At 35.9% G+C, this 144179-nt stretch overlaps 2 protein-coding genes across 2 annotated transcripts in view; both read right to left on the bottom strand.

Annotated features, from left to right (window-relative positions):
• The window catches only part of LOC133520681 (venom allergen 5-like), a 13370-nt gene extending 4860 nt beyond the window's left edge, over nucleotides 1–8510 (bottom strand). The window contains exons 1-3 of the mRNA XM_061855283.1: nucleotides 7286–8510; nucleotides 1287–1405; nucleotides 813–894 (exon numbers count right to left, since the gene is read on the bottom strand). Coding sequence (XP_061711267.1) covers nucleotides 813–894; nucleotides 1287–1405; nucleotides 7286–7364 — 280 coding nt within the window. The 5' untranslated portion in view covers nucleotides 7365–8510. The remainder of the gene's footprint in view (nucleotides 1–812; nucleotides 895–1286; nucleotides 1406–7285) is intronic.
• A 17470-nt stretch (nucleotides 8511–25980) lies between these two features.
• On the bottom strand, nucleotides 25981–133162 carry LOC133520680 (fasciclin-1). The gene is made up of 13 exons (XM_061855281.1): nucleotides 132899–133162; nucleotides 53093–53231; nucleotides 47263–47441; nucleotides 43491–43630; nucleotides 37564–37660; nucleotides 34945–35122; nucleotides 34320–34480; nucleotides 31128–31285; nucleotides 29651–29741; nucleotides 28239–28459; nucleotides 27949–28111; nucleotides 26781–26928; nucleotides 25981–26191 (listed from the first exon to the last, which is right to left on the bottom strand). The coding sequence occupies exons 1-13, from the start codon at nucleotides 132998–133000 to the stop codon at nucleotides 25998–26000; spliced, it is 1971 nt and encodes a 656-aa protein (XP_061711265.1). The 5' UTR covers nucleotides 133001–133162; the 3' UTR covers nucleotides 25981–25997.
• Between the last annotated feature and the right edge of the window lie 11017 nt (nucleotides 133163–144179).

Genomic DNA, 144179 nt, shown 5'->3' with positions numbered 1-144179 from the left:
TCCAAAACTGCAACCTCCGCCAACCGCCCAATACAAGGCAATACAAGGGGCGTCACGGAAGGTGCTCCAGTTTGTTTGAGGCTGGCACCGACTTAGTCTTTGGGGTCGTCCTAATACAACACGACTACGGGATTATCGCAAGTTTGCGCGAATTTTAGTCGTGCGAATGCACGAGCAGTTGATCAAACACATCGAACTCGAATAGGCATCCTAATGACAATCGCGTAGTCGCGTTGTATTAGGACGACACCTTTAAAGATATGGTCAAGGTCTCTAAAAAAGGTTTTTGGTGAAAATAATAGGTACTGTTTTAAATAATCGCTTCGTAACTCGATAATAATGAGTCCTCCCTCTAACTATCAAACCAGGCGTACCTTCTAAAAATTATTTTGAACATGAGTGGTTGACCTATTAAGAGCTTTTTTTTTTTTTAAACTAGTCTTCTAATTAAAAGGAGCAAAGGACGTAAGTGCGGGAAAGCTACGTCTTATTGCTGGTATAGTTTTTTTTTAATATCGAATGAAGGTAAGGTATATAGCCGTTTTTTATCTGTTAATCATTACCCATCCTTGCACTAGAGAACTTCCATAAGTATTATTACCTATTCTGTAGCAATATTACTTATTTAGGTAGTTCGATACGGGGCGGTTCGAAGAAGACTTTGATTGATCAGTATTGAAATGATAGCTGAATCGAATAGTAATTCAGGGAAACATTAATTTCAGCAATAGCTGTATCAGATGTTCCAGTGAATATTCGATTTTCTGAAGCCTGTATTCGGCGCATTTCTAATCAAAAGGCAGTTTAATTACCAACGGTCTTAACTGGGTTATGGCCAAAAATTCCATTTTCAGCCCATCTCGCTGCTTTTTCTGCTAGTTCTTCGTCCCACACCTAGAAATATGATACATTTTAATTAGTACGCTAATTTAACCTTGTTATGGTTGTATGCAAACAATGTTGTTTATTTTGGTTTCAGACAGCTGTTTGCTGACACAAATGAGGTACCCACATGCCATTAACATTAACTCAACATTAGTTTTGTATTGCAGTTAATTTTAATTTATATTTAAGGGTTTTATTTATTTAAACTGCTTTTAATATAAGCTGTCATACGTACAACACAAAAGAAAATAGACCTCATATATTTCGATGATTTGACGCAAGGATAGTGGACGCCCGCTTCTCCATGCAAACGTAGTCTCCATTTTCCTCCTTGAATATCGACATTATGGAAAATATTTTTACACAATTTATTGTATATTAACCTTGTCCCTTCAACTCACCATGTATATCATGTTAGCGGCCGTAGGCTGCTGTGGCACAGCGCCGCGCGCCACCCTTTGCCGACGAATGTTGTGTCCGTCCACAAACTCCTTTATTTGCGCACATGACAGCGGCAACCCTGATAAGATAAATGTCATATGGTGTTAAAATCTTATTCATAATGAATTCGGAACACTCTGGATTCTCTTCTAACTATCATCACCAGCTTGGCTAATCGAACGGAGTAACGCACCTTACCTTACATGGTATACATATTAGTTACAAAAACAGACCAAATTAGCTCCAGATGACTCAATAAATCGGATCCCTTTGTTTGACATAATTATTGAAAGTCATAATGTAATGATAGTCATATTATCATTAGTCATAACTCTGAAACCGTTAACTTTTTAGGAATTTCCTTAGATTATCCTATAGATAGGTTAGGTTAGGTTAGGTTTGTTTTATGGCAATCCTGAAAAGTTACGCGTTTCTGAGAAAAACCAAATTATGACTAACGAAAATGCGGACAAACAATACATTATGACTTAAAACTTTATGGGAAACAATAGAGACCCTCAATAAATAGATAGGAATGTTCGCGCCGCCACTAATTTAATGCCATCTGTTTAAAATTGTTTTGTAAAGATTTGAGGTTCTCTTAACAAGCATTTTATAGAAATTATGTTCGGGTATTCAACTATTTTCATTTAAATTCGAAAATACGGTTACGGTAATGGACACAAGTTTGAATGACCCTGCTCATAGCTAGTAACAAATAGCAGGGGCTATCGGGCTAAAGCTGCGAGATTAATAGGGCCGTTTTGAAGAGCGGCACCAACTTCTCTCGATTTGCATTGTCATTTGCCGCGGGCGCATTTAGCCCGGCGGGTAATGAATTTTGTACAAGCGTTAGGGTTGCCAACTTCACCAATGTTTGAAACGAACCGATGGAAAAAAATAAACTGTTACTGTTCACGTTTTACAATTCCCTATCATCTAGATGCTTCTCCGTTTGCCAGATTTTCGATAATTATGTTTTGATTCAATATCTGGCTTAGCTGAGGGTTCGTAAAACTATCTACTTACCTAAATATGATCCTAAAATCTAAATTATGAATAAAAAAAACCGGCCAAGAGCATGTCGGGCCACGCTCAATGTAGGGTTCCGTAGTTACTTTTCCGTCACAATAAGCTAAACTGGAGCTTAAAGTATAGTAAATTGTTAACCAAGGGATGAAACGGTACCTTTCACCCGAGTTAAACAAATAGGCAAATTTGCATAATCAGTACCTAATTAAAGTAAGTCTTTTTACTATGAAGGGAGAACTTTTTGCGATAACTCAAAAACAGCTAAACTGATCATGCCCGCTATAGTTTACTTCCACGATTTTTTTCATATTTTTTGGACCTATGGTTCAAAAGTTAGAGGGGGGGACACATTTATATTTTCTTTCGAAGCGATTATCTCCGAATATATTCACTTTATTAAAAAATGTTTCTTGAAAACCCTTATTACTTTTGAAAGACCTTTCCAACGATACCCCACACTCTAGGGTTGAAGCGAAAAAAAAATTTCACCCCCACTTTACGTGTAGGGGAGGTAGGGTCACCTGTTCAACAGTTAACCACCTAATATTCAAAGCATCACACCGCGTAATAGGTCAATCAGAGCCAACTTTTTTCTACTTTTACCGAAAGGTAAGTTATCTGGCTACAATTTGGCATTTAAGAATATTTCGTATACTTAACAGTTCTTGAGAAAGTCATGTTTAAAAAAAAATGGGAAATGGCTAACTGTGTCCACCCCCTAGTACACTATTAACCGGGGGGGGGGGGTATGCTACAATTAACCATGGCGTACACAGTTAATCACTCAATATGAATAATTATTTATTTTGAAATAATAACCCCATTCGTTATAATATCTGGCTTTTATTTTGAAATAAAGGGTACATTCGACAAAATCAACAAAAAAACATAATCTTCTTACGTTAGTTAGGAACAAAATAAAGTGTTTATGAATTCAACAATTTAACTTAAAGTTTTGAAACATTAATGATATCAAAAGCGTTTTTTATTATAATTATATCAATATGAGTGAGTTTTGACTTCTTAAATATAAAATTAGAACTAACTTATACGCTTAATAGGACATACGACTATGGAGATCCATTTAGTTTCATTATAATCTTCTTATTAATTATTGGCACGTAATCAGTCTCAAATCAGTGTTTTATAATACTAATAAGCCTCAGATTTATAATAATTGGCCTTTATAAACTTATTAATCAACAAACATATAGCACTGACAGCTAAAGAGTTCCAAATAGTTTCATTATAATCTAACTAGGTACTAATTATTTATTGGCACAAAGTCAGTCTCAAATCAGTGTCATAGAAAAAAGTCTTACTTACGGACGGACTAGACCTTAAGAATCAACAAAACATAGTATTGCAGGCTACTTCAACCTAAATCTTTAACACAAATTCAATTTCGACATATCAAAGTGAACATTAAGTATATACATAATTAATAAGATTTTAAGAAGATTTTTAAGAAGTTTGTTGATTAATAAGTTTATAAAGGCCAATTATTATAAATATGAGGCTTATAAGTATTTTAAAACACTGATTTGAGACTGATTACGTGCCAATAATTAATAAGAAGATTATAATGAAACTAAATGGATTAAATGAAAAGGACATTTGCCTGCGGCTGCTGCCCATAATTTTTGGATCAGGCAATATATATTTAATATCCCGTACTCGAATACCCGCATTGTCAGGTACCAAAGGCTCGCAAAATGTTTGGTGCGTCTTATTTTTAAGCCTCAAAAAGCTTACAAAGAAATCGGAATCATCATCGTTGTCATCGATTTTTTCTAAAATTTTTGCCAGACAAAGGTTTTCTTCAATGGAAATAAGACTAGCACGAATTCATTTTCCTTTGGATCTCGAGGTATTGGTTCAAAGTTCCCATCCAGTACTACTTCCCCCACATTCTATAGCCTTCTTCATGTCATCTGCGGAATGGCCTCCTTTCTTTCGTTCTGGTTGCTTACTACGCCCCATCTAAAAATAAATTAAATCAAAATTGAAAAAAGCTGCAAACAAATAAAGCTTTACAAATAATTGGGGTATGGTACACAATTAATCTCATGCGGTACACAATTAACCATAGTTAGTACACAGTAAACCATGGTTAACTGTAGAACGTACCGTTTTGGTTAATTGTAGACCACCCCACTCCCGAAGCCGTTACGCAAACCTCATTTTTAAATGAGCGTCACTACGCACACAAGTACTTTACCAGATGGAACATGTTTAGTTAGTCTACACAACGAACATATAAGCATCTATGTCATGCTAAGCTAAAACGAGTAAAGAGAAAAAGTACTCACGTTGTTTTTTCACTTGTCTTCATTAAAAAAACACAAAATCGTTCTTCATACAACCGGCGCGCACGCTAGCTCGCGGCAAACTGGGGACGGGGGAGAGGGGCTATTCCGTCATTCATCGCGCGGCGCTGCACGAAGTGGCAACATCGCGTTTGCAAATTATAGCGATGGTTAACTGTGTCCACATGGTTAACTGTTGAACAGGAGACCCTACCCTAAAAAAAATTAAATTTTTAGATTTTATTGTACGACTTTGTCGGCTTTATTGATTTATATATTCATGCGAAATTTCAGCTTTCTAGCACTAACGACCACGGAGCAAAGCCTCGGACAGACAGACAGACAGACAGACAGACGGACATGGCGAAACTATAAGGGTTCCTAGTTGACCCGGAACCCTAAAAAGGAACCTTTTCTTTAGAATTTATACCCCGGTTATAACGAATTATAGGCGACTTCTCGGATAGTTATCTACAAGTTAACTGGGTCAAACACAATTTAGAAAAAGGTCACTTCTGTGGACAAAACAATCAAAGTTAATGACTCTGGTACATTCTTATCCCGTTTTTCTTATTTGATTCTCAAGTACTGAAAAAAATTAAAGGCCGATTTAAACCGTCTGTAAAGGTGCCGCATAAAAATTAGCTTCAAGTTTCCTTAACTTTGCGACACGACGCGAACGAGTTTGCTAAAAATGTGTATGACCCAACTAGGTTCTAAGATATGCCTATAGTCACTATTCAATGTTACCAGCTAGTTGCTCGGGCCATCGGGCAGCGCTCGGAGCTGTGAGATTAGGGCAGGCTTTAAACTGCACCAACTTCGTTCGATTTGAATTGTCATGAGACTCATGAGCTACAAACGCATTTAATCTGTAGAATAAATGCATTTTGTAAGAGCGTTATGATACGTTACGGTTTCCATTTAGGGTGAGGATTTAATTGGATTGAAAATAAACATAACTTCGAAATAAAGATTTATTGTATTTAGTGGCTAAAAATATTAAGGTCAGCTTTCATATTGATTACAGTTTCGAACGATTGCATACATTTGCTGCAAGTAGCAAGCAACTAAATAAGTACTCGCAGTAAATATTAATCAATAATATTATGTAAAGGTTATTAGTATGAATCACGACAGTTTTATTTCGATTTTAGGTTACGTTTTAAAACGAGTACCTACCTACATATTTTAAATGGATTGAGAGAATCATAATAAAGTACATAAATGATTCTTTTTATTTTAACTTTAAACATTACTAGAATAAATCCAATATTAATATAAAATAAGATACCATGTCAAAATATACAAAAAAAGTCCAACAGTTTGCCGATTTCCCTCAATATCGCTTTGCAGTAAAAACTTTATAGTACGAGTAGAAAGAACAAACGAATTGCACGGAAAAATAACACTTATAATACAGCGTCTATGTATGATACGAATACATAATCAAAGGGCAGTTTAGGCTGTTATGAACACACTTTCATAGGTTTTATAAAAAATGGACGACTTTTATTTTTTCATACAAAATAATTCAGCAAGCAATGTATCACTACTTTGTTGTAACTCAAAACGTCTCATGCCGCGACGCGACGTCACAACTGTCACAAGTGATCATGATGTACGAAATACATTGTCGCTCGAAAAAAAAAACAAAATTAATTATGCTCTGGTAGTGAAGATAAACTAAAAAAATCTTTCGTAATTGTTTTATGGCACTAAAACCTACGTCTAGTCTAGTCTAGTCTAGTTTGAGGTTATATCAAAAATACACACTATATAATGTGACCAAGATCTGAATGCCGAGACGAGCAAAGCGAAGCGTAAGGGCACACTTACCTTTTCTCAATGCGCTTCCTCGTTTTTTTTGAACCGTCATAACTTGGGTTTGGATTATACCAGATAAACAAAATTCTCGGGATATGATATCAATAGTGGACACATTAAGCATATTTTTTTTTATTGCATAGCTCTACTTTAGATTTTATTCATATCCAAAAAAAACCGATTTCGTCGCTGACTCACTCACTCACTTTACTCGCTAATGAACCAATACTAGATAGTATTAGTATACAAACAACAAAAAAATTCAATTAAACAGCGAAGCCACATATTTTGAGTAAGTTGTTTGGTTTTTTAAGGCCTGTAGAGTGAGAAGCTTGACTCTACAAAAGATCTGACAACTTTTTGACGAGCCTTATGGTTTCGCTCTGGCAATATTTTATATGAAAATGTTTTTGGTGGGATATAATATTATAGGACATTGCTACACAGATTGACTAAGTCCCACAGTAAAGCTTAAAAAGGCTTGTCTTGTGGGTACTCAGACAACGATATATACGTATAATATATAAATACTTAAATACATAGTAAACACTCAGGACTCAGGAACAAATATTTGTGGTCATCACACAAATAAATGCCCCTACTGGGATTCGAACGCAGGACCATCGGCTTCATAGGCAGGGTAAATTAAATACCCACTAGACCAGACCGGTCGTCAACAGTTTTATCCTAGCAACTGTCACAAATCTATTTTTTTTATGATCTGTTAATAAAAATGTTAAAAATTCAATTTAGATTGAACATGAAAATAAATAAATGTACGAGTAACTTACTTTGTGGACTTGCACTATCACAGAGATAAAGGGAAATCGCAAAAACAAAAAAGAGCAACAATAACATGTTAATTATCATATTTAAGCAACATAAATATTAATGTCTGTTTTAAACGTTTGATAACGCTGGTATGAAATGTTAAATTGTAAGTAATATCCCACATTGTAAAGTTAATAATAGTACCAATTGTGTAAATAACTTACGCAGAAAATATTCTGACAAGCAAATACAACTGCACCTGTTACTCACAATTGAGTAACTAAGTGTGATGAATTGAGTAAATAAGATGTGCAAGTTGCGGAAAGTTTGCAAAAACATGGAAAAGTTCTCGGGTAATTTAGAAAAAATCGCAAGATTCAGTGGAACCTCAATAACTCGAACCTTGATAAGGCGAAGTCCCTAGTTCCCTTCAAAACCAAAATATAAACAATGATTCCTGTCACGGTTATCCAGTACAATGTTTACTCGAAGAAAAATAGAGGCTTCATTATTTTACCTCTATATCTCGAAGTTTTTTTTTTACAAACCAACCTCTGTAACTCGAAATAAACAATGAGACTGCACTTTACACGTCTGTACCTTATAATAGGAACTAACCTATATAACACGAATTTTTCACGAGTTTCACCGTTGTAACTAGAAACCTCTTTAAGTCAAACAAAAAAAAACCTATAAGAACGTCCCTAAGGGCATCTCCTTTATAAGACGAATACTCGTGAATGCGAACTTTGGTGTTTCCTCGAGATTCATGCTATCGAGGTTCCACTGTATAGAGGAAGTTTTCAAAATATCAGATAATTTTTCCTTGGAAACTTCTCGCAACTTGCACAGATGTAGGTACTTAATTATCTACAGTTTAAATTTCACTTGAGTACGTATAGGTTGTCCGGGAGACATGAACTGCCGAGAAAGTTGAATAGCTATTAAAAATTTAAATGAAATATGAAAAATGGTGTATTAATATTTTAAGTCGCCCTCTAGACAAGAGGCCAATTTCAACTTACATTGTGACATCAAACATCTCCATCTTCTTCCTCGCGTTGTCCCGGCATTTTGTCACGGCTCATGGGAGCCTGGGGTCCGCCTGACAAGTAATCCCAAGATTTGGCATGGGCACTAGTTTTTACGAAAGTGATTGCCATCTGACCTTCCAACCCAGAGGGTAAACTAGGCCTTGTTGGGATTAGTCCGGTTTCCTCACGATGTTTTCCTTCACCGAAAAGCGACAGGTAAATATCAAATGATATTTCGTTCATTAAGTTCCGAAAACTCATTGGTACGAGCCGGGGTTTGAACCCGCGACCTCCGGATTGCAAGTCGCACGCTCTTACCGCTAGGCCACCAGCGCTTCTTGTGACATCAAACATGTGACATCTAAATGATATCAGTCACTCGTGTGTCTCTCTCGCGCCAATACATGTATGGACAATTACAAGCGAATACACGCACGAGCGACTGATATCATTTAGATATCATTGTGGTGCATTGGCCTCGATCTCAAATTCGCTCAATGAGTCTTATACGTACTTGAATTTATTTTAGATTCATCGAATCTTGCTGTGCTAATTATAGTAATAACATGTATTGTGAATTTAAGTCATTCGGCTTTAATATTTGCCAGTCGACCTGTATATCTCATGTTCGATTAGTACATTAAAAGTATTTGTTTCAGACTTGGAGGATTTAACAACCGGAGTCGCCTTTAAGAACTTACCCCTCTGTCGAAAACCTCTGCCAATGGAACAATGCAATGCAATGTCTTGTATGGACTGACGTTTATCTGACATGGCTACTGACTTTACTACACTACACTGATTGACGTTACGTACAAACAAGGCGTCTCCGGTTGTTAAATCCTCCAAGGTTTTAGAGGTGGCGTAAAGCCCAAAAAATAGAAAGGAAAAAAGAATATGTGCGCCGCGCAAAACTTTCGACGAAAGATTTCGCGATCGCGCGGGTTTTAAGGTGTAAGGTAGGTTTAGAGGGCAGAGTTTTTGAAAAATCTAAGGTATCGCTTTTTTTACAGAACAATACGGTACCAAAATTTCATTAACTATCTTGAAGATTTTCTTTAGGGACTTCTGCGATTCAAATCCTGTTTTTTTTTTTACTTTTGCTCGTTAGAAAAAATTACGAACATAGGTCTAAAACGCACTATAAAAAATTGTTACAATTTATGCACAAAAGCTGAAAATAAGAAAATTGCTTCTAAATTTGCGCTTTTTTTTAATTATCTTATACCTTTAAACGAGCACTTCTTGTATATATATATATATATGTATACATATTTCTGTGATCTCGGAAACGGCTCTAATGATTTCGCTGAAATTTGGTATAAGTATAGGGGTTTTTGGGGGTATACAATCTATCTAGATTAGTCTTGTTTGGGAAAACGCGTGTTTTCGAGTTTTCATGCGTTTTTCTTTCGACGCAGAATATGGTCGCTAATTTCGTGTTGCCGGTCACTGTCCGTCTGGTCCAGCGGGTTAAGACGCGGACAGCTAAACGAGTGTTACGGGTTCGAATCTCGCCCGGTGACTAACTTTTGTTTTTTATTATGTGTTCAAGTTTATATATAATTTTTTAATTTTTATTGTTTTAGACAAGTTTAATTTAGTAAAAAAATGTAGTTAAGATTATCACCTATAGACCACCATATTACAATAAAAGCTCGGTCGCCCATTTATTTACTTATATAAACATATCAAAAATGCAAAATAAAAGACGTATCGCAACAAAAGGAAAAAACATACAACCAAACGACCTGGAGGTTCATAATTATAAATTATATTAAATGAAATAAATAAAATTATAGCTAATGCATTTTTACATCAGACAGAAAAATAACTGATATCTGTACAGTACTAAAACAACTTACATTTTATTATATTTTTTAGACTAGCCAAAGATTAAATTTTTATGAATGAACTTGCACCATCCTTTAACCCGGGGTTAACCGGTTAAACCGTTAACCCAGTGTCAAATTGTACTGGTAACCATGGAAACTCCAGGTTAACCGGTTAACCGCGGGTTACTGATGGGTGCAAGTGGCCCTTAGCGATTACTTTTTCTTTTTTAACTTACAACAAATTAAAATTCAAAATATGCACGCACATCATCTCGCTTGTTACTTGTACTTGTCACTACGCTCAGTGAGAGTGAGAGAAGAACCTGTAGTGCCTTAATGTTCATCCTCAATAACTGAAAGTATATTTCTGTTTAAAATTTTGCTAGTCAAATCCCTCGGCTACATCATTAGCTATTTTCTGCTAAAACTATACTGCTATCGTATGCAGGGTAACGCTACAATTGAAAATAAATGAAAATTAGACATGTTTTTATTCTATCGAGCCACTACGCGTAAGTTCCTAAGCCCTCTCTTAAAGACGAAAATCGCGCGGCTATTCATATATGTCCATTATTAGAATTCCATGCCAGTACTTCAAGTTTGAACTAGCGTACCTAGTGTTCGAACATCGATAAAAATAAGTCATAAAAATGTCTCTTTTGATATTTTACTGCGCTGCGCTTCCAGTGCACACGTTAAATATGAGTTGAATGGGCATTAATTTCCCTGGGTCGCTGGGAGTATGTGGCAGGGCGGATAGATTGGTGAGCGAGGGCGGAAGTTGAGGGCGGGCGCTTCCGGCAGTTCCTTCCGGAGACGCGAGCAAACTTGAATCCTAAGGTGTATGCATGTCGCTTGCCGAGATAAAGCTTCAAATAGGTACTATATGTATATGTACCTAGAGGGTCAAACAATTTTATAAGTGTTCGGATTTGATATGCGAGATTAACCCGCACATTGCGATCTACATTCTGTGTATTTGCCTGTTTTCACCGAGATTTTTGTATATTTTCCGCTGCGCCTTAGTCTAGTTTTTGCCCCTTAACGGTAACGGTTAAACGGTAAGAGAGATCTTGAACGTCAGTTTTAGACCGGTGACTTGGACTCAGGCTACCCTCCTGGTATCCGTTTGATGGGAGATCTAACTCTCTCGGTGTTATAAAACAGCACATTCAGCCTCTTTGGTTGTATACTTTGAATTCTTACAACCGCTAACGTGTTAGTGACGTGCCTGAAAGCCTACCGCAAATACCGAAGTTCGCAAATGGCGGGCATCTTTCTAATTTACCAAATTTTTACGTAATTAGAGTGACAGAGAATGATTCCCGCAGTTTTCTAGCTTCGATTTTCGCGGATACGGACTCTGAGCGGATGCGGAATCAGTTTGGAGAGCAGACCATTCCGTCGATCAGGTACCGGGAGAAAAATCCAGTCAAGCGGCGTACGACGTTTTTAATGTTAAGAGGTCGGGTGCACGCGCTCCCATCACGCAACCTGAGCTCCGCTTTGGAGCCATCAGCTCTATGAATCGCGGTTTGCATTCTCCTGGGTCTGTGAATGAGCGAGTCTCACACTTGTAGCCGTTGCGTTGCTTTAAGTCGTATAAGCTTCGATTAAGTTTCTAGACACTTGGTTTTTCGACACTAAAATTGATTCTCAAACAAGTTTAAAACAAGATTTTAATCATATTTTATATGCGACTGTCATCAGGCTATAGAAATTAAATTTAAAATTAAAATGTGTACTGAAAGATCGTCACTCACCTCGATGTCACAGAATGAGCCACGTGACACTCTCTATTACGTTACTTCTCAGTTATCTCAGTAACTAGATTACCCCTAGTGTACATTTATTCGATAGCGAAACGTGACGTACGCGTTTGCGTTTAGTCTCATTTAGTATGGAATTTAGAAACAGCGCGCCAAGCGGAAGGTTTTGGAAACTCAAAATCCCATACAAAATTAGACTTAACGCAAACGTGTACGTCACGTTACGCCATCGAATAAATTTACACTTGGGGCTCGGATGGCCCGTAAAACACAAGTTAACCATTTTGGAATATAATTAATATTGAAAAATATATTTATTTAAAAGCTCTAAAAATAAAACTTTTAATTAAATCAAACCCATCAATTCATTATATTACACAATTCATATGATACGCTTGTCGCGTGATTTACCTGTATATAAACAAGAATACAATCATTATTTAAATTGATCTTGACATAAGTAAATCTAAAAAAAAGTAAATATTTTATGAAATAGGTAAATACATCCACACAAGTAAATCCCTAGCAATGTTCACTTTCATTTGATATCCATTTCATGGGAGTGCGCAAACTAGCCCGCCATCTTTGGCCGTCCACCATACAGGATGTAGAATGTCGTCACTTAGACCCATGCATTTTTATCCAGACAATGTGTAAGTATGCAAAATTTCATCTCGATCGGCTGAATTCAAATTCAGTTGCAACATTTGACCCGAACATACTTAAATCTTATTCTGGTTTGGCTTAGATTAGGGAGCGCTCGATACTCATGGAGTTATAAGAATAGCAGATCAGATTTCTCGCCGTACCATTCAGTTGCAAGCAAATTATTGGTTTGGAAACTTACTGACACTGGCAAACATTTCGTTTGCTATCAACCCTTTCAGAAGTTGTAATTAGCTTCTATTTAGTTTGGCTTCTATTTCTATTTATAATAAAACAATTAAGAGCAAGATTATATTTTGGTAAGAAAAAGTTTATTTAATAATTCATATTGTCTTCATCTTTTCCCAACTTTTAGATAGAACTCATAGATCTAAAACAAGTGGGACGACACTGATCTTTTCGGGCATTCTCGGCTATATTAGTTAATAATGTGTAAAAATCGTGAAAGTTTTTTTTTTTTCTTTAGTTATATCTGCGACCAGTGAGACTATAAGCAGATTGGTTGAATGCTTAATAACGTGACGAGCGAGTCCTCCAGTGATGGCTTCTACTCTTTTTTTTCCCCCTTTCTATGTATGAGGGAAGATGTCTTTTCTTTTTAACCTTTTTTCATATCCCTTGTCTGTGAGTTTTGCTGCCAGGTCATTTGGGTGGTGGCTTAATCTACGTTGATATGTTTTAGTTGCATGAAGGATTTCTTCCTTCACAGTATTGATTTGCAGGTATTTATGTATTTCCGAGTTGGTTGTGAACCACGGAGCGTTACATATGGACCGCGGTATGTTGTTTTGCATTCTTTGTATTATTGAGATGTTAGAGTTACTGGCACTGCCCCATAGTTGTATGCCGTACATCCATGCTGGCTTAAGGATAGATTTGTAAATCAGGAGTTTGTTGTCTGTGGAGAGTTTACTGTTTCTTTCTAGTAGCCAAAAAGAAATGAAAGTTTAAATTAGTGTATTCTCGACTCCGTTCGGTTCAGCATTGCTACGAGCAATTATTAGGGTTGGAACAACTTGACGTCCCTTTGCGTGCACAACCACAGGAAAGATAATGACTTGAATTTTGACAACCTTAAATAGCCGAAAGGAATCGCTGTCAAACTTCGGTATTGTAGGAAGTATCATTTCTGTACGGTAGTACTATTATTTATTCTCTGCTAAAACAATCATTTGTAGTCTTAGCGTGGCAGACTCCCGCAGCGGGAATGTGAATTTGAAAGTTATCATTATAACAATTCAAAATGAAGTAGGTAGCTCAAGGGTTAACTGACTTCAAAATTTTAATGTACGGGGTTCGCATTACGTTTGAATAGCTGTACTTACGGTCCTTTACTGTTTTTATTGTTTTGTAAGTATTTGGGGTGTCAGCACTCAGTATTTTTTAATAGCTTTTTTATTAGAAAGGATATACGTACTTTATGGTATTTGCCGAGTATTGCCGAGGAAGCTTTGACTCGGCTGCTCCCAGTGGACACTCGTTATCGCCACTTGTGTGTGCCCGCTGCCATCGGCATGACTCGTTGGCTAATGTGAATTGGAAAATGTTACAGTTACTACAACAAATAGACAAATTTCCTAAAAAAAAATTCCATTCCTCGTCAATTCAAATAAATCCTTGATTAGCAAAATTTGGAACTTATTCGCTTCTTCGTTATTAACTTTCTTTGCCACGATTAATGGCCGACACATCCAGAAAGTCTTTTAAAACAACTACGTAAGAGGTGTAGAGCTACACAAAAAACGGCAATTAGAAGGGAACAAAATATATGACGTGCCGCGCATAAGTTTCGAACTTTCGACGGGAGATAATGATACCGCACGGAATAAATAGGGACTTATCGTTTAACCTCAATTACTTTGAAAAATTCCTTATATTTCTAGCTGTGTCATATTAAACTTATAGTCTGCGAGCCAGGAGCATATATCGTCAATCATTGCCTCCCGGCTGATACTTTGTCAGATGATAGTTTAGATGCTATCATGAATTAAAAAAGTAGTCAGTCGGTTGTATCGCGGTGGAAAGACCGTCAGCTGGCCACGTGAATATGTAAAAAATATGCGCTTTACCACTTTATGTCCGCAAAGTATGTGCAAATTGCATAATCCGTTTATTTGAAACCTTGCAAAGTTTCATGATATTGTTATTACTGCATATCATAAAAAGGTAAAGCGCTTATTTTTTACATGTTCATGCGCCCAGCTGACGTTCTTACCACTGCGATACACCCGGCTGACGATTTTTTATATGAATGTCAGCATCTGAACTATCATCTAACAAAGTATCCAACGGGAGGCGATGACTAATTTTTTACGTGTTTTGGTGGCTGCCATTCTTCAACCCACTAACGGAGCGACAGCTGACGTCTACGAGGGTTCATCATACATAGCCGTTAACCACTATACGAGTTTTCGTCCGGGAGGCGATTGGTCATGGAAATCTGTTCATGGCTCGCGGTCTAGTATATTGTCATGTTATGCAGGATGCAGGGTAACGTTATGTACAACTGGAATTAAATGAAAATAGACAAGGTTATAATTTTATTTGCAAATATAATATTATTTCAGTGTGAATTTTTCAATTCAATACAAAAACGTCAACTTTGCCCTCTCTTAACCAAAATTGTAAAGGGAAAAAGAAAGTTTAAGAGAAGATAAATTTAAAACTAGAAAGTTTTATAAATTTAACCTGATTACCGTTTTTTCGTGTAAAACCATTTGAATTACGAGTACTTGACGCCTCATTCATTATAATCGGCTCAGGCTCAGTAATTATGACGCGAGACAAGGGTCAAACGCATTCAGGAAACAGGCGTCTTTCCTCTGGACAAACTTAACGTTTTTAGTTCATTTTACTAAGGCTTAATATATCTTACATATTCTAAGAATTAGGAAGTAGTTTTTGAAGTTTTAAACACCCATATAAAATACCCACCTAACTATTTAAACTGCTAAAATCATGATCTTTCCGTAGCCAGCTTAAAGAAGAAAGAGAGAATTGAATTGGTTCGAGAATTGTAAGCCTCGCGCGGTATTTGCCGATTCCACTCGTGCAGTGCAGCTCCCATTGGAGGTTCGTTATCGCCGCTTGTTTGCCGCGGCCGACAGATGGCGTCACATATTACACATCTAGTTATGCTTCTAATGATCTGAGTTACAATTTTATTGTACCATAGACGAAACAAGTTTCAGGCCAATTCGAGTTCTAGTTTTCTGATCTGTTTCCAATATGATACTGATCTGTTAGTTTCAAAAGTGTCGCTTTTGGTTGAAGAAATGTCTAATGTCTAACTAAAACTTGAATGGGCCTGTAAATGTGTTACCTATTGAAAAATATTAGACGTATGGTTTTGGATAGACATATGGTTCACTGACACATGTTTAAAACTATCAAATAAAATACTCTCTACACTTTACCCAGGTATATATACTTCTAGGGTAAAGCCTCGTCCCATCATCACTATCAAAAAGTTATCTGATCTCTTTTAGAGCCAAGCTGGAAATGAAAATATTTTTGATGGGATTTCACTTATTTTTCTAAGTTGCTTATGACAATCTTCCATCCCCTTTTTATCCCCATTCCCAATTTAAAGGGTTGGGGGTGATTTACTTTAAAAAATCCTGAAATACGTATCTTTGATACAATCTGCTTTTTACTGATCCCCTATCCCGTATTTGCCGATTCCACTCGTGCAGCTTCCGATGGTAGCTCGCTATCGCCGCTTGTTTGCCGCAGCTGACAGATGGCGCCACACATTACAGAACTTCTAGTTATGTCTCTAATGACGTGAATTGCAATTTTTCCAGACACGAGCCGAATTTGTGTGTTTGAAAATACAAACGTATGGTTTTTCATAGACGGTTTACCGACTAACTAACAATTAATAAAAACGTTTGTTCACTTTACCTGAGTACGTATACGGTAGTACTAATTTTTGGGGTAAAGCCTCGTTCTTCAATTAAAGTCGGCTTAGTAATTTTGATGCGACACAAATGTACGTACGTTAATAGGCCATAATCATCACTTTTCCTTTATACTTTGCTGTAGGCGGCTTAAAAAAACTACTACTACTACTACTTATCATTGACAGAATTTGTCTTTCGCGGTACTTGCCGATTCCACACGTGCTGCACTCGATGGAAGCTCGTTATCGCCGCTTGTTTGCCGCGGCCGAGAGATGGTGCCACACGTTACATCTAGTTATACCACTAATGACGTGAATTATAATTATATAAATATACGAGAGACGCGCAAGGCTCGGAAACTAGTTAAATTTCCAAACCGTTATCATGTACTTGGAGCAAAACATTTTAATTTCGATTTCGTTCATAAAACCGATATTTTTAAACTGGTTTTTAGGAGAACATTTCCATAAAATTCTTGTCAGATTAATCAGATTAAAATAATTAAAACCGGTTTCTTCCTATGGCTGTATCTTTGTTTAATATGCGGCACAACACCAGACTGGCCGGCCGTCTCGTCGCTAGTCGAATGAATCGGTTTATTTAGGTTACAATAAAGTTCTTAAAACGTTCGAATTCTTATGAAAGTTCGGAGTAAAACCGAAATAAACCGGTATTCAACGCTATTTTTAAAACCGGTTACGAGCCTGGGAGAGCCCGGTCGAGAGCCTGTCTGTCTGTTTTTTTTTTATTCATCCTCGTAATTATACCTTGGTCTTGCATCAGCAACATTGTTGTGGACTCAAGTACCTACCCACCTTAGGAACATTTTAGTCTTCTTATTTAAAAAATATAGAGAGGTTTTTTAAATGTTGTTTTAGCTTTTAATTTTCTTATGTACAGTCAGCATCAAAAGTAGCGGATCAAACAAGGTTTCAAAAGTATCTGCCACTCTGTAACAGCTTAACAAAATGTGGTGGTTATATATGTAGAACAATTAAGACGGTAAAAAATATACTTCTCTATGTAAATTTTAAAGATTTATCTATATTTGGAAAAGTTATCCGGAATATCAGATACTTTTAGCGCGTTGTTTCATCCGCTGCTATTGATGCTGACTGTACGTCTACCTAATACATTACATAAATACATTACATACTTTTGTTTGTAACTTTTATCAGGCAATCTAACTTATTACACGTGTTAGGAAATTGGCTCGAATCTCGTAACAACATTATGAATTCTTGAGCGAGTCTTAATAATTTCAAGTCAGGCCGCGGTTCTGAGAATAATGTCGCAACTTATTAGGAGTTATAAAAGCCACCCCTCTTCCAATTATCAGCTTAAATTACGAGGCTCCCACTATTACATTTTCATAAATTAAGCAATATTAAAAAATGGACTCGCTGATTATATTGATCGCTCTTTTAGCTTAGAATTTAAATTGCAAATCCGAGTTCCATTCATTTCCTCCACGATTTATCTTATTCTTAAGATTTTGCTGTGATTTTCAATGGAGTCGGTTCTTATTTAAATCGAGGGAATTCAATTCTTTTTCACGTACACTTAGCTCAACCGTATTTCTGTGTAAGCAGAGGTTTTGATTGAATCCTCCTTTTGCGCTTAAGTATTTGCGGAAATACGGAATGATGAGCTTGTAAGTAAGCTTGAAAGTAAGTGCCTGTTCACGTATTTGTTCGTACTTTGTTATTGAGCTGTAAAGTTGTGAACTTTATAAAACTATAACAATAACATATGGTAGTAAGTAGCTCGTCTGGTAATAAATCTTATCGTGTGTTAGTTATGTATTGCCGAATTCTTGAATTGATTTCATTCCATTTGAATCATTATATACAAAAAAATGGTTTTGCCACGAACTGAAAGAATAACACTTTACGTTACTCTAGTTTGCATTTCCTTTTCACGAATGGACAGACAGACGGACATCGTTTCGCTAATAATGTCCGTTCACTACGTCCGAAACTATTTCTACACAAGTTCGGCCATTAAAAGTTGTACGTACCTAACTTGTTCAAGTTAAGTACGCACAAGATACCAAATAAATATCGGTGAGTCGGTCGTAAAATATGAACGTGTGATTTAAACTAGTTATACTTACTCACTGCCCACGATAAAATATAGACGTGCGTGATCGGTAGGTAATATTTTTGAATTAATTGCAGCACTTTTTAAAATAAAAATGTATTTAGCGCATATTACATATTTCAACTTACTTTTACGACCGGAGTTTTTTGTCAGTATTAAGGGTAGAACGATGTAAACTGTATCACAGGGTATGTTGTTTAACGTTTGCTCTGTGTCACAGTATGAGGTTCGCTTAGAGGAACGGAAAACGTGATTTGTGTAATTTCCAATGAGCGGAATTCTTCATAGCAAAAATCAAACTGTCAGAGGGATTGACCTAACTGTTTTATCGACTTATCGATGTTACGGAATAATATCGCATTAGGTATCCATAATCAACTTAAAAGATTATTCTGTAACATTTGACCTCTTTGATAAGCAACTTGCATCTCCGTATTAAAGTAAATCATATCAGCGTCACATATGTCATTTATGTCACTTGAGTTTTCATGAGTGATTTCCGTGCCGTGTTACTAAAATGGTTAATCCTAAAAGAAAACAATAAAAAAATGGATACAGAAAGATTCTTATTTCAGTTTCAAAGAAGATTCTTCCACAATATATTGCTCTAAATGTTACGTTCTTTTACATCATAAAAGTATTTTCTGTTTTATTCTTTACTATTATACCAAAATACAGTGGCGGTCAGCTAATTAGGGACACCGTTAATTTGATTGTATGTATATCCAAAAGCCTGATTTCATTACTTTAACTTTGTTTCGTTAAGTGACAAATATTTATCGATAAGTCGATAAAACAGTTAGGTCAATCCCTCTGACAGTTTGATTTTTGCTATGAAGAATTCCGCTCATTGGTAATTTCTATAATTTTGGTAGGTACCACTTAGTGTATTCCCATTTGGCCCCGCCGGGCTCAGATGGGAATAGGCGCTTCATATAAATCATTCCATAAGGCGGCAATTCCAGTATGGCGGCGGTCACATGGGGCGGGACAAATGGGGATATGGTAGGTATATTTTTGTCTATTTAACAACTAATTATTGCTACGAAGGAATGCTTTGTGTAATCTTTACCCGTTCATTGTTAACAACTCCTGATTTCAATTTCAGATTGCTTGAAGTTAATTACTTCAATAATGATTGTTCTGAAACTAAATAGGACGTATGTAACAAAAGTCTTCTATTCTAAAGGAATTAAAAGGATTCCGAGCTCAGACTTATCGTCCGGGGAGACTGAATGAGATAAGTTTAGTGTTTAGAATCAGAGAACAATGATTATCTCCTCGAAGTACGATCACTCATAGAGTAATAGAAAACAATTTTACAACACTTAGCTCGACACGAAAACTTTCTATTTAACTAAGATTATTAAGAATGCTATACATTTTGTGACAGTGTGTTATGTGCACAGAAGATTGATAACATTCCTGTTAAAAAAGTGGGCACCTCCGCAGCCGGAGAGTTATTTTCGTAGACCACTTCCACTTGAGGCGCGAAGATAAATCGAGTCAGTAAAAACTTTTATTTTGCTCCACCTAGGAGCAGGCTTCGTAACAGCTTGCATTTATTTTATAAACGATATGGGAAGAAAGGTGCCTACTGTGAGTACCTTCGATGCCTTTAATATTTCGCGACCCTCGTATTTTCCTTGTGAGGCTGCTAGTGTGCGATATTAAATAATAGACGGCGCTCGTGATAAAACGTTATGTACCTACAAGGCCTTATCAACGTAAAATTTAATGCTTTTCAGCCAATAACGCACCATGCCATGTTTTTAATAGCATCTATTATTAAGTGTTTGACGGCCTGCGATTAAAGCGGTTAATTTCCTTAAAGCTAATTCCGTTCAATCTCTAATCTAACTCCTAGCATTAGTTTTATAATATGTTACTTTAATATACCTAATATATATTAGATTACATATACCTAATTTAGATTTTTTTATTTCACGATGATTACACTATAAATTTCCTACATTTGTCAAAAGTATGTATAACTCATCATGATCGTCAAACATCACATTATAAATTTAAAATAATAAAATTAATTGTGTCTTCCAATAAGGATCGTCATTATATACATAGAAAACATGTCAAACAATTGAATAGGTATAAAACAACTGGTGCCTTAACTTTTATTTAGTGCAATTAAATAGATATGTTTAAATTGCATGTACATTTTCTAAAACAGTCAATACCTTTACCAGGAACTTTAATATCTTTAATACCTATATGTTGCAGCTTTGAAATCGGATTTCCAATACTAACCGCTTGGTTATCTACTCACCCGATTCGAATGAGGTTCAGCGCACGCTAGACTGACTCTTTTGCGGTAGACTGCACTGTTTCACTGCCGATATTAAAAATCGGTTGAAAAGTTATCTTCCACGGCAAAATTGTACACTAACAAGGGCCACACAACGGAAATAAAATTCTATTTCTCGCTTCTCTGTAAACTTACATAATAAGAGTAGGTACTCTTAAAACTTCATGATTTGCCAGCAGCGAGTTTATCGTAAATTCACTATTGTTGTCGTTCAATTTCCCGTACGTCTATCTACGTAGGTGCGAATACAATACTTGTCTATTCACAAGAAAAATAGGGGTTATATATGAGAGAAATACGACTTGGATAAGAACATAAATAATTCGTGAAAAAGTATGCCACTTAAACATACATAACTTCATAGTTTGCGAGATACACAGGTACAACGGTTGAAATATTGAGGGAGCAATCTTCATTTATATAAATTTATCTTGGTTCAAATGAGGGTTGAAAATAAGTTGACTAACCCTACTCAGAATGAGCTTAAATGTGTTGGGTTCGGGAAACGACGCGTAGGCCCTCCAGAAACGTTACAACGTTCACGCCGCGATTAACATTCAACTGGGCTCTAACCCACTCAGCTTTTCCTTTGGGATATTAACTTAAAAGTACCTCGTATGTAAATCATCATAACGTACGATTGATTTATTGTTGCTAAGGAATGAAATGTGCTCTAGTTAGGGTACTGACGCACATAAACATAAATAACGAGAAATTTTCATAAAAAGTACTTAAATGTTTTTTTTTATTTTATTTTTTCTAGTCTTAGCTCTAAAGTTTTATTAAATGTTCGCTTGCAACAAAGAGGTCGTGGGTTTGAACTCTTGCTTTGGAGCGATCCTAATTGACATTGATGATAATATTACTGTAATTAGAGGAAAACCAACCAAAGTTGCGCCCTTAAAATAACCTTGTAATCAGGATAGATATTATCTTGTTAGGGTGGACCGTAACATATTCGGGGTATCTCGGAATGAGCGGCAACAGACCGCACATCCCGCACTGACGGTATGACCGCGGTAGCTAAGGCTACGTGTTTCAATTAGCGGATCGATTCACCTGATGTCTTTATGTTCGATAAACCTGCACGTATAAAAGCTTAGTTAACCCTTTTTTAGATTAGGTGTCAGATATTTGCTATTGAATTTTGAATAAGTAGGTAATTTGTATACTGATTGGATCAGAAACCTGGAATTTTCGCGTTGCTGCTACATCGTTAATGCGAACGATGTTACTGACAGTCTGACAGTCTTCTTGATAAAAAGAGTGATGGATCAAGGTCCCAATCGCGTCAGCAATTCGGAAAAGTCAATAACACAAATTTACAAGGAAATTTACTGTGTCATTGTCAACGTCAACGCTGCCACAATAATTCTGCTGCAGTCACCTTCCCAGTGTAACCTTTACATACTGCTAATTATCAGTTGCTGCTTCAAAAATCATTTCTCAAAATAAAAGAATATGTATAACATTAAAAATATCTTTCTGATTTGTGTAAATTATATCCTTTACAATTTTTCGTTAAGTTTTGTGTAAGTAAAAATGTAAATAAATCTTAGATCTTCGATCTTAAAGCTTTGAAATACCGCAAATCACGTGAGATAGTACTACGCAGCTTGATTCCTATCCATCAAGGGATTACAATAAGAGCCTCGGTCCGTCGTCGCACGGCCTTATGGATTAAGTCGTCGGCCTGTCTAACATCCTCCATTACTTACCTTCGCATATGCTCCACTTGGGAAGGGCGAAACAAGCAAAATATGAAATAACTCTTGCTCGTGATAAAAAGAAGCTGCTGCTCTTTATTTTTACATTCATCAATAAATTAATAAGATATCATCAGTACAATTAAAAACTAGTGCAATTTTTTTGATATCTTGAACTACTGTAGCAATGACAAAAAATGTTGTCGATTTTTAAGTTTTGTTGAACGTTATTAATACATTAGTGGGAGCAAAAAGAAACGATTAGCTGTAGACCCTGGTTATAGTTATGTGTATCATATTTCCTGCCAAGAACGTTATTATTATTATTTTTCTATTTATTTAGAAACAAACAGTCATAAACAATTTTTGATCAAAATTTATAGACAAAAAATAGACCTATACTTTCATATGTAGAATTATTACTTGAGTGCCGGGAACCCGCTCGGTGGGTTCTCTGTTCGTAGTTACTTCCCTCTACAAAGCGGAAAAACGCTAGGATCGGCTACCAGCGAAGCGCTACGAAAACGTTGGCAGTGAATACGTTAAGATATTATTAAATGTGGCATCACACTATCACAGACTCGCACCGATAGGAAGTGAAAAGGGTAGTAGAACATGAAATGCCATTCTTATTTGTAGGTAAATTCTTTATTAATTCAACACGTACATTACTTGCCACTTCTCCTAATTTGACATAATCCGAATACGACGAACACGCCTCCGATAGAATCCAGTGCCGCCGCTCACCAAATATTTGGTTCAATATTTGGTCACAGTATATTGTCTGGGGTATTTACGTCCCAATTAACGTTTACTTCAACTACCATTTTAAAAATCCGCTGTATACAGGTATATAGTTCAAAAGGTAATGCTACGACTTACGATAATGACTACATTTGATAGTTTATTGTAGTTTAACAGTTAAATCTTATTCAATTACTCATACAATCTGGAACCGGTTGAAATAGCATTAAGCTTTGGCTTTTAAAAACTTACCTATTTGTATATTATATTAACCCTATAAAGCGAAAGATTATGTTTTTATCAGTAGGTATGTTAGATATAAACGGCAAAAACCAACAAATACATAATATACTGTAGGTACCCTATACCAATGTTTTCTTCTACCTAAAGATTTTATTTTCTAATCAATGCTGCTTTTTGCCTCCTTGAAACACCGAATATACCTTATGTTATTAATACATTTTCTTTATACGTAATAATAAGTAGTAGACTCACATTTCTCAGGGATTGTAACGTCTCAGTACAACTCGTACAACTACAGTACACACGATATGTACTGTACGTGTGTACGTTATGCGTACAACTACAGTACACACGATATCAGAGAAGTATTTTTCTTCGAAATAAAATATAAAACTTTCAATTAAGCAAAAAGCATCATTTTTACAGTAAAGTATTTGATACCTTTTATTAGCATTAGGTGTGATAATGTTTTAATTTCAGTCGCATTCAAGTAATAGCTAATAAATTAGAGTACGATAATTATAATGGACTATAATTAAACTTACACAAATTATTTACACCTGCTTATCGAAAATAAAGATTCACAATCGCACCGTACTGTAAGCACACCCCTTCCTTTCAATAATAACTAGAATTTTACTTCTTATTTAATACAATATTAGCAATTCAATAAATTGGACACACTCATATTCATTAAATAATGATTTTAAATATTCACTTCACTGAGAGTCGTCTTTTATTTAAGCATCATTTTTATTACTACATGTTTAATTCCCGACCGTGCGTAGCTAACTTTTTAAAGGTTCAAATTATTGATCGAAAGAAAAGACGATCAGAATACTTTTGTCATGGAATGATAACATTAATAAATTTGATTAATATAATAAATAGATTTTTCAGATAACAACATGGAATGTAGTCTATGAAGATGTTCACAGTAAATAAGATTTGCTCTAGGAGATAGATTTTAATAAATAATTATTTAATTTCCAAAGAAGGCACGATGGACCAAAGTTCTCAATAAAGTAAACGATTTTACTAGCATCAATACTGGGTAATAAAAAGCCTGCTCTCAATGTCATTATTATAACTTATAACCAGGGCCCGTACTTTTCATGCCGTTGACGCAAAAATGACGTAATTTAACATACAGGGAGTTACTACAAATTTAGATAACTTATTGATGGGTATCATAATAAATACTTGTCTCGTGAATAAAAGCTTGTTACGCTGTTAAAAACCAAAAATATGTATTATTTCATAAATTAATAATCTATTATTTATTTGTGAGACAATAAAATGAAAGTCAGTTAGACGTTTCTATACTGATTGTCAAGTATATGTATCAGTTACCTAAAGAGGTTGACAAATGATTAATTATTACGAAAATCCTAATTGGAATCATACTCTATGTAGCGTGACGTCATTTTTCTGTCAACGGCATGAAAGTTACGGGCTCTGCTTATAACTGAATGTGTTACGTGCACACGTGATGAAATTATCTTTTTTATGTTGGTCTTCTCTTGTTATTTATTTTATTCGAAAGGTACATAAACATATATATATATAGTAAATTTGTCTAAAATCAAGACATTACTGTGTTCATTGCTTTGATGTGGCAGTTAAAATATAATATATTTAAATGCACAATACCCTCCATATCGTACACAATTTCAAAAATATACAATCAAACCTAAGGTAACTAAGTTTCAAACTCTCGTAACTATAAGTATACCAATTAACTACCACACTACTGAGATACCATAATATACAAACTATTAAAATTAATAATACCGATGAATTAATATCTCACTAAAGTTGAAACCAAAACAATCAGAATATAGTATAAAACAAGTTCAACTTGTTCAAAATGAAGCTGTAAATATTACAGCTTTAAATTTGGCAACCAAACATATCTAATGCGATTTAGAAAATTTATGTCATACCTATGTATACTTCACACCCGACGGGGCGGAGCACTATTGCTTGTCAACCTTTTGCATATTACTTTGCATAAACCTCACGTTTTATATTATTTTGATTGCCCACAGAAAGTCGAACAGAACAGATTGAAAGTCGCATCTACACTAGCGTCAAATAACGAACATTATTCTTTTGTCACACTCCGACAGCTTACTCGTACATAAGCTGAAATCAAGTCCGAACACTTTGAATAATTTTATGACCAGCTAGTGACATGACGACCATTTATAGTTATTGATTAATAGATGCGATTTTACCACAGAAAATATTTTCCTAAATGCATTAAGTTATTAAACCCGTTTAAATGGTATTTGATGGAATTCTGGTCAAGACGTTATGCTGAAATGGCAGTGAAAATGTCTACCATCCTACATTTGCTGTCACAAGTTGTCAAAAAATTATAATTAATGACCTCAATGGTTTATTGAAGAATTGTAAAACAGATAGAGATCAGTAGCATCGCAACCGCGTGCGCGAGCGGCGAGGCGGCCCCAGTGGCGCGCACGTCGCTCTCCAACAAGAAGGGCTCGTCGATCACGTGGATGATGCCGTTCGTGCACTCCACGTCCGGCCGGAATACGTGTATCCAGTGCCCGTTCCATTCTACGTAGTAGTCTGGGTGGAACGGAATTTGTATTAGTCAAAGACATTTTTGCAATGTTAAAGATGGAGACGTGTAAAGAGTTCTTATTTTGAGATTTAAAAAAGTCGACGAAAATCAGAATTATTTGTTTCATTCTCATATTTTAAAATAAATACAATTTTACGTATGAGAAAACAATGTACATGTGGCCGTTCCTACCTTCTAAATTAATATCAATTTAGTCACTGATATATCAATGTAAAAAACATCATGATGACGATGACGACCGGTTTGGCCTAGTGGGTAGTGACCCTGCCTACGAAGCTGATGGTCCCGGGTTCAAATCCTGGTAAGGGCATTTATTTGTGTGATGAGCATGCATATTTGTTCCTGAGTCATGGGTGTTTTCTATGTATTTAATATTTATATATTATATATATCGTTGTCTAAGTACCCTCAACACAAGCCTTATTGAGCTTACTGTGGGACTTAGTCAATTTGTGTAATAATGTCCTATAATATTTATTTATCACGATGTGGTGCATCTCGAAGCTCCAAACCTTTAATTTGGGAATGATCTACGAGCGGTAGGCAGTCTGGCTCTAGGATTTGTTGACTCACTTTTGTCAGACTCTTTGACACGCAGTCGCAGCGGGTCGCGGCTCGTGGGCATCACGAACGGGTGCGTCTCATTGGCGTGAAGCTTTAGGTCCGAGATGGTGTACGAGCGGCTGGCGCGGATCACGTGCCTCTCCAAAATTTGTTTCGTCTGTGGAACAGATCAGTTAAGTTTTAATGAAAACACGCTTTTTTGGCATAGATTAGATGCGGACTACCCTTTCAATTTTTTTGAAGTTATAGTAAGTATACATAAAGAACATAAAAATCCTGCGACATGACTTGTACATTGATAGACTTTTTCTGCTTGGTATTTTATATACCTACCAAATAATCATAGAAAATACACCACACATAACTTATTAACCGAGCGAAAGTGGAGGTCTCCGTTTCAGCTTGAGCAAAAATTCTTTCGTATGTTCGGATGATCTCCTCTACAGGTCGCATTTTTCAACCGATTCTCGTGGTTGAGTAGGTTCGATGGTTGTATAGATTTATTCTGTCGCTTCAGTTCTTGGATTTCGGGGGTTCGCGAAGTCTACAGCTCACGGAGTCTCTAGTATAATAATAACAATATAATATTTATTTCAGGCAATGTACCCATATGTGTATAATATGTAATACCTAATATTAATAAGTAAATTCTGGGACAAACATTATCTCAAATATTTTACCCTAGATTTCCTAAATTTTATCGTTGAAATCCTAGTGAAAGTATTGAATATTACGAGACAAGGAAACTACATTAAACTAAACCCTCGCGTTGCCTTAGGCGTAAATATGCCCCAGTACTTTAGGAATGTCCAAAATGGAAATACAGGAATGTTAAGTTGTTCACCACGACAATTTGCATTCGGGGTCGGCATGTCCATATCCTTCCGTATTAAAGTCATAAAATGTATGGTTTAGGGATTCAACACATTTATCGATGCCAAGTAGGTTTAGCCGACGTAATATTGTCGAAAAACGGATGCGACTGAAGCCGTTAGTACGCTAACGTAATGTTACTGTCAGAAATTTTGGATGAAGCACGTTCGTTACCGACCGTTAGTTAGTCGTGTCCTATCCAAGCTAAATGGGACGATTGATTTTTTCTTCTACGGGACATACATTTTATTAAATTTCTTCATGATGACTCCCACGATATGTTTTGAAATATGAATAAACTTACATAATACCCAAAGTCCAGTTTGAATAGCGCTTTAAATGCTGAGGGGTGTCGCACTTGGAATTTGAGCCAGGCGTGGTCGCGAGGTACGAAGTATGTGTACCGGTGTTCCAAGTCATTCAGTTGCGTGTTGAACATCTCCCGCTTGCCCAGATTGTATGTGATGCTGCGATAGATTAAAATATATTAGAACGAATTACAAATGACGGACTTAATGCCATAAGGCATTCTCTACTAGTCAACCACCGGGCCGAAAAGAGACAATATATATGTCAGGTTAGGATATGTCTTACTTCAACATAGGGTCCGTCTTCAACTTCTCAAATATAGTGGTGTAAGGAACTCCCAGAACTCTGTCGATGATGTGAACGAAGCCATTTGTCGCGGCGATGTTGGGCAAGGTCACTGTGGCGTTTACTCCGCCGCCCTCCACGGTTAGTGTCTGATTGTTGTTGTGGGTGAGCACGTTAAAGTAGAGGTACTTGCGGTGCATCGCTGTCGGGGCTTGGTAGATCTGAAACATGAAGTCATATCGTACACGACTTGTATGTAGATGGCTTGGTAATGAACCACCAACCACCAACTAGGATTATGTTTAATAATTTAAGTCTGATCTCTTTTTTGAGTGTTGAGTTTAAGTTTTCACAGGGTTACACCACATAACGCTGTCAGAGCTATGCCTAAAAAATACATAACTTAGGGCCAATGCACCAATCACTAACCCGAGGTGAACCGGTTAAACCTGGAGTTACCATAGTTACCAGTCAATGCACTGGGTTAACGGTTTAAACGGTTAACCCCGGGTTAGTGGGATGTTGCAGGTCGCGCTTAATGGTTTAACCGGTTAACCTCGGGTTAATGGGATAATGCAAGTGGCCCTTAGGGGGATTGGCACAAAAAGTGACATACAAATAATCATCTACGTACATTAAACGAACGGTCATGCATCTAATTTTATTCCAGTGAGGAAATTTATACAAGTAAGGCCCACTTTCGCCATTCCACTAAATCGGGGTTAACCGATTAAATCCGGAGTTACCATGGTTACCAGTACAATTTGACACTGGGTTAACGGTTTAACCGGTTTACCCCGAGTCAGTGGGATGGTGCAAGTGGGTCTAAGAAATAAATAAATAAAAATAATCACGAATAGTGGGTCTAAGTCCATCTTTTTCTATAAAACGATTCAGATTTTTGGTCATCTTAGAACATGCTGTCTCTAACATTGGCGGATCTGAATCAAGGAGAAACAAAGGTTCACAAAAGCTTTGCAAGTATTATTTTTTGTTAATGCGTCCGACAATATTAAAATTTAATCCATATATTACACGTACAGTTCCAGGGAGCTGAGTCCGCGCAGCCAGAACCACAATAAAATACAAGACATGAGATTAATGTTAATAGAATTGCTTTCTGCGATATTATTGTTGCGTCCTATTTTCGTTCTGTCATAGATTATCCTTTTACTAAATTAATTGTCCTCTTTCGAGACAATTGGGATTAATACACAAAATAAAAGATTGTCCGGTTGCGCAAGTTAGGGTTCGTTCGTAGAAGAAAAACATTCAATGAAAGTAGTTAATGCTGATTGATATTTTACAAATTTATAAAAAATATATATTATGTTGTTATTTTTTCCTGACAGATAAATTCTAATTTGCACAAATGGACTGCAACATACGAATAACATAAGCAATAATATTACCTGATTCATGTTATTGTGTATTATAGTATCCATAGCCAGTCTTTCCCGCACTAGATGCAAATTCAAGATCTCCTTAAGTTTCTGATGGTTCCTGAAAGCACTCAATTCTCAATAAGACAGTCATTAGCAAGTTACAGGGGTAATGACCCTGCTATGAAGCCGATGGTCCCGGGTTCAAATCCCGGTAAGAGCATTTATTTATGTGATGTGATGAACACAGATATTTGTTCCTGAGTCATGGTTGTTTTCTATGCATATAAGTATGTATTTATCTATATACGTATGTTTATCGTCGCCTGGTATCCATAGTACAAGCTTTGCTTATTTTGGGGCTAGGTCGATCTGCGTAAGATTGTCCCCAAATATTTATATAGCCGCAGCCATACAATCGAAGTTAAGTTCTCATTCTAAAACGACATTCTTAAATAATATGAAAATGTCATGAACATTCAAGTAACATAATATCTATCTTTACTAGAAATTGTAATATAAAGAGACAATTGTGATATAAATAATAGTTTTATATAAAACAAATTCTACTCACACTATTTTCTTTCTATAACAATTTTTAGCAACGGAAACTAGGACCAGACAGAGAACGACAATGCGTGGCTTGATTGGTATTGTCATGTTATTAAATGTAAGATTTGACAAAATACGCGTCATCGTGGTCGTTACGTAAATTTGACAAAATGCGCGTCATCGTGGTCGTTACGTAAATTTGACAAAATGCGCGTCATCGTGCTCGTTACGTAAATTTGCATGTAATTTAAGCAGGTCGTTTTAAAATAACTTCTAACTCCGTAACTTTATGCGGCGGGTTCATGTACTTCATGTGGCGCTTAAGAAAATCAGAATCGGCCTTTAGCTCCCACGGACGTAATCTGAGATGCATAACCGCCCACATTATATACCTTTCAATTACCATTTCCCAATTCTTTTCCCTTCATCGTTCGCGAGATTTTTCCGGGGATTTCATTAGATTTATTGGGTTGAAATGCGGATTTCTGTGTCCTCATGCATTTGAAAATTAAATATTTTAAACCACATACATTTATATATAATATCTTGTTATTTCACCGTTGTATGTAAAGTAGAAAGACCTACAATCCTACATTATAATAATATTAATTTTCAAACTCAACTCAATTAGATTTTTGATTTGTCCTAAAATGTAAAATAGACTAAATCTACCTCTCACTACTACTCACTTCGACGCTTATTTTTTCTGTCATGTTCAATATAAACTGTTACATTATTTAGCTAATTAAAATCACACAAAAATTGAAAAAAAGAAAAGAAAATTCTGTTGTCGGCAATGGTTTTTTACAATCCATAAAACTTCATACTGTGTCAAGATTGATTTTGACTTCACGAGAAATCATGCGAGCACCCAATACCCATACCATCGTATTTCTCTATGTAAGTGAACAGTATATTCTTTTGGAAAAATAAATTCTTAAGCCATAAAGCATACCTGACGATGTTTTGCACGCTGGGCTCGTTCCAAGCCTCGTTGGAGGGCGCGAACAGGGTCATATCCTTGGCCGTGTTCAGCTCGTTGAGGAACTGGTTATTGTTTCCGAGGTCCAGGATCACCTCGTAGAATTTGCACAACGGGCCGTCCTCTTTTTCCTGTCGTGTTAACATGTTTATAATTATGAGAATGTGAGGAATATTTTAAGATTTTCCTACCTACCTTACTGAAATATTTTCTTTTTTCATATCATTTTCTTTGTATATTGTAATTTGTATATTCTATAGTTTTTTCGTAGTTTTTGCGAAACCACAAAGTTGAAACTGCTTAATAATAAACTTAAAGTAACTTAGGGACGTTTTCAAAGCTTACTTTGCCTTCTTTACAAATTATTATCATGAATGCATATTCTGATTACAAGCGACGCAATGACACGGATATTTCAAATTAATATTGTACGCGTGCCGCGCTCATTTTGAGCAACGAGTGTGACTTTACTTTTCGTGTTTTTGAGCAAGTGCCAATGATATGGCTTATAACTTGTATCATATTTAACATTTCCGAATACGCCTTCACGTAGCGAAGTGAAAAGATGACCCTTTGAAGAGATGAATGATTTGGAGCTTCAAAGAACAACATTTTTTAACGAAATAAATATTCTTCATTGCGAATCACTCCAAGAAATGTTCGGATAGGCAGTGCTATATATTATCATTGATTCAACATAGATCTCGATGCGGTGAGTTAAAGGAGTTTTTTTCATTAATTAGAATGATAATATATGCATGAATATGGAATCCCCGTTAAAAATATGAATCCAGTATCATTAGGATCAATAAAAATATCTAGGTAGATACGCTTGTATAGATGTTCGACATGTTCGTAGCAACATAATAATCTAGTGTCCTAGCGACTATACCAGGGGTCACCTAGTTTCGCTCGGGGTCTGTATTAAGAAATGAAATGACCATCGCGGTCCGCACAACATTTTATAGAGAAAATATTTATTAAACAAATGTAAGTACCGAAATAACAAAGGTATTTTTTTACATATCAATGAGAAAAATGACATTTTTTGTTGCGGACTATCTTAGCTAGTGACTTCGCCCGGCCGTTTTCAAATTGACGTCAACGAAGATAATGCGGGGGATACATTTTTATTTTAAATTACGTACTCTGTAGTGCAAAAGTTGCTGTGTTCTCGCGGTCCGCACAAAATGGGTCGGCGGTCCGGATGCGGACCGCGGTCCGCCATTTGGCGACCCCTGGACTATACGTTAGTTTATACTTACAAGAGCTCACTAGGCAACATGGGATACAATTAGTTCTTAAAGTACAAATAGTGAATTACCATTTACCTTATCGTTGCTTAACAAACAAAATATTGTTAATATTCAAAGATAGCTTAGGGTAGATGCAACCATAAGAAAAGGTAGACAAACAATGAAAAACAATGAGTATGGGGAAAGTGAGGAAACAATGAGTACGGTACAAGCCAACCAACATGCGACACTACCGGATACTTACAATCCCCTAGAATAGTGGTAAGTCATGCAGGGTCCGCGGCGGGCAGGGCGGGCACAAACATACGAAAGAGAAAACATTGCTTCATCGACACAACTATCCAAAATTGATTTACAAATAGAATCCACGTGATACACTTATGATAGTTACAGACGTGTGTGAATGTGTTTTATGTTTAGGTATTAGGAGTAAATATAAAACCATTGAGATGAATGAACTTAAAACATCCCTGATTTAGAAAGACTTCCCTTGAATTTTGTTCTTATTTACTTTTGCAGTTTTACTTCACCGACAAAGCAAAGCATGTCTGAGTGTATTACATAGAATCGCTGATAATTGGTACTTTGAACTAGTAGGTGTAAATACCTAATCATAATCGCCAAAAATTTCAGATCAATCAAATCATCGCCTTGATTCACCGGTGAAAAGCAAGGAGAAGAAAGCTTCTGTATGTTTCGTACCAAGGGTATGAAAGTTCAGCATGTCTCCACACTGAGTACACAGGTTTTCAAATGGTTTCTACTAAATGCTACTTACGCAACTTTTACTATAGGTATTTGCTACGGCGACCTTACAATGATTTATTCAAATTCAACAAACATACTTCAATGGATTTATACATACCTAAGTACGTAATTACCGTTTTCTATCATAATACTTACAATACCTCAATGTACGGCGGAATAATCTACATTTCAAAGGTTAACGTGCTCAATAAATAATTTGTAAAATTAAGAACAGTATCAACAAAAAGAAAAAGTTTTAATGGAGTAAAGGGACACTCACAAAAATGGATAATTAGAAGAAATAAATACGACTGTTTTAATTTTACCTTCATTGCCTGGTTCCGTCATGAATGGAGCGGAAAGTATACAATGATAGTATACAAATGTTTAATTTTGTTATAATGGCATTTTCCAGTGAATAAAATGACACTTTTTTCATAAAAAATCTTATAAAATATTTATCGTACTTAACTAGGCTATGTAAATACGGTCATAACAATAAAATGGTGTTTTACTTATAATTATAATTTTATTAATGGCCCTAGATTTCATCACAATTTTGATTTTAAGTAGGTATAGAATATATAGAAATGATGTATAATTCATATTGTTGCTGTTTGTACGTACTGCCATCATTCACCAACTGCATTTAGATATAATCTTATCATTTTATCATTGATCATAAGTATCAAGTAAGTTTTCTTATTTATCATAAGTATTAGCAATTTAAGTACCTAGTAACCAATATTATTAAACAGCACCCATCACATGACCCAGATCGAACGGATAGCGAAACGTTTAAATTTTAAAGCAAGACGTATCCCTTAAGGCGGCTTTCACATGGATGCGATTCGCACGTCGCGTTGCTCATCGAGCACATCGCACATCGGTGCGAGCGGGATGTTGGAATAAAACGCGCATAGCGTTGTCTCGCTCAAACATCGAAGCGACGTGCGAGTCGCATCCAGTGTGATAAACACCTAAATTCAAACATTTTCAAAGTCCTTGAAGTTAAACGTTCCACAGTATAATAATTGATCTGATTGATTTGAATGTGCGTGTTCTGTGACTATATCTGGAACCGACGAATTTTAATCAGCAGTATGAATAGTTGATGTAGTAGTAAAGTGTGTATATTATTGATTTGAAATTGTCGTAGTACCTTGAGGAAGTCGATAACGGTGGTGTCGACGACCATGAGCGGCCGCTGGATGAGATGGACGACTCCGTTCTTGACGGGAATATTAGCGCGCACGATGTCCGCCAGGACGACCCCTCGGCTGTGCTTCGCGTCTCCCGCCACCGTGTTGGATTTTACGTAAGCTGAATAAAGGTAATAACTGTCAGTTTCAATCATAAGTTAAGCCGGCTAGCTCGGTCAAAGATATATTGCCTGACCTGACGTTCCTAAACGGATAGCCGCGTGGAAAAATAACGCCACCTGCACACATCTCAAAAATAGGGAAACTCTAATTCCATTATCTATTGAATCGTATTCTGATTTACATGGGCGTTATGATAAAAACAGATTTTTAGTACGTACTTTATTTTAACTGTTAAGTGTTTTACTAAAATTTTATGTATGAACAGACTAATTGACCTGCGATTACTGACATTTAAATTTTTAAACAGTTTTAAGCGTGAATATCTGAAGATTAATTGGGCTATTTCGTGCACATATAAATACGAATCAAGCAGTTATTTCATTAACCAATATTTCTAAAGATTGAATACTTTCAACTTTGGTAATAAACAAAGTCTATTGATAGTACTCATGTAGAACTTACTGATTTCCTCATTCCCGTTCATGGCGGTGCTGAAAGAGACGATGACCTTGACGTTGTCCCCGAAAGCCAGGGTCTCGAACTCGCGTGTGTCCGGCGTGGCCTTCGTGAAGAGCACGTGGTGCGGGATCACGTGCCCGTCCACTACCTTCGCGTCTATCAGGTCCGAGCGGGTTGTTGGCTAAAATAACGCAACATAATTACTGATGGGATTATAAAACAGGAGCATCAGGCAGATTAAAAAAAAATGTTATTTAGTGGGTATATGATATTACTATCAATGCAGCTTGTTCGCGCTTATTTATTTATTTACTAATAATATCCGAACAATAAGAGATTGAAATAAATCAGCCAAGAGATTGTCAAGCCATGCTCAGTGTAGAGTTTCGTAGTAACCATTCTGTCAGAACAGGCCAAATGGCATTGACATATATCTAAGGACGAGCGTTACGGACAATAAGAATGGGGCCAGTACAGCGATGTCACGCACACGGATTCGAGCCAATCGTGCAGTCTAACGCCACAACGCGATTTGGTTGATGAATTCGCATCACGCGCGCGATTGGTCGCAACTAGTTGCGTTCGACTGCACGATTGGCTCGAATTCGTGTGTTACACCACTGAACTAGCACCATTCTTAGTGCCCGTAAGGCCTGTCCTTAGATATATTTCAATGCCAAATGGGGGTTATTGATTAGTAAGTATCATTTAGGTACGCGTAAATTATAAGCATAAAGGAGTACCTTGACAGCGCTTTGTACGTCTTTTTACTAATAAGGAAGATTTTTTGCAATGACTCAAAAACGGCTGGACCGATGTTCGCTATAGTTTTCATTGAAAGCATTTACTTAGCATTTGTTTTTTTATATTTTTTCATATTTTTAACAATTTTTTTCATATTAGTTTCGGAGAGGCTATTAACTTTTCCATAAAATGGTGTTTGGAGACCCTTATTCGTTTTGAAAGACCTATCAAACGATACCCCACACTATTGAGTAAAAGTAAAAAAAAGTATCAGTTTTTATGGGAGATAAGTACCTACCCAAAATTTTTTAAGTGTTTAAATTTTATCGTTCCGTTGCCATGCATGATTTATGTATCCATGCCAAATTGCAGCTTTCTAGCACTATCGATCACGAAGCAAAGCCGCGGACGGACTGACGGACAGAGGGACATGGCGAAACTATAAGGGTTTCTAGGTAGTCATTTCAGTGGTCACGAAATTTACCTTAAAAATAAGATGCCGCTCCTAAATAAAAAATTATATAAGTACCTATTTTGCTTGTTTAGGCAGTTTCTGCGTTTGAATTTCCATGTTTTCTGAATCTATACAGAAACATTTACAGGTCATTAAAACTTTGCAAGAATGCTGTTAAAACACATTTTGTAATTCCATAAATTAATTAACTTTAAAATTAGAATATGAGTTCTGTTAAATCTCGCAATTAATATTATACCTACCGCTTGCAACAAATGTTATACTTATACCGCGTTTCTCAAAGCTTATTAAGCCTTGGTAAAACGTTAATGGAAATGACGGATTCGCTACTATAATAGTTAGTTTTTTTTTAATTAGAATAAAGGTAAACAAGCATGACGTGTCTTTTTATTGAAATTTAATAAAAAACTCGTTTAAAATATGTTTATATTAGGTACTTATGAAAGGAAAGGAAGATTTATAATTGTTATGTATTTGCTGTGACTTCTTTTCCAAAAGTGTTTTTTAATAAAAGACACATTAAGATCCCTTATTTTCTTTCTAATGCAAAAAACAACGAACTATAACTAAGATTGGCAAAAGCGTTACGTGGCGTCGTAGTCCATAGTTTTAAACAGTCCACGTGTTGCAACCTTCTGTAGAGCTGTATCAATGTATCGAGATTAGATTAGGTCAAGGTATTTGTATGATTTGATATGACATATATATTTTTTAATCAAATTTCTATAAAGAAAAGTAGCTACTTGTAATTGCATGATTTCTATAGTAATCTAAATAGTATTTTGTTCTTATTTAATGCATGTTAATTGTAAGATGTAATGTTTTGAAAAGATGTGTCCCGCCGAGTTTCTTGCCGGTCCATATTGGGATACCCTCCTCCAATTAAGGGGGGTTTTAAATTTTCTCAGGAGGTGTAGGGTTAGAGCCGGTGTAGCTTTATTTGACGTTCATAAGCGCATTGTAATATGCCTACTTGAATAATAAACTATCTTTATCTTTAACTTTAAAGAGATTAAGTTTTAACTTCCATTCAGATTACTATATACTTATTTATTTTGTACTGTACCTATTTAAAAAGCAAAATTAAATGTCCTTTAATTTTGCTTTTTAATAGGTACTGATAACTCATAATCAATACAAAACGTATTATACTCGTATAATGTACTACAACTTTAAAAGTGTTACAGTACAATTTTCTTCAATGATAAAAGTGATCCAGCTACCCCGTTCAATAAAAGTTTTCCTTTTTAATCTCTTTAGACGAGCGGTTGTTCAAATCTCGTCAATTCATCTAAAGTTTTCCTTACCTTTGAAGAATGTTAATTTCCGTAATTATGCTAATACGCAACAAAATATACCGTAGTTTAGATGTAGATGTTACAATGAATTTTTAATTTACAAACCTTAAAGCCTTCGTCCACAGGAATAAAGAAGGTATGCTTGCCGTCGGCATTAAAAACTTCTTTCTTATGAAGTTGATTTACTTTTTGCCGGAATGACCTGTATAAAAGAAAAATATGTAAGTATACCTTTATCCGCTATAAAAGAGTTTTTAATAACCATTTAAATATTCTCTTAATACAACTTGCTGCGTAACAATTTACCCATGTTGGCCTACTTTATCAGGTTAAGCACTTATTTGCGATGTATGAGTTAGTAATAATTAAGCTGTTTCAGCCCTCGTGCGAAATCCCTTAAGAAGCCTTAATAGAGTTAAGTAGTTGGCGCGCTCGTACATAAGGCTCGGAAGTTATTATTTTATGACTTGATTTCATGACAGTAATTTGATAACGGCAATGAATATTTATGCGCCAACATGTCAGTTGTTGAAGGTCAAAGTTTTAGCAGTTAGCGTCACGGATTTGCGTTCCCCTTCCCCATAAAATATTAGCGAGCAAGCCAGGGTCGAACGGGTGCGCTCCTGGCAGGCACACTTTCATTTTTCATTTTGTACTTGTTTATAATTTACAGGGTGAAATACCATTACTTAGCTTTGACATAACACGAATGCTTTGGAACTTTTATGAGACGAAATTTGTTCCCAGCAGCCATTTAGCCGAGGCCCTCATTTGCGGTCTATTTACAGAGGCAGAGTAAGCAAATAAATTAAAAGTTCATTTAAAAGTTTTGCTTCTAAAGCAATTTGTAGGTGCCGACATAAAACTTGTTAAAATGTGCGGCGCATCGCGATCCTGAAGTTAATGAAATATTCGTCAGCGAACGGGATCGAGTTCAATAGATTTTTATATCTGAATCGTGGCGGATATTTCGGACGTTCCCGCGTGGCTAGGATGTATGTGGTTATCTCCGAACGAACGTGCGGCTGAATAAATAACTCCGATTACAGCGCTTTCGCTGCACCATTTCAATAAAATATAAGTTTCAACCTAACCATCCCACCTCGTTTTTAATAAACAAACATATTCATCAACTTGTAGTCTAAAAGTAGATTTTATAAAGCCTGCTTTTAAGACTAATCAAATGATACAGTTTTCTAAAGCAGCTCTTGAAATTCAATACCTAACCAATATCTATGAAACTGTTTTCGCAGGATATCTAATGATAATAACTCTTTTGAACTTTAAATAATACTTACATAGATTTTTGGTTTTGCGATTTATATTGGTGATAACCGATCACTTTTCAAGAGAAGGTTACCTAAATAATCGCTAGGTTTTTCTCTGGCGCTATCTAAGTCACCTAGGTACAGAAAACTTCGTTGAAGTATTTTCGCAACGAAACTGTTGTATTAAATAGAGACGCGTCAGCAACATTAATAACATAAAAATCGACCAGTATGACAAGTATGCATGGCTGAAGAAAGATAACACTAGGTAAATGTTTTCCATAACAGACCGAACGAGACAGCACATTTGCCGAGGCATTATTCACTCGAAAGCAAAAAGTAGAATGAGAGTTGTATACGCAGTTAACCGGTCGTGTTTCGCAGTAATTGAAACACGCGAAACTCTAGTTAGGCGGCGCACTGGTAATCGTTGTTGTATCCTAGTTCCATCCTAGTTCGCGGTGCGTTCGTTGTCGTTGCAAAGTTACTTATTGAACAGCGAGAAGTAAGTGGGGGCTGAGGTGAAATAGCAACGCAACGGGTCTATTAAATCTCGAACTTGCACGCAGGGAAAGTACCTAGGGCAATACTCGTAGGAATGTGTCTGTATACATTATGTCGGTTATATTGAATTATTGATAAGGCTAATCTAAACGTAAACTAGTGCCTATGCCCATTAATGGGATTAGTTGCCAAGCGGACCCCAGCCTCCAGGCAAAATGCCGGGACAACGCTAGGAAGATGAGGATATAATAAATAATAATAAATAAATATTATAAGACATTATTACACAAATCGACTAAGTCCCACAGTAAGCTCAATAAGGCTTGTATTGAGGGTACTTAGACAACGATATATATATTATATAGATATTTATAAATACTTAAATATATAGAAAACACCCATGACTCAGGAACAAATATCCATGCTCATCACACGAATAAATGCCCTTACCAGGATTTGAACCCGGGACCATCAGCTTTGTAGGCAGGGTCACTACTCACTAGGCCAAACCGCTCGTCAATTACTCTTAATATTGAATTACTGATGTGATCATGTGTCCGTTGTTGTTTGTAAATACGCTTAGGATTTTTAAAGTAATGCAGGTAAACAGAAACGTTCACATGACTCGGTAATTGATCATTATCATTATCAGCCTAGAATCATCCAAGCGTTGTCACGGCATTTTGCAACAGCTTACATAAAAAGCCTGGAGTCCACTCGGCAACATTATACCACGAATCGGCACAAGCACTAGTTTTGCCACACGGCGGCGACTGCTATTTTAGAGCTTCCAATACAGAGGGAAACGAGGTCTTATTGGATTTAGTTCGATTTTCTAACGGTGTTCTACTTCACTAAAAAGCGACCATCTTGGGTTTGAAAGCCACACGCCTCGCCTTACTGCTACGACACCAAGGATTTCGATATTTGCCGTTTTTTTGGTTGGTATCGCGTTAATAATCTTTATATTAATATAGTATGTTCTGACTGACTGACTGATTCATCAAAGCAGAGCCGAAACTACAAAAGCTAGAAAGTTTCAATTTGCACAATAGGTTGCATTTATTAAGTGTACAAGGGATAAGAAGCGGGTTTCAAAAATTCAACGCTTAAGGGGGTTAAAAAGGGGTTGAACGTTTGTATGGCGTTCAAGTTTTATTTTAGCTACGAACTTAAAACTCCGTGAAAAGGCATAATATTAAAATTGAAGAAAATTAATTTTAGCGTTTTTGGAAATTAAACCCATAAGAGGGTTATAAAAGAGGATGAAAGTTTGTATAGGGATATATATTTTTAAACTAGGAACTTGAAACTTCGTGAAAATGTATAGGTAATATTAAAATAGGAGAAAAAACTTTTCAGCGCTTTTGTAAATTCATCCCCTAAGGGGGTTATAAAGGGGGATAAACGTTTGTATGGGGAACAAGTTTTATTTTAAGCTAGGAATTTGAAACTTCTTAAAAATATATTATATTATAATATAAAAAAGTAATTTCAACGTTTTTATGGGATGTCTGTATGGGAATCGAGGTTTATATTAAGTCAGTAACTTGAAACTAATACGATATTTTCATAAAATTCGAGAAAAATGATTTCAGCGTTTTCGAAAACTCATTCCCTAATAGGGTTAAAAGTGGGTTAAAAGTGTGTGTTCGGGAAATAAATCCATGCGGATGATGTCGTGGGCAACTGCTAGTTTACTTAAAGTCGATATTGTTGCGATATAACCCTGATCGCCTGCCTATCACAAAGCGCTCATGCATTTTGGATGATTCTCTTTGATTCCTGCCTAAAAAGCCCAAGCGATTAAAGGCTAACGCATTTGAATAAAATAAACTTGCGAAAATATATACCTATTCTTTCACACGATTTTCACTGACAGCTTATTGAAATAATATTACTTAAAGGCCTTTTATGATTTAAACGCTAATGTTAAACACATTAGTTATTTTATTAATATGGAATCAAATTGCGTAAAAACACATTATTTTTGTTGAATAATGTTTATGTTTTTGTTCGGATATTTAAGAATCAGTAAGTAATTTATTTATTGTAAACTGTGTTTTGTACACCTTGATTTTTATATTTATACAAAACTTGGCGCCAATGGATAAAAAGTTTTGGACGTGGGGTAACGCCAACGATCTCGTGAACGACTTAAGTATTCTAAATAAACCTTGGGGACATTATTATACCTAAATGTTACCATACTCGTTTCAAAACAATATGTTTAAAAAAATACTACAATACATATTTATGTGCATGCTAAGTATGCTCTTAAAAGAATAACGTCGACTTTTACTAGACATGCAAAGGATAAATACCAAAGCCCCAGGCCTTTGACGCGGCGGAGCCTCCGCGCGGAGGACAACGAGCGAATGCACGAAAGACGAAGCTAACCAGTAGTTTGCATTAATTTTGACTAACTATGTAGCTACTCCCAAGTTGTTAAACAGCAATTTTGTTCGTAACGCGAATATGATACAGTACAGTTTGCCTGCAATTTTAAAGTATCGATGAACTAGGGTTAGGTTACTTTTAACAACTAGGCATACTGAAACAAATAGTTGGTTTCTTGATAAACATAGGGAGTAGGAGTAATATTAATATTGTTAACGAGAATGGGTACGCTGTAGATGTCATCTCAGTACAATTTTACGACATTAGGCTTTTTAGGTTATAAATTATATGAAGATGACACCAGTCACCCTACCCATCTAGTTTGAAAAATACTATAATAGAAGCACGGCGCGATGCAGTTGGCTTTTATGACTCGAGTTTGTAATATTCTTAACTGCCTTTCACATTATTTTTTAACACTTGCAAGGGAAAAAATTCAATGTTACAATATTTCATACATGAAAATGATAATTAAAACAAAAATTATAAACCGTGGTACGCTACTATGTACTGTGTACTTACTCACAAATCAAAAACCCAATCGGCATAATTATACAGCCAGGTAAAGCAGCAAAATATTATACCCCATATTTCTAAATCTTAGCAAACCTTTGTTAAATTATATCACTTTCTATAAAACACAAATGTCAAAATTATGGATAAGGATAAACCATTATCAATGGCTTGTTAGACTTGACCGGCGTTTATGAATGCGGCCATAAGTATCCTGTCGATGCTTATTCAAACAGATAATTGCTTTGTGGAGTAGCTATTAAGTAGCAGTAGTTAATTAAAGTATATCAGATGTATTTTTTGTTACTACGTACTACCAGTTATAGACACGCGACTGTACTCATTACTTTGAGCAACATTTGTTATGAGAGCTACTTTGAAATCGCAAAAAAGGTCAAGAGTTCCTTACTAAAATTACATTCACACCAGGAATTTATTTTTGCGATTTCAGAGTTACTGCTATAGTAAAAGTAGCAATGATAATAAAAAATATACACGGTGTAACACGAGGAAACCGAAAGATTTTAACCACGCACTTCAAAAGTTAATGTTATCGTAAAACTGGCACTGAAAAATGAATTTCAACGATTTCTTTTGTAAAACCTAATTTTTACTAAGGTTACTTGTCACTTTTTGACATCTATCAATAAGGATATTTTGACTACGCCACATAATGGCATCATCGCCATCAAAAAGGTGTTTCGTACTAAGTTACAATAAGAAGATTTTTTTTTATTGGTATTAACTCTGAAACTAGGCGAAATCCAGAAAAGTTTATATGACATTTTAGTCTCTAAATGTGATCAGGGATACACTGTTAAAATCTCTCCGTTTTCTCATGTTACACCGTGTGTTTATATCCGTATATATTTATCGTTCCCGCGCGAGGAGGGTTATAACAGTGTATTTCCTAAATACTACAAAACCACCATATGAAAGTATACCGTCGAGATATTAATGCAAATTTTGGAGCAGGTCACCGGATGCACACACTTCCAGAGGCAAAACTTTTCACTTGAACCAAGTCCATTTAAACTTTGCAACATTTCGCATGTCGGATATAGGTTTTCAATTTAAAAGAACGAGAGCATGTTTTTTTACAACATTCGAGGACTTTTATTCTTTCAATTGCTTAATTTAATAGCACCATAAATAAAAAAAATGGAGCAGCACCCAAAGGAGCCACTTATGTGTTGCCGACCCTTGAGAGCCCTGAATATATAGTTGCTTCTTGAAGAACCCCATGTTATTCCCTAAGGATACCAGAAGGTAACTCATTCCATATACTGCACGTTCTAAGGGCAAATATATACAATCAACTTTCAGAAAAAGATATTAATTAAATACCTTAGTCTGTGCTGGCCAATGTTGAAGAGGTCGGAATGTTCGAGGAACTGGTAAGCATTAGGGCTGTAGACGGGCGAGCTCAGGGAGCCCGGCCCGTGCGGCTGCAGCGGCTGCAGCACCTGGTCTATCACGTGTAGGACCTATAACAAACTGTAATTATTATATATCGTTTTAATTGATGTAATGATTGGTAGAGTAACACCATAATATATAAAACAGCGTATATACTGTACTGAAGTACATCGCACAACATCGAATGTTGAAGAGCTTCTTTCTAAGGTGATGAAAATGAGAAAAAATCCGGCCAAGTGCGAGTCGGACTCGCACAGGAAGGGTTCCGTACCATTATCTATAAAAACGGTCACCCATCCAAGTTCTAACCCCGCCCGACGTTGCTTAACTTCGGTGATTGGATGAGAACCTCGAGATTGGAAAGAAATATTTATTTTATTCTGTTTTTAGTATTTGTTGTTATAGCGGCAACAGAAATACATAATCTGTAGAAATTTCAACTGACTAACTATCACGGTTCATAAGATACAGCCTGGTGACAGACGGACGGACGGACGAACAGCGAAGTCTCAGTGTAATAGGGTCCCGTTTGACCCTTTGGGTACGGAATCCTAAAAACACACAACACACTTGTTACATTACGTATACTTACTTATTACATTTAAGTAAAAGTAGAAAATAAAAAATACACAAATAAAATAAAAATACCCCACAAACTATTAGCCCCGTCAAAAATTAACTTTTAAGCCCCGAACTGTTCCCTACCTCGCCCAAATATTCCAAATATGCAGGCTGCGTTGCCACGCTGAATGGCTAAGGATATTTGTTAGACCAGATAAGTAGCAAATACGATAATGTTCTAACGCGCACATACAGGTCACCGCGTAAGCATCCTCGTTCTTAACAGGGTGCCTAGCGAACGAAACGCAACTGTCTCTGTCGTACTAATATGGGAGAGTGATAAAGAGGGTATTCCCTTGTTTTGCCGACAAACATTTCATCGAATATCACTTCATCGACAACGGTTCATCGAAATTTTAGATCTAGTAATATAGTTTGACGTTATTTTGTTTCAACTACTATTTAAAATATTCTTACTTCTTAGAAATACAAGACATTGCCATTCATTTGTTCGACGTATAAATATAATACATTTTTATATGTCGCTCTACACATTTATATTTCAAAATAGGTTTGGGTTAGGTTAGAACTGCGACGACCCCACACAGAAACGGACGGCTTTCAAAGTAGGTTAGGTTAGAACTGCGACCCCACATAGAAACGAACGGCTTACAAAGTAGGTTTAGGTTAAGTTAGAAAAACTACGACGCCACACAGAATCGAATAGCTTCCAAAGAACGTATAGGTAAGGTTAGAAATGCGAACCCACACAGAAACGAATGTCTTACAAAGTAGGTTTTGGTTAGGTTAGAACTGCGACCCCACTCACAAAAAAAAACGGTTTAAATAGGAGGATTAGGTTAGGTTTGAACTGCAACCACATATAATAGAATAGTTTTTAAAACAGGTTGAAATTTTATGTTTAAACAATTTTCAATCTATAATCCACATAGCTATAAACGCGCAGAGTGAGCCAACTGCGTTTAGTTTTGAAAACGAAATATTACAAATTGAAATAATTTTATGCGAAATTAATTTTATTAGATTTAAACTAAAATGAACTGAAAAAACACGTAAAGAGCTACCGCGATATAAGCTATCCAGAAAACAACGAATTGAAAATCCTTGATTCAAATTTACTTGTATCTATTTTTAGACGAAATGAATTGTCGATGACATCAAAATATTTGAAACGTTGTCTTTGAAATAATATTCGATTAAATGTCTGTCGGCAATTCAAGGGTAAACCCGCTACGTCACGGAGCGTAAACGATTGGCACGTTGGCTAGGCAACCAGGAGTGAATCAATTTCAAAAATATTCAGAATTAAATTGGTACAGATTTTATAACGACGAACGAACGTCGACGTAACTTGCTTATTTCACGAAAATAGAAAATGAATAATGGTTTTTTGCAGAGGCCGGGAAATGGTTTACTCGGCTTTACTAACTGGCTGTGTGCATTGATTTTTCTTATAGAACAATAGTACAGAACCTAATTAATTTTCGTACAACTTCCCTTCCGCTAAAACAGTACAATTAACAATAATGTCTTTTTTTTACTATTGTTTTATTTGAGTTGAAATTTTATTTTTGCTAAATAAGGTAAACATTTCCGAGCAGCAAGAGAGAAATTAAGTTTATAATAGGTAGGTTTAAAAAGTAACAATCTCAAAAACGGGTCGCGAAATCCGTCGTAGCCATAGTGTGTGTTTTAGTTTTAAGATATATTTTATGATATTTATGCTAGTTTTAAGTTGTTTATCTATGGGCCCATAGTTGCCTGAAAATAAAGATTTTCATTAATTTATATATAATATACGTCCCACTGCTTCGCACAGGCCTCCTCTCATGCGAGAGGGCTCAAAATTCATTCATTCAAAAATTGGTTTTATTGAATTCTCACTAACGTAGGTAATCTTTTTAAATATTATTAGAGTGTCATGGGAGTTTTATAATTAACATGTAATCCAATGTTATAAAAAGAGAATAATGAAAGATCATTCGGTTCATATTTCATTGCAAGCCAGGATTTAACATACCTATGTATTTGATTCAAGTTTATTTATTTCATCCCAAAGCTCGATTCATAAGTAATACTCGTACCTATTAGTTTTAAAACGACTTAGTATCAACACTAATCTAAGAGCTAAGTTACAACTTTGTATGTCTCGTATGAGTGTCGGTTTCAATGTATGCAATTCCAACGTGGAACCGCCAAGTACCTGTACTGTAGTACTACCAAACTGTAGGTTAATTGCTATAAAATGTATTGGATTTAAAGCAGTACGTAGTTTTTAAATCCAATACATTTTATAGCAATTAACCTACAGTTTGCTTAGATTAGACTCGCTAGTCTTACTACGTTCGAAAATTCTGTTTACACTTTGCTCTGTTAACTGCAGATAAAGTTATTTTTATATAGGTATAATATTTAAACGGTGGTTAGCGTAGTACCTAAGAAGTATATTGAGATAAATTTTGCTTAGAAATACAATGAAAATATTACCCATACAAAATAATCTGTCCACAAGATAAAGCAACAGACAAGTTGCTATAAAAAGCTCGTATCTCGTAATGTCATGTTGTGTCTCCTAATTTTTTGCAGTACAGTACATTGCTGTTCAGTAAATTTTCAAAAAATAATTACGGGGTCATAAGTGTAACTTAAAAACCTTCTTAATTGATGATTACACGGACTAATTATATATCTGGTTTGATTTATTGCTCGTATTGGTTTTTTACACTGTATATATTTAGATGTATTACAATAAACTATTTATCGCAGGCTTTGAAGTAATAGTTTTCAAATATTATTCATTTTTTACTTTTTGTTACAATACACCTATTAAGGGCCAAAATTCTATGCCTAGTTTCGATTATTGTTCAAAAATGAAATTAAAGATGATCATCATATTAAAGATGATTTTTAGCATTGAGTAGTTCCATTCCAAGTCTTCTAGTAAACCTTACCCCATTCAGCGCTAATCACGACAAGTTGTCGTTTTGCCTCTACGTAGCATTTTCGCTACATACCGGAAAACCCATGTCATCGGCTACGACGTAGCGCTACGAATGTAAAGCTTAATAATTAACGTGTTATGGAATTATTGGTTTAAGTGAAAGAACGTGGTACTGACCTGCCGTTTGTTGTTGGAGTTGGTGGTCTGGTAGGATCGCGCCACGAGCACCTTGGCGTTATTGACGTACAGGTCGTCGTGTGTGGCGTCGCGCCGCCGTGTCACCCACAGAGGCGGGTTGCCATCCAGCTCTGACGATATTGCGTAGTCGATGTTGGTTAAGGTCGTCGCGAGGTTCGCTACAAATACAAAAAACCCTTTACTGCTTTCTCACGGGTATTATAGATAGATTCCTAAGAGTTGGTAGGTACGTATTTTGTAAGTACTACGTATAAACTGTCAAATTTTCATATAAAATCCGCGCCAGCTTTCGTGGACAATCCTATGTAAGAATAATTCATGTGTTTACATTGCTAAGTAAAAAGGTCTGGAAATGAGGAATTGTTTGCTACATGTGCTAGGTATAGTAGGCCATTGAAACTGTTCCAAATAAACGGTAGTCCTTTGCATTAAATACGGACGTTTTCTATTTGATAATAGTGACGAAATGCTGTTGTCAAATCCAAAAGTTTTTTTACCTTGAAAGCCCTCCTTGAAATACTCCGATTGTGAAATACTTGGAAAACCATTAAATTTTCGGATCTTTTTAGGGTTCCGTAGCCAAATGGCAGAAAACGGAACCCTTATAGATTCGTCATTTCCGTCTGTCTGTCCGTTTATGCCACAGCCACTTTTTTCCGAAACTATAAGAACTATACTATTCAAACTTGGTAAGTAGATGTATTCTATGAACAGCATTAAGATTTTCACACAATAATAGAAAAAAAAAAACAATTTTGGGGGTTCCCCATACTTAGAACTGAAAGAAATTTTTTCATCAAACCCATACGTGTGGGGTATCTAATATGGATAGGTCTTCAAAAATGATATTGAGGTTTCTAATATCATTTTTTTCTAAACTGAATAGTTTGCGCGAGAGTCACTTCCAAAGTGGTAAAATTTGTGTCACCCCCTCCCCCCCGTTACTTCTAAAATAAGAGAATGATAAACCTAAACAAAATATATGATGTACATTACCATGCAAACGTCCACCGAAAATTAGTTTGAATGAGATCTAGTACGTAGTTTTTTTTAATACGTCATAAATGGTACGGAACCCTTCATGGGCGAGTCCGACTCGCACTTGGCCGCTTTTTTAGATTATGAGATTTTTTCCTACTTATGTTACAGCAAAAATCAATAGAAAGCCTTTTAAGCAGACTAAATTTGCAACGAAATGAGTCCCATTTGGTAACATTATCTAATAGGTCTACATACACAGGTGAGATACAGCTGCCCACAGTTGTTGTTGTACTTGTTTTTTTTTTTTTTATGATACAACATAGTTAAAAATCGGTAAAGAGAACCGAGTTTTAATATGTTGTTAGGCATAGTACCAGGCGTGTAAAGCAGTCCGCAAATAATTTTGAAGCTTTCATTTAATACTACACACGTGTATACGCAATCAACTATTTGTGCGCGATTCACACTGTTTGTAATAAAGCGGGAGGTATTTGATGACATCATTACTCAGGAAATTGTCTCTTTAAAAACTATTTATATCTATAAAAATCGGCCGACCTATGCAAGCATGCAATGCAGCATTTCAATGGCGTTTAGGCGTTTTGTAGTAGAAGGTAAAGGTACGCTGTTCCAGCTGATGTAAAAACAAATATCTAATTTTAAATTCCAATTTGAATCCATTATTTATGCCGGTAACAGTAAATCAAAATATTATAAACCTCTGTAGCGAAATAGTATTCATAAATATTCGAAATTTACCCCCAAATAAGCCATAAAGTGGAAATAACAATAGCAAAAGGTATTAGGTACGACTTACACAAACTCTCAACAGGAATAAACGTTGCGTGCGGAACTAAAATTAAATTTCGCTTAGGCCGATGTTACAGCTGATCTCTTTCGTAAATAATTTAAAACAGGCAAATAAATGACAGCTCGTGAAATGTTTGTAGTATGGAGTTTGGAAATAAAAGGAGTGAAATCTCTTATGGTAGAACTGGTGCAAGTGTCCAGCTGTCAGCTATAAATAATAGTTCCAAATCTCTCCAGAGTAGCGCTAGAGTAGGGAGCCTAGGCGTTATTGACGGAGTGAAGTGCGCTGTCTATGATTTTTTTTTCAAGTATTCTAGGTATTGTACCGCCACCTATTTAAGGATTTTTGATGACACTTTTTGGTACATGGAGATTCCATCCCTTACCTCCACCTTCCATAGTTTGTAGATTCCGACTAGCTGTAGGTACTTACATAAGTTAAAGAAAAATTGAATTCTGACATGGTTCGGGACACAGATGAGGTGTTCTTTTTTATCAGAATACGGGAAGAGTACGATTTTGTAGATAAACTGTTTAACTGAGGTTGTTGATAAGAAGTTATTATAGTCAGCTACGGCACAGAATAAATAATAGTACTAGGTACCGTACAGAAAGGAAACTTCCTACAAAACCGAACTTTGACAGCGATTCGGGGACAAGTCATGTTGTCCCTTTCTAAATTATGGAACCATCCGTTTCGGTTATTTAGGGTTGTCAAAATTCAAATGATTATCTTATCTGTGGTTGTGCACGCAAAGGAACATCAAGTTCTATCAACCCTAACTGCTCGTAGCAATGCTAAGCCGAACGGAGCCGAAAACGCCCGAACGCTGCAGTTTCTTCCCACTGGCTACAACCTGGTAGAAGGCTTAGCTGCATACTGATTTATACCATTTTAAGTAGCCTTAGCTAAATTCCACCTTCCACTAGAAAATCACAGTCAAAATTATTTACCTGAGGTGGAAGTCCTATAGCAGTCTATGTATGTATGTATGTATGTATGTACGTTTATGTCGTGTATTCCACTATAACACCTAAAACTACTCAGCTAGTTTTGGCCAATGAGTGACAATGCAGTTTCACGTTGCGGATGATATGGGCTACGTTTTTACGCGACTAAGAAACAAATACACGTATATTACTTCCATTATCCGATTAAAGTACCGATTTCAATACCATTCCTACATAAATATTAACTGTATCTACTACGATATCATAACTTCCCTACAATATGTTCAGAAGCGATAAGCTAATGGCCTGTATTAAAAAAACCTTCATCTGTGATTGGATCGTAATCGTAATGTTAACTTTACGTTATCGATAATCGATCTTTTAATCACATTCAAATTAAGAACATCTCTGAAAAACAAACTTATTTGATTTGAGCACTATACTTACATCAGTCGAGATGTCATTTTATTCGAAATGAAGCAAGTTACTTGATATTGAATGATATGGCAGTCCCCCCCCCCCAACTCTAGTTTGTCTCTGAATTAAAATGCGATGCGTGACATACGTGAAAAAAGTTTTCATTTGCCGCCATTTGACGTTTAGTTTATCTTTTAATACGTTTATAAGAATAAAATTAGTTTCTTTGTTGAAGTTTATAATATGGATGTAGAAAAAGCAGTGTATGTCACTGTATATAATTATGCATTAAAATACTCGTGTGATCCTTTTTTGAGACTCATTTGATTCGTTACATAAACCCACAGTCGAATTTAAATGGGTTTAATTGAACACATGAATAAATAGAAATATATATTATGACCGCACACAAATCTTCTGTTCGTCAGTAGGTTCTTCGTCTAATAGTCATAGTTTTTTTAGTTTATATTTTATTTTAAGGGATATGAGATTTAAAGCATCCTTGCCTTTATTTTTCTATTTTACACAACGATATTATTTTTCAAATTTTGTTTTCTATTTAAAAAAAGTAAGGGAATAGAAATGGAAATCTTGGAACACTTGTACAACTATAAATAAAATTTCTCATGTTCGTCTCTGCTCATTATAAAATAAAAAGTATAATAGGATAAAATGTATTCAAGACGTTATCATCATTATCACTAACACGTGTCATAAAAACACGTCACTGAAAAACGTTTCTCCTCAGCTTGGTGTCAAGGTACCAGTACCCAAAGTACCTACTACATCTATTCGAATATTGTTGTCGAACATTAATTTATTTTTATAAATTCATATTTATTCACTGTTAGCATGCTTCAATGGTGCCAGCACACATAACACGATTTTCCTCGAAACAACATAAATGTTGTGTAATGTGTGTGGGGTATCACTGTTTAATAATTTGTGCTCAGCCCGAGGCATGTATGTCAACAAGCATCCTATACATACATTTCAGAGCTCAGTACTCCTTGATTAAGTATTTATATCATATTCTCTTGGCGTATGCCAGGAAAAGGGTATCCCCTTCAGTCAAATATGTTTTAAGCTTAAAGTAAATTTAAAAATGGAAAAATTACTGTCTGGGGTGAGACTTGAACTCACGGCCCCTGGATCTGGAGTAATTTTTCCACTTTTAAATTTATTCTAAGCTTAACCTTTTCAACGCTTTTCCACACGTGTCAAAAAATGCCATGGACGCCAAAAAATTAACTGGTGAAGAGCGAATATGAAGCTTAACTGACAGTAGGAAAGTCGCTTTGACAACGTCCGCCATAGCCTTTTTAATGGTCATTGGCGTCGCGGGCACGACAGACGACCGTTTTAGTGGTCTTTGGCGTTGAAAAGGTTAATAGCATCGTTCGCTGACGTTTCTGCTTGTTAAAAATTAAATATGTTTTAGATAGGACTTATGAACCGAAACAAAGTCTACAAGTAGAGACCCTCTCCGTCTTCGCACGGATTAAAAATAAACAAGTGCGAGTCGAACTCGCCCACCGAGGGTTCCGTACTTTTTAGTATTTGATGTTATAGCGGTAACAGAAACACATCATCTGTGAAAATTTCAACTGTCTAGCTATCACGGTTCATGAGATACAGCCTGGTGACAGACGGACGGACGGACGGACAGCGGAGTTTTAGTAATAGGGTCTCGTTTTACCCTTTGGGTAAGGAACCCTAAAAAAACTCAACAAATTATACACCTAAACCTTTCTCAAGAATCGCTCTATTAAAAGCGCATGAAAATCTGTTCAATAGTTTTTGAGTTAATCGCGAACATACGGCGGGGGACTTTGTTTTATAAGATGTAGTGATAGTGCCGAGTTATTTAACACATTTAGTAACTAAGTAATTATATACTAATCGACGCTGTTTAATTAAAAGAAGCTAATAGAATAAGCTCAAGCTTCAACTCGGGCTACTGACAATGCGTATCTTTCTAACGTGCACACAAATTTATATTGCCGCCACACTGTATAAATCTGCGACGACATCAATATTGGCTATTATCAACAGGCAGAGCTGTAATTATCCAATGCTATTTGGCAACCTGTGCCACATCGGGCGAAATAATCGGGGTAGACTAATGTACGCAAGCGTTCGTGGAAATACAGCTTAAACACACATCTGGAACAATAAGCCAGGTCTCAGTTGGAGTAGGCCTAGGACTACGAATTTTGATCGCCTCCCTGTCCGAGCATCGCGTACTTTAAATTATTGTGTATTTCATAAGGTTTTAAAAAAGTTCGTTCAGTTGTTATGTCTTATTGTAAATTTGAAAGATTATTGTAATTTATTGAAAATAAATTGACGGTTTTTCATACGAGTACTTATGGTAAAAAAAGGATCAGCAATCAAGACGATATAATCAGTGTTCTATTTTGACGTTTTCTTTCGTACTTTTATTTGACCTCCTACAGTTTTATAATGTAAGTGGCTAGAAAAATGTTACGGTAAAATCACTAAAATAGTTTTAAATTTCCAAGGCTTCTTAGGTTAAAGTCTGCGTATTATTTGGCACAATTTGAATCGATCTCCTTTTATGGATTTTACCACAAAAAATATGACAATGATATTCAGCGTTATAAGTATGTTTTATGTTAATACTTACAGATGTGGTATAACACGAGATTGTCGTCCATCTCTCCATTGTACCGCTGGAAGGCCTCGTTCGTGGGCGCGAACAGCGTCATTTGCCGGTAGTGGAGACTTGTGTTTGCCACCGCGTTGCGCGACAAAAGTGCCAGGAACTGCAACAAATGATATTTTATATTATATATGAGTCAAACGTGCATTAAATTAGTTTTATGATTTAAATCTCATATTTTTAGTTACTCGCACGACATGTTACGGACAGCTTAAATTCTCATTTTCAAGCACTAAGAATTCTGATGATCGGAAAAATACGTGACCTGTGATTAAATTACTGCAATCCAGTATTATATTAGTTCGGTTGCAAATCCATCTATATTTAAAAGATCGGCAACGCGCTTGTCCTACTACTGGAGTTGCAAGAGCTGATCGTTCCCTACAAAAGAGAAGCTATGGGTTAAGTAGCCAAGGCAATAAGAATAAGTTTCTTCAAACTTATGTATGAAGCTTTATTTACTTTATCAGTTGCTTTTCGGTGATGGAAAACACCGGGAGGAAATCAGGCTAAACCCAAGTAGGCATCAGTTTTTTCTCTGATTCAAAAACTCTGATGCCTAATCGCTTTGATAAATAGTTAACTAATTATTTATTTTTAGTGAAACCATTTTACTCAAGTCCATCTGGAGGGCGATTCGAACTTCATTATCTGCAACCAGAAATATCACTGTTGACAGGTGACAGGTTATATTCATAATTAATCATATCACAACAAGAAATTAGATACCTCTCTGAGCGGCCGCCTCCTGTTTTTGGGCTACCATGACTATCACGCATACATAAAGAAGGGGCAGAAAGATAAAAGCTTTCACTTGTAATTCCCCTCCTTTCAAAAGATAACGCAGTTGGGATAACCAATGTGCCTAAATTGTTGGTTATATTGTTTGTTAGTAAGGTTCTTCGTATATGCGAAGTATTCACGAGCATGAACAATTTCCATAAAATACTGATAATATTCTGGAGCTTCCGCACAACATCAGACCTACATATTAAATTTGCATCTAATAGCACAGATTATATAATACTAGTACTAATAGTTAAGATTTCACTTACTGAGATGTTGACGTTTTATAAGTATACTTCTATTATAGAAGAAAGGCAGCAAAACGATATTTGCAAGCAAATACGAGCAGGTGTTCACACAACATCCCTGAACAAATACTACGTTCTCACATTAAGAGCTAACGCTTGGGTATTTAGGCTGGAAATAAATAAAACACGTTTTAAAATATATCTCTTGAACATTTAACAGATACATGTACTTTAAATATAAGTACATTTAAAATCAATAAACAAGTCAGATTTTTATACGGATGTTTCCTACTTACTCGTACACATTAATGGTGGATGTGAACAGATCTCCAGTAGCTAACAAACCATTATTTGAATACAACTAATTATGTGTGATTCAAATTATAAATAATATTTATAATAAACCGTCATCTTTTGAGTAAGGTAAAAATAATAGTAATAGTTAACGTGTTGATGAAAACGACTACAATATTTGCAAATAATTTTCAGTTGTAATATCTGAATATTTCATGCCGCTGAATACATTTAGGTCAGAGCACAATACGAAATGCTATAGTTATATCTCGAAATGCTATAGTTATCAGAAGAAGTAAATTATACTTCCCCTTTTTTTTTATACCACGACGGTGGCAAACAAGCATACGGCCCGCCTGATGGTAAGCAGTATACTTACTCAGTATACGTAGTATACCCATTTACGCCCGGGAAAAACGAATCTTTAACAGAGACGAACTGCTTAAGTAAATTATTACTTCATAAAGAGCCTAGGAAAATAACAAAAAAAATCCTGTGGTAGTTGACCTTCCACAATCACACACATGTTCGTGTGGCTTCGGTGTTAATATGTAACTCACACATTTTTCACTATCCACGGAAAAATCCGATTCAACTACATAAAGTGCGTTTCGAACAGCTTACAGTTGCTTGTAATTAAATCAGGTCTCTTGGCAGAATGTCGCAAACCAATGATAATTGAGGTACCTCGATCTCGTCGTCTTCTAGCTCCGAGTGGTAATGTCGAAATAGAAGGCAGTAAAAATGGTGCTAATGGGTCACCCAGAAGGGAGCGGAGAAGATGATTGCGATGAACGTAGAGGAGAACGTGACCGTGGCCTCACTTCATGACCATTTACATCGCAAATATATTCGTCTGAGGTAATAGAGAGAGTAAGTCATCACAGGCTAGATTATCGAAAATGTCAGGGACATATTCCAAGTCTTCGTCATCTACGTACTCAATTTTGGGCCGATTTTTATCTGCGAACTCTTCTAAGGGATCAATGGAGCCCCCTTAAGATGCATATCATCCCACTTACCAAGAGATTAATTGTATCAAAAAAGGTAGTGGTGAAAGTTTAAAGCCTTAAAAAGAAAACTGTAATAATACTTAAGTAATTAGAAGATGGATAGTTGCAGACTTTTAGTAAATAAATTTTATATTACCTCAATTCAACAAGGTATTAAGGATGACTCAAGCTAGACCGGGCCGGGCCATGACGGTCCATTCTATGACGGTTGATCGGTGATCAACTGATCACGTGGTGCTTTCTATAGAAAAGGAAGCGCTGGAAGCTCCGGCCCGGTCGGCCCCGGCCTGTCTAGGGTGAGTCATCCTTTACACAAAGTATTATCCCTCAGAGATTTTCTTATCCACATAGTTGTAATAAAATTTATTCCCTACCGATTTAATCAGACACAAACAGGTTGCTCACTCTCTGCAAGTAAGCCAATTGGGTCGCCTGGTCGGCTTTAAAGCGGCCAAAACTCGAAATGGCTAATAGAAATTACGTCCCTACGTCCGTGTCCGCTGCTCAACAATAAAGTCCCTTGAGAAAGAACTTTTGTTTGCCGCCATGTCTAATAATAACTATGGAGTTGAACCCTATTTCCATTTGTTAAGATCTAAATTGTAAATAAACTATTGAAGGCTGTTACACGACCATGTTGCTATTACTACAAAGTGATACTTTCTACTAAGTAGGAGAAACGAAAGTAAAGACTTTGTAACATCAGTAGCCTTGCCACGACTGTCTTAGCAGTATGAAACTGACATATTCGTTAACGTCTGTGTAATTTACTTCGCTCGCGAATATGCGAGTACGAGCAAGATGCATAGAAAGTAAGCATGCATACGCTAGAGAGTATATACGTGTCAAAGTGGTGGTATCCGTAAAGGTACTGTTTAAACTTGTGAGAAAATTGATCTTCTATTCCTTTTTGGTATAATTTATTTTCTTCAGAAGAAAATATGTTTGCTGTATGTAACCTTTCACCTTTTTCGTTTTAAAGTAAGAATCCTTACTTGATTTTGCATAATATATCTAAAATACAACCTGCCTAGGTAAAGGTACCAGTCAGCATGAAATAGATAGTGACGGCCAATTTGTTACCATAGAAATAAGGATGTATCTCGATATATTTGACCATTTTACCCGTCACTATCAATTTGATGCTGACCGTACTAAAGATATATGAATTTATGATATGATGATTTGAATTGACAAATGAGTTATACGTCAAACATGAGGGAGACGTTTACAAATGGCACCTATTTGTAAATACGAGCAAATTTGGCAACATTTACTGTGATTAACGTAAGCTCTTTGACGAGTGGTAGTTAAATCGCACGGCACTAACAGCGCCGGTATTATTAGGGTGACCAGATGTCTCGTATTTTAGGCACTACTTTTTCATTGTCCTGTAATTTAATGATAAAAATACCTATTTAGATTATTTCATTTCATTTATTGCATAGTCATGAACATAATTACAAAATAAGATGTTACAGGTAAAGTTAGTCAATTCATGACACCCTGTTAGGGCACACAATGTTGCTAATGTAACTTACTATCTAATACCTATTAAAACATTTCGTCATAATATACTTATCTACCGGAATTATTGTGTATAAAAATCGAATAAAAATAATAACATTGTAAAAGTCAATATAAGATAAAATTTAAATAACATTCCATACATTCGGTTTTTAATAAAAGTAAATAAATAAATAAAAATAAAATTAATCATATAACATTTCAAGCAATAATTTAAAATTCGATTTTAATAAATTAAAATATTTAAAATTATTATTATCAAGTATTTGCGTTACTGTACTTCGCCAACGTTTCATCATTCAAAAACTCCTCATTACTATTCAAGTAGAAATTGTGAATTAACAATGTCTTTTAATTTATTTTTAAATAATTTGTCACCTGGTTCTAGTTTGATACTGTCCGGGATATTATTGAAAATTGAAATACACTTATATTGTGGCCCATTTTCGAAAATAGCTAAGTCACATTTTGGTAGTAGTAATTTGTTTTTAATTGGCTTCTAGTTTTTGATGTTTCCGGTTGTATCGGGAATAGGTCCAGACCTATTGACACCCAGGAGTTTTCGAACAAAGAGAGAGAACATTATTTCACATTTTCATTTCCATATAATAAAATTATTGTGTTTTATAATATTGTTTTTTAAAGCCTTTCATTAGTAAATTTAATTGCTTATGCCAAATTTTAGTAATAAAATGAATAATATTCTTTTTTATTAAAAAACGGCCTGTCCCGTATTGTGTCCCTCGAATCGCGTATTTTCAGTGCAGTTGTCCCGTAAAACCGAAAATCAAATCTGGTCACCCTAGGTATAATCTTCCTGCTATGCAAACGTAACTATAACAATTTGAATTACAAATGCGTATTGGTTTCTATTTACATTATATCCTATCGCTATCGCTAGGTATTTATCCCTAATAGTTTAAGCTAATCTACATGCTTACTTAAAGGCCGCGGGTCGCAAACTACACAACCGCATTTAACATTATGGATTGGTAAGGAATTTTCGTCTTCGTCATTTATTCATTAGACCGGATTTATGATAACTTATACCTATAACCCTTCGTGTGGCAAATATCCGCTGCGGGACATGTCTATTTGATATTAAATTATTTCACAGAAAGTTATAACTCTAAAACTTTAAAATAGCTACGAATAAGTGAGCATAGCTAAACGAACACCAGGAAGGGATTGAATTGTTTTAAAGAAAATGTATAGGTATGAAGAAAAATGTATGTGAAATAGTATCTTATAAAGTGCAATATTCATAACGTGCATAATATAGAAACATTTAATAAGAAGCCCCGCATCGCATTCCTTATCACGGGATTGCAGCTTAAGGAGCTTTTAGTAATGAAGAGATACAGCTTTCAAAGAAAAACGTAAATAGGACTTTCAAAATTTTATAATATAGCACGTGGACTGACCGACAGAGATTACACTTAATTTGTACATGTGTCCTTTTATGCGTAGCATAACGATGCTACGCATAAAAGTCACAAATAAATACATTGATTGTACTGTTTCAACGCATACTTATGATGTAGTAAACCTTAACGATATCAGTTTCCAACAAAATATTAGTTTATTTAGTGCCGAAATCTGTTAGCTACGAGAACAGTAAAAGTGTTTTTGGTTGTTCTCCCGCTAACTGGAATCCCGGATAAACCGAATGGAAGTTTCCGTTATCTAAACCCAAACATTCCCTTCAAAAGGCAGCGACTTCAAAGAGATTCTAGGAGTAGTGCGGTAGCACTTTCTGTTTTGTCACTTAAGATTCAGCCCGTAGGTATAACTAGAGAGAATCTTAATAATATATAAGCACTGTGGCTATAAGCAATTTGGCTGATTGTAGAAAATTTCATCAACTTACAATTAAATGATAAACCTTAAGGATAGCATAGTGCACACATTTTTACTCATGGTTAATTGAGCTTATATATAATTTATGCATCGGAAATAATATTTAATAAAATCGACTAAATTTTACAATACTTCAGGATTTGTCTAACAAGGCACACTAGTGATAAAAAAGTGTACTTAGTTCAAGTTATGATATTTCCATGTCATTCGAAAGTAAGCACTGTCACATTGATTTAATATAAACGTTTAAATATTTTAGACAACAGACGCAAGTCAGAATTCTACGGCCAGTATTTTTTTCTTGTATTCACGTTCATTAACTTTAGCCGGTAAAAAGGCAGAGTAATACCCGCGCAGGTGCACGAACGGATTACGGCCGCGCGACTAAGCCCCGGAGACACATATTTAACCACAATACTCATACTCACTCAATTAAAGCCTTCATTAATAATGATTATAAGCGCTGCCTACAATACGATTGGCTACAGTACATCCACTGCATGTATTAACTGTTTGTTATCATTGTGCTAAATGTAATACTTAGGTATAAAGGATGACTCACGCTACACAGTGCCAGGACCGGGCCGGGGCGGACCGGAGCGAGCCGTCACACGGACTTTCAGGAGCGCCACCGTCGCCGGACCGTTCCGGGGCCGAGGCGACCGGGCCATCATCTCTATATTATAGTATCTCTATGCGTTGACACTATCGTTGAGTCTCCGAGCGCGAGACAGGCCGGGCCGGGCTGTCCGAGCTCACCGAGCCGTCCAAGCAACGGACTGTTCATGACAAATGTCACAAATGTCAATCATATTGAAAAAATTGGTTCGATGGGAAGCAAGTCGATATAGAAATAAATAATAAAATCAAAATATTGGCCCTGGCTGCCATAATAGCTGATGAAGAGAATACTGCATACTCTGGGCAATTGTGCATTTGGACATTTCGCGGACACTTTCGGAAAAAGGAGAATTACACAACATTATGTGAAGAGCTTTATTTCCACATGACCCGAGACTCTTTCGAAGCCACCGTGTTCTCTGCTTAAGGTAATGGAAATACAATGCGTGTATATTGTCTCAAATAATCATGTGCCGAAGCATATTAAACTATTAAAAGGAAAAGGGATGACCGGTTCTCCATACAAACATAGTCCCCATTTTCCTCTCTGGATATTGATATTCCCGTCGTTCTACATCCAATTTTGTAATAGTACATTACGATACAAGTGCGAAAAATAGGAAATTCGAAACAAGTGGCGATAAATTAAAACACGACCGAAGGGAGTGTTTTAAATCGACACGAGTTGCGAATTACTTATTCGCACATGTATCGTACAACGTTTTACAGTACATGGCTCTTTAAATGTTCGACACAGTAACGTAATATGCTAATTTTCGCACTAGTGCGGTAAAGTAGCAACATATGTACTGTAAAAATATTATCCGTAATGGGGACTACGTTTGTATGGAAAAGCGGTCTCGTTTTGAGGTAGGTAACTAGGCAGATTACTTAGAGATTGACTCATCACAAGCTGCCCTAAGTGGTTCTTAGCGAGTAGACAGGCCTATTGTTTTTCAGTATTATTTTCTTCTATTTAGGTGTGCATTTGTGTTGTATTGCAAAAATATATCCGTTGGGGTTCAGTGATACCCGATAGATATTAACCCTGAATCACAAATGATCATTTTGCTTAATGCCGCGTTTTTGCATTATTTTCTCCCATCAATCCTATCATAGACTTGTTCCGTTTCAGGAATGCATGAAAAACTTAAGTTTAAAAGAGAATATATTTAAAATGGCTGTTAGGAATACCACAACATTTTAAAGTATCGATATAAGATAATCATCTACAAACATTCAGCTATAGAGAAATACGCGTACACCACTAAGAATGTCGGTGGTGCGCTCTCAAAGTAAAAAAAATAACTGTTAAGTTCGGTACACTAAGATAGAATTGTCTAACAAGTACAAAAAATAAACTACTTACTTCTTGCGGAAAAGAAATTTTTGATCTATAATACGAGTGGGTTAGGTAGTTGAAATTTACAGTGTGCATTTTATGGTTCCGTAGCCAAAATGGCAAAAACCCTTACAGTTTCGTCATGTCCATCTGTCTGTCTATCTGTCTGTCCGTATGTCACAGCTATTTTACTCAAAAACTATAAGATAACCAAAAGAGAAAAGTGGAAAGTAGGTATTTTTTATACTACGTTGGTGGCCGGCCTGATGGTAAGCTACTACTTAGTTTAGAAGTTCAAATGTATAAAAATATAATTTTTAGGCACGCCATACATGTAACTAAAAGTGAAAAGGTTATTCAAGTAAAAGAGTATTAAATTTAAGAATTTTTTTTAAGTAAGTGAGATGGCAAAGGAGTCTTGCGTAGCCCGTCATGCTAGCCCGAAATGATATGAACGCTCTGACGTCGGGCTACAGCGGCGGCCTCATATTGAGAAAGTCGGGCGTAGCCCTTGTGCTATGCGTACTCTAAGGCCGAGGGCCCCCTCATAACAAATGAATCGGGGGTAGCCTTACGTACCTAAGTAGCTTCCTCATACTAAAAAGTCGTGCAGAAGAAGATAACAATATAATTTTTTCAATATGTCAATTCCAGATTTTCTGTGTTTCTTAAATGTATAGTAACATGGCAGCAGTTTTCATCTTTAGGGTTCCGTACCCAAACGGGACCCTATTACTAAGACTCCGCTGTCCGTCCGTCCGTCCGTCTGTCACCAGGCTGTATCTCATGAACCGTGATAGACAGTTGAAATTTTCAAAGATGACGTATTTCTGTTGCCACTATAACAACATAGTATTGTGTTCCTGCCGGTGAGTAAGGTTGCCAGAGCTCAACGAGGGGAAGGAGGGTTGTTAGGCTCGGCAACGCGCATATAATTCCTCTGGAGTTGCAGGCGTACATAGGCTATGGAGACTGCTTACCATCAGGTGGGCCGTATGCTTGTTTGCCACCAACGTAGTATATAAAAAAACCAAATACTAAAAAAATTACGGAATCACGTTGGGCGAGTCCGACTCGCCCTTGTCCGGTTTTTGTATTTATTCGTAAGCTTGCATTAATTGCCATGGCACTTTAGGCTTAGCTTGTAAGTACAGTCGAGGAAATTGATTCTTTAGCAGTTAACGTTTCACATTACAATGGACAGCTCTTACCATAAGTATGTACAGCCAAATTTACTTGAACCGCAAGTTGCTAAAGAATCAATTTCCGCGACCGTACTAATAGGATATTCTTTGCTAATAGGTCCAATAAATAATATGTTGCGGACTCTTTTCTTAAACCTTTTTACTTGTATACTTTTTACGACATTTGACGCTGTCATGTTATTCAAATAGTAAAATAAATCTGACAAGAGAGAAAATTGTGATCTTATTTACAGAAAGATACTTAATGTATGAAAAAATAAGCAAAAATAAGAATGAATGTTTTGTGAGTGTGAAACAATTTTATTTTCTTTGACAAATAGAGCACTGCATTGCATTAACGATTATTATTATTTTAATTTGTATGTCTTTCCCATCACGGAACAATGGTATTCCGGACCTTTGAGAAGCGTGCGCCGAGCCCTAACCTAACGTAGAGGCCCTTTTGACACGTTCATGAAATGTAAGATGTACACCGAGCTGATGCTGCCCTTGCCCATGTCATAGGACGCACGCAGAGGCAGGCCCGACAGGGTGTAAGGACTATTGAGAGTTGTTGGAATCTAAAATAAACTAGGTTATTGTGTGAAAGCGATGGGCTAAACACTGAGCTATGGGATAAAAAACCAGACGCCTGCCTAATAAAACGGTATACAATTTTATTTCCGGCAGACGACACAAAAAGCGACATCTGGGATGGCTCAAGAGTAACACTGGTGTGAGCGGCTCAGGGGTATCGAGAGGCGTGCACCGCTTTCAACCCAGTGGCTGTAACAGCCACTGTGCCAACTCGCGTCTTGCACTTCCACCCTTGGAACTTATAGCTCTAACGACTCCACCCTGGTCGGCCGGCCAAGGCAACCCAGAAGCAGATAATCCTGTCCCACCCTTCGAATGACAGAACTCCCTAGGAACACTCGGGTACGTGAGATCGTTACTCCCCAACTGCATGCCACAAGCTGCCCGAAGTTGACTGATTGCACTGGTAAAATCAGCGGGCCATAGATTATTAGTTTGCAGTTCCTAAAAGCCATTGCTGAAAGGATGTGTAGCTGTCATATACAAAAACAATGGGTAGACAGTCTCAAAGGGTATGTTTTATGATAAATAGTTTCATGCCGCAGTAAAATAATGTGATTTGTAGTATTTAGTTTTAAAACATATTTTTATAATGTGTATGCTAATCTTAAGGTATTTATCTATGGGCCGCTAGTTGCCTGAAATAAATTATGATAGATAGACGGATAGATGGGGTGTTCTAAGAGAAAGTCGCTTTGAAAATGCTTTTGTCTTGTATGGCAGCTTCCTCAATCAACTGCGTAAAGCTCGAGAAAATACTGCCAAAAGGCTAGGCTAGATAATAAGTTTTTATAAAAGAAACATGTCTTTATGGGACCCATAACATTGAAGCAATACAAAAGTTAGAAATGAGAGTCAAATCTGACAATCGTTATCTACGCACGAAACGCCCCTTATTAAATGATACTTGATCGTGACGTCATGATTAAGTTTAATGCGTTTTATTTGCATTACATTTACAAAAAGAGGAGCTTTCGAGTTTCGAGGATTATGTTTTTAAAATACGTGTATATTACGTAGGTTTGTTTGTATTGATTTTTTGATTCTAGAAATAATAGTTGTATAACCTTAATATGTATGTAGGTAAGTACTAAGTACATAAAAGGTACCGAAATAGGTCAGAAGAGCAGTAAATTCAATATTACTATACAGTATATCCAAAAAGAGCGCTATGATAAGTAAAAGTTCCTTTTTAGGGTTCAGTACCCAAAGGGTAAAACGGGAGCCTATTACTAAGACTCCGCTGTCAGTACGTCTATCCGTCTGTCACCAGGCTGTATCTCGTAAACCGTGATAGTTAGTTGATATTTTCACAGATGATGTATTACTGTTGCCGCAATAACAACAAATACTAAAAACTACGGTACCCTAGATGGGCGAGTCCGGCTCGCATTTGTCTGGTATTATTTAAATATAGGAGGCAAATGAGGAAAGCCCATGAACAGAGGTCGTACCTATCATAGGATAAGTAGATATATATGTACAAAGAAACAGCGGTATGTTAAGTAGATTTTTTTTATATAGTAGGCAAACGAGCAGAGCCCATGAACAGAGGTCATACTCTTATCATAGAATTGGTAGATATGTACAAAGAAACAGCGCTATGTTAAGTAGAATCGATTTTTTTTAAGTAGGAGCTAAACGAGCAGAGCCCATGAACAGAGGTCGTATCATAAGATTTGTAGATATGTACATAGAAATGGCGCTATGTTAAGTAGAAGTATTTTTTTAAATATAGGAGGCAAATGAGCAGAGCCCATGAACAGAGGTTGTATCATAGGATAAGTAGATATGTACAAAGAAATGGCACTATGTTAAGTAGATTTTTTTTTTTTAATATAGGAGGCAAACGAGCAGAGCCCACGAACAGAGCTCGTATCATAAGATTTATAGAGATGTACAAAAGAATGGCGTTATGTTAAGTAGAAGTATTTTTTTTAATATAGGAGGCAAACGAGCAGAACCCATGAACAGAGCTCATATCATACGATTTGTAGAGATGTACAAAGGAATGGCGTTATGTTAAGTAGAAGTATTTTTTTAAATACAGGAGGCAAACGAGCAGAGCCCATGAACAGAGGTCGTATCATAAGATTTGTAGATATGTACATAGAAATGGCGCTATGTTAAGTAGAAGTATTTTTTTAAATATAGGAGGCAAATGAGCAGAGCCCATGAACAGAGGTTGTATCATAGGATAAGTAGATATGTACAAAGAAATGGCACTATGTTAAGTAGAATTTATTTTTTTTAATATAGGAGGCAAACGAGCAGAGCCCACGAACAGAGCTCGTATCAGAAGATTTATAGAGATGTACAAAAGAATGGCGTTATGTTAAGTAGAAGTATTTTTTTAATATAGGAGGCAAACGAGCAGAACCCATGAATAGAGCTCATATCATACGATTTGTAGAGATGTACAAAGGAATGGCGTTATGTTAAGTAGAAGTATTTTTTTAAATACAGGGGGCAAACGAGCAGAGCCCATGAACAGAGGTCGTATCATAAGATTTGTAGATATGTACATAGAAATGGCGCTATGTTAAGTAGAAGTATTTTTTTAAATATAGGAGGCAAATGAGCAGAGCCCATGAACAGAGGTTGTATCATAGGATAAGTAGATATGTACAAAGAAATGGCACTATGTTAAGTAGAATTTTTTTTTTAATATAGGAGGCAAACGAGCAGAGCCCACGAACAGAGCTCGTATTAGAAGATTTATATAGATGTACAAAAGAGTGGCGTTATGTTAAGTAGAAGTATTTTTTTTAATATAGGAGGCAAACGAGCAGAACCCATGAACAGAGCTCATATCATACGATTTGTAGAGATGTACAAAGGAATGGCGTTATGTTAAGTAGAAGTATTTTTTTAAATACAGGAGGCAAACGAGCAGAGCCCATGAACAGAGGTCGTATCATAAGATTTGTAGATATGTACATAGAAATGGCGCTATGTTAAGCAGAATTTTTTTTTTTAATATAGGAGGCAAACGAGTAGAGCCCACGAACAGAGGTCGTATCATAAGATTTGTAGATATGTAAATAGAAATGGCGCTATGTTAAGTAGAAGTCTTTTTTTAAATATAGGAGGCAAATGAGCAGAGCCCATGAACAGAGGTTGTATCATAGGATAAGTAGATATGTACAAAGAAATGGCACTATGTTAAGTAGAATTTTTTTTTTTAATATAGGAGGCAAACGAGCAGAGCCCACGAACAGAGCTCGTATCAGAAGATTTATAGAGATGTACAAAAGAATGGCGTTATGTTAAGTAGAAGTATTTTTTTAAATATAGGAGGCAAACGAGCAGAACCCATGAACAGAGCTCATATCATACGATTTGTAGAGATGTACAAAGGAATGGCGTTATGTTAAGTAGAAGTATTTTTTTAAATACAGGAGGCAAACGAGCAGAGCCCATGAACAGAGATCGTATCATAAGATTTGTAGATATGTACATAGAAATGGCGCTATGTTAAGTAGAAGTATTTTTTTAAATATAGGAGGCAAATGAGCAGAGCCCATGAACAGAGGTTGTATCATAGGATAAGTAGATATGTACAAAGAAATGGCACTATGTTAAGTAGAATTTATTTTTTTTAATATAGGAGGCAAACGAGCAGAGCCCACGAACAGAGCTCGTATTAGAAGATTTATAGAGATGTACAAAAGAGTGGCGTTATGTTAAGTAGAAGTATTTTTTTTAATATAGGAGGCAAACGAGCAGAACCCATGAACAGAGCTCATATCATACGATTTGTAGAGATGTACAAAGGAATGGCGTTATGTTAAGTAGAAGTATTTTTTTAAATACAGGAAGCAAACGAGCAGAGCCCATGAACAGAGGTCGTATCATAAGATTTGTAGATATGTAAATAGAAATGGCGCTATGTTAAGTAGAAGTCTTTTTTTTAAATATAGGAGGCAAATGAGCAGAGCCCATGAACAGAGGTTGTATCATAGGATAAGTAGATATGTACAAAGAAATGGCACTATGTTAAGTAGAATTTATTTTTTTTAATATAGGAGGCAAACGAGCAGAGCCCACGAACAGAGCTCGTATCAGAAGATTTATAGAGATGTACAAAAGAATGGCGTTATGTTAAGTAGAAGTTTTTTTTTTAAATATAGGAGGCAAACGAGCAGAACCCATGAACAGAGCTCATATCATACGATTTGTAGAGATGTACAAAGGAATGGCGTTATGTTAAGTAGAAGTATTTTTTTAAATACAGGAGGCAAACGAGCAGAGCCCATGAACAGAGGTCGTATCATAAGATTTGTAGATATGTACATAGAAATGGCGCTATGTTAAGTAGAAGTATTTTTTTAAATATAGGAGGCAAATGAGCAGAGCCCATGAACAGAGGTTGTATCATAGGATACGTAGATATGTACAAAGAAATGGCACTATATTAAGTAGAATTTTTTTTTTTTTTAATATAGGAGGCAAACGAGCAGAGCCCACGAACAGAGCTCGTATCAGAAGATTTATAGAGATGTACAAAGGAATGGCGTTATGTTAAGTAGAAGTATTTTTTTTAATATAGGAGGCAAACGAGCAGAACCCATGAACAGAGCTCATATCATAAGATTTGTAGAGATGTACAAAGGAATGGCGTTATGTTAAGTAGAAGTATTTTTTTAAATACAGGAGGCAAACGAGCAGAGCCCATGAACAGAGGTCGTATCTTAAGATTTGTAGATATGTACATAGAAATGGCGCTATGTTAAGTAGAAGTATTTTTTTAAATATAGGAGGCATAAGATCAGAGCCCATGAACAGAGCTCGTATCAGAAGATTTATAGAGATGTACAAAGGAATGGCGTTATGTTAAGTAGAAGTATTTTTTTTAAATATAGGAGGCAAACGAGCAGAACCCATGAACAGAGCTCATATCATAAGATTTGTAGAGATGTACAAAGGAATGTATGACCTATTATTCACCTCGTAAATTATTTGCAGGTGACTAAATAAACACCCTGTATATATTTGTTGTTGTATCAACAAATCAAGCATTTACATTAAAAAAGTGAGTGACATTTAATTAAGTGGAACTGCTGATGAAGACCAGACGGAACACCTCAACTATGCGTATTTCACGTTTGGCGATATCTTCTTCGTTGAGATTGTTCTGCAAGTTATTTTTTAAGCTTCATTTTAGTCAAGATCTATTTCTGATAATGGATCCCAGGAATAATGGATGAAACTCTTCGAATATTTTACATATAGTATATTTTTATATTTGCATTTAAACAGTGCTATTTGGTGAAACGTGTTCATGAAGATTAGAATATAACTTCTCCTTGACAAGTATTTTACGAGTTAGGGCTTAGGTATATTATATGGGCTTACCTATGGGCTATTGTTTTTCATTCAATAGTTTACATATGTGAAAGAGAAAGTATAACAATATGCTTGTTAGACTAAAATAGCTTTAGTTTTGTTAATTTCAAAAACTTAGTAGGTGATAATTATAACATACGTATAGAATCTTCAAAAATAAAACAGTAGATACAAAGCAGGTGTTATTGGCCCGTCTTTATATATAGAAAATCGATGGCATGATTCCTAGGAACAGATCTTCGTATGTGTTATAGTTTCAAACTTTCCCATACTGAACGATCTAAATAGGCCACCATGTATACCTTACGGAACATTTTATTTCGTTGGATGAATTTAGGGTGTAGGGGAGAAACTACCCAATTATGAGCTACTTACTGAAAACTATAATTAATAGACAATTGTAAGGATATTTAACATTGCCAAAATAAGGTTAAAGGTGCCCTCTAGTAGTACTTAGTCGATATTGTGATACAATGAATGGTATTATAAAAATTTTTCTTTTTTCATATACTATGGACATTCCTCGATGGCACCAAGCTGCAACTGGAAAGCGATGATCACACGGCAAACAAAATCGTGAAGACTGTAGCAGCCACGTCTAAGGAGGATGAATGTATCCACATTCAATATTTTTTATTTATTTTTTGTTTGATATGTAAAAATGCACGTCAATAAGGTGGCAAACTATTATTAACAGAGACCGGAATTATTGTGGCATTCTTGAACTGTCATAGAGAGTTCTCATTTATCGACTTCGGGTACACATATATCGATACAACGTAGAACACAAAATATTAAAAAGTTATAAAGTTAATGGATATTTGACTGTAAAAGAAGTAACTGCTTTTTTGCATTTCTTTTTACTTATTAAAAAATAGCTCTATAGTTAGGGAGTACAAGTCCAGTAAGGGTTGCTAGATAGCATCTCTCCAGCAACTCTTACCGAGTTTCAACATAATTACTTATATTTTCAAGAAATGAGAGGGGTAAAAAATTATAACTAACCATATTATTCTCAAAATGTTGGATTGTTTTAAGCATGACATCAGTGGAATACATTTTGAGCGCTGGGATTCGGTGGTTAACAGTCATAGTCGGTCTTTCGCATGTATTGCCGTTATTCTTTAAAAACGGATGGGAAAGTTACTTACATTTTATTCACAAGAAATGCAAAGTAATTTAATCATTCAAATTTTGAAATATTTTATCACCTAGGAATGTAAAATTAACGACGACGACGACTTGTGATGATTTTGAAGTTTAAATATTTTTTGGCGTTGGTGTGGTAATTATACATTAATTCATAACGAGTTCAATTATTCACAACCAGTGGCAGTAAATTAAAACACGATCGAAAGGAGTGTTTTAAATCGAAACGAGTTGCCAATTATCTATTCGCACATATACAACGTTTTACAGTACATATGGCACTTTAAATTTTCGACATAGGCGCGTAAAGTGCTAATTAACGCCCTAGTGCGGTAAAGTAGTACCATATGTACTATAAAAATGTTGTGTTTCAGTCGTTAGAAAAAATTGTTTAACCCTCGTGTCTTCAAACCCCCGAAACGCTCAAGATTTCCACTTCTCTAAAATACATAACTGTTTTAGCCAAAAATATTAACTGTTGAACTATATTGAAGGCCCGGTTCACATTGAGTGGCTGCACCACTGTGCACATACAAAGTTTATTCTAACTGTAACTTTTTTGACCACATTATTTTCAATATTTCTCGATTTTTAGCGAGGTAATTTTTTTTTGATGTCATGTACCAAATAATACAAAAAAGGTACTAAAACTGGGAGTAAGCGTCAGGATGTCAGGACCATGATAGCTATTTATATCGTCATAAATAGCTATCAGGTCCTGACATCCTGACACGATACTACAATACAGTAAGGGCTATAACCGCGAACCACTTCATTAGTTCATCTATTCGCCTCTCTATCACTGCGCGATCTTTCTTTGTGCGAAAGAGAGACACATAGGCTTCCCCTTCCCCCTGACGAAATTATGCGTTCCACGTCTTAATCATTAATTTAAGAACAATAAAACATACGAAGAGTATTATTGTATTATTTCAGTAGTTACAGTAATAATAGGCATAAAATAGGGAATATTACGCAAAACTCTGCGTAGAGGGCGTTACTAACGCACACGGGGCCTACCGCGAAATGGAAAATCTAAATTGTGGTTTCTGCCTCCATCATTCTTGCATATTCGATAGACAGAGAGGCAGATAGGTAACGAAATTTCGTTTCGCGTTAGACCATCTGTAACCAAAACGCCTTGATGCATCAATGCCATAGTGAAAACTTGTCAAAAAACTGTTTAAGGCATAGTATGCATAAGTTACTCTCAGGTTTATAATACATGCTAGTGCTGCTCTACAGCCTGAAAAATGTATGGCCTATCTATTTCAGGAGAATGCATCGTACGCGAGCAGTTAGCAATAATATCGCCAACGACAGATTGCAAATGAAATATATATAGGCACCTTTATGAGTAATTCAATAACTGCACTGAAATATGATGTTCGTACTCTCTGCAGGCAGATTTACAGAAGATCAGTTGGACTCTAAATTAAGTAAAAGAAATAGTTTCCCGTAATCTACAAATTTATTAACCAGATATTTCATTATATATAACTTCGTACGAAATGAAAAGTAATACGTGGGAATATGAGAAAAAATTAGTATATTTATAATAATTTATAACCTACATGCTCATTAATGAATAATTTTTACAAGCAGTAACATTACTAGATATCTCATTTAATATAATCCGACTAAATTACATTTCCGCAACACCTCCGTATTTCACAAAATAAATCAAGACATTATGCAACTTATATAATTTTGACGTATATATCCGAGTCGCCCGTGTTGCGACCGTCGCGACTTTCATGTAGTAACACCTAACATGGAAAAGTAAATAATAAAGACTGAAATTTCACGGATACCGCGTTGTTCGGGAAATATATATAGGTCAAATAAATACTTAACTAAGTCGCTTGTAATAAACCTTGCGTAGATAGATAGATAGATAGATGTATAAATAGAATACTCTTTGTTGGAACACCTCAGTAAAAAGATACAAAAGAAAATAAAAAACAAACAATTGATTAAATGTAGAGGCAGACAACAGGCGGCTACGTAACGACTTATATATACTTATAGTACGTTATTCTTTTGTTATATAATTTATTTCATTGTCAATAATATGATAATCCGACAATATGTACGAAACGGCAGTATTTAGTTCTTAAAGCTCTGCTTCTTCTGAACATTTTTTTATTCCACTTCATTTACTATTAAAATTGGTAACAAATTCTTAGGCAACTTGTCTGGCGCTATCAACTATCTCAAGTAAAATGTGGAGCCAGCGTGACTAAAATAAATATAAGTACTATTTTTTATTGCTTTCCACAAAACCGGCAATATGTAGAATTGTGTAGCTTTATTTACAGAAATTTGGTTTCATATAGAGATTGGCAGTCATTGTTAATTAACTTCTCTCTGCGCCGAGTAAAATATAACCCGACCAAGTGATGTATTGGCTATACCATCCATATTTAACAAACAAATTTATGACGTTTTGTAACCTTCTTATTTTGGCAAATATATACCGACACATCCGAGCATGCACATTGCGAAGGGTGGTATTCTGGTTTTTCATCTTGGTCCAATGTGTATTTGCGTCTGACATTTTGCTTAATGAGAGAGTGAGACGCAATGCACATTGGACAAAGATCTTAGACTAGTGGAATATCACCCGAAAGGAAGAATTGAGTCACCGGGTGGCCCGGAGGCTCCGGGAAGTCCGATTTTTGCTCATAGCATGACCGGCTAGTCTCCGGCCCGAGCCCGCACCGGGCCACTACAGAGCTCCGGTGATGACGTAATGCTTTCCATAGAAAACGAAGCGCCGGAAGCTCCGGCCCGGCCCTGCCCCTGTGTAGCGTGAGTCAACCTTTATGGTTTGGCCAACAACCGTGACACTGGAAGAAGGGCTAAACCCTAAATAAAAGGACGGTAAACAATGTCAAGAAAAATGAATATACATATATTTGAATTGTATTACAGCCCTTTCGTATGTCAATGTCAGTTGCTGACTAAAGCAGTCAAGAAAAATGTGACAGCAAACAGGGCAACAAACTAGCGTGAAAATGAAAATCTCTTATTCAGCAATAGGTATGTTAGTAGGTATGTAGGTATGTTCACTTGATTGGTTGGTTTGTCTAGCAGACAAGCCATACAAATAAAGAAGTATGACATTATTCTGAAACAGCTTGGTAATATTGGAATAAGAGGAAATGCTTTTCAACTATTTTACACGTATTTGTACAATATGGAGCAAGCTGTAGAAATTGTTAGTTACAATACTCAGACAAAAACAGTTTCACAGGTACAGTCATCATTTGAGAAAGCTCAGCTTGGAGTTCCCCAAAGTAGTATTTATTCTTGGGCCACTCCTATTTTTAATATACCTTAATAAACTCCCGAATATAGTTGATGTACCGTGTATTTTATATGCAGATGACGTTACTCTTTTATTCTCAAATGATAATACATATGAAAACATGCAAGAACATAGTTTAAACAGTGTGACTAACAATTTTAAAATCGCTAAACAGCCTTAACCTTCATGTCAACCTGGATAAAACTAAACTTATACAATTTAGAAATTATAAAACTGTGCCTGAAATTGTTGTAGTATCAAATGCTATGTTAGTTTTCTCGGCGTTGAAATATAAACGCATTTAAATTGGAAGACAAATATAAATGAAATAAACAAAAAGATTTCTACTAGATGTCATATGCTTAATCGATATTGTCAGAAACTTGTTCGGAAAAAATAGTTACAGCACCATGTTCCATAGAACAGTCTACTCACTACTTACGTACGGAGTAATTTTTTGGGGTAATTCTGTTGATGTTGATAAAATTATATTGCAGAAAATACCTATATGATTAAAAACTGTGTTTAGAATGTACAAGTATGAATCGCTAAGTGACGTGTTTAGGGAGAAGCGCATTTTGACACTTCACTTATATATTAGAATTAAGCCTATTTGTAAACATCACCCTGAATATTTCTCAAAGCGTTCATGCAAAGAAAATATCAGATAACAATATAAGTACAATATCGTACTTCTGGGAGCTTGCACCTTAATATATAAGTATGTACGTTATTCACATCTGCTATTAATGTCTTCAATCGTCTGCCTAACGAAATAAAAAGCCTCGAAGGAAATACTTTTAAAAGATGCTTAGAAATCTTTTTAATAGACATAGACTTCTATAATTTAAAAGAATTTTATAAGTATGAAAACCTAAATGCATATTATAATTTTGTTTAAGATAAAATAACAAAACTTAGTTTAAGTAAGATAAATAAAATTGAATGCTCGAAAAGGATAATAGTTTACACTGTTTACGCAATAAATATTTCTGATTTCTGAAGCATAATGGAGAGAGTTAAATAGTCAAAGCCTAATAATATACATAAGTATATATTATACCGATCTAAAGAGCATAGGTAACTAATGAGAAAATAACTTGATCAATCAGTTTGTCGGTCTGTCTTTTCCATTCTCAGGGCTAAACTACAAATAAAGTTAAATCTAGAAACATTACGAAATGGCGTAGTGTTACTTTATTGTACGAACAACCCAGGGGTTTACAAAGAAGACAATAGAACACAGAGAATTTAACAAATGGTAAATTGTTTATTTCTTTTACCACATAAAAAAATATTCTCGACACAAAAAGGATGGGAAAATGTTCAAACAAAAGTAATAAACAATATTTAAAAAATTGAGCGTAGCGTTGCGAGTGAGAGAGACAGCGCGAACTTGTTTTTTTTTAATATTATATCTCTAAAATGTGTGACAAGGATGGCACGATAACGTGTACTGCTGCTAGTAAATTATATTTGATGTCTTGGATTTGGATAGGAAGTATAATTATTAATTTGCAGCTTTCCTGCGACCGCTGCAGAACAACTAGCAAATGGCTACGCGAGAGTTCTCACGCGGGATGGTCCTTGCAAATAGAATTACTTAAGTATGCAAGGCGTGCGGAGACCGGCGGGACACGTTAACGGAGACAGGTCGTACCTTGCCATAACTTCTTACTAAGTAAAATACAACACAACGAATTATTGTCTTTACCATAGCTTAACACTTTATTTAGCGACGCGTCTTTTTCGTAGACATAGACGATTAATTATGTTCACTTTATTAAGGGCAAAATTATGAATTAGAACATATTTTTGTTATTATGATTGCTTTTAGGGGGACCTGTACGGCTATACCACCAGTTTGACACTGACATATTCGCTAACGTGTGTGGAACTTACTTTCTACGCATCTCGCTCGTACCCGCAAATTTGTGCGAGCGAGAAGTATAGAAAGTAAGTTACGCACACGCTAGCGAATATATTAGTTTGACACTGCTAAGGCAGTCATGGTAAGACGTTTCGGTTTTTATATGCACAGTAAGCACATTAAGAGATATAAGTGACCCCCCTTGCATATAAATTTGTTTGCAGAGAGGGGGGAGGGGTCACTTATCTCTACAGCTTACTGTACCTATTACATAATATTATATGACTTTGCCTTTGTCAGTTGTATGGTTAGTAATGCTTAATTTAGGTTTACTATTTTGAAAAATATATTTAAGATTTGTGACAGGCAATATAAGCACGTGTGTAAGAATCAATCAGCCCAATAAATTGAGGTTTAGTTTTCTAATACGGTTAATTTACATTGATTTAAACTTTCAGGATTTTTATACATTATTAATTACGAAAACCGGGACTTAGGTAATTTTAAAACTGAATTATACGCAATTATAATTCAGTTTCAAAATTACCTCCGACGTTTCGAGGACGGCGTTGTTCCAGTAGTGTCGAAGAAGATTGGCTAGAGTTGCACTTGGTCTTGTTTACCAAATGGAACGTTATCAGCACTGGGGATATCACTCGGTCGACACACAACACACGATATTTGGTTTTTCAACCGGCGAAATTCATTTTCCAAAAATCATTGTCTCGTTTGGACGATGAAGGTAATTTTAAAATTTATTAAGTATATTTATTTATTTATCAAGGAGATAACACAGAAACATACATGGAACGTGCAGGTACAATAAAATGTTGTATACGTCATTAAGTCCCGATTTCGTCAACCAGGATAAATAATGGCGTCCGTGGTTAGAATTAGTGATAGGTAATGAAATTTTATAAAGAACATACCTGCTGCTTAGACCCCTCACTGATGAAAGACTGCTTTTAGGCACTTATACCTTTACATCACCTATACATATAAAACACACATAACGCAATGAACCCGGGTATAACGTACGCGAAGTTACACCAAAATATTCCGAAATATTTTTTATTTTATTTAGTAGATAGGGTAAACCATGTTGGAAAATTAAGTAAAGGACGTTTTATTTAAAGATTTTGATACGTATTATTCATTCGATATAAAAAAGAAATCTTCAGTTTTACTGCGTTCATAACTCATTTTAGAATAGTCGATATGTATGTACCGTCAGCATCAATAGTAGAATCGGATACTTTTGAACGCGAACTATAGAATTACGTTGTTTCATTCCCTACTAATTCCAGGGTTAGATCAAATCATGGTCACTTTTGCCTTAGAACATTACTACCATGGCGTTTAAAATTGAGATTAGATTATACGTGTTGAGACCTCTACATGCTTCAGTATTTTTAAAGAAAAATACAAGGAGTACACTGCGCTAGTCCATTATCCTAGTCCCTCGGCTATCCTTGAGAGTCAACACGAGATAGTACTAGTTTGAGTTATAGAGCCGTTTAGCGTGAGATATTATGCCCATTACACATACCATCAATATTTACTATCACGGCACGGTGGTGTTGACAGATCCACTAACAAAGTACTCAGCGTTGAGCACCTAACCAATGAGTTGTGAACAATATTGGCGGGTAACATAACCTGTAGTGCTTTTCCATCCTGTCCTTTGAATGATGGCTTATATTCCTATTAATTCTGATTTTTTTATCATTTTAGCATTAGAGTTACCAATGATTAGTATATAAATATAATTGGCTGAATCAACTATGTCTTATTGTTATTCTGTCCTGTTAGCGTTAACCAGGCGAAAATAGCAACACAGTTTTTTGCTTGCAAGCTTTAATATTACCTCCGATGTTAGAGACTAAAGTTGACATTAACATCTAGCTGAGCGAATTTTTCGAACTACCCCCACTTGGTTTTGTTTATCTACTTGAACGCTATAGGGAAGTCACTCGGTTGACACACAACACTTCTCACAACACATAACACGTTTTCGTTTTCATTGGATTCCAAGTGAATGAGATTTTAAAATCACAATATATAAAATAGGTAAACAGAAACACCTCTATAATGGGTGTGCCACCAATAACGATTCGTATACCACAAATACTGTAAAATAAGTATTTAACATCAGTTTTAACACTGGCAACATTTTACATACCATAATTAGGAGTTTTTGATAAAACATGTTGGTTAAGTTTGACGTTTCATTAATTGTTTAAACGTCGTGAAAGTTTAAATCAATATTTCTACAATGTTTTGTTTTCGGTATGCTGTGGCCATTCAAGCTAATGTGTAGTGGTCGGAAAGACATCAATCACGACGGTGCGGTTAAACAGAAAACTTTTATAGATCAACTTAAGCGGACTGTTTCTTTGTATTCATGCATTTAAGACTACAGAGTGAGTCATAAAAGTTTATAAATATTGTTCAGTGAGCAATATTGAACGCAAATGAAGGTAAATATGACTGATCCATAACACAAGCATCATAAACAAATCTATAGTATACACAGGTTAAAGTTAAGATGGGTACGTCTTTACTAGTAATCTGTAAGTAAAATTACGCAATTTACAACGTTCTGATTTTAAAAGGAGAGGTTAAGGAAATTACGCGTCAAGCTTACCTTAAGCGATATTGATGATTAAAACCCAATTCAACGACTAAAACGAAAAAGCTCAACAGGAAGCTAATGGTTGTATTACTTGTAACTTTAGTTTTGTCATTGAATTGTTTTATTAAAGCAAAATATATATTTTTAAGACATTGGTGGCAAGTACACATTTAGCCTGTTGGAAAGCGGCCTTACCATAGCGCGGTTGTTTTATGCGGTAGACGGAGCGTTGAACGCATGCGATTGATTACGGAATATAGGGAAAATGTCAATGCGCTTACAGCTGCGTTTACAGCGTAAAATTTAATACAATCATAAATTAAAATGAGATTATTTGATTTAAAATGAGCGTATGGCAAACGTTTGACGCTGCGTTTATCGTGTGAAACAACCGCGCGCTTCCTTGTTTTCAAAGTGGTTGTGAAACTCCCCAATCCCCATGTTTATTAACGTAAGAGGAGACTGGACGACTTCTGCTCTATACAAACGTGGTCCTCATTTTCCTTCCTAGATATTGTCATTATGGAAAATATTTATACACAATTTAATGTATAGTAACCATAGCTATCGTTTGAATTTTTTAGATTTTTTTATTATCTTAAGAGTTAGGTGCCATAAACAATTATTTCCACCAATCAAATTTTAAAAAGCTCTTATTTCTTATCATAATGAAAGAATCAAACAATAAACCAACGAATGAGTGTAGAGGTGATTAATGTACCTTTACCTGCATCAAACTGTGTAAACATATTTTGCATAGGTAATACCCAGAGGGGAAAAGGGGGACGACGCGTTTATGGAGAAGTGGTCGTACCCTTTCCTCCTAATATAAGTTTATTATATCTTTGCTTAGAAATCTCTGTAACAGGTTGCCTGGCGCCATGGCGGCGTTTCAATAAGCAGCCGCAGCTGGGGCAATGCCCATGGGGTGGGTGAACTGCCAAATACTTTCACTGGGACTATTGCCCTTTTGCGCTTTTGTTTGCCTGCCAAATGTTTACGGCGCCTTGCGAAAAGGCGATCAGAATCTGTAGGAAGGTTGGTGCAAAAATACAATATACAGTGTGTAAATTCAATACGGGCGAATTAAACGGTGGTTAGAATAGGACCTAAGAAGTATATTGAGATAAATTTTGCTTACAAATACAATGAATTAACCATACAAAATAATTCGGCCCGCAATGTAAAGCAACACACAAGTTACGAGTTTTTAAAGTAACTGTCAATGCTTGTTGGTAGTTACTATAAAAAGCTCGTATCTCGTAATGTCATGTCATGTTATATCTCGTAGTGTTTGCAGTACATTGCTACTGAGTAAAATTTCAAAAAATAATTACGATATCATAATTAAGTGTAACTTATTTTATTTCATTTTTATTAGAGGTAATTTATAATATAGGTACTTACAATAGACATGTCAAGAATAATTTAGAAATAAAATATATACGTACATTGTGCGATTTCGTTCGACTGACTGTTAAGATTACAAAATTTGGTGTATATAGTTTTAATTAAGGAAAAGACATACAAATTTCTTTGATGTTATTAGTAATCAAACAAGCTTATTATTATTATCGTTAAACAGTTATTAAGTATGCGGGTGACAGTTCTAAGGTAATTATACCTAGAATTGGTAATAACCAATTAAGTTCAGTCATCGTGTCAAATTATAGTGGTCAAGCTCTACTTGTCTAGGGTTCCTCCCGCATGCGGGTTTGACACTTCTGGTATTAAATACCGTTATTATGACGTATCGTTTTCGGATGTCATCAAACATGTTTAACATGTGTGTGTGTGTTACATGTGTAATCGAGGTATTTAAATATAGGTATTACTTTAACATAGAGAATATGTGTCTGTAGGAACTCAAGTCTTTTGAGTCTAAATTGATGAACTCGACTCGTTTTTACGAGACTCAGAGCTTAAAAAACTTCTGAGTCTTTATTTCCCAAATCGAGTCCTTTATTGAGTATTTTTAAAGCGCAAATCTAAAGGACTCGAGTCTCCGAATAAAGACTCAGTCAACAATTTTATAGGTTTTACCTAAACTATAGTAAAGGAAATAGGCGTTATTGTATGATTTATGTTATGTACATCCATGAATTTTACATAAAAACAACGCATTTCGAAGTTATTTGTAAAAAAATTACAAGTTCTCGGAAAAGGACTCAAGTCTTTACAAACGACTCGTCTTAATTATAAGAGTCTGAAAAACTGAGTCGAGTCTTAAAGCAAAGGACTCAAAGGACTCGAGTCTTAACCAACACTAATAGAGAACACCTAAAAACACTATTTATTTATTTAGTTTTTTGAAATCGAATACGCTGTTATTAGGGGGAACCAATGTACGAGTACTTTTGTACAATAAAATACAAACTTAGATAACGCTTTTGTTATTGTATTACAAATTAGCATAGATACGAGTATCTACCCTAAATCAATGCTTTTCTGTACTGTCGCATTTTGATTGCTCATCTGACATACAAACGTCTCATTGTAACAGTAGATAGCCTTCAGAAAATAAGCTCCTGCTTGAATATGAATAAGTCGGGCTCTTTCCAAGTAAGATAACTAGGAGTATACAATGCATTGTCTACCCGCCAGCGGCGATTGCGAACGGCGATAGTTCTCCCCTAGAACAAAAAGTTGCCCACAACGGTCAAACCACGGGCACTTACGACATTGTTTTATACGTAGGTACATGAGCAAAACATGGCGAGCCCTTCTAATTAGGGAGCGCAATAGCGCCGCAGCCTGCCCTGCATGCGATTACACGAGGAAAACCACAAATGGTATGGTATTTGAAACAATAGCTCCTGCAATAATGCACCGCCTCTGGCAACGACAGGTTTTAGGCATATTAGTGGAATTGGATCAGACCGTTTTCTGCGTGAATATAAAATGCACAGAGCAACGATTGACAAATCGAATTAAGCAAAGCGAATTAAAGGGCCTTTTAAAAATAAGACTAAGCTTTTTTGGTTACATATTAACTAGATCGCTCTAAAATGTTCGACAATACGCATGTGATACTTCTGGCGCGCCTTGGAGCTACGGTATCCACTTTCAATGCGGTTGATTCCATTCAATCGAGTAAGCTAGCTTGCCACCGTCATTATTAAAAAAAAAACATAGAGAGATAACCAAATTGAATTTAAATTGAATAACTTTTGCTGCATACATTTTACAGTAAACCTTAATTCGTTTTTAATTTCACTATAGTCGCACACATTAATCAAATGCTATAATTGCAAATTAAGTAATATCGATACGCAGAATAAAGTACATATTAATCTGCACTCAGGGGTTTGTAATATTTCTCCTCTTGTATAATGTTAATGTTATGAGCAAGAAGCATTTATATCAATAACAGATTAAAATCAGATATTAGAAGTTCATATACGCTTCTCCATATCAAACATTCTTTCGCACACATAAAAGTCTTAACATTACAATAGGATTTGAGTCGCTTCACGTAATTGTCACGCTCGAGTATTTAGTAATCATGTTTCTCCCGAAATGTAAAAAATCAGGAATTATTAAACATAACAAATTTAAATAGAACTCGATTAAACTTTGTTTCGGGAAAAAATATAGGTATGCAATAAAATAGTTTTAATGGAAAATGTCGAGCTTAATCGAACGTTGAGAGAGCGCATTTAAAGTTGGCTAGTGAAAATTCTGAACTTGTTTAGCCCATTGAAAAGCTCCCAAACTCCGAGTTTTATAAAATATAGAGTAGTAAGTTCACAAGAGCCTAATCCCTTAACTTCCTTTTACACTTAACCAAGAGAAAATCTAATAATAAACCTCCTCCCTTTGAAGTCACCTTATTGACTTGTCCGAGGGTTAGGCCACTACACCGAGCTGCCGTGGGCCTCGCGAATAATGTTTTTAAAGCAGGTTGAGGGACACTCGCAAATCACCATAAAATTGTAAGAGCGTACTTTTGTAAAACGAGTTTGTCAAATTTATAGCGATCTCAAAGCCCAAAAAGTACACAGATTTATAGCAAAATACACGGCATGAGGATGTTCTTTTGGGTAACAGTTTTTTTTTTATCTGGGGACTTGTAGGTTCTTTCAGGATGTAGCAGATGGCAATCGAGCAATGATGCTTTTCGGGTTCAAGTTTTTTATAAGTTTATTTAATGATTCTTTTAGGGTGGATGGTTATGCTCCACTTTCCATATTTTAAAATCTATAATATGTAAAAAATATAATAACAAATTTAGAACCTCGGTATTTAAAATTGTGATTTCTGTGTGTTGATAAGGCACTGACTATCGTAATTAGAATTTAGAAGAACAAACCTACAGTAATACTTAAATTAATTTTACAGTTGAATTACGTCAGGTTTGATACAACTTGAAATGATAAAATGTTGTTAAAAAATTGTCTTAATAAATTGTTGTTATACCTATGATATTGTAACTACGAACAATATTTCCCTATGCAAACTAGAATCAAGTTACCATTTCTCGCGCGGTGCCGCCGCAGTCGACACATCAACAAGCGATGTTTGTGCAAGTCACGAGTCACTTTGATAAAGCAAAGGTGCAGGACAGGGCGGAAATTAAACAAACAGGGAGCACCTTAATGCAAGTTATGTATGGAATGACATTTAATGCACTGAAAGCGTAGTGAGTCACGGCGTGCATTATGGATAGTGTAGACAGATATAGAACGCAGTTAGCCGCGCGGAATACGCAGCTAAGCATATAAATTGTATCAATCCGTGAAGACGCGCCCGACTGCATATTAGTACCGAATGACAAGAAGTGGGAAGAGTGTTTGTTGGGTTACTCATACACATTTAATTTTGTATTTTAATTAAATCCTTAACAGTCATTTGGACAGAACAGGGGTTTACATCTCCATTTTATGTATGAATGTTTTTTTATAGACTGACGGTTTAATGTAATAGAAATTAGAAGTCTACACAAGATTCTCAGATTCACGAATTACTTTATTCCAAATTCAGTTAAAATAGTATCATAATCAATATGTAGGTAGTATTTGATTATTTAAAAAATACGAGTAAACACCATAAAGAGCATCGTAAAACCAGGCTGGCTCACAAATTAACTTTTTAAGATTTTACGTTTTTGCGCTGAAACGAAACTGTAATAAACTATACAGCAAACAGCTATGCGATAAAGGCACTAACTCGGTTTTGGATGTGCAAACAACATTTTCGTTTGCAATCTCAATACGAATTATCTGATTCTTGATTTTTATTGCTTTCCTTTTTTAATCGTTTTATTTTTCAATTTCTATGCTGGGTTTGTTTACATATTCAGTACGACCATAGTATAGTAGTTTATGTGACATAATGAAAAATACGAGTGTGGATTTATGAAACGAATGAAATGAGTTTCATAAAAAGATCACACAAGTATTTGAATGCCTAATTATGTACAGTTACATACACTGTTTTATCTATATCAATATCATAAGCTTCAACAAAAAGTAATTTTATACTTACAAACTAATTAAACATCAAAATAGCGGTAATGTAAACTTTTTCGCGCATGTCACGCATCCGTTGTTTTTTTTTTATTCAGAGACAAACTAGAGTCGGGGCCGACTGCCATATAGTTCGATATCAAGTAAAATACGACATTTGTCGAAATTGTTTACAAGGGACACTTCGTTTCGAATAAAATGTCATCTCGACTGATATTAGAATAGAAGCCAAATCAAATTCTTTGTTTCTCAGAGATGTTCTAAACTTGGTATCGGTTATCGATAAAATTAAAATTACGAGGCACCTTCAGATACAGGTTTGTTAATATATACCGTTAGTTTATCGTTTCTGATAGGTGATATAGATGTAGATAAAGTAATTTAAACATATAAAATACCAGTCTAAGTACAGGTACTTGAACGCATGAGAGTATTTTATCTTAATACTGCGCACTATGTTTAGTGCTATATTTATGGCTTAAGCCACGATTTCACAGGAATCACATTTGGAATCATCCCAGTTGGAGTGCGAGTGTCTCAGTTCTCGTGGTTCGGCGGTTAGAGCTGCGCTGCTGATCTCACTCCAATCTACTTGAGAACTTCGGCTCCAGCCATTATAGGCACCAAATGGGGTTTAATGAGAGCTTTAATCGGAATCAGGCATATGGCAATACTTAGCGGCGGCGGTTTGCGGTTGCGGCTCTTTGCAATGAATCGGTACCATAAAATAGTTGTCCGGTAACAAATTACTGCGACATCTCCGCTTAGTACAAATTTACGATAATTGTGTTAAAATTTAATTGTAATACATGTAAATATGTTAACACCAAAGATTTATTGATTGTAGGTAATATCAAAATACTATATTGTCTTAGAAATGGTAATGATATAACATACCTGCTATTCAATAAGATTTCCCGCAGTTAGTTCCTAAATTAAAGCAGCTCTCCAAGTAATACTAATAATATCGAAAACTTCACTTAAAGCTGTTGTTGTCGTTCGTTTAACGATAAAATCAAAATGCGCGCAACCCCCCGATAACAACGTGTGAAATTGTTTATTTCCACTCGCATTTAAGCGCTCCATTGTCACCAAATTCAAATGTAAAGAATTACATTGTGACACCCTAATCTTGATCCGACATCGTTCACAAAGCGCTGTTAAAAGTGAGTGTTAATCAGATTTAATATATTGTGTTTGCGCGGCAGGAGACGTGTATGACATTTTTGGAATCAAAGGCCCGCCCATGGAGGGTAGACTGAATTGCTTTAACGACGCTATCTTGGCTATTGTCAAATTAATGGTCTCGGCGCACTGTAGACGCCGGTGTCGTCGAACATCAGTTACCTTTTGTTGGTAATCTTACTAAATTGCTTTGTGGAGATTTATTTCTAGCTTCTGACCGCGAATTTGTCATAGTGGGATGGTGATTTCCGTGATAACAACTATGTTTTAAATTCTCCGGGACTCAAACTATCTCATACCAACAGACAAAATTCAAATTCAAAATTCAAAAATTTATTCTGCAAGTAGGCCTCAAGGGCTCTTTTACAAGTCAATACAACATTTATAGTAACATCATATAGTGACATGAAAAAATACATAACAACATTTATAAATACAACAGCCAATACCTGGGTAAACATTACATTATAATAATCTTAAAATAAATAATGAACAGACATAATATAAGTAGAGATTGCATATTTGTAATTCTGTCGAGATGTAGGACTTTAAATGTGAAAACGTGGTAACGTGAACTCATTCAACTCTGTTACTAGCTCACATCTGCAAACTTCCCAAGATGCAAGTTAGATGTGAGTTGATATAATTTATATTTATGAATTGCAGGTGTGAGACAGAAATTGACTATGAAATACGGACAGACAGATGGACTGATGGACAGACGGACTAAAACTATAAAAGTTTCGTTATGCCCATCTTTACCAATTTCGTTTGAATTTTGTAAAATGATTATCATTATCAATCAACCAGTTTCAATGATTTATTCTGTTCATCACAGATGGTACAGACATCAGGTATGGTATAGGTACCTACGTATATTATTCAAAGAAACAGTTAATTGTGACGTGCCTCTTCGCGTACGAATCTAGTGGTATTAACTACTCGTTTTCAATTCAATTATTAGAATTTAAATGGCTAGTAGTGGACATATTATTAAAGGGAAAACACGAAATCGAGCAATCGAAATTAAAAATCGGACTCCTGATATCAGACCTACAACTCTGATACGAATTTTATTAAGCTTCCTTTTAATTATCGTTTTTCTGGCGTAATTTTTTCGGCTTAAAGCTTCATCTGTAAATAAAAGTGTTAAACGTTTGTAATATAGGACGATCGACCACCCACATTTCTCTTGGCTAGGCCCCAGGTCTCAAATTTCATTTTATATTTAGAAGAAGCTGTACAATAAACATTCTCTATCGGAATAATCCAATTCGACCGTGAACACAAGTCTAAATTTAGACAACGACTTTATCCATTTACGTCATTAACTCCGCTAATGGTGAAAGGAAAAGTAATTTAACAAATTCATATTTAGATGTATTGCGAATACAAGGGGATTATCTACTCGGATAAGGAGGGCGTAACGAATTCTGTTTGGGCATCGCTAAATCTGTGTCAAGGGATAATACAACAATGAAAATTGGACTTCAAATATTGCTTTAGCCGAAAGCTACGAATTCTTTTATGATGAAACATTCCTTTCACTGGCAAAGATAATATCATTTAGTCAAACGTAATGAAATTCTGGCTGTGCTGAAAAAAAAGTAAATATTTTTTTATCGAACCAATACCTGTTGGGCAAACGTAATGAAATTCTGACTGTGCTTAAAAAAAGAAAATATTTTTTTATCTACTTAACTAATATTTATTGGCATTTCATCAGTACAGATATGCACGGATATATGTCATCATATCATATCATATATAACTATGATGGTGGCACTTTTATTGTAAATCGTGTCATGCGTCACTCGTCTTGGGACGACAAAATGATGACAGACGGTAAAGTTAAAGGAGAGTCCAAGGTGATCGTACAGTGTACAAATTGGTATTGAATTCATATTTATCTAGCATTTATTCGCATTGCATACTATCAGATGGCCCGTAAACTCGTTTGCAATCAACGTGTTCTCATTGAAGAACGATGATTATTAAGATAAGGCACTATTTAGGAATCCTTAAATATCTGAAGTAAAGTTACCTTATGGCGGTCTGCGCTTACGCTCTTTACACTGTTATTAATACAATGAGTGCTGGGAACTCACTCCTCTGATCGTAGTTGTTTTCCTGTACAAATTGGGAAAACGCTGGGTTCGGCTATGAGCGTTGCGCTACGAAAACGTTGGCAGTGAATGTGTTAACGACGCTCCAATACTAATGCGGTGCTACGCGACCTAAGTGCCAACCGCCATAGGGTACCTTTGTGCGGTAACAAACGGTAGTCGACAGTGAAACTCTATTTAAACAAAAAAAAAAAGCGATAACTAAAACATTATTCTCACATTATTCTACTCGTACATCAAAGCCACCTCACGAATGAGGTCACCGAGAAGACTTATGTTTTAGTTTCAGAATTCTTAGTTTAAGTATTTGCACTTCTCACTCGGGCCCGGAGGCATTTCCTATTTTCTCGTGATTTTAATTCCAGCGTCAGCCACTGTGCTGGTTCGTTTCAATTCTGCTACACATATTTAATGTATAAATGTATCACATATATAAGGGCTGTTTTTTAGTATCATGGTATTGGTTTTGTTCAAAAGATATTCTTATCATTACTTAGTGATGTAATAATACGAGTTTTTAGGGAAAAACAAAAAGAATATATTATAAAACTTTAAAACAAGATACATGGACGTTGCTAGCCGCGTATATATGGCAAGATGTACCTAAAAGTCGAGATTTACTCTCACGCGCTGCGTCGCGTTGCATGTGGTAAAACTGCAGGCGCTTATGTTTGTGGCCTATTTCCAACACTTAGAGATGCTTAAAAATGATTTCGGGCCGGAATGAAGGGTAGTCGGAAAGTCCAAGTTTCGACCACTCTTTCAAGGAACTGGGGCCGTATATCGGCAAATAACGCTGCGAATGTTGGCTTCTAAGTGGTCCAACGTCTGTGTCCATTACGTGATAATGGACGTAGTGCACCGTAAGTTTGGCGAACTGAACCAAAATTTTCAAAATTTGTATGCGTTGTTCTGAAGTAAATAACTTTATCATCCTAATTTTAACTTTATCGATACATCTCTGAGAAACAAAGAAATTTAATTTGTCCTCTATTCTAATATCAGTTGCAAACTATTATGTCAAATTTCGCATACTACTGATATCGAACGATAAATGGCAGACGGCCCCGACTCTTAGTTTGTCTATGAATAAAAAATAAAACAACGGATGCGTGACATGTGCAAAAAAGTTTGCATTACCGCCTTATTAATTTATAAGTTTAAAGTTAATTTATAAGTATCAAATTACTTTGTTTTGTTGAAGCTTTTGATATTGATGTACATAAAGCAGTGTATTAGGAAATAAAATACTCATGTGAACCTTTTATGAAACTCATTTCATTCGTTTTATAAACCCACACTCGTATTTTAATGCCTTTCATTATGTAGCAGTCACATAAATCACTATTATAAAATTGCAGATATCCAGCATTTGCGTTCACTGATGAGAACGGAAGAACAACTGAAGGCTGAAATTATACTTTCACTCAAATATTTCATGCTTTATAGTCACAATAACTTCTCATGAATTACGTCTTTATACTTAATGAAGTACGTCTGTCGCACCAATAATGACTTCATAAAGCTAATGGATAATAATTCTGAAAGGTTTTTCCGGTATTGAGATAAACAATATTTCCTCATTAAGGTTTGACATATGCAGAATTTATTACGCAGGTTATTAAAATACAAATAGCAATTTGTTGTTGGATAATGCGTTCACAATAATTTACTGTCATCCGCCGACATCAGATAACAATATCACAATACTGCACAGCTAAAAATACATTAGCGTAAATTGAAATGAGGAATTCAAATGAATTGTCATACATGATTTGTCCAGTAAAATATAAACTATCATAATCACCATAGCCAATTTATTGACATTCTGACTGGAAGAGAGCGTCCAAAAGACTCAATAATACTCGTATTATGCCTACAGTGACTAACAGGCCAATTTGAACTACACCGGATTATGTTATTTAGATATCGTAGGTGTCCGTACATGTATTGGCGCGCAAGATAGCTAAATGTCATTGTTCACATATTATTCTGGTGTCAGTTTACGTGCGAATTGGCCAGTAAAGCAAAATAAGTTACGAACATGAGATAGTGAAAGTTTCTTGTTTTGCTTAATATGCAAAAAGTCAACCACGAAAGCCTCTTAATCCCAGAAGTAAAGTGTATTATTTAAATTCAACCACGCCCTAATTGTGAAATCACAAAGGAATGTTGCAAGCACGTCTTTTGTTTCAGAAAAGTTGTTAATTTGATTAAAATTTATTACGAAAACGGAATAAGGGATGAATACAAAGGTGCTATTAATGCCAATATTTCTCCCTTTTATTGGGCAATTTCGTCAGTAGCAGGGAAGTTTCACTTTTGAGAATTTCTGAGTTGTCAAACTTAAAGATTGAAACACGAACACAAAAGCACGTAATAGGTACCTAATGGTTAGTGATAATATACAACAAGGAGACTTATCTCTGATACATATCGACAGATCGGGCACCAGAAAGTATTAGGTGAGTAGCCCATTATATAATACAAGATTGTAATATCTTGTGTGTTTCGTGTACCTTGTATAGATGGCAGATAACACAATTGACTTCTTAGCTGCCTAGGACTGGGACTGTATATATTTTTCTTTGAAAAAAAAAACACCTTATAAACAGCAACAGGATGGTAAAAAACAATAAAAAAGTGATTCTCTCATTTTAATTACCTAATAATTCTCAAGAAGGGAATTCTAGTTAGAGCCCAGTAAATTAATGAGAGGGAAAGTAGAAGGAAATGTTCCAGTTTGTTAAGCTTATTTGTCGGCACCGAAGCACGGCGGCTACGTATTTAGCTCCTTGTTTATTTTTTATTTTAAAGCATTGCATTTATGCTACCTATACATACATAATAACAATACAATTAAATAGAACTGTCGCAAGTCGAGCGATATCTTAATAGTTTAAATTCATTAATCGAATTTCCGTATGATATTTCCCGTGTTTTTATATGGAATATAAGTAGGTTTAGATATGGAAATATTGATGGGAACAGCTTACTGATTTGGATGTAAACAATGCATCAAGTCATATTAAGTTGACGGGAACTATGACAAGTTTTTTGACACATAATGCTGTGGAAAAACGTCAAATTTCGCTCCTGCGGATATATCTCGTAGTCCGCAGGTGTCTGTGAACCTAGCATATCAAGTGTTAGCATCTCAAGTTTTCTTGAGAGTTCTAGTAGCATCCCTAATAGTTCTATAGTTCTAAGTAGTTTTTTTTAATAGTTCTACTTATTTACGCGAAAATGGTGTGCGAGGGTTGGCAAAATAAATATTTGTTTTAATAATTGATGCAACAGATTAACAATTTCCACGCTTCATTGAATTAAGTTTATAATCCAGTAACTTTGTCGCCTTTTGTAATGGGGTTTGTTTGCGTCAAGTCCTGTAGTTCAGATTTTTTGCAGACTTCTTAATGATGTTGGCTCAATCAATAACCCAAGTTTGTGATTGTGCCCTCGAGAGCCGAACGCAACCTTGCCAAAAATCGCGAAGCTTCGTGGTTTTTTTTGTAGATTTGGGCGATTGTAGACTATTTTTTGATCATACCTTCTTAGGACGTTTTTAAGTAGACAAAATTTTCTACAATACGAGACTAGAATTGCCTATGTAGACCTAATAGTTTCCGAGATAAAGCCTTTCAAAATTTATAATTTTTTTAAACTTGAATTAGTAGGGTAAGCTGCTATATGCTGCTATATGATGCTAGTTCATACCGGATTTGAGCAAAATATTGCATTTAAGGAAATTATAAAAATTCAGTTTTTTCCTGTACTAAATACGTAAACAGGTTTTTAAACAAACATTCTTACATATATACACTAAATTATTCACCAAAGACACGAACCAATTCCGGTTTTAGTTCGTGTTCATTCATCATTCATTTTGAGAGCTACGATGCCATACACAAGACGAATATCATATCTTACCGCAACTCGTACGACTTCACATATCAAGCTACGCCGATATGTCTTCTCGTGCGAATCACGGCAAAATGTGCTAGTTATGCTTATACAGATTACAACGGACGTGTTAAATCTTCTGTAGAAATATAAATATTCAAAAAGTTTATCTCAAATAAGCGAACGACATTTGTTTCAAGCCTGAAAAAGCAGAGCAGTAAACAAATAGCACTTAACCGTTTTCAATACCTGCAAGTAAATAGTATTATATTGGCAGATAGAGATCAATGAAACCAGAGCAGCACGCATCCCGATGGGTCGTAAAACAAATCACCGCCGAACAAATATTTCACGCACGGGATATTGCGATCAGGAAATAAGATCGCCCGCGCGCGGCCGACATCTTAAGTACACCTGGATTTAATAAAAATGTGCATGAAAACTCTTTTATGTTATTCAACTGCTCTCTATAACCGAACGTGTAAACAGTTTTATTCTTTGGCAAATAGGGAAATATAACATATTTAACCGGTAGGTATCCTAAATGAAAATACGTATCATTATTTGTATGTATTGTATTCGCAAACTAAGCAGACAATAGAATAGTTTATCTGCAAGAAATACATTTCACTTTAAAGACCCGGAGGCGGATGGATGGCTTTCTTTTCATCGTATTGACAACATAAAAACAATATAAATGATGAATGTCTCATCTACATTTATATGAACATAATTTCAGTGACGTTTAATCAAAATTGAATGTTAATTAAAGTGCTACTCCTGCTCCTGACAATATGTCGCCAAATTAAGTTGGAGCGGGCGTTTTGTCTCGATGAATTAGCTCGTCCCCGGTTAAACTTGTCTTTGAAATCCGTAAAAACTGTGCGTAAGCAGAGAAATATGTCCTAGTTTGCCTAGAGAATGCACCTAGCAAGTGATGGCTAAAATTGTCTTGGGACTTTCTTCGGAATAGATAAATTAAAAAAACAAAACAATATGAAAACCCGTGCGTTGCTCTCTCAAGCGAACGAGGATCCCAATGAAAAATATGTTTAATGCCATTTTAATATGTCAAATACACACTGAAGAATAAGGTCCTTTGGCATGAGCACAAACTGCGTTGACTCAGCTGAGTGTTGAATAACAAAGTTGTGTCTACTTCCCTAAATTTGGCGCCAGTACGTCGCGCCGGCGGAGCCAGTACGGCGCCAACAGGGATGTTGGCACCAGACGACACTCACCCGCGGGGTCACTGTTCGAACGAACTTTGATTACACTCGCATAACGCACTAGCAAAATACGACTATTGCCCTATTAAGAGGCAGCATTCGACTATTTTAATACTGCTTTGCGGTAATTGCGGTCAAACCACAATTTTGGTGATTTGTCCACTAAAGTTTTCTATGCATGCGAAAAGATAAACTTAACAGTTAACATGTGACATTGACTTTCAGTTGAGGGTTAAAGTTTCGAAGGGCGAAGGAAAGTAGAGGAGATGTTCTGAACTCCCGTCAAGCTACAGTCTTAACACTACTTAGATAGTGTCTTCATGGCAAGGCTTCTCGGTGTACATCATTCATTGCAGACCATGATTAGCTATTGCAGTCACATGAGCGCTTATGAGTAAGCGGATCAACTTACTTCCTGAAATGGTAACTCTTTTTTACAGTTCGGCCGTTGCTAGTTTTTAAATTGAACTAAAGCACAGTCACGTCTAAAAATATCGATACGGACAAAGTGCCAAAAGTATGTATATGTCGTAGGCAAATTGTAAGAACCTACCTTTTACAAACGGCGTCGTTATTTTACAAACGTGAAGCGTTATCCAATTTGCCGAAAGCAAATTGTTAGTGCCCTGAACAGTGTCAACGTAAACGTTATCGTTGTCAAAGAGTGATCATGATTTGGTGTTTTATCAATTAATATTAAGTTTTATACCTGACAAATAATAGGCGTGCGTTCAGAATATCATTTATTGCAAGACTGGTTCTACCCTCCATATCTATACATATACCAAATATATACCAACACCTCCACCCTTAATCGTTACTTAAGTAACTTAATACTATTTGGTTCTTAATTCTAAACAACTGTGATAATACGTGAATATACATATTTAGATATGTCTTGATGGGTATGTTCAGTGACACTATCTAACGCACACAATCTTAATTTACAAGTTAAGAATAATCTATAAGTAAGTAACATTCAAATGATGAAATGTTTATTTTAGGAATACAATTATATCATAATATTTATAGCTAATTAGGGTAACATGCGAATGTTTGGCATGCTAATGATTTACATTAATTTACTCTATGCTGGCCAGTCTATAACCATAAATTTAGATTAAAGGGATAAACAAGTAAGCAGTGTCGAACACTAGAACCTTACCTTTCCTATGTAGCTAACAATTGACACAATCATAAGTACATAGGGTAGGTGGTAATTAACTCTAAAAATATTCATCAAATCCGAAACGTAAAGGAGGTTTAGGTACCCTTCTAGGTGGACAAGTGTTATCAACCTTATCGGTTGCAACCTGGGGCTGGTCCACGGCGGCAGCCTGTGGGGAAGCTACTTTTTTCACACCCTCGCTCGCGCTAGCTCTAATCGGCTCGACTGGTCGTTCCTTTGGTTCCGGCTCCACTTGCGGAACAATTAAGGAGCTGTTTCTACGACGGACGGATGATCTAGGCTGTGTACGTACTTCACCCGTATCCCTTGGGACCCTACGCCTTAGTTGGTCGATGTGCCTATGTACCTCGGTTCCCTTATCACACCATACTTTATAGTCTGTATTACCTAGAATGTCTGAGACCTTTCCCGGGACCCAGCGGTCGGAGGAGCGGTAGTCGCGACACCACACTTCGTCGCCGCGTGCGAATGCGCGCCCTTGCAGCCCTCGCTCCGCGTTATCCTGCTTTTGACGTTCGTTTACACGGTCTAAACGATTTGGTTTTAAATTATCTAAGCGCATACGTAAATTCCTTCCCTGTAAGATTCTGGCCGGACTTTCACCTGTAGTGTAATGCTCGGTATTTCTATACGATAATAAAAACCTGTTTAAAGCCATATCTATATCTACTTTTTGTTTAATAGCTTTTTGGATTGCCCGTTTGCAGATTTTGACGCTATTCTCGGCGGCACCGTTAGACGCGGGGTGGTAAGGCGCTGAAAATAAATGATCGATTTTATTTCTTGACAAAAAAGATTCAAATTCTGCACTAGTAAAAGGAGGGCCATTATCAGTAACTACCTGTTTTGGTAGGCCAAATCTCGCCCACATTGGCCTTAACTCTGAAATTACTGCCCCAGCGGTAGTTGTTTTCATACGAATGGCCTCAATCCACTTAGAACCGGCATCTACTACAATTAAATAAGTATTCCCTAATATGGGTCCTAAAAAATCACAATGTAATCTTGCCCACGGGCGATTGGGCCATGGCCAGGGACTCGGAGCGTGGCCGGGCGGCGCGCTCGCCACGCTGGCGCACACCTCGCAGCTGCCGCACGCCGCCTCTACCGCCTCGTCCACTCCCGGCCACCACACATAGCTCCGTGCCAACGCCTTTGTTTTGACAACTCCCATGTGTGTGTCGTGCAACTCTTTTATTACCTTGGATTGACAAGATATTGGAATAACTACTCTGTGTCCCCACATGACACAACCTAGTTCGCTATATATCTCTTTCCGTCTATTAAAGTATGGCTTAAGTTCTTTTATATCTACGTCGCTAGGCCACCCGTCCGCGATGTAACTCAAAACTCGGCTAAGAATCGGATCTGAAGCAGTTTCCTTTTTTAGTACCTTATAGTCTAATAAAAGGGCCTCGGACGCGAAATGTAAGTACGTCTGTTCAGGCAACACTTCTTCCGTGGCGATTGATTCGTCCTTGTGAGAATTAATTAAACGCGATAGGGCATCCGCGGTATTTTTATCGGTATTCACATATTCTATGTTAAAGTCATAAGCTGATAACTTAATCGCCCACCTCTGAAGCCGACTTGCTGCCGTAGTTGGTATACCAACATTTGGTCCAAAAATGCTTACTAAAGGTTTATGATCCGTGCGAAGTATGAATTTTCTACCAAATAAATACTGATGAAACTTATCTGTGGCAAAAACTATGGCTAAAGCCTCTTTGTGAATTTGACTGTAATGCATTTCCGCGGAAGTAAGAGCACGTGACGCGTAGGCGACGGGGCGCTCGGAGCCATCGGGAGCACGTTGTGCCAAGACTACCCCAAGGCCTCGCGATGACGCGTCACATGTTACCACGCTAACTCGTGACATGTCAAAATGAACCAATACCTCCGCTCCACAAAGATCTTTTTTTACCTGAAGGAATGCCTCATTCTGTTCCTTTCCCCAATGATAATGTTTGCCTTTTTTTAATAAGCTATATAGTGGTGTTAAACGGGACGCTAAGTTTTTTATAAATTTCCCGTAAAAATTTATCATACCTAATAAAGATTTTAATTGGTGATTATTTTGCGGTGGGGCCATGTCGATTATAGGTTTAATTTTATCCGGGTTTACCCTTAAACCTTCCTTATCCAGAACAAAACCTAAATATTCAACTTTCTTAGTCAAAAAGTCACATTTACTTTTTTTAATTTTTAGGCCATTTGACTCTAATATACTTAGCACTTGCTCGATCGTTTGAAGATGACTACGTATGTCCTTACTTTTTATTAATATATCATCGTAAAAAATTACTACGTCCGGTACCCCTTTAAATAGATCTTCCATAAACTTTTGAAAAATACCTGGGCTAGACGCCAGCCCATAAACTAAACGAGTGTATTTGTATAACCCCTTATGTGTATTTATTACTGTATACTCCGTGGACGCCTCATCCAGACCAAGTTGATTATAAGCTTGTGATAAGTCTAATTTAGTGAAAAACTTATGTCCACTGAGTGTGCTAAAAAGGTCGTCGACCTTTGGAACCGGGTACCTATCGACCAATAAGTTAGGATTAAGGGTCACCTTATAGTCCGCACACAGTCGTATTCCGCCGTCCCCCTTACGAGCAATCACCAGAGGAGTGGCCCAGTCGGAACGGCTGATGGGCCGGATGACGCCCGCCTCGAGCATGGCGTCAAGCTCAGCGTCAACTCGCGGCCGCAGCGCGAACGGGACCGGGCGCGCGCGGCAAAACACCGGACCGGCGCCCGGGCGTACATGCAGCCGCACCGTGCCGCCCGTGTACCGCCCCAGGGTGCCGTCAAACAATGACTCATGCCTGGAAAGGATTTCATTCAGAGTATTAGATTTGTTTACTTTTTCTGAGTCTATATTACAAATCCTGGGAGCGGGAACACCTATACCTAACTCTGCAAGCCACTGTCGACCTAAAAGTGTCGTGATACCCTGGTCTATAACATACAAATCTAATATTTTGGTAATTCCTTTGTACCTTACTTCGACTCGTACATAACCCTCCGGTTGAATCACAGTTTTATTGTATAGTGTTAAATTTAAACGACAGGACCGTAACGGTAAATCACTAAAACATTTGTAATAAGTATCTAGGGTAATACATGATAAGGCGGCTCCGGTATCAATTTCCATATTTAGCAACTGATTCTGAACAAACATCGTTATACATACCGGTTTATATTTGCTTAATGACATTTGGTACATAGGTTCGTTGTCATCATCCAAATCACTATTGTCCAGCGCCGACGCATACCCGCCGTGATCGCTCGCCACGTCAGCTAATCCCTGGTGCGCGTGCACCCAATAGTTGTTTGTGCCCCGGCGGCCCGAGCGACCTCCGCGTCCGCGCCCGCGCCCGCTACCGCCTCTTCCAGATGATCGGTTCCCGCGTGCTCCGCTACCGTTATAGGTCACGCCGTCTCCGCGTGATTGTGACTGGCTACCCGCCGTTCCCGTCACTCCGAGTCTTGCATTTTTCTCAGGGCACATCCTTCTTAAGTGGCCTAAATTTTTACACCAACTACATTCAAAGTTTTTATATTTACAACCTTCCGTTTTATGCCCAATCTCCCCGCACGCCATACATTTATGGTTCGCTTCCAGTTTATTTACACCCGTGTTAACATTATTAGCGTCTCGATCTACCGCGACTGCATTCTTTTCTGCCGCCTCCAATGTCGTAGCCAAACTGACCGCCCTCGCGTAGCCGATGCCGTCCTCCGCGAACAATCGTTGCCGCGTCGACTCACTTACAATGCCGCAAACAAGTTGGTCGCGGAGATTTTCTTCTAAAGACGACCCAAAATCGCATGTTTTTGCTAGCTTCTTCAGTTCCGCCACATACTCGGCTACACTTTCTCCCTCTGCCTGGCGCCGCTGCCGAAATCTGTAGCGCTCGGCCAAGATGGAGGGTTTCGGTTGTAAGTGATTTTTGAGCAGTGTCACCGCGCTAGTGAAGGTCAAAGATGAAGGTTGGCTGGGGCTTGCTAACGTAGATAACAAGTGATATGCATCTTCTCCCATTACGGCGATTAGTGTTGGTAACTTCACTTCATCCTTAATATCGTTCGCGAGGAAATACATTTCTAACCTCTCACAGTACATAGTCCAATTTCCCGTTTTCACGTCGAACTCTGGTATTTTTCCGACGCCCATTGTTTTTAACACTACCTATATCACACGTACACTGGATAATACTTGATTTAAGCACGTATTTACTAAAATAAAGTAACAAAACCACGCCTCGTTCGCCAGTGACAAATAATAGGCGTGCGTTCAGAATATCATTTATTGCAAGACTGGTTCTACCCTCCATATCTATACATATACCAAATATATACCAATACCACACCACCATACTTAAGGCACCTTAAGGCTACCAAAATCTCAGGGTCAGCCAAAATCGATTCGGAGCACCCCACTATCCACGTGCTCTTGTCTGTCCCTTATAAGTATATACATATTTTTGCCACTCTGTCCGTACCAATATTTACTGGCGTGACTTATTTACTTTTAATATACTAGATTCTGCCTGCAACTATATCTGCGTAGAATGATGATTTCCATGCCTACTAAATTTCATCTAATTCGGTTCAGCGGTTAAAGTGTGAAGACTTTCTGATATTAAGTTCAAGTTCAAATATATTTGAATATATATGAATAGTACATACATAATTATCGGAGCAATTTATTGATGTTAATATTAATTTAGAACCACGGAATATCTAGACCGTAGTTATTTTACCAAGATCTTTCGTTTGGTTAAATATTACTGTCATTAGAAAAACTCGGGAGGATGCTTATTTACCTTTCTGTGTTGAACAATAATATGCAGTTCAGAACCCAGTGCTACAACCTTACAAAGCTATTGTGGATGTAAACACAGCACAATAAAATTTACCCAAATATATATCTTCCTCGTTTGTTTTGTTTTACCGTTAGCGAGTTTAAAACAATAACGAAAGTAAAAACATAACGTAGTCGCAGGAGGTACGCTTGGCTCCAAGGTGAACAAAGGGATCGGGGAATATAATATATTTTTCGATGATAGTTTACACTTTACTCTCTTCCTTGTTGAGCGACTGTGTAATTCAATGCATTCTCGAATATAAGAACCTTTATTATACTATAAGAACTATTATACTATAAGAACCTTTTCGGTTTGTTTTAATGATTGATGCAGCGGCTAAATGGCATTTTTGTGAAATATATTTAGTTAAGTAGGTTTTAAGGTTTGAGGTATTGTATTTTTGGGACATGTGTAAATTGTGAATGTATTTCATTTGGGATAAATATTTTTTGTAGAACTTCAAAATTAAGGACTTTTAAAACAATCTACCCAACAAGCAAACAATTGCGTCAGAAATTGGTTAAATATTTAACCATCCGCCGTGTGTGACAACAGAAGGTCGACGCACAAATCATTCCGTACCACTTTCCCCGCGAGGGTGCATCGTACGGATATTAATGATTAAATTTGCAGGAACAATCGTCCGGAGCTTTGTTCGGCTGATTACGGGGTGCTTCCTCGTTGAATGAAACATAAGTCGTTTGACTTTGCCGACCCCACCGCGCCCTTTGTTGTGGATAACTGAATTACAAATTAGTACGTGTGATATCTACCTGAGTATGTATACGGGAGCGAAAGTTCAATAACAATGTAGGTAAAGCTAATTCAATGATGTACCCTATCCATGGAATCCAAACAGATACTAAAACTGATTTATCCTGTTGTTAATACGTGTTGCATACAAAATCTTGACGCAACCTTGAATAGCAAAACTTCCTTCACGTATATTCCTGACGACACTTCTCGGTACGGACTACGGAGTGAAACATGTCCATCGTTTTCGGCTTAAAATACGAGTGACCTGTTTTTAATTAGTCCATGGAATTGGTTCATTTTACCTAACATCAAATGAGGTAGTTCTGTTTTTTTTTTTTTAATATGTTGGTAGTAATTAAATCGTACCTAATAACAAATCCAAGTTTTCGACCTCGAAAGCTAGACCCAGATTTTGATATCATATTTAACGTTCAAAATAACGTCCTTGAACAATTGACTAAAATGAGCGCACATAATCAATACGTTTTCAAACTAACACAACTGACTTTAGCACATTCGAAAATGGACACCTAGTAGTCTACCGGGCCCTTATTCGACATGCTAAAAGTGACGTTTCGTGTTGATTTCCATTTGATGTGAGAAATATTGTGACTTGTCGAATTGCTATTATCACCACCTGTCAGTGAACAGTATCCACACTAGAGGCGGGGCGTTGTACCGGAATAGTTTTTGGAACAGGTTATTTGTAATAGACTACTTTTAGCTTGTCGAGTATTTAAAAGTACGGACTTTGATTTCTGAAATAAAACAAATATGAAACTTTTATCACCTCGTAGCTCCATTCTTACCGTTACTTTAGGTAAAATAAAATTTTGTTAACAGATGGTCGTCTGGGTGTCTGTTGTATCTAAAAATAATGTAATAATATATAACAAAAATATGACAATAGATTCATAGCCTTCACTCAAAACGTCACCATATTTCCGACCCTTACCGAAATAATAAGTCGATATTTGTATAAATAATCCTTATTTGTAAGACGCCTAAGCACGGCAAATACGTAAACTGCCTATTGGGGGTCATACTCGTAAAACTGGTATTTTAGACGTACTTTTGGTACGAGTAACAGAGACGTACTTTTGGTACGCAGTCCCAGCTCTAGTCAGGATTCTAGTTGTCAAATATAAGCGTGTCGAATACGTATTAGTTAACTGTCAAATGAAATTAGATCAACGGTAGACTTTTTTGTCGATGGGTATGGCTGCCATGTTTGGATTTATGACATTTAAAAGGGGATCCTAAGGCAGAGAGTAGTTTTACCTGTACGATTTTGATTCTTCTACTGGACGCAAGATGGAGTTAGCTGCCAAATTCCGATCAGGCTGACGCAACTAGGAAGAAAAAAGTTTTGTATGGAATTTGTTTCGCAAATCATTGCCAACGAAGAAAAAGAAAACGTGAGTGCTATTTATTCTGTCAAGTTTATATCAAGTCTACTGTCAGCCTAATTGCTTTGTTTGTTTTGAAGGCTTCAATGTTTTGTTCGGGTATTTAGTGTAATTTCTTTATTGTTTAGTGCAAAAATCGAAAATAGTCAACCGTGATCAGAGTAAAGAGCGAGTTTGTTACAATGTCAGCGAGAAAACGGTTTACTAAGTGTGAAATATGTGGCAAGCGAGCCACTCGAGAAAATCACGAAAAAAGGGATTTTATGGCGAAATTTCCCTTGGATGAAGACTGCTAAGTATTGCTTTAGATACTTTTGACCTTATTTTGGGTCAGCAGGCTATAAACACATGGAAAATTAGATATTTTATATTATTTTTCGTTGTGAACTAGGGATGTACTATAACTATCGATAACTGTAGTTTTATTTGTATATCAGTGTAAATAATTAAATTAAATATGTGAAATTTCCTTAGAACTAGCATGCAATATGACCATAATTAATTCGTCGAAGCTTAATAATGCATAAATTATCTATCACTTATGCATTAATGGTCATTAGTTAACATATTTTTTTTATCTAGTGATTATTAATCACATTTAATTATTTTTTTTTTTTTTTATGATCTAATTTAAGTCCTGTCTTTGTTTGTAATATGGGTTTTTCTTTAGTAGTGCACAATAAAGAATTTTATTATTATTATTATTATTATTTAATATATTAACCTAAAATGTAAGAAAATTAATCTCTGTTTTTATGATAAATAAAGAAATATTATAGGACATTATTACACAAACTGACTTAGTACTAAAATTTGAATGGCATGTGTTGTGGGTACTTAGACAACGATATATATATATATACCCACAACACATGCCATTCATACTTTAGTACTAAGTCAGTTTGTGCAATAATGTATATATATATGTACATAGACCTAATTTATAAGTATTTATAAATACATAGAAAATACCCATGTCTCAGGAACAAATATTCATGCTCGTCACACTAATAAATGCCCGATTTGAACCTGGGACCATCGGCTTCATAGGCAGGGTCGCTGCCAACAAGGCCAGACCCGTTCTCATGATTAACAGACATATAAATACATAAAAGTTAAAGCATTGATAAAGGGTTGTTGATAACTGGATGCCGAAAAACATGATTTATAGATGCATATTAGCGCGAAATAATCAGTTGATCATCTCATTAGCAAACACATGGAATATAAACTGTAGATAAAGTCATGTTTTTCCAAGGCTGTATGTTTTCAGATGCAGGCAGTGGGCCAAATTTGTTGGAAACGAAGACCTGATACATCTTCCCATAGAAAAGTTACATTTATTCAAACATGTATGTGCACATCATTATGAAAATCAAGCATTTAATAAAATAAAAAAACACGACTTAAAAACTGTATTAAAATAATTCGGGTCCACATTAAGCCCGACCAGATAGTAGTCCAATTAAGAACTATCCACTTTATAACATGCAACTTAAATGTGGACTCGATGCTAACCTGATTTCGAGTACAAAATTTGTAGACAGGAGCCTATGTTGTTGTTATGTTAGGAGCTTATGTTGTTTATTTTATCGATATCGATAAGAATCGTAAGTGTGTAGCGCACTACACTATTTAAATCGCTTATGTTGCTACTATGGTTCTTTGACAGTTCTTTGTCGTACATTTTGGTAATGATTTGCGAAACAAACTGATTCCACTCGCTAGTATGGAAGTCCCGTCTCTTAAAACGTAGTGATTATATGCTCTTTGACAATGACATGCAGTTGCGTCGATGTAGATCTATCATAAAAACGTACATGTGACGCATGTGACAATTGTCCAGGATGAAAGAAATATCTTGACAATTAACATAAAGCAATACAATACCACAAAATGTCAACAAGAAAACAGATTTATTATAAAAATACAAATTATATACAAAGCTTCATTTTAAAACCAATGGTCGTGGGTTCTAACCCCGGCTCTTAACAATGTGCATCTTGTATCATGTACCGATTGCTTTTCAGTAAAGTAAAATATATTATCATGAGGAAGATGGAGTAGCCCCAATAAGGTATATTTTCCCCTCTGGGTTAGAAGGTCAGATAGTAGTGAGACAGGGAGATATAGTGAAGAATGCGGATAAACAAGCATTTATTGTGTTGTTAGGCTAGTTCTTTTTTTCAAAATTTGAAAACGAACGCAACAGCATGCTCAAAACCCCCTGTGAGTCAGAATCTGTTAAATTCAGGCTTAAGACGAAACAGGAGCTGAGCCCGTACACAAATTTGAGATTTTTAGGTAAAAGGTAAAAAATATCGCCGTCGCGCTGACGAGTGTGGCCCCCGTACCTAGCTAGAGACTATCCCTTGTGTGTGTACCAACAAACCAAATTTTAGACAAATATGATACGTCTTCTTCTTCTTTGTCGTTGTACTCTTTGCAGAGCGTCGTGGTCAACTGCTGATATCAGGCGCAGATGTTGCTTGCCGTACGATTTCTCGCCATTTTTCGCGGTTGGGGGCCATTCTGGCAAATGCGTTCAGGGGACCCTTCATGGCAGATTTGATTTGGTCAGTCCATCGCATAGGTGGCCTTTTGCGCGGTCTTTTTCCGTTTGCTCTACCCTGCACCACTAGACGCTCTATGGAGTCGTTGTTCCTCCTCGAGACGTGACCGAAAAAACTGAGTATGCGGGTCTTTACGAGAGTCGAAAGGCGCTGCTTGATACGGAGTTCTTTAAGGATGGAGACATTAGTCCGAAACTCGGTCCAGGATATCCCCAGCATTTTCCTCCAGCACCATATTTCTAGGGCGTCTATCGTCTTCTCCTCTGTCTTTCGGATAGTCCAGGTCTCCGCAGCGTATAAGAATATAGGAAAAACGAGGGCCCGTACAAGCCGAACCTTCGTGGTGTTTGTGACATTTCGGTGATACGTAGCCTATACGTAAAAACTAGCCAAGACAAATCCTTTATAATTTCAGGATTTTCTACACAGCAGAGAACATGGCACCCATATAGATCTCAATTCCGTTGTCGGCGAGTCAACAACGACACATATTCTTAATATTGAACTTAATTGGCTCTCATTTCACATTTATGTTTTAAATTAATTATAGGCATAGACATACCATATCCTATTGTAAGTACAAAGTTTCAGAGCAATCTAGCAAGTCATTTTAAAATGAGAGCGTAACTACATTTGTATGGAGAACCGAATTTGCTGCGGACGCACAATGTAGCATAATCGGATTAGGACCAACCTCGAAATCTCTGTAACAGTCATGAAATTTATTATGTATATAAATTAAAGGCCCCGTTTTCATGCCCAAACCATTTAACATTTGGGGACCTCGAGGAATCCGAACCATCTTGGAAAATGTGTACCATCAACACAACAGTCAACATTAAAACTTATTAAATTCTACACAAAAAAGTCCTCGATATCTTTGCAGAACAATACATCCTGTTATAGAGAATACTTGCTGAATCTAAGTTTAACGCTTATACACTTCCAGGGGACATTCTCTTAAAAGGAAACTCGGAGGAATATGAATTCTATTTTTAACTATACATTTGTACGTGGTCTACCCCAATATTAACATTTTACTCTACTGTGACTAAACCAGAAAGAAGGGTGGTAAGGGTTATGATGATTCAGTACACCCAGTAGCTAGGTATTAGGATACTGGACGGATTTTTTTAAATGACGTATCGTTAGATTCCTCTTGCCATTCACAACCTACTTTTACTTGTTCTATTAAAGAAAAATCAATACAGCCGCCTTGAGAGGACTCCGAATATTAAATCATATTTTTTCTTCTAGCGCCTAAACTATTGAGCGGAGTACAGTAAAACAGACATCAGTAGATCCACAGTTAGTATACAAGTGCTATGCAATACAAAGTTACTAAAATTAACGGAAGAAAAAGGTTTAGGGCTAAATAATACGTCATTTAAAAAATTCGTCCAGTATCCTAAGCTACAGGCTGTCCTGAATCCTCAGTACTTATACCCATAACCCTACTTTCTGGTTAAGTTGCAGTCAAGTAAAATATTGATATTGGGGTAGATTATGTACAAATGTATAGTTAAAAGTGGAATTTTTATTCTTCCAAGTTTCCTATTAAGAGAATATAAGGAATCCCATGAAAGGGTATAAGGGCTAAATCTGGGTTTAGCAAGTATTTTTTAAAGCAAGATCATTTTTTTTCGCAAAGATGTCTAAAACTATTTTATGTAGAATTTTATAAGCTTGAATGTTGCCTTACACGATTATTGAATAAAGAACGTAGATTTAGAGTAAAACGCGAATTTCTCCTGGATGGTCCACATTTTCCAAGATGGCTGCGGTTCCTCGAGGTCCCCAAATGTCAAATGGTGTGGGCATGAAAAAGGGGCCTTTAAGGGGCGTATATACATACCAAATTTCATGACTGTTCAGACATTTCGAGTTTGGTCCTAATCCGACTGTGCTAATGCCACTATGTACGTAAACTGTAACTGTACTGCGGACTCAACCTTCACGTTATAATTTTTTAAGTATTAACGTTGACATAGTAACGAAAATAATAAACACGTCAATTGAAGTAAACAATATTATTATATGCAAGAAAATTTTGCTAAATATGTAAAACACCATTAATTATTGAATTATAATTATGATTTTGTGTTAAAAAATATGAGACCAATTATACAGCCCGATTACACGGGCTACATATTAAAAATGATTATCATGGAAACAGTAAATATACACAGGTGAACAAAGTTATAGTAAAATAGGTGCATAATTTCAGAGCTTGCCTGGCCCACCTGTACCACCTACCATGACCACGGCCGTCTCCTACTATTATTTTTTTCTAATACCTATGGCCTTACTAGCGAATAGTATTCCATGTTCCTGATCCAGAATTTAAACCCTTAACTACATATTTGTGGCACTTGGGGTTGAATTTGAAACTCTAGGGCACTAGCGTGGCTCTATGAGAGCGCCTTATGGCTTCTGGTGACCAGAGGATCAGCATTGTTAACCAGCGCGGAAATGCACCCAGCCTTCTGGGCACCCTACCGAGCTACCAGAATATAGGGCAAATATTTTATGTATACGTTTTTGACTTAAGTGTTTTTATCATGTTTTATATTTAAACTTACAGATGTCGAACTACCAGCAAAGTTTTTGAAGAGGTGTAGTTTTTATATTTCCTGGTACCAAACTGATACAGGAAATTGGAACATCAGTAAATAATCTACACCGAAGACAATGAAATATAGTGACATAATACTTTAATGTTATATTTTATTAAAGAAATCGGTAAAAAAATGTGTTTACTGAAAAAGATAAATTTTATTTTATTTGTAGTTGAATAACAAAATATGTATTTAATCTCCTTTTAACATAGGAATTCTCTTTGTGTAGGTACATATAAATAATAGGTGCTTAGGTCTTGGTAAGTAATATAGACAGTACAGTAGGTCTTATCTTAATAATTTGAGATCTCATACATGCGTTCCGATATATCTGATGGCGACTGTACATACAATGGGGTCGCGTATACGAGTACAAAGAACATTAAAATAGTTGTTGATAGACCAAGTGAGCGAGCTACTATGGTACCTATCTTTATATCAATTTTATGCATTATGTAATAGCGCAATACAGAATTTTTTTTTGACAAATGTAGTATTATTTTTATAGTAATAAAGGTTATTCATGAACCATCTCGTAATTAAAAAAAAAACGGACTTTATCTCTAAATCATATGCCTTATATTTACAGATGTGTTAGGTTACAACTTGGTTCGTGAATGTGGTTTAGATTTAGAAGCAACTTGAGACTGGGTGCGGAGTAAATTGCATCAATTTTTTTTACAATTTTGAGCGTTTATAGGAGAATATGTGGAGCGAGCATTATTCGACGTGTAGGTGTGGGTTCAACAATAAGATCGCATGTCAATAGTTCTTTATTGTCGTTAAAATTCAATTAATAATCGCCTTTATCGACCATCCACTGTGTGGTCACTTTTTAATTGATTGACGTTGTCAGGTACAGTTTCACTACTCGCCGCCGCATTGTTCATAGCGCATTACTTATCCTATCGAATACAAGATGTCGCTGATTCCTGTAAACTTATGTTTAAAAAAAGAAAGACGCTTTACTCTATGCCATATATTGTAGGAAAGGAAGGGTATTCCCTGTCGTACGTCAAAAAATCCAAGATGGTGCCCAAGCCCATGGACAATAAAGTCTAGCAATAAAATCAACACTTGTCAAAATTTGACATTAGCAATCCACAGTCAGGTGACAATCAAATCAAACCGAACCACTTCGAGTTCAGAGCCATTTCAAACTATATAGTAGTAATAAACAAAGTTGATTTCTGTTTGATTATTTTTTCTATGAATGAGTTTTGATTGTTCCAAATGATAATATCCACAGTTGATAGAATCAACACTTGATACAATCAACATGCGATAGAATCAAGTGTTGATTTGATGTGGACGTGAAATTTGACAGTTGTGCATCTCGAATAAGGCCCGGGAGTGAACATGTATTGCAACAAAAACAATACTGCTCAAATTCAAATAACGATTCCCGAATCCGGAATTTGTATGCACTCGAAAGTGTAGAGACCTAGTGAGTATAGAGTATTCAAGAAAAAAAACGGATAAGTTAATTTGAAACCGAAACGTTCTTTGATGTCGCGCTTGCAATATTGATGCAATCAAATCTGGCGGCCTAGCCAAGGTGACAATCGCTTGTGCTACGACAACTTAAACGATGTGTGTATCTATCACTCTTCCATATTAGTGCGACAGTGACAGTTGCAGTTTCGTTCGCTACGGACCTTAAGCGATTGTGGCATGTTGGCTACGCGTTCTGATGAAACCGGTACGTAATTATCGGTTTTCCAAATCCATTCCATTTTTGCGCTAGTTTTTTTTTAGATTCTCTCAATAAAAAGTTAGCAGATAGACAAAAGCCAAGTCTAGAGCGTTTAAGAGTCCTTGTAAACGCTCCGTGAACTCGTTTATAGGCATAATCGAAAAGTCAGAACTTTTTGACGAAGTGAGACTAGAAAATCTCAGAAAGTTCTCGTATTTCAGAGTTAAAAAAAAAATCCTGTAATTTTTTTTCTACTCGTCGACTGTAATAGTTGAATTAAGATTTCGTATACCAAACTATAATTGCGTACTTTTCATGTATGGGTTCCCAACTCAACTATAAGATTCATTTTCATACGCTGTAATCTCGTACCTTATTTAGGCGAATCAGCAAGCTTCGTTGCCTATACACTGTACTCGACTGGAAAGCTCTCTAATACATCACGATTGTATTAAATACTATTCAGATATCATTTTATTCCATTATTATTCTTTGTTTTAAAGTTTCCACTCCAGTGTGCGTGTGGTATGAAATGTTTGAAACCATAATTAACCATATAAATCACCTATTTTGACGTACGTATTATCAAAAAGTCTATGTGTAATTAGGCATTGTGCAACTGCAGTATTTTTATATACAGCTTTATTTATATTGTTGTATATATAATCATAAAATAAACTATGTAAAAGTATCCAAAAGGAGGATGTTGCGAGTGGTGTTCTCGAAGCTGACGTACGCGGTGGAACAATAGCACCCGCATACTCGCAGTAGACGTATCGCCGGGAAATGGCTTTTCAAGTGCCCGCTAATCCTTGCTTCATTAGTGAAATCAGACGTCGTCAGTTGGAGATTATGTTACAGATGTTACTAAGGTTGTAATGATTCAAATCAGTCTGGGTTTCAATTAAAACAAACTTGGGGACCAGTGCAGTGATCCAGAAGTTAAAGTTAAGGGATCTGTCTTTGGATTTATGTTGGAATTTGTGATGTCTATCACATTTTTTTATTTATAGGGCAATATTTCGTCGGGTTGTTAACATAAATATCTGTTTGGAAATAATATGCCGGGACATCAGTTATCTGCGATCACGACCATGGTAACCTGCGTTGAAACGACCCGACAAAATCGCGGCAGACCCGATAAAATTATGTTTTATTATGTGTTCAAAACTCGAAAATTTTAAATGTATTTTTTAAACTGTTTTGGTTTTTAGCAACTTGTGATACTTATTTTCGGACATAGCCTAGAAATTTACATAGGTAGTTTTGTTTAATTATCAAGGTACTGATAGTTAAGGTCCGACCGAGATCTCGGTCTCGGTCTCGGTCTCGGCATTCTCGGCCAAAAAAAGAGCCGAGATCTCGGTCTCGGCTCTCGGCCAAAATGGGCCGAGATTCTTGCCGAGACCGAGAATAAGCAATGAGTTATCGTTGGTGAATTTGAATTTTCCGCGCACGAGCGCTGGGATCTAAGCCACTCGTTGGTTGCATCGCACAGTTGGTGTGACGTTTTTTGTGATTTAAATTGGTTTCATAGCCACATTTTAAGCCAATTACTTATCAAATACTAAGTGTTGGGATCGGATAAGCGCGGTTGCAAGTAATGACTTGTTCATTTGGTTTTTTTTTTTCGTTTTGTGGTTGTTGTTATTAATGAATAAAGGAGTGTATATTGTTATCGGGATGTAACTTAGATTAACTTGTTGTGAGTGGAAGATGACACTGGATATTTTGATACTAAATATATTTGTGTCAACGGGAAAAAGCAAAGCAGTAGGTAAGTACAAAACGACACCTGTCGCGGATATTTTAGGTTACAATATAGAACTCTTTATTTTGATTATTGTTATTTTACCTCTTTTTGTGCACATCCGTACTGAAAAAACCGGTCCCGCACCACGGTGTCGGACCACGCATAATGGAAGGTACCTTCATACAATACAAAAAAGCCGTACAAGCAAAAGTGCTTATGTTAGTGGCACTTTCGTCGTTTTAATAAGATCAGTTTTTTTTATAACTCTTAAATGGCTTAACCGACCGTATTCAAAATAATTTACCTGAAAAATTATTTGCTTATTTAGAATTTTTTTAATGGTTTTGCTCTCCCGGTTCAAAAGTTAGAGGGCATCACACAATTTTTTTTTAAAGCGATTATTGTCAAAAGTATTTACTTAATCAAAAAACGTTTTTAGCAACCTTTCTGTATTTTTAAAGACCTATCTAATGATGAGCCACATGGTTTTTTTTAACTGTTTGTTACATTTATACGGAGTATATATTTGAAAATATATTTTATATTTTTTTTTTTCGTAACATTATAAGCGACTTACATAATACATCTAGACCTACGTTCCAACTTTGGTTATAAAATATACCGTATAGTTTTTGAGTTAAATGGCTGTGACATGCGCACAGACCGACAGACATAAGGACATGACGTAACTACCCTAAAAATACTATTTCATAGCGCTACGAATTGATTATGATAACTTTTTTCTGATAAATCGTCAAATTTCGATTATAAAAACAATTTTAGTGCAAAATTCGTATGTTTTCTCTATTTTATAAAATCTCGGTCTCGGTCTCGGCCGAGAATCCCATTGAATCTCGGTCTCGGTCTCGGTCTCGGCCGAGACAAAAAAAGCGTTCTCGGTCGGACCTTACTGATAGTTTGATAGTTAACAAAAAATAGGAACAGCGAGCTGTAAAATTACATGGACACATTGTCATTGGGTAACAGTTAGTCAAAATATTAATATCTATCGTATTCAAACAAAATCACAAAAGCATTATATACCTACTAAACACAAATAGTCTCCACTATCACGAGAACGTAAAAGCGTCATGCAATATTTATTGTATGATGTATTGTATATAGAGTAGCACTTTAAAAGCGAATACAGAAAATGTAATATTGATAGTCTCTAGGTATCGCGTGACTCTATCCAGTTGTGCGACCTCCGTTTCAGCTTTTAGCCTCAAGGATTCAGTGGATTTACCTAGGCTTACAGCTAAGCAAACCCGCATGTAGCGGGCTGATATTAAAGGTCAAGACAGTAGACGCTACTACCGATAAATGTAGATATAATAAAATTGCCATATTGTTTAGTATAGATACTTACAATATTCAGTTCTATTGTCAGTTGTGTTGTTTAATAGATTTCTGCTTAATACTTACAATTAGTATGTTCCTTTACAAGTTTGTTATTAGAACGAGTGTTGGGTTCAATTTTAATTAGTACGCCTTACAATACAGAGGTCCGATAATAGATAATAGGTAGCTTTTTTCAATAACAGAATATTACATTGTTGCATCGACATTGTTTGCTTATATAGATATTATAATATTTTAAGTTCAAAAACGCGGCCTTTACGCTCTTCAGATGAGATGAAACCAGATACTTATTCCCAGGATATTACGTCTTCTAAATGAATATCAGACCACCAAGCGCGGAGTTCCTGCGTAAAGGCCCTTTTGATACGATGGCTGCCCGCGCGGCGCGCTTGGTTGCATTTTAATATGAGCTACTTACCCGAGGACAAAAGAACCAAGGTATTGTTATATATTGCGAAGGGCCCCAATAACATTACCGGTATTTTTTGCCATTAACGTTATTTTGTCGCGAAATTTTATCTCGAATATTAAAAGCGAAATTTTACCTTATAACCTAAATTAAAATACATTTCATATTTTTTTTGGCATTCATACAAAATCTGATTTTATTCAAACTAGAGTAACTTACTAAAATAACAAGATTAAACTGTTTCTACCCACTTTCACCCTAAACTAGTAGCATGTCCCTAATGAACTTTTAATGTGGGTACAGAAACGATGACAATGAAAGCATACCGGACACGGCCCGTTATCACACGGCCGCCGAATTCGCTGAGTGATGCTTTCGGGACATTTATTGATGATTCTATAGCAGAACTGCCATCGATTCCACTGGACCCATATAAATCAGACAAGCAGAGTTCTGAAAACTGTGATCATTCATTTCGCTGCAGCGTTTGTGACAGATGTCCCGCTGGACAACGCTTAGAAACTACTACGGATTACACTATAATTAATGAATAGGGCATGACACTTGCTTTAAAAGATAACGTTTTGTATGAGACACTTTTGGGTACACGTGAAGTGTATTAGACAGCTAATGAAATATTATTCGTGATAAAGTAACTTGGCGCTGGGTATTTTAATTAAAGTTATATTGCTTTTCAAAATGAAGAGTTTCTCGGAAGTTAATTTATTTCCGACTTTAATTGCGATTTTAAAGGATATTTATTTTCCGTAATATAATAAACTGTTGCTTCTCGAGTAAATATCATTCTTGTTGTTTATTTATGTCTATATAGTTACATAAACGATCAACCAACGCATAAATAACGCCAAATCATAGTCACCACAGAAAAATCGCTATATCATGTCCCTTGTCATTTTAAAAACGCAAATCGGTTTAAATATTTTTTATGACCTATTTTCATACTATAGTGAGCGTCGAAAAGTAAGTAATTCTTTATTTATATTCGCTGAGATGCTAAGGGACTATTTAGAGTAATATACTCGTATATTGTGTGCACCCATATTTTTACACTTGACTCTACCAGCCAATCTGCTGTGGTATAATAAAACCATACTTGATCAATTAATACGTCGGTTAAAAGTAGCGCATAGGATAAACAGGTAGCTGATATTAGTCACTATAGCCATGTCCCTAATTGCTTCATCACAGGTGACACGGTTGCGGTGTGAAGCCGTACGGGGCAAGCCGGAACCGCCCTTGAGGAGCTTCCCTACCACACCATCTACAAATCTATACGTGTCGCTATCGCGCTTACTTATCATCCAAAAACAACCACAAATTGACTGACCATTATTATGATTTTGATCTAAATTATGACATTTACATCTTGGTAATCGATCTTGAAATTAGGTCGCTTGACAATCACCTGCGCATGATGTAATATAATATATAATACTCCTCATTATATTATTGCTTTTATTATTTGTTTAGTGTTAAATATTCTAATTATTTTTAATATGACTATGTTTTACTCTCCTTGCTCCCTGAGTAACAAAAACATACATACAGACATGTTATATTTTCACATGTCAATCTTAATTTAGATTAAAAATATATGCCTTTTACTGAGTGTTGAATTTCATTCTTAATGAATGTGTTTTGTATTCAACATTTTGATTTTGAGTGTTTCTTGCTGTTATGGGTATACTAACTCACAATAAATAATATGTGAGTTATGCACGCACCTATTATCATAATGCACACGCGCTCAAAAAATATAATCCATAGTAGCCTAACACGGATAATGCCCGCATTTTCAATTATGCAGCACAATGGAACCCCAAATATTATCATTGTCCGTTGCCGTCACATACTTGCTCGTGTGCTAATACTAACGCATACACAATGCCATGTTACACAACAAGCAATTTTTTGTGCCCTTACAAAAAAAAATCAGAGCACACAACACTTTAGCACGTTAAACCATTTCGTATGACAAATAAGCGGAGGATTATACCCGAATTTTACTGCAGCGGGTACTTTTTGTGGCGTTTAGCGGCGCGTATGGTGTTTACTTTCGCGTATCGATGTTTTAATGGCCGCTGGATTCGGAAAGAGCTATCTGCGTTTGTCATAAAAGTAAATTTATTGCCTGGTCAGATGTTCTTCCCTACTGTCTACAAAAATCATTGCTTTTATTTGTTATACGTAGTCAATTCTTTTCATTTCCTATTTTCTAATGATGTAGGTTAGTATCTATTAAAAGCTTTAGGTGAACATTTAAGTCTCTGATCTATACTCTTACATTTAGACATGATCTAGTTGCATTTGTATCGCCAGAACTTTTGTCCTAAATTTCTGCTAAATTAATTAAGTTCGTTAAGTTGAACTGTCGTTAATCTGGTTCTTACTTTTTAACGATTTGAGGAAAAAGGCGCTTTAACAGGAAAACTTTACAAGTCAAAAAGAATAACTTTTGTTACTAGGAAAGTGTCGAACAAAGACTATAAACGGATGTAAACTTGAACCAGGCAGGGGGGCAGCACAAGAAAATAATAAGAAATCGAGTATCGAATCATTTATTGGAAATTTATACGAGTACGTTGTATAATTTGGAATATGTTAACTGTTAGACTGCTACACATATAATTATTGAGATATTTCGGACTGGTTCATTAATCTGTTCCTCCGTTCATTACTATGCCAGTTTTGTTCTGGTCTGATTCAATTACCTAGTTATTCACAAAGGATCCAAACGACACAAAATCTGTTAATGTAAAATGAATAAAAAGGATTATTTAAGAGGCAACAAGAGTGGTCATTTCTCCATACAAACGTACTCGATTGTTTCCTCCTTGTGGTTTTTGAAGCAAAAGCAATGATTTTTTCAACACAGATTATTATTATTTATATCTGTGTCGGACTGTTTTGCTTTTTTTGATATTTTTCTTAAGGCGCTAGTGCACTTCAAATATCCGCAAAAATGGCCTAATTTACTAGATCGCAAAGAGAAGCAGGGTATTCACAACTGACATCAATTAGCCAATAAATCAAAACAGTCCGACACAGATAATTTTAATTACCATTTAGATCTCAAAATTTCGTTACATTTGTTAAGTTTTGGAGGAGGAAACAGGAGATTTTTCGCCTAACCTGGCGGTGTCCTTATCGCATTCGTTTTAAAAGCCGCTTCCATTAGCGAGACGGATATATTCACTTAAAATATTTTAATCTCAGCTCCCGTATCCTCTTTAGGGCATGACTCTAAAATATTTAAAACAAAACGGTGCCTATAATAATAGTTACTAGTGTTATTTAAAAATTAACAACAGCGATAAATTAATATTCGTAATACGTGACATAATCCGGCGCATCTAAGAGTATTAAGTTCACTAACGTACCAATAAATAATAAGGATAAAATAATAACGGCGGGGGTTAGAACATGAGCTGCTCGGTGCAGGCTGTTCATTTAAATTGCAAATTCTCTAATCGGCTGAGCTAAGTCGAATTTGCGACGTTGAATAGAAAAGGAGCCAGCCCGAGGCTCTGGTAAAATTCTATCTATACTTTATTACCGGTAAAAGGCTGCTTTTATAAGGCGAGTTCAGAACGGTAAAGTTGGTCCGAACTTTGTCGGATGATTGATGGTTTAAACAAGTAAGCATCTTTATTACTAGTCTATTTATAAACAATTTGTGCAAGAACTTATAATAAGCAAGTAATTCTTAGAAAACCTTTGAATGCAGAATTACTGACTTTTAAAAATAACATAAAGTCTTCTTTCAGCAAAATATCCTATCTACGATATTTAAGGTACTTTCCCCTAGTCTTGGGACGCCCTGTATAGCTTTTAGATATTCAAATTTCACATTACAAGAATAACTGGTATCAGACACGCTTCAATCAGATGGTTTTAGAAAAAAATATATTTTAGATTTAGGTTAGCAAGTAAATGCTCAGTAAATAAGTAAAAATATACACAATAAGTACTTAAACTAACAATTTTATTTATACAACACAATTAATTCTTATAAAGGACAGATACTTACATAACTTACAAACTTAATACTATTAGTTCAATTGTAGACTTGTAATTTAAATATCCGTAGTCCTATTTGAATTCTAGGTAAAATTTTGAAGTTTATAAAATATATTAAACCACAAGAGGAAAATGTATTAAATAGACCATAAAATAGATAAACCTTCCTCGGTAAATAAACTCTAAATCAAAGAAATTATATTACAACCTCAACTAAAATCACTTTTTAAAATTAGTTAATAATATTTTGTTACATAAATTGAAAAATCATTGTCTAATAGAAATCCACTTCCATATTTTTTTGAAGTCGGTTAATAATTGCCTTGAAGCCAATAACTGTCTATGACCCAGGGAAGTTAGAAACGCAATAAACTATCTCATTGGTTCATTGTGGAAGTTTTGGCACTGATCATGGCTCATCAAGTTTTATTACTAGGGAGTAGGGCCGATAAATCGTCCGATGACAGAGCCAATGGGCCGTGCGTTCGTTTTAAAATCCGTCAAGGGACATGATTCATTCGGAGTTGAGACGATGATTATTCAAAGTAATTGAATGTCAACTCGGTTCAAAAGTACTTTAATCAAGTTAATGAAGAGAGTTCCGTTATTAAATTTGTCAAGAAATTAATTTAATTTTGTATACGGTTTAAAGAATTCATCAGATTTCATAAATGTACATAGATATTAAGAAAGCTTTGAACAAATAAATATTTTATTTATTTTTATTACATACATGGAAAACCAACAACTTTAAACATTTGTATAAGATACAATAGATATACAGAGCCAATTACAGGTTCTCACTTATAAAAAATTTAATATAACAACGATCAAATATAATTACAGTTCAATTACACACACAAGTGCCTACCTACAGCACAAGTCAAGGAAAATGCACTTATAAGAAAAAAAGTTGATAATGGGTCTCGGTTGATTCCGTTTAAGAATTTTTATTAAAAATAACCCGATGTTCGGTCCGTTCGTCTTTAGCATTTGTAAATTCTCCCAAAGAATAAAATATTGGCAATAAAAGTTCTTATCTAGGTACCTACGTAAATAATAATAGGTACCATTTTTTGTTTTTTTTTTTTATTGCCAACAAAAGTTCTACAACAAAGTTTTAAATTACAATTATTTTTACACACTTAAAAAAAACATAGACATTATATACATAAAATTAAGCTCAAATTACATCTACGTGACAATAGGACAGTCTCAGCTACCTTTGCAGCTTTGCTGTGAAGATTATTTTATGCTGTAGGCACTTAAAGATCCGATTGTGATAACCACGTAGTATTAAAAACAGATCCCTAACTAGATTGCGTGCGTATAGGCGCCACTGCGCGCCCTTTCGACTCCTACTGTTTTTAATTTTCTGTGGCGATGTCAACGTGTGATAGGCACATAGTAAAATTCGGGGTTAAAGCAAGGAGTTGATTCCATGCACGTGACTTGTGAGATCTGCCAACCCGTCTCAACAGTATCCGCGTTAGGCACAGGCCCTACTGGCGGCGGCAGAGCGATTATCTATTACCGTAAATAGGGTAAAAGTACGAGAATATTTTTTCATTTTTAGGGCGCATAATCTACCCAAAGTTTTAAAATGTATCATATGTAATAGATAGAAATTATTAAGTCTAGGCATCTAGTACGTAATTCTACATATCCATAAATAAATAATTCGGCTCAGCAATCAGTTGTTCTATTTCGGCATTCTTTCGGATCTTCCAACTGCAATTGTTCCTTTTGACAGGTCCCAAAATCTTTCTTAACACCTTGAATCATCATTGGGTCGACCAACTGGAAGCTGTCCTGTTGGTCATCCTAAAAAATGGCAGGCTGTTGTGTTGGAGGCCCAGACTCATTTTGGGTCATCGCGCCAGCCAAGTAAGGAAGTATAAATGAATTATGTTTTATATAAGACATAAATAAAATAAATAAATAAAACAAATATTGGATATTCTTACACAAATTGACTAAGCCCCACAGTAAGCTTAAGAAGGCTTTATTTAATTTAATAGAAAATGTAAATACTGCTGGTACCTATTTTACAGTACCTGGAACAAGATTGTAAGTGTGACCGAAGCTGATTGTTTGTGCGTGATAACTTTTTCTGGGAGAAAACACAAGCCCTCTTAAAAAAAACCTCACCGCTTCTCGTTTATCGCCGACGTTCTGACAGCTACCTAACACGTGTCCTCCATCCCCTTTTATTAGGCCAAATCTCTTAAAAGCGCGCATGCCCCGAAATAAACGTATTCATAGCTTGTTTATTGTAGCGACGTGTTTTATTCCGATATAACAGTTTTTGCATAAATCTACCTTTTTGCTTTTACTACCCTTCTGCAGCTCCATAACATCGCGGCGGAAATTTCGCATTGTTTTTTGATTACCTGTGACTTCATTTTACCTACCAATCAGACCATCGAATCACGTATGATTCTTTAAGTGATTCGACTTCCACTTGAACTGTCTATATTTAACTTAATTACAAACTAAATTGGACATATCAGAACTCTAGTTAATTTTGTGTTGATGTTTTACTTTACCGATAGTTCCTTTTAAAGTCAGTTTCATTAATAGCACATATGTAAAATTTTAAAATTATAATCGAAATGGATATCAGTAGTGCTAGTGATTGCGTATATGGATTGCTTATTGTCCGAAATAAACGAATTTTATTTTTATTTACTTTATTTAATAGTTACACTGCAAGGAAGCATTTCGAATTATTATTTCATAGATTCGATATTTGTAATTGTTTTTTTTTTTATTTATTGTTTGTAAAAATGGACATGTAAAAGTGCCCCTGTGGCCTATTTGCTAAATAAATGTTTGATATTTGATATTTGAATGTTACTTCTGTAGGTACAGTCAAGTGTAAAAATATGGATGCAAACAACATGACTAAACAATAACATACTCAAAAATATATCCCATAGCAAATTAAGAACAATAGTACATATTTTTGAATATGTTACATACATGTACATATTTGTTCCTGAGTCATGGGTGTTTTTCTATGTATTTAATATTTATAAATATTTATATATTATATATATCGTTGTCTAAGTACCCTCAACACAAGCCTTATTGAGCTTACTGTGGGACTTAGTCAATTTGTGTAATAATGTCCTATAATATTTATTTATTTATTTTATATGCTTTATGCACGTATATTTTTATAGTTGTCTGTACAAAATTCATTTTATCTCGCTACCTGTTTCGCAGCTAACAACACATTTGGGACCCCCAAACTACATTAGGTACGCTTGTATGTTGAGGCCGGGTCATTCTAATGTCTACAAACAAAGCATTAGGAAAAGTCATCCAAGACTGCCAGTCACGTATATAATACTTCCAAACTTTAACAGTATACGTAAATAGCTAAACTCGCTGCGGCGAGTAAGGAAAGACAAATGCCTGCGTCATTACGGGTGCTCCCCGCGTAGTGAACGAATGGACCTGAATGTAGTGGGAAATGGTTTTCCGAATTTAATGCCCATTTAGAATCACTTCTTTTGATTTATCAATCATCGGTATCTACTTCCTTTTCTTTTCTAGTATAGACGATTTGCCGTATATATAAGTAGGTGAAGATTAGAATAATGATGATGGTGAGGTGTTACTTCAGGGAGTGGCATCAATATACGTGCAACCTAAGCTCACATGTTCTTTTTTTTGTGACGTTAGGACTTAGACCGGGTGTGTAATGTTTCTTTTTTAATATTTTTATTAAAACTATCATACAATTGCCATAGTGCCATTTGAAATATCATTTCTTGTTATAATGTAATATGATGATTTTTTATATTATGATTTAATCTAAACTGTAATTTATATAAAGCCTAGTTATGTTTATTTTTACTAGTATATCATATTATATTTTAATATAACGTAATACTTTATTTATATAATCAAAAACGTTATTTTTATACGGGGTCGCAGTTCTAACCTAACCTGACCCACTTTTTGCTTGATATTCGTTTGTGTGAGGTCACAGTGTTAACCAAACCCACTTATCCGCGAGCCTTTTATTTCTATCGAAATCTACTTACATATAATTATAAAACGTCACTAGTACGAACAAATATATTTTAGAGTATAAACTAATTATGGCAGTGCATATTAAATGAAAAGTAAATATACCTTATAACAATTATACCAAGAATAACATTATGTATGTCGTTGATTAGGTTATATAATAGTAGCATGCCTTTTATTATATTATTCAAAATGACGATACGTATGTCAAACTATAATATATAAAAAATAATTATAAAAAAATTTGCGCACCCCTTCAGTTCATGTCAATAAGGTATCTGAGAATATGTTTCTTTTTTTTTTAAATTTTGTTTTTTTGTGGTGAGTGTTCCGACTGAATACTTATCTCGCGATCTGAATAGCACGCGAAGCACGATCATCGTAAACGCTGCCCGCGCTGTAAGAGCTTGAAAAAGGAGACCTAGGCTCTCCGAAACATGTCGCGCGAGAGAGTAAAAACACGCAAGTGTCAACCGTGAAATTAGTGTAATTTTTCTTGCCTTTTTTATGTGTGACTTATGTGACAATTTCGTAGTTTCTATTGTGTTGTACTGTAAGTACCTACCTAACTAGAATTCATAATAATATCACTTATTAATATTCCGTTGCCACACAGATAGGAATCGACACGCGCGTACAGCAATACAATGTACTTTAAATCTTCTTCTTCTTCCTCGCGTTGTCCCGACATTTTGCCACGGCTCATGGGAGCCTGGGGTCCGCTTGACAACTAATCCCAGATTTGGCGTAGGCACTAGATTTTACGAAAGCGACTGCCATCTGACCTTCCAACCCAGAGGGTAAACTAGGCCTTGTTGGGATTAGTCCGGTTTCCTTACGATGTTTTCCTTCACCGAAAAGCGACTGGTAAATATCAAATGATATTTCGTACATAAGTTCCGAAAAACTCATTGGTACGAGCCGGGGTTTGAACCCGCGACCTCCGCATTGCAAGTCGCACGGTCTTACCGCTAGGCCACCAGCGCTTTTACAATGTACTTTAAATATAGATGTTAAACTGGAAATGGAAATTCTCAGATATTAGGGTATAGCGAACATAAAGACCTCGCATCTCAATGTCGGTTTACTCTTCTGAATATAAAGGGCTTCCACCTGCGAGTGACGTGACATGAACGTGTTATGTGCTTCCGGAATGCTAACCTAACATTATTGGATTCCATTCGTTTGTCGTCAGCCTGTGCTCGGATCCCATTACGTCTCGAGACACTACGCGTGGATTCTGGTAATTGGTTAATAAACGAGAATCCAAATCTAAGTTCTTGATGACATCGCCGAGAGCTTCGCGCTTGAAGTTCTAAAATGTGGCAAAATATTAGGTAAATACGAGCTTGAATAATAGGCGCCACGAATGTGGAAAAAAACCGGACAAGTGCGAGTCAGACTCGCCTACCGAGGGTTCCGTACTTTTAAGTAGTGGTTGTTATAGCGGCAACAGAAATACAACATCTGTGAAAATTTCAGCTGACTAGCTATCACGGTGACGGACGAACAGCGGAATCTTAGTAATAGGGTCCCGTTTACCTTTTGGGTACGGAACCCTAAAAATAGACTAGGAAGGCAGTGAGGAAGAAAAAGCGGCCAAATGCGAGTCGGACTCGCCCATGAAGGGTTCCGTACCATTTATGACGTATTAAAAAAACGACTTAAGATCTCGTTCAAACCAATTTTCGGTGGAAGTTTGCAATGTACATCATATATTTTTTTAGTTTTATCATTCTCTTATTTTAGAAGTTACAGGGGGGGGGACACATTTTGCCCCCTTTGAAGTGTCTCTCGCGCAAACTGTTCAGTTTAGAAAAAAAAATATTAGAAACCTCAATATCATTTTTGAAGATGTGTTCAAAGATACCCCACACGACATGGGTCTGATGAAAAAAAAATTTGAGTTTCAGTTCTAAGTATGGGGAACCCCAAAATTTATTGTTTTTTTTTTCTATTTTTGTGTGATGAAAATCTTAATGCGGTTCACAGAATACATCTACTTACCAAGTTTCAACAGTATAGTTTTTATAGTTTCGGAAAAACAGTGGCTGTGACATACGGACGGACAGACAGACATCAGACATGACGAATCCATAAGGGTTCCGTTTTTGCCATTTGGCTACGGAAACCTAAAAAGGAGGTGGATGCCGTTTTTTCAGAAAAATAAAATAAAATAAACATGTTTCAATAAGAACCTTTCAGTAAAAAATCACTCGAAAGATCAACTGTGTTCCGTAAAGTTCGATTAAAACGATTAAAAGTTAGCTAGCAGCATAAATCACAAAGCAAATGAGAATCCCGGGTATCGGTTGACACCCGCATCACTGTCAAGTGGCTCCGGGCTTTATTCGCTACGGCGAAACTCAAGGAACCCATGTCATATTGAATTAAAATGTTTGAAAAGAACACGTACAAGTTCGTACTTGGCAACGCAGGAGCCTGCTCAATTCGTATAATAAACTGTATTATGGTAAATTATATCGGTCACATGTTGCTCAAATTGTATTCGTAGGCTGCTCAAGTGAACTTTTAGTCAAATAAGGTAAATTGTGTTTAATTATATTTTACCAGTTTAATAGTTTCACTTATCTTTTTCTTTTACACAGACAAATTGATAAGTCTCATTGCATGTATAAATAGGTAACCTGCCTATACATTCTAAATAAGACTGTAGGGATATCTGAGGGAGTATGTAATAAGAAATGCAAGAGTACTTAATTAAGAACCGGTATTCACAAAATTGCGACCGGGAGACAACTAAGTAGCGAGCTATGCGCTGGACCTTCCGTAGGCGCGCGGAATGCTGACAACGCATAAGGTGTGCATATAAAGACCAAGATAAATTTACATATACACATTTATATAATAATAACTAGTCTCATACTCTTTGAGTCAAAGCCACAAGGCATGCAGAAGCAGTCACGTAGGACAAAGCCCGAGATTGGGCTACGTAACTAACTTAGGAGCATTATTATAGCGGCATCCGTAAGCTTATGTCAGCAAGTATGTGGTTCAGACGGCTTGGCCTGATTCACGATGAGTCTGTAAAGCAACGGAAAACTAGTTGGCTTGGTGAAGTGCTGATTGGGTTTATAATTTACTAAATTACTATCGCATAAACTTCATTAGTACAAATTACCTTAAGAGGGATATACCACGTGATCCCTCACACAAAAAGAGAAAACGTTTTTCCACTTCTAATTTCATATTTGTTAGTTTGTTATTAACACGATGAAAAATTAGGTTTATAGGATTTTCTTTTGTTTCAAAATTAGCTAAACAAAAAAAAATGTTTTTTTAAAGATTTGATTTGTTACGATTTAGTTAGTGGAAAACGTTTTCTCCAGTACCCCTCGTGTAAATTTATTCGATAGCGAAACGTGACGTACGCGTTTGCGTTAAGTCTCATTTTGTATGGTATTTAGAAACAGCGCGGCAAGCAGAACGTTTTGGAAACTCAAAATCCCATACAAAATGAGAATAAACGCAAACGCGTACGTCACGTTTCGCTATCGAATACATTTACGCAAGGGGCACAGAAGGGGCAAAGCTATTCTTCCCTCTTGATAAAATAACAGTTTTTTGTAACACTGTAAGAACAAAACCATAACGTAGCGCTATGCATATATATTCATGCTAATTATATATAAAAAAATATCTTACCAACAAATTTTTAACTACCTACACCGACAAATTTATTACTAAGTGTTTATGTTTTCTTACGGTGGGTATGTTATCCTTGTCTAACTCGCTACCTAATTTCGGGTGCTATTATAGAAGAGCGTAACTACGTTAACACTTCACTAACCACCCACTGGTAGCCGACAGTTTACTGGTTTTCGCATCGACCCGTGAGTGGTGGGCTTTTCGACCCGACCACTCACGGGTTGAGCGCCACTTGAAGGGATAAGTAATCACTCGGTGAGCGTAATGATAAGCTCGCCGTGCCGAATTACGCAAAGAAATCCCAAGAACGTCCAACTTTGAACATATTCTCCCAAAGTTTCGCATTGCACCTAGTAATTATTAGAGCTCCGAATGACTAGTCAAAATACTCGACAACAACGGAAACCTTTGTGCATTCCGCCCGCTTATTCCCAACCAAACGAAATGGAGCTCGGCGAGCGTTGTGAAAAATAATACTCTTAAGAAATAAGAGCAACGTTTTCATTTTCATTCGAGATGACGAATGTAACTTTTTTTAACAATATTGGCATGGTACCTAATATTTAACTTTCGCGTTTTGAACACATAATAAATTACATTTATATCCGGGTCTATAGCAAATTTATTTTATTACCTACCTTTATCTACCGACATTTTGACACAAGTTTTTCATAGACTTTACGTCGGGTAGTTACACAAATGTCTGTTTTGACATTTTGCTGGGACATTAGTTAGCCGCGACCATGACCAGTGAAACCTGTGTCGAAACGTCGGCAAATAAAGGTAACACGGTAATACAATACATTTGCTATCCGGACTTGGTTAGAAATGTAATTTAAAATTGGCATGGGTCATGAATATATTGCTTTCTTTACACTTAGCAAGTATAAAAGTATTTAGCAAAGCAGAATGTAATATTAGTAGCGAATAACTAAACTAAGTACTATTTCATTACACTTGCTCGAAAAAGATCTTATTTCATGCAGGTGTGCTGAAGGACAAAGGCCTATTTTGTTCCCGTGGGAGTTATGGATTGTAAAAAAAAGCTATAACTCCCTAGGGAGTTAAATATAAGTATATATATATATATATATATAGTTTTTTTTAATTATGTCACTTATTCATACAAACCAAGTAGCATAAATGAGTTTTACTTTTAAAATACTGACGTTTATAATGTAATATTTTTATTATGTTTAAAATTATTTAATTTGATTAATTTAACAGCCGTTTAAAATATTTTTACGAGTACACAATGTTCAATCGTGGCTGAGTGCCGAATTCTGTGCCTTCGATGCCTCACCTGCAAAGAAATGACAAAATGGCGGATGAATGTTTGATATGTCACCGTATTTAAGAATTATTTCGCTTAAAATTTAGTTTTTTCTTCGCAAGTGTGATGAAAACATTGTGTGTAACTCTGGGGGTAACAGACAAAGAACCTTTACCTAATGTTATTTAGAGCCTCGTCTGCCAACAAACCATACTCTGGTTTGGCGGAAGTTGTGATTTAGTTTTAGGGTTTGTTTTTTGAATAAACATTTATTTCATTTATTTTTCATTTTTTTAATCAAAGCGTCGTCAAAGACTCATCTGCAGCAAGTTCGGTTTATAGATAATTTATGGCAAGTTTTTACGTGAAATATATCGCCACGTGTTTAAAGCTACCGCTAAGTCAAGTGGTATTGAACTGACGTGGTCGTGCAAACAGAAAAGAGTGTTATTCTTTTTTTCAGACAAAAATCTCTTTGATGCACATTTTACCTAAGAATCAAGAGATATATAAGCATTTTTCTTTCAAAGTTCATACTAGTAGGAGTATTCGACGGTATTTAGGCCAGAATTAAGTGTTGTATTAGAATTAATTTAGAATGGCGAACTCCTTTAAATAAATAAAAAAGTTTCTTATCATACCTATCAAACAGGACCCACATATTACCAAGACAGGAATAGAATACATAAGTGACCGACGCGCGTCACGCACAGGGCCCGCATCCATCGCCTTTATTGAATTCCCCGCCAAATGATACTCGTACTTCGTCACCTCCAGGAACGCAGGAAACGATAACAGGAAACATTTGGTGATTTATCGCAATGGAACCTGTTTATTTATTCAAATTTTCTATGCACGTAATTGGTCGTTACATCACATACATTGTGTAGACATTTAAATTGAAATATTTTAACGGTCTTTACGAAACTCAATGTCATATATAGTGCTTTATGTTCAACACATCTAAGTAAATAGATATTGATAAATAATCAATATTTACTATTAAAACCTTCAATTTTGACCCGAAACAGTAAATTATTTGTTTGTTTCTATTCGTCTTAAGAATTAAATGAAAATTTAACTTGGTGGCTATTTAGGTATATACCTATAGTTACCTACTAAAGAATAAAATTAATAAAATAATAAAATTTCTTCTCAAGATTTCTTCTTTAATACTGCCTGTCAACTTACGCTTAGTTGGATGAGTAATGTTGTTGAGAGATGAACTAACCACATCAAAGCTTCTACCTAACTGGGAAAATCATCAACTAAATTAAGTAATCGGTATGTTACAGCTAACATGAATGTTAGTCTAACTTACCTTTACTAAAGTCAAAAATATACTTAGGCATAAAGGCATAAATATAGTTACATTATTGTATATTAACATCAAAGTATTTTTATTGCATTATTAAATAACTTATTAACAATCGACTTAAAAGTTAAAGGTGAAATACCTCTATATTGCAAAGCATTTTACATTACACAAAACCATTTTTATTTCCTACTTCTTTCGATTCCAATTACTCCAGACCTGGCTGAAACCACACAAAGAAAAAACGCGATATAAAACACATCCGGAAAATGTTATCGTAATTCCAACGGTGATATCGGATATATCTCAGAAAGTAAATATTAAATTATCCTCTATGGTATTTTTATTATGTATATGGATAGGACTCCATTTGCTTGATTTCACTTTGATTCAATTCATTGATGCCTGGGATATATAACATTTAAAAGAAACTAAAAAAAATCTCAGTCTTACATTAGCTTATAAGTATGTAGTACCAAATGACAACTAAGTAGGTAACTATACATTATGTAATATTTAAACGCCATTTGGAAAACGTATTTAAGAGAGAAATGTAAAAAAAACACGGTTGTATGAGACTTAATATGGATTTAGAAATATTCGCATGTAAACATTTAACTTGCATTAATGTTAATCCTTTTTCCTCTTTTTAAGCCAATCCATTAAGCTCATCCCCTGCCCTTTATGTCTGTCATTCCGCGCAAACAACTGTTTATGCGCATACCTGACCCGAGAGAAATTTATTAAAATACTTTTCTCTCTGACGACGGGTAACGTGCCATTGTAATGTAGTTGTTCTTATGCGCAATTTTTTTCCTAATGCATTTTTTTCTAGACAGCGTATATAATATTAACAGACACTCTCCATTCTCTTTTTCATACGTGAATGGCTTATTTTGGACTATAAATAGCCGTAGTCGATTTAAATAAACATATCATAAAATATTTGTCAAAACACGAAGTGTTTTCAATAGAAAATTACTCCACTGCAAGCGACATTTGAGCCCGGGTCTTATTGGTTTATTTTAAAGTGATGTTGATGCGTCCACATTATTTTATTACATCGGGGCCCTCGTGAGTTCCTCTTAGGTAACCTTATATCCATCATAAGTCGCAACCTCTACAAAGGAAGCTCAAATGAAATTTAACTGCCCGTTGATCGACGAAGGGATCCGTTGTCCACAATAATTACCTCTAAGAGGAAGTGAGTAAGACGAGATCAACTCGCGTGGTCCAAGAATTCACAATTTAAACATTTATTCTAACGCGTTTTCACATCGTCTACAGATAATTCTCTTGAATGCTGAAATAATACTTAAATGCCGGCAGCCTCGAGTTAAATTCTTGATAATGTTCGCTCATTTAATACCCGACTTCGGATTACATTAATTGTTCTAAGCGACCAAAATATAAACAATTTGCGGTAAAGTTTTGCAACCGTACATTTAACTCATTCACAATGTTTTCATTTCATCGCTTAAAATTAAATGAGAGCCATCATTGTCTCTGGAGTAGAAATGGTTGGTGCCGTTAATGTCCACATTTCTTCTGACCCATTACCACGCCATGCACCGTCGAGTTTAAACATCTAGAACGGCTGCTATTACGCCGATCCTGTGTTTCCCGTTTTAACCCTCGTTTTAACTCATCTTTGTAATGTAGCGGATGATTACTTTATTTTTGCTTTTTTGCCCCTGTTCAAATGAATGACTCATTTGAAGACGAAATTAAAAAGTAGGTACTTTTTTACATATACGGCCTCACTGTAACAGTTTTCATGTCAGAACAACAAAAGTGGAAAAAATCCGATATCATTCAATCAACTAAAAACCAGATTTTGTATACCTAATATAGTATTACCAGTTATGAAACTGTTTTGTTTTAATATATGCCCAAGTACAAAATATTATTTTACGCACGATCTACTTCCCATATCATTTTATTAGTAATAACCCGAAATTCCTTAGTACTCCTCAGAATATAATGGTCTTTTTATAAATTCTCAATTTGCAATACCAAGCTTAAATATAAGGATTTAACGTAGATATGGTGGTAAAGATAAAATATACAAAGACCGCTAAATAGGAACGGCATTCTCATCTGAATAAGAAAAGTTTGAAATAAAGTTGGACCACAGCGCAAGTTAACCAACATAAACGGATGCAACCGTTTGAGACGCTGCGTTCAATTATGTAACCAAGGCCTACACAGCGACTTCAGTTTTTTCTTTTCTTTTATTGTTAGCCCTAAACTTTTAATAAGAAGTTAAAATACTCACATGAACTTTACAATAAAACATACAGTCGAATGAATAACCTCTTTTTTAAACTCTGATAAAATTATGATGAATTACTCATTTTCTATCTGTTTAACGTTATCTTATTGTATTGTTTTAATGCAATCTGTTATTTAAATAGTAATAAGTACTGAAAGATCCCCCAAAAAAATACAATATCTCACTCTATTCAACTAGATTTTGTATTGCTACTACGTTCAACGTGTCTAGTCAATATCAAACCAGACGTTTCACCGGAGAGAGCTTTAGTAGTACTCTCAAGAGCCAGGGATCTCGAGTTCGAGATTAATTTGACCCACGTAACAGACAGCTGCAGCCCTCCAGATGCTCGATTAAGTGAAACTGTAATCAACGTGGACAAAGACCGGTTTGACGTGGTAGCTACCTCTCAATTTCTGATTCGTTGACTTATGGATGTTAACTGTTGTGGAATTGCTTTGTTGCTTGACATGTGATACCGCCCGAGGGTAGCGAACCTTATGGAATTGACAAGCGTTGATAACTCGACTATACCAATAGCTAGAATATACCACTTTTAGAATATGATAGTTTAAAAATATATATATCTGTATCAGACAACTTTCGAAATACTGGAATTTGTTTCAGTTTTGGCGGAATTGTTTAATTTCACAGCATCATATACTTTTTAGGGTTCCGTACCTCAGTTAATTCCGTTATGTGACCTAGAATCTTGAAATTTGGCAAATAGCAATATCATGCAGCCCATGCACAAGTAAAGGAATAAGTCCGAAAAACGGTAGGTTTGTGAATCCGGATCCAGATCCGGATAATTTCATAAATTCGGATCCGGATTGCAAACCCTAACCAGGACTTATGTCGCTGTATGAGGACAGCAGTTCTCCAAAACTACTACCCACTAACAAAATTAAGAACACAGAAACTTTCTGCTTCGCTTAGCTAAACTAAGAAATAAACAGTGGCCTGCGGTATTTCGGGACCGATACCACCTTCAAACCTTCAAGAAAAGAGCGTACTCCCATCTTAAATGCAAACAAAGCATTTACAACCCATCTGGTGCCGAGACTCCAAGAAGTCCCATTATTAATCACAATACTGTGTAATAATCATGAAAGTTTAAAACAGTGGGTAAAACTTAGCAAATAACATAACAAATAATTTTAAGCAATTAAAGAACGTTATGCATACCAGGAGCTGTGGTGTAATGGGCTTTGAAAGAACTTAGTTGTCAGTTAGATTTCACTTCTTTCATTAGCAAAACTGTTAACGAACTTGGCATTCTTTCACATTTAAGTTATGTAGGTGGCATAAAGACAGGTATTGCCGGATTAGCGAAGCTGGGGGTTGCAAAACGCCGTAGTAATGAAAGAACGACTTTAGTTGAGATATACCTACAGAAGATTGTGGATCAGCAAAAGTATAAGGAGTAAAGCATTCTTCGTTGACGAATGGGAAGCCAGCCAAGCTGAAAAGGCAATGCGGTACACGATCATATTTGCGGAGGCAAAAAAATAAGCGAATGCAGTTATTGAGAAGGCGATTCAACTTATTGGGAAGTTCTTAAGATAGGTCCGGAAAACACACATCACCCATAATCAATAAAGAGAATTTTAGTCTTAATAACCAGAAGTGCTTGAGCTTGTTAAGAGAACGAAGAGAGCTCTTGACCTTCCTTCCTCCCTTTCCTTCTTTAGATGATTTTTTCAAATCACCCTTAGTTACCCTTTCGATTCCTGTTAAAAATACGGGATTTTAAGATGACGAATTGTATATATAAGAAATATTAGATAGTTTTGTACTAGTTACTTTTTGAATTGAATGCAGATGTAGAAATAAAAATAAATATAATTCAACATTGAAGCTGCATAAACGTCGTTTCCTCCAGACTTAAAATTTTAAGAATATGTAATTCACTCTTTTCTCTTACTTGGTATCTACATAGCAGCACGTATTCGGCAATGCACCCTCTAATGTACGATTTCCACCGACAGGGTAGAGTATTTTCAATGTGCTTATATACTATATGTATGGTAGAAGCGATGGAATGCATCCGGAGCTGTCCGCGTCCGCGAGGAGCCGACCGGCTTGCAATCGTACAAATGTGAAATGCGTTCCGCGGAGTGCGTTCGGTAGTAATCGTACTTAAACGACTTGTCACAATTTGCACCTCGCTCACTAGGATAACTTTAGTAATCTAAGACTATAAACCTCTCTGGGTGAATGTCCTATCATTAGAATGCAAATGACCGACCTAAAGATGAGAATTGGGATTAAGTGCTGTGCTGTGTACGACAAGTAGTGGGTGGCACAATTGATCTAACTTATATTTTACAGACGTATAATTTTTTAAGTCGTTTTATTTCTGCTATAACACATTGTGCGAACAAATACTAAAAACAGAATAAAATGAATATTTATTTCCAATCTCGAGGTTCTCATCCAATGACCGAAGTTAAGCAACGTCGGGCGGGGTCAGTACTTGGATGGGTGATCGTTTTTATAGATAATGGTACGGAACCCTTCCTGTGCGAGTTCGACTCGCACTTGGCCGATTTTTTTAGTATTTTATTTTAAGATTAGTATTATTTATTTTTAGATTTCATATATTCATAGTTCAGTTCATCATTTATAGTTTAGTTATTTATTCAGAATTAATCTAAATATTTCTTTAAAACTTTAATTCCATTTAATAGACAATTAGATTGACGATCAATGATACAATCATGCCTTCTTTTGAACTAAAATGCTTTTCTAATTATGTTAAAACCTTTGCACTCAATCATTTCTATTTTTTCAGTTCGCACACTAAATTTATTGTTCGCACTATAGAAACCCGCCGTACCGTGATGTGACCTACCGCGCTGACGAGAGAAAAATACAAGGTACTGTGTAGACTGAAAAGGAAAATGTGTGGATAAGTTGTAAACATATATGACGTTCTACGGTTTCATTTCGCGGTGACTCATGGCTTAAACACCAGGAGCCAGATGGTCGGTTACAAATCATTGCAAATTGTATGCAGCTGCTGAATTGTGTAATTTTATACAAGCTCTGTATATTTAATTAATATATCCTTCCTCTGATATGATTAATTTAGCAATCGGCGTTAGTCATCGGTTTAAGTAATCTTCGCCATAGTAAATCATTTCCCATTTTAATTTCCTTCCTATATCGCAAGCGAAATTAACAATCACAATTTTTTCTAATGTAAGAAGAATTTAGGCACCCAAGCACATTTCTCATTATTATCGCAATGTGCACAGTATATGCAGTTAAACGTGGACATTCATAGGCCAATTCAAAACCCTAGTAATTGCCAAAACATTTGAGATGCGTCCGTTTTGTCGTTACGAAATAACAACACAAATATAGAAATTGTGGATTTTCTAGGCAAAATAGTGAAATACAACCAACCAACCACAGACACAAATTGACGCCACCTGAAAGATCGAGGTGTCATCCATAAATTACGTCACGCAAATTTTAGGATTTTTTGCCCTCCCCCCCCCCCTCACACCTGGTCACATTTGGTGACCCCCCCTCCCCCTTGGTGTGGCCATATTTGGCTTTTTTTTTTCAATCAGCAATTCCTACTAAGAGCTAAGTACCTATTATTATTTTAATAAAAATGTTTTTGATAAAAGCAATATAAGAAATTTATGATACTAAACCGATTAGGAAACAAAAAATCACGAATAAAAACGATTTATCATTGTAAAAACTAGTTATTTAACTGTACAGCAAATACAAAAAATCTAAATAAATTTCGGTTACAAGTGAAGTTAAAGTAACAAAGTGACGTCACAAAGTTTGTGACTCCCTCCGCCCCCTTGTCACAACAATGCACATTTTCTGGGCCCCCCTCCCACCTCCTAAACGTGTCACGTAATTAATGGATGACCCCTTTTTACCTTTTTTGTCTGTACCAAATTAGCACGAGATAAACTTTACAATAATATTGTTCTTTCCTCGTTTATCGCTTTAGGTCCTACGAGTACATACAATAATATGCATGAGGTACATGATATATGTTAACTACGATAAGTGACAGTATGAAAATAAATGCGGCCATCATACCTAATATTTTACAAGAACCGTGCTCATAAAATAAAATGTGGATCATATACTGCTTACTACTAAATTTGCACCAAAGATGTAATTATTTTGATAGTACCGAGCTTGATATTAGAGGTAGAAAGCGTTTTTGAATTTATTATGAGCGTAACCCACTGGTAAAACACTAAGCATGTGACGAGCTTGGGAGGCGTGTAAGATATCGAAACCCCGCTCCAGCTACCTGAAACATGCGTTAGGGGAAAAATGCTCCAATATCCCACAACATCGCATAAGAAACTTAATAAACAGCATGCCCAATCGTCAGGAAGCTGTAAGAAGACCCGTGGAAGCAATACGAAATATTAATTTGGTTTATAGGTTTTTTTGTGCTGTGTATGAGGTACCAACAACTGTTAAATTTACATACGAAGAAATGTCTACTCTGTTGATCCAAATTGAGGCAATTCTAAACTCAAGGCCGCTGGCTCCAATGTCAGACGACCCAAATGACCTTTGCCCCCTAACTCCTTCCCACTTCCTCATAGGGCGATCCACAAATTTCGTGCCACACCCCCAGATCACAGCCTACATCATCTGGCTTCAACAAAAGAGAAAATGGCATTCATCCGCAGGGGCACTCCAGGAAGGCGGTCAGGTTGTCGTCAAGGATAGAAGAACTCTGCCTCCCCTTCTCTAGCAACTCGGTCGAGTCGTCCGAGTGATTCATGGCAGTGACGGTGTCGCACGCGTGGCAGACATAAAGACAAAGAGAGAGATCATCCGACGGACTTTCGACAACATCTGTCCTCTTCCTGTCGACCCATAATTGAAGCTTTGTCATAGGGACACACTGTATAAAATTATTGATTTTTAATTGCAAACATTAATGGCTTAACCTAACGAATGAAGGATCAAAAATGAGCCCATTTTTGAACGATTCGTAACATGCTCCCGGCCTTGAAGCATGTGCACTGAAGCCTGAAGCACATGCTTCAAGGCCGGGAGCATGTTACGAATCGTTCAAAAATGGGCTCATTTTTGATCCTTCATTCGTTAGGTTAAGCCATTAATGTTTGCAATTAAAAATCAATAATTTTATACAGTGTGTCCCTATGACAAAGCCGAAATGTACATACGCATTAGGGTTTTTGAACCAGTGTACAATACAAAGTATCATAACAGCCGGTGTAGCGGTTTTGAATAAATTAACAAATTACCAATTTTTACTTTGGAGCAGCCTGTATGTTATTAGCCTAAGGTAATATCCTCAAAGAATAGTATGGAATCTTCTTCAACCTTTTTGATTATCTTTTTTATTTATGACATTAATAAGCTTCTGACTTTTGAAAAATGTCATCATTATCAAATATTTCGAACAAATTGTCAAAACACTACCAATGATTAACACAGCGTGTTTCTTTTTGTTGTCGATTATTGCAAATATGTTTTGTTCAAAAAAATTTTTTATCTTGTGTTTTAAATTTTTTTTACCGTAATTATGAAACTGACAAGTTAATAATTATCTCTATTGCTGAAGAAAACCTAAAGTGCCTTCTTTGTAATGCATTTTGTACATAATTACTTAAAATAATAAACATTATAATTATGATTAAATACGCTTAAAACCTCTCATTAAAAAAAGTGTTAACGTCAGAGCATTCCTGAGAAGTAACCCTACGTGGTATTTCAGGGTTTGTCCAATGGCTAAGGTCACCCTGTATATAATTTAATTTAATGTATTAAAATATTCTTATCTTATAATTAATTTCATTCAGATTGCATATTTTTTAATTAAAATATTCAATGAAATGTATAACTTCAAACGTTTTCGATGTCTCCTCTATGTTCTACTTTAAATATGGCAATTTTGTATTCAAAACTTAGACAGTTCCTAGAGCTTCAAAAACTTACCGTTGTTATCCAATTCCCAACGAATATTCACTTTACCACTTTTGTTTGTATTTCTTATAATTTGAAAGTAAACCAGCGTTTATACTACAGTCCACTCTTATTTATCACCTCGACAACACCTGAGACCAGCGAAGATTTTACATGGTATTTATGATGGATTTCCATGGATTTTACAAGTACGTCATTCATAAAAAAAGCTAGAATCGCAGAATTACATGATTGTTCTTACTGCGAATACAGAGCCTCCTTATATTTATTTTAGTGTTGAATTATTAGCAAGTTAAGTTCAGTTTTTTTTTTTGCTAATAGGTATCTAAAAATAAATAAATAAAATAAAAATAAAATCATTTATTTACCAACTAAATTAAGTTTACATTATTTATCAGGGGCCCCCGCACTAGGTGAGACCTGTATCGCGGGGAACCATGCAGTTAGATTTCTACAGTATCTGAATTTAGTTACTTAAGTGTAGCATGAAAGTTACAAAAATTACTAAAAATTATACTTAAATCTTTGCGTACATTATAAAATATTACTTAGTATAGCTTCTGTCTCCACGTAGTTAAGTGATTGAAGAAAGTCTATTCAATCACAAACGTAGTAGGTACCTAGAACTTGCTCTTATCAAATGGAGCACCAAGTGCCTACCTAATTGGAAACTTTAACTTCACATCCTCCAATCAGATCCTGAAGTCTTAACTAACACAACTTACTCGTATTGGTACCGGCAGATAAAGTTTTCAATCAAGTTCCTTCCATTAATTGCAAAACTAAACTACTTTTCAACGCTCGAAAAAGTTTACCGAACCTTAAGTTCCGAATCAAACTTAACTTTAACATACCTGTGAGAGGTCCGCATCTTCCGTAAGTTTCTCGGCTATGCTCATTCTTCTATCGGCCACGGCGCTCGCAAACATCACAAAGAACAACACTAGAGGTCCCATGTTTACGTTTATGTTATCCTGATCACTTTGAAACTTCACTGCAACTCAAACACTCGCGATGTCATAGGCGTGGATCGCGCGAAGGACGCGCCGCAGTAAGTAACTGCCGGAATAGCGCGGGAGGTACTGACGCGGTTGCCGCAGCCGGCGCGCTCCCCTCCTTCCCACTCGCCCGTTATGTTAGTGTATACTCAGACTGGTCATTCCAGTCACCGTAATGTGGCCGTTGTGAGTTCAAAATTGGCACTCCAGCTCACTCTGAGCGGAGTACACTTCATTGTCGAAGATTAGTGCTCTAACCGTGGAAACGACTGAGACAATGGCTAATGGTAGTACTTAGAGCCAACTTATGCATTTGCCAACGAATAATGTGGTTCGTTTTCAAAACTGTTCCAATTCTCCTGTGTACAAATCAAGTACATACTCAAAACCATTCATTCAACATTAGTAAGTAGGTATATCAGGGTATACTCAAAAAATCGGCCAAGGGCATGTCGGACCATGTTCAGTGTAGGGTTCCGTAGTTATATACCATTCTGTCAGAATAAGCTAAACGGGGGCTATTAGTTAGTATGGTGTATAGTAAGCTGCAGAGTTAAGTGACCCTCCTGCATAGAATTTTTTTTGCAGGGGGGTTACTTATATGCATAAGGGAGTACCTTCGCAGCGCGTTCTAGTTACTTACGTCTTTTTACTAAGAGAAGACTTTTTGCAATAATTCAAAAAAAGCTGTACCGATCATGTTCGCTAAAGTTTTCATTGAAAGTACTTGTGAAACTTTTTTTAACATTACATATTTTTTTCTTTCGAACCGATTATTTCCAAAAATATTTACTTTATCAAAAAATGCTGGTTGGAGACCGGTATTCGTTTTAAAAGACGTATCCAACGATACCCCATACTATTAGATTAAAGCAAAAAAAAAATTTAAAAAAAAATGTTTGTATGGGACATTAAATATTGTTTTTTTTTAGTTTTTATTTTACCGTTCTATCGCTATGCGTGATTTATGTATCCATGCCCAATTGCAGCTTTCTAGCACTAAAGATCACGGACCAAAGCCGCGGACGTACGGACAGACGAACATGGCGAAACTATAAGGATTCCTAGTTAACTACGGAACCCTAAAAATGAAATATCATTGCCTAGGTGGCTTATATATACGATATGATATTTATATATTTATGGTATAAACAAATCTGTGTAATACCTACGCGTCCTGTGAAAAACGAATATTTTTCGATTATGAAACCAAACTTCATCGTTTCAGCCTTGGAAAGCTCAATATTGAACTTTTCCGAGAAGAACCGTTTCTGAGAACCGAATGAAAACCAACAAAAACATTGTATAATATTTCCTCTTTGATAGGTATCATGACAAGATGCAGAGTATTTATAAGTAAATTTGTAGGAGTAAAACACCATAAAATGTTTAGAAAGTAGGCAGCGTATTTAGGTATCTACATATTAAAAGTAGGTAACCTAAATATTAAAACAAAAACATATAATATGTCATACCTACTATCTCTATTAGGATTGGCAATGTTAATAACTTGACATTGTTATGTACAGTCAGTTGGAAAAATATGAGTATCAATTGCATTCTTTGACATTTAATTTATAATCTGATTCATCCGTATACCTGAGCGTGTTTCGCATATTTTTAGTACGATGTACCTAAATTTGTATTTTGAAATCAGACATGATCAAACCATACCAAACTCATCTCGGATTTTGTGCGCTCTCTGATGACAGTAGGTAATGACTTTTGTAATGAAATGGAGGGCACACGTGTACTGTATGTTCATTAGTCCATGGAATTGTCAAATTTTACTGAGTGCGTGACCTCCATAATAATAGTATGAATTGCTGGTAAATAAACCCCTTTGTTTTTGACAACACTTCGAAAATCTTAGTTTTTTTTATTCATTCAAAAAAATGTACACAGCATTACAACGAACTAATACACTGTTAAATTTATAATAGACAGTATTTATACGGACTATTTACATGATACAGTCTAGTCAAATCATTTTATGGGGTACCGGAAGGAATAATGTTAGAGCCTCTGATCTTTATTATCTATATATATTACCTTCCCAAAATTACTAAATGTCCAATGGTTGTCCTTGCGGATGACAGCACCGCAATGTTATATGGTACCTACATGTTTAAATAAGTATGACATTGATATTAATTTTGAAATAAGTCATGCTTTAGAATGTACCTATTCTAAAGTAGCCTAATGAAAACAATCTAAAAATAAATATTGGAAAAACAAAGATTATGAATTTTAGACAAACTGAAGTCTACAATACAACATTTTTGGGACTGGTTTTAGACAGCAACATAAACTGGAAAGGTCCAACTGATAATGTATGTAAAAAGTTAAGTCTTCATACTCTTATGCACTTCTAAATTAATTTGCTTGTCAGTTTGTTGTATTAACCGCTTATCATGCATATGTAATTATGTATCTTCTAGTCCCCGATATGGCATAATTTTCTGAAGGAATTCGACTGACTAGTTCTTGGCTTTCTGCACGCAGTATTTAGTTTTTGTAAAAAAACATCCAGATATATTTTGATGTTTAAACAGTCAATGGTTGCAACGCAGTTAACACAATTTCGTATGCCTTGGGTACGGCAGTGTAACAATTTTTTACCATCATATACAATAGAATATTGTGTACACCTATGATCGACGAATAAAGTATTTTTATTTAAAATAATCATGAACGTAACTTTAAAGGGATTAAACCATCTTGTGACCGAATTTAATTTATGATTTCATCATACAATAAATGTTATTAAGTGTGTTAATTACTACTAGCACTACTAACTTTGTAACGAATACATTTTTCAGCTGACTGTACATTATGCATTCATTAAACGCCACTTAACACCTCGGTATTGAGTATATTTGCCGTTGTCTCAAACTGCTTATTTATTCACTAAGCACCTTGTACTCGACTTTAATTTATTTCGGCCCGATAGTTTAATTTTTTTAAGAAAACTAGTAGAGTTGTCATTATGAAGAACTACCTTTAAAGAGCCGCATCTGAACAAACTAACCATTATAAATAGAACCTCCGGCTCCGCGTACATGTTATGAATTACGTTTACGATGTTACTAGATAGCCTATCGCGAGCGGTTGATGATTTGCCAAAGTGTCATTCCCAACGAAAACCAAACATGGATGAGTCGAATGTTTAGAAAAATCAGTTTAAATTGTCTCTCCGATTACGCACTATAATTATGGATCAAGAGGTTACGCTACACCAGTCCACTCGTGAACGCGACTCACCCACGCTGTCTCTACCTTTAGAAATACGTCCTGTTTTTACCTGCCGTCAGCCTCTTGACGACGTGACGGAAACCTATTATTACCCATTGTTCCCTATCGCGTGGCATCTTTGACTTTCTCCCATTTTTTCTACCCTTTAGTAAATATCAGTGGCAAGTTAATTGAAGCGTATAAGTTATGAATGCAGATCTATTCTAGGCATGATAAACTATGTAACTTACGTCATTAGTTATATGTTCTAAAATCATTTCAAGGAATTTAATGTCATAATTTGTTACAAATTATTCTTACTTCGTTATGATAAGTCACCAAATTTACTGCTTCAAAATACAATATACATTTTTTTGGCAACAACTTAAACGCCTAAAAAGTAAATAGGTACGGAATCAACTTTTTAGAGGCGTTCTTACAGAAAACAAATTTTACTTAAAACAAACGGTAATAGCGAATTATACGACAAAACAATTAGACGGCATTATGTTAATAACTTCAAAACATTAATACGAGTATGCATTATTGTTTTCTCAACTTTTATAAATGTTCTTAATTTCTAACGCTATAGAGTAAAAAAATTAATGCTAACATAAAAAATTAACACAACCAATTGTAATGTTTAATCTTTGAAATCCATTTTCTCAGTTTTTAACTCAGTGTCACTTGATCGCTTATTACATAACGCAGTCCAATTAAAAGTACTTATTTCCATACGATTTTAATATAATTATTTGTACTAATCCTCAAAAAAAAAACACATTTTTCCATTTTCATTTTCGTTTTACTCTTTAGTGAGTTTTCAATTCCATTAAGTTCGGTTAGAGGTTGCATTAAAACAGTAAAGATAACGCATTGTGTGTCCGCTTCGACCATGAAGTTTAGCTATTAATTTTACTGAACTCAATTCATTTAGAACTCTAATTTTCTAATTACTATTAATTTTCCTCAACTCATTTCACTTTTAAAATGTATTTTTTTCTTTCACGAGGAAACAGCCAAATAAGGCCAAGTTTCCTCTATGGGTTGGAAAGTCAAATAGCAGTCGCTTTAGTAAGCACGAATGCCTATCTATACCAATTCATGATTACCGAGCCGAGAGGCCCCAAACTCTCTCAGCGAGCTGAGGCAAAGGCCGGGAAAAAGTTAGGAACATGATGACTTTCTTGATATTATTTTTTCGTATCAAAATTATATTCAAATAAGTGTTCCGGTTTATCTCCAATTACCTATGAACATATATCGATCCATGCTCAAATGATTTTAATTAACCTTAAGTACCACCTGTGCTCTTCTGTTTTGCCTAAAGGTTGACTGGCAGATAATGCCGTGTGGCATTAAATCCGCCTTTTGCAACTATAGTACTTTTGCGGAATAAAGTTGAAATAAAAAAGTAACGCACCAATTTTGTCTACATTTTACATGAACAAATGAAGGTTACTTGTACTCGCATTTGTTAAAAAAATACATACGCGTATTTTCAAAGTAACACCCTCAAGTTCGCACATTATGGTGCTGCAATCTCTGCTAAGCTAACCGGATTCCGTGCGTAATTTCATTGCTATTGGATGTCTTGAGGCGACTTGTTTGTTTTCAGATTTATTATTTAAACAAAAGAAAAAGGAAAATTTTTGCGACACAGGTTTATGGCACTTCCAAAAGTTAGTAGTAAAACACTTTATTGTACGAAAAGAAACATAAAACAGGAAAAAACACACATTATTTGTACAAAGGCGAACTTATCCCTTTCAGTTAGCCTTTGAACAATTGAGGGAGAATTGTAGAACGATATACATCAAAACAACGGTATAAAAAAAAATATTTAATCTCCAAAAATACAGGTAATCCTATAACCTACAATAAGGTATGGGATACATGATATTGCCAGGGCGTTAGAGTGCGTGTTCAAAATCAACATACTGTTTCCTAAAAGAGAACGTAATTATATAAGTACATCGTGCATGCTACTAGAAAACACATATTCTTATAATTGTTAATAGGTACTAATTCCTCTTTTTACTGATAAATAGTAATGATAAAGGGCAGCGATAGCGAAGTGATTCTAGCGAGTGACCAATAAATAAGTTTCTTGAAACTTATGCAAAGAATATTATTTGATGTTTGCCGATAGTGTCTACTAGTCGGTAAAAGAAGCTAGTTTGATCACAAAAAGTTACATTAGTTATCCTTTCAGAGTTGAAAGGCTAGGCAGCAGTTGTGTTTCTCATCACTACATATAGTGCTTATGCCATTTATTATATAAATATTAGTTTTTTCATATTATAATATTTATATTAACACAAAGCATAAAGAAATAATGACAGCGATCAAAGGCCGCTAAGGCTTAACTGCCGTACCGCTGTAATCGCTCTTACTTACTCTAATAGTCTCTTATATGTAGGTTTAATGTATACATTTTAAAGCTATGGAATGGAGTATTTCGTTTCACGAAGTCGGCAATCTTGATTCTTATTATAAGGTGTTAGAGTTTAGGTTATTGATTTATTTTAACCAGATCTTATTGTGCGCAGGCGACGCGTTCAATGTACAGTTAAAGTTGTTGAGTTTAGCAGTCAACTTATATTGTTCAGCTTAAACATAGAATATTCTCATTTAAAGAGATGGCCACACGGTGACCAATCAACTTCCGACGGTCCAAGATCTCCCAGTCCTTAGACAAGATTTTTTAAAATACGCATTTATATATGTATAAATAAAATAAAAAATAAAAATAAAAAAGCCTTTTATTTCTTGCAAGTAGTTAACTAGTTACAGTGTCAACATGATTCGAAAAAATTGGAAGGAATATCTCGTAATTATGATAAGTAGTCAACAATTTCCTTATATTTACAAAAAAATTAAATTGATTTTTTTTTTTAAATAACTCTAAGAGTATTCCTACGCTATGAAGCAAGAACCCCTTCTCGGGTAAAGGCCTCCTCCAGAGAGAGCCAGTTTGATCGGTCTTGTGCTGTTAGAGTCCACTTTGGGCCAGCAATTTTTGCAATGTCATCGGACCATCGCATGTACGGTCTTCCATCTTTGCGTTTGCCTCTTGGTCCGGGCCACGTAGTTATCTGGTTAGTCCATCTTTTGTCTGCCATTCTTGCGACGTGGCCTGCCCACTTCCATTTTAACTTTTTTGCATAATCTAGTGCATCTATCACATTTGTTTTTTTCCTAATAAGTGTATGTCTAATTTTTTGTATCTTCTTTATATTTGTAACACTGCGTTCCATGCTTCTCTGACACGTTTTTATTTTGTTCTTTACATTATTCGAGAATTTCCAAGTTTGTGCGCCATATGTGAGTGATGGAAGCAGACATGAGTCCATAATCTTCCTTTTAAAATGAATCGGTAGATTTTTGCTCTTGAGTACTTCTTTATGACTCCAAAATTTGTTCCAGGCAATCTTTATCCTTCTCTCTACTTCAAGCTCATTGTTGCTTCTGTCGAAAGAGATTTGTTTGCCTAGGTATATGAATTCATTAACGTATTCTATTTCGATACCTTCGATAATAAGTGGAATTTTACTGCTGTTTGTCATGACTTTTGTCTTATTAAAATTTATTTCAAGTCCTGCGTCTCTACTAGCTCTCTGTAAAGTACGTAACATGTATTCTATTTCGGAAAAACGTTCGGAAACGAGCAGGATGTCATCAGCAAATCTGAGGTGGTGAAGGTACTTGCCATTTATTCGTATTCCCATGTGTCTCCAGTTTAATTTTCTCATAATTGATTCCAGCACTGCAATAAATAGCTTTGGCGATATAGGATCGCCCTGTCGTACGCCTCTTTCAATTTGTATGGGCGGGCCGATCTTCTCTAGGTGCACTCTGCTTATACTATTTTTGTACAGCTGTTTTAGCACATTAATATATGGAGTCTCTACATGTTGAGCTTTCAGTGATTCCCATATAGACGAGTGGGATAGCGTATCGAAAGCTTTTTTGTAGTCTATAAATGCGACATACAATGGCCTTCTGAACTCTTGATATTTTTCTATCAGGAGCTCTACAGTATGAACATGGTCCATAGTAGAGAACCCGCTTCTAAAACCTGCCTGTTCTATTGGTTGGTTATTTTCTATGGTTTTGCTGATTCTTTTATCAATAATTGAAGAGAAAAGTTTGTATAGACTCGGAAGTAAACTTATGGGTCGATAGTTTCCAATGTCTTCAGGATCGCCCTTTTTGTATAATAGAATAATATTCGACTCTGACCACTGTTTAGGTGTTTGAGCGGTTTTTATTACCATGTTAAATAGATGTGCAAGCGGGTGAGCCAGAGCTGTTGCGGCATGCTTGATTGCCTCGTTGGTAATTCTGTCGGGTCCAGGACTCTTTTCTAATTTTAGTTTTTTAATTTGTTGGATCACTTCTATTTCGGTGATTTGTTCTATTTCGTCCGCATTGTAGTTTAAGTCTTGTTCAGATTGACAGTCATTTTGGGGCATTTTTTCTTTGTAAAGAGCTCTATAAAAATTGCTTGCTACCATTAAGATATCGCTTCTGTTTTGAGTTGTTTTTCCCGAGGACTTAACTCCTTCGATCCAGTTTTTGTGCGTTGTCAGTTCTTTATACGCCTTTTTGATACTTCCCGATAGAGCAAGATGTTTTTTAATAACTTCCTGTCTATGCGTTTTGTAGTCATTTCTTATACATGTTCTTGTAAGTTTATAGAGTGCACTTAATTCTTTCTTTACTAATAAAGTTTTTGGTTTGGTATTTTGTAATTCGTGCCTACGTTTTATTAACATTTTTGTCCGATCGGTAATGATAGAGTTTCCAGGTTTATTTTTTCTTGCTTGATGTGCTTTTTCAAGGCTTCGTTCGATGACGTTTACAATGCTGTCGTGGTACTTTTGTACCGCCGTGTTGGCGTCGTAGTCGAAGAGGTCGGCCTTGGCGTGTTCTAAGGACTCTATATATGTGTTTATTTCAGTCTCGGTTTTTAATGAGCTTTTGGGTAATCTGTTGTAATTGATTCTGCTTCTTTTGTTGTGCTCGAGCTTTACCGTACCTCTGACTAATCTATGGTCAGATGGATAAGCAGTTTTGATTACTTCGACGTTTTGAAACCATTTTGGCCTATTTGATAAAATGTAGTCGATTTCGTTTTTTGTACGTCCATCCGGTGACTGCCATGTCCATCTACGATTATTTCTCTTTTTGAAAAAAGTATTCAGTATGGCGAAATTGTTTTCATATGCAAACTGGAGCAGCTTTTCTCCTCTATCGTTTCTTGATCCATAGCCGTGTTGTTTTGTTACTAAGTATTCTTCGAGCTTTGGTTGGCCAATTTTGGCGTTGAAATCTCCAACGATAATTATGTGTATCCCTGACAATTTCATTGCCTCGTAGATTGTGTCGTAGAACAGCAGTAGTTCTTCGTATATATTTATATATGTATAGATGATGGCAAATCACCGTCTACACGGTCAAGTTCAAGTTGTTCAGAAGCGTTGTTAACGACCGTGTGGCTATCTCTTAACGAAGCTCCCGGATAATTGAGCAAACAGCCAGCTAATTCTGTCGAATTACACCGCCAAGGCCTTCGTCTGCGAAGTTGTCGAATAATCCATTGATCAAACAATAGCTCCTGTGCCTCATTAGGTTCATTATGCACGATTGGAGAATTATAATAAGACTACATCCGATTATAATATAATAGCATATCATTAATTATCGTTTGTTGAAACTCGTATTCACTCGGTGCCCAATACTAGCATTATTTACTGTGAGGGGGCAGATGTAGGAAGCCTCATTTGAGGTTATGGAATTAAAAGCCAGGACCCAGGGAAGACGCAACATTATTTATTATTGGAAATTAAATCACTTGTAACAAAACAGGCACGATACAGTTTGCTTCTGATGTGTTCAGATATGTATATAAAATGCTTTCTTAAATTAAGTACTTAAATATTATAAAACTCACAATATTTGCCTTAAGATGCAGGTAGTGGAGATGCGCCGTGCGATTAGGTGATCGAGAATATTTCACTGTAGAGTAATCTACCATTAAACTGCTTAAAATGCTTTCCTAAAATATTTTCAATATCACAGGAGCCCGATTCAAATTTTAGTTTCTGGTTCTGAACCTTCATCACGATTTGTCAGCTGTCAAAAGTCACTTTTCTGAACCAGTGGATAACAACTTCAAAACAAGAAATCAAGAACGAAAGCGAGAGAAAGGATATAATGAACGAAACCTTGTTTGATGTTGGGGGATACAACCAATGTAGGTATATATAAAATTGTTAGATCAAAGTAAATTCTTATAGAAGATCAATGACACCCCATGCCACAAAAACCGAAAAAATAAAAATGGCCGCCATGATTATGATTTGTAACAAGAATCTATGCTATAGGCCGATACATGCCTGAATCAATTGATTACATCAAATTTATTTATTTACTATACTATACATTACACAAATACGTACATATTTTAATTTTTTTCTCATCGATCGACGTGGTTTATTCCTCGTACACAAATCACGAACTGGCAGTGACGTTCAATCTTGCCAACCATGAAAAAATTCCAAAGGATGCGTTCAGAAAGCGAAATATTCGAATTTGAACCTAAGGTAAAGTTTTTATCAAAATAAACCCAGGAATCAAAGTAACCCCAATCCACGGTAACTGTTGGTGTCGCAATAGATAAATAAAAAACTTAGAACAAACTATCAAAGTTCTACATAGTAGAAGATTAATCACGCGACATAGGGGATTAAAGTTCGCGTATATCTCTTTGTATGAAAGAAACTACCGTCAACCTACAAGTAAATTTGTTTATAAAAATATTCTCACTTGATCGGTATTCGACTTTTTAAATCACTTCCATGACATGACGTGGTGGCATAATGACATAAAATAAAAATAAAACAAAGACAACGTTAAACAGGTGAAAAATGCGTCCGAAAATGGGCATGGGTATATTGGATCATATTCATAAATTGATGAAACTTACTGAATTTAGTTGACCGAAGGCCGAAGCGTTGACTCGGGCAAACTGCTCTCGTATGTCCTGATGTTCTCCTCTATAGCTTGCAATCCTTAACCAATTTTAGAGAAATTTTGTGATAAAATTTTGTTGTCGTTTCGTTTCTCTGGAAAATGTTCAAAATGGTGGAAATTGATTAAAATTACTTAAGTGCCATTAGCGTCTATGGCACTTAAGTCATTGCGAGTATGCTGTGATAATTACTAAAAGAAGTAAGTATTTTTTGTTTTTAATATTTTTAAGCTTATGAATCTTAACGCGAGGTCTACAGCTAACAGAGCCTGTTATAGTTATATTACTTTAAACTATAAATGAGTATGTTAATTTATTACAAAACTACCTACTATTATTAGTTCGTTTTTTAGCATTAGAAAGAAGGTAAGCGATTTTGACGTGTCTTTTAATTGAAAAATAAGTCACGGCATATGTAACAATTACAATTCAACTAAGGAAGGTCTGACTGAGTATGGTAACCAGTGTCATAACAGGTCATGGATTATTTAACAAACATCTTTTCATAACAGGTGTCACAGACAGTCCCCTATGCCGAGGATGCATGGAGACAGAAGAAACAGCCTCTCACGTGGTGCTGGAATGTAGCGGAGTGGCCCCATACAGGGCAAAACATCTCGGATCCCCGAAATCATATACGATCATTCATATTCTTTTGCTTTTATGAGTAATTGTTACTGATTACAAAAAACATTATTTAATAAAAAGACATGTTGAACTATAAAACTGTAACATGTAAACTTGCCATGCGTAAAGAAATTAGTCAAAATGTGCCAATCGAATGTTCCAACGAAGTCCTACTTCACTACCGTGAATTTTGACACCGGAGTCTGACACTCGTATCATGCGACGAGTGCTTGCAGA

This window comes from Cydia pomonella, chromosome 8 (genome assembly GCF_033807575.1).
Source record: "Cydia pomonella isolate Wapato2018A chromosome 8, ilCydPomo1, whole genome shotgun sequence".
Lineage (NCBI taxonomy): Eukaryota > Metazoa > Arthropoda > Insecta > Lepidoptera > Tortricidae > Cydia > Cydia pomonella.
The sequence above is the reverse complement of the archived record's forward strand: the minus strand, read 5'-3'. Positions and strand labels throughout refer to the sequence as shown.

Excerpts from the sequence above, each read along its gene's own strand:
- LOC133520680 (XM_061855281.1), bottom strand. The coding sequence starts at position 133,000 with ATGGGACCTCTAGTGTTGTTCTTTGTGATGTTTGCGAGCGCCGTGGCC. Across the intron at positions 37,661-43,490 it reads ATTGGCCAGCACAGACTAAG|GTCATTCCGGCAAAAAGTAA; the intron begins GTATTTAATTAA and ends TCTTTTATACAG. Across the intron at positions 28,112-28,238 it reads AAGACGGACCCTATGTTGAA|CATCACATACAATCTGGGCA; the intron begins GTAAGACATATC and ends AATCTATCGCAG.